Genomic DNA, 139850 nt, shown 5'->3' with positions numbered 1-139850 from the left:
TGCTAACTAGCCGATCAGAATCTCGGGACGAGATTCCTGTAAGGGGGGTAGGTTTGTAACACCCTAAGGTAATTTGCCCTAATTTTAATGAATTTATTTGGGCTTAAATAAATTTTTCAAATTTTTTCTTTAATTATTGCGGCAATTAAAGTAATTAAAAACACAAGAAAATAAAATTTATTATAAGAGCAACATGTTTGTGCATTCATGCTGGTGCATTGTTTTATTTGTGTTGGGTTTGAATTCAAATTTATTTGAATTCAAATGGAATGGTTTGAATGTTTGGGTGTGGAAAGGAAAAAGAAAAGAAGAAGGAAAGACAACAGAGCCCAGCAGCCCAACCCTCCACCTCGGGCCCCTCTCTTTTCCCCTCTACCCGCGTGGGCCGAGCGGCCCAGCAGCCAGCCAGCCCGGGCCAGCTCTTTCCCCCTCGCGCGCAGCCGCCCCGGCCCGCTTTCCCCCTCTCCTTCTCTCTCTGGCAGCGTGGTCCTACCTGTCAGTGCTCTTCTTCCCCCTTCCTCCCTTTCTCCCCGGCGTGCAACGGTTCCCCCGAAACCGCCGGCGAGCTGCTCTCCCCGGGCCCGCACGCCAGGGTAGCCTCGCCGCCCAACAAAGGGGATCTCCTGAGCCCAGAGTCCTAACCCTAGCCCTGCGTCGCCCGAGGACCCTCAGCTCCGCCGCCCCTTGCTCCGCCGCGTCTCCCTCTCTGCCTCGCCGTCGGGTCGCTGCTCCGGAGCGCCACCGACCCCGACAACCCCCGCGCTCGCCTCACCTCACCACTGGGAGACTTCCCGAGCCCAGCACTCGTACCCCAAACCTCCGCATCACCGGGATTTCGTCACGAAGCCGCCGTCGGTGAGCCACTCCGCCGTCCCAATTCGTCACCGCCAGTGCCGCTCCGGTCCTGCTGACTCCCTGTGCACCTCCGCAGGAACCTCCCGGAGCGATTTCCGCCATCCAGAGGGCCCGGCCACCCCGGCATCATCTTCCTCCGCGAGAGCCCGATCCCTCCGCCGCCGGTCGTCGTCGTCTTCCTCCCTCCGCTGCAACTCCGGCCACCACGAGCCCTTGGTGAGCTTCCTCTCCCTTCCCTGGTCATGTTGCACCGAATGCCGTAGCATTTAGGCCCCCGTAGCGCCCGGAACGCGCGCACGCCGGCGTGTCCGCCGCCCCGAGCCGCCCTCGTCATGGGGATCACCTACCCGAGCCCCATCTCGCCTTCTGTAGTGCCTAGATGAGTTTCCCAGATCCGAGCCTGGAGCACGAAGTTAGGTCGTCTCCGGCGAAGCGCCGCCGCGGGAGCTGGGCTCCGGCAACCCAGCGCCGCCCCCTCCGAGCCCAAACGCCGCGAGCCGTCCGATCTGCATCCTGCGCTCGCGATTAGATCGGAGTCTCATTGAATCGTGACCCTTAGATCCAGATCCAGCGGATGTGTTTCCCTCGTACCGGTTCGCGGATTAGTTTAGATCTCGACCGCTGGATCCAGATCCAATGGGCTAGAACAGAAGATACCGTTTCAGCCCATTAGTTTTGCTAAAGAGCCCCTGCCTTTTGGAGAAATCAACCCGCGGTCCCCTGTAGTTTAAAAATTATTACGATCAGGTCCTTTTCTTTCCGTTTGACCCCCTGAGCTTTCCAGTTTTCATGACCGCGGTCCAGCCCTAGGGTTTTTAGCTATCTAGCCCCTGTGTCTACCCTTTAATCACGTTTAGACCCTCGGTTTTTGCGCAGAAACCCCTGGAAGTTCCAGTTTTCTTACAAAAAGGTCCCTGGCTCTTGTTTTAAGCGTAGTTTTCGTGTCTTAGCTCCGTTTTAGGTGTTCTTTATATCCACGCGATCGTTGTAACGCGTAGAATAGTTCTAGGCCAGTTTTATGTGCTGTTCTATTGTATTGGTGTACTGTTTCTTATATTTTGCTATTGTTTGCATGTGTGTGCATGTGTGGCCCATGTATTGCTGTTACGATCGTGAGTAGACACCGAGCCACCGGAGCAGTACCAGGAGCAGCCATCTTCCGAGCAGTTCGAGCAGCAGCCGGGAGAGTATGAGGAAGGCAAGTATAACATGAACCTCCTATCACTTTTAAATACAATTTCATACTGCATTTTAATACTGTATGCCTATAAGGACTTTCCTAGCCACTTTATGTCCTATATAAATATCCTTGGGTTGCATTTTGGTTAGTTGTGCTAGGTTGCTGCGCTATAACATAATTGGTCCTTTTTAATTAATTTGCTAATGATCTTATGCAACTTAATTCTGGAGCCGACCCTCTGTGCTGTGTGCTTGAGTGGTTTGTGCGTCCTTAAAAATATGTTTTTTTGTAGAAATATAGTTTAGGGGGCCAGCACGGTGCTTAGTGCTTGGTTGGCCACTCTCCCTAAGGACCGGTTCATAGAGCGACAACCTGGGACAACCGCGCAACCACAAGACTGGAATGGGACGGTCTTGACTTACTAATTAGGTCATTTTGGTTCGGGAGTAACTTACCTGCGTGGGCAAGAGGGGTGGTAAGCTTCAATGGTCCCTGCTCCTCCGGCTTGGTCTGTGCTGTGTGTCTTGTACCCCCGGAGGTGGGCCCCATCGTCGCTGATCCAGAATCCTTAGCGGTTACACCTTACCAATGTGATCCTTTGTAACGGTCTCGTAGTGTGCTTGCTAGCCATCTCACCTAAGGAAGTGTAATGAACAACTAGCGTAGCTCACGACTTGTGGATAAAGTTGTGCAACCTCTCGAGAGTGTAAAACTGATATATCAGCTGTGCTCATAGTCATGAGCGGCCCAGATCCTCCTTTTGATTAGTGGGGTTATCAACCTTTGATTAGGGAGATTCACCGGGTGGTTTTGGTTTGGATGGTTCTTAGTAGTTTTTAATTAACACTGATTAATTTCTTATGGAATTGGGTTAGGGTAATTCATCCACTTGTAGTAATTAGCTTTAATAAAATTTGCCAAGACTAAAAGCTAATGCAGTTGAGTCAGCTAGCCTAGAGCCTCATAGTCTGTGTTATACTTGTTGAGTACTAGTTTGTACTCACACTTGTCTCTCCACTCTTCTGTCCTATTTTGGATATCTTCGACTGCTGCTCAGTGCCCGGCAACGTGGAGGACTACGTCAGCGGCTTCGACGACTTCTAGGCGTTTGTCTCCCAGTCGACGTCCCTGTGGCGCCCAGCTCTTCATGTATTCATTTTACGCTTCCGCATTCCTTGAACTGATTCTTGATTCAGTTGTAATAAAGATATTCATTTTATAATTTATACGCTTTTATTCGTGACATGTGTTGTGATATCTTGATAATCTGTTGTATATATGCGTGACTTGATCCTGGCGCATATATGATTGCTCGATTTATGTTCTTATAAATCGGGTAAATTTAGATCAAGATGTCCATTAGTTGGCATGGGTGTCTTGATAGGCTTGGCATTCTCCATGTCAAACTTTTTCAACATATCTTTAGTATACTTGGTTTGACAAATGAAAGTGCCTTCCTTGAGTTACTTGATTTGAAATCCAAGAAAAAAAGTTAACACTGCCTTTGCCGGTCCCAAGCCCGCGATGAGAAAATATGGAGGGTTGTGTTAGGTCTGGCGAACCAGCGTAAAAAATCAGCCACTCAAATGGAAATAAAACCCATAAGAAATTCGTTGGGGCGTAACCCTCTTAGCGACGCGCTACATCGGAACCCGGGTGTGGTGTTAAATGGGTAAGGGCCAGGTTGTCATCCCCTCAGGAGCGCGTCGTATCGTGATCCAGGTATGATGATAAGTGAGCAAGGGTCGGGTCATCGCAGCCTCTGTGGCGTGCTACATCTGCGCCCGGGTGTAGTGAAAAATGGGCAAGGGTCTTCGCATTTCTCTTGACGGGTGCGAAGGGTAAGGAAGCTAGCTGAGCCAACTAGGATTTGTCTAGGTAGTTGGAACGTAGGGTCTCTAACAGGTAAGTTAAGAGAACTAGTCGATGTAGCAATTAGGAGGCGTGTAAATATTCTATGCATGCAGGAGACTAAATGGAAGGGCCAGAAGGCGAAGGAGGTGGAGGGTCCTGGCTTCAAGCTCTGGTACACGGGGACAACTTCGGGTAGGAATGGTGTAGGCATCTTGATCGATAAGAGCCTTAAGGATGGAGTTGTAGATGTTAGGAGGCAAGGCGACCGGATTATCCTAGTGCGGTTGGTCATTGGAGATTTGGTTCTGAAGTGATCAGTGCCTATGCCCCTCAGGTAGGTCTTAGTGAGAGGTCCAAGAGTCAGTTTTGGGAAGATCTTGATAGCATGGTTAGTACCGTGCCTATTAGTGAGAAGCTCTTCACAGGAGGAGACCTCAATGGCCATGTGGGAGCGACTAATGTAGGATATGAGCGAGTACACAGGGGGTTTCGGGTATGGTAGTAGGAACGAGGGGGGGAGGATGTTTTGAATTTTGCGGTGGCCTACGACCTGCTGTTAGCGAATACCCTCTTTAGAAAGAGGGAGTCCCATCTAGTGACTTTCCATAGTGGACAATACTCGAGCCAAATCGACTTTATCCTTGCTAGGAGAGAGGATAGACGTGCATGCTTAGATTGTAAGGTGATTCCTGGGTAGTGTGTTGTCCCCCAACACAAGCTTGTGGTGGCGGATTATCGTTTTCGGGTACCTGCCCACCGGGACAAACATGCCAAGATTGCGAGAATGAAGTGGTGGAAGCTTAGAGGGGAAGAGGCACAAACGTTTAAGGAGAGGATGCTAGGCGAGGGGCCTTGGGAAGAAGGAATAGATGTAGATGATATGTGACTAAAGATGGCGACATGTGTTCGGAAGGTGGCCTCAGAAGTGTTTGGTGTGAGTAGGGGAGGCAAGCAGGAAGTGAAAGAGACTTGGTGGTGGAATGACGAGGTGCAAAGGGCTATTAAGGAGAAGGAGTGTTTCAAACGCCTTCACCTCGACAAGAGCACAAACAACATCGAGGGCTATAGATTAGCGAAGAGGTCTGCAAAGCGAGCTGTAAGTGTAGCGAAAGGTCAGGCTTTTGATGACCTTTAACAACGGCTAGGTATGAAGGAAGAAGAGAAGGACATTTATAGGATCTCTAGGACCCGTGAGAGGAAGACAAGGGACATAAACCAAATCAAATGCATCAAGGATGGGACAGATCGACTTCTGGTGAAGGATGAGGAGATCAAGGACAGATGGCGAGAATACTTCGACAAGTTGTTGAATGGGGAAAATGAGGGTCCTACCTTCGAGTTGGACGACTCATCTGATGATACCAACAGACGCTTTGTGAGGAGGATTCAGGAGGCAGAGATCGGGGAGGCTTTGAAGAGGATGAAGGGAGGTAAAGCGATGGGTCCTGATGGCATCCACATTGAGGTGTGGAGATGCCTGGGCGAGAGGGTGGTAGTATGGTTAACTAAGCTTTTTAACCTAATTTTCTGGTCAAACAAGATGCCGGAGGAATGGAGGAGAAGTATATAAGTACTGATCTTCAAGAACAAGGGAGATGTTCAAAGTTGTACTAACTACCGGGGGACTAAGCTGATGAGCCATACGATGAAGATTTGGGAGAGGGTTATCGAGCATCGCCTAAGAAGATTGACAAGGGTAACCCAAAACCAGTTTGGGTTCATGCCTGGGAGGTCGACCATGGAGGCAATTTTCTTAGTACGACAGTTGATGGGGAGATATAGAGAGGAGAAGAAGGACTTACACATGGTCTTTATTGACCTAGAGAAGGCGTATGACAAAGTACCGAGAGACGTCATGTGCTGGGCCTTGGAAAAACACAAAGTCCCAACTAAGTATATTACCCTCATCAAGGATATGTACAAGGATGCGATGACTTGTGTTCGAACATGTGATGGCAATACCAGTGACTTTCCAATTAAAATAGGACTACATCAGGGGTCAGCATTGAGCCCTTATCTATTTGCTTTGGTGATGGATGAGGTCACAATGGACATACAGGGTGATATCCCTTGGTGTATGCTCTTTGCTGATGATGTGGTGCTAGTTGACGAGAGTAGGGCAGGGGTTAATACGAAGTTGGAGCTGTGGAGACACACATTAGAGTCGAGGGGGTTCAGACTGAGTAGGACCAAGACCGAGTATATGATGTGCGACTTTAGCCTGACTAGACATGAGGATGGGGACGTTAGCCTCGAAGGCCAAGTGGTGGCCAAGAAGGATACTTTTCGGTATCTAGGATCAATGCTTCAGAAAGATGGAGACATTGATGAAGATGTTAGGCATAGAATTTCAGCCGGTTGGTTGAAGTGGCGGCAGGCTTCTGGCATCCTCTGTGACAAGAAGGTGCCACAGAGGCTAAAAGGTAAGTTCTATAGGATGGCGATTCGCCCGGCGATGCTATACGGTGCTGAATGTTGGCCTACAAAAAGGCGACATGTCCAGCAACTGAGTGTAGCAGAGATGCGTATGCTGTGTTGGTTCTGCGGGCATACAAGAAGGGATAGAGTCCGGAATGAAGAGATTCGAGATAGGGTCGGGGTGGCACCTATCGATGAGAAGTTGATTCAACATCGGTTGAGATGGTTTGGACATGTACAACAGAGGCCTCCCGAGGCGCCGGTGCGTAGTGGAGTTTTAAAGCGGAGCGATAATGTAAGGAGAGGTAGAGGTAGACCTAGACTAACTTGGGACGAGACGGTCAAGAGAGACCTTAAGGAGTGGAATATCGCTAAGGAATTAGCTATGGATAGGAGCGCTTGGAGATTAGCAATTAACGTACCTGAACCGTGACTTTTGTTACTTTTTGTTTAACCCCTAACTCTTCCTTTGGCTTGTACCCTTTTTGTGTTTCTTATTCTTGTTTTCTGTGGGTTTCATCTCTAGCCTACCCCAACTTGCTTGGGACAAAAGGCTAAGTTATTGTTGTTGTTGTTGTTGTTGTTGTTGTTGTTGTTGTTGTTGTTGTTGTCACCCATCATGGATATCTCAAATCTCTTCGTCATGATCCTACTAAAGTCCTCGCACCAAGATTGATTAGTAGAACCAAATATAATATCATCGATATATATTTGGCATACAAAAATATCTTTATCAACTTTACGAGTGAAAAGAGTAGGATCGGCATGGCCTATCTCAAAGCCTTTCCTTAAGAGAAAATTCTTAAGGCATTCATACCATGCTCTAGGTGCTTGCTTGATCCCATAGAGCGCCTTATGAAGCTTGTAGACATGGTTAGGAAACTTGGAATCTTCAAAACCCGGTGGTTGCTCAACATATACCAATTCGGAGATTGGTCCATTAAGAAAAAGCACTCTTCACATCCATTTGGTATAGCTTGAAATCATGGTGAGTTGCAAAGGCAAGCAAGATACGAATTGACTCAAGCCTAGCTACAGGAGCATAAGTCTCACCAAAATCCAAACCTTCGATTTGTGTGAAGCCTTGAGCAACCAATCTTGCTTTGTTCCTTGTCACCACGCCATGTTCATCTTGTTTGTTCCGAAAAACCCACTTGGTTCCAATAACATTTTGCTTGGGACTTTCTACTAAGGACCAGACTTTATTCTGTGTGAAGTTGTTCAATTCTTCTTGCATAGCCATCATCCAATCTGGATCATCCAGAGCTTCTTCTACCTTAAGTGGTTCCAAGGAAGAAACAAACGAGTAATGTTCACAAAAAGTAGCCAAACGAGAACGAGTAGTTACCCCTTTACTTATGCTTCCAAGGATGTTATCTACGGGATGATCCTTTTGGATATTTTGATGGATTCTTGGATGAGGAATTTGAGCTTCATGTTGTATTGGTTCAACTTCTTGTTCAGCCTGAGATTGATCTTGATGTGGAGTTGAGGGTTCAACTTAAGTAACCCGGATAGTCCGGTCCATAGTTCGGATATTTCGGATAGGGGATCCAGAGTCTCCGGAAGTAAGGCCGGAGTTTCCGGGTTGTGCGGCGGAGGTGGTTGTAGATGACCCTCTGAACATCAACATATCATCATCATCTTGATCTCCTTGTTCTTGAGACTTTATTTCACCAGTGGCTAGCTTCTTGATTGCCTTGCTTGGTGATTCTTCCATGCCTACAACACCATCAACTTGCTCTCCTTGAGAGCCATTAGATTCATCAAATGTCACGTCACACGCAACTTCAACACAACCGAAGGTTTTGTTAAAGACACGATAGCCATGAGCATTTGAGGCATAACCAAGAAGGAAACCTTCATCAACTTTAGGTGCAAACTTAGAGTTTTTGGGCTTCTTGTTAAGAATAAAACACTTACTTCCAAAAACTCTAAAATAAGACACGTTAGGCTTTTTACCAAGTAGAAGCTCATAGGCTGTCTTATTCAATATCTTGTGTAGATAAAGGTGATTGATGACATGGCATGTCGTGTTGATTGCTTCCGCCCAAAATTGATCCAAGACCTTGTATTCATCAAGCATTGTCCTTGCGGCTTCAATGAGAGTTCTTTTCTTCCTTTCAACAATTCCATTTTGTTGTGGAGTATATGGAACGGAGAACTCATAACCAATGCCCTCTTCATCTAGGAATTTTTCAATGTGGGTGGTCTTGAATTCGGTGCCATTATCACTTCTCACTTTCTTGATCTTGGTTTCGAATTCATTTTGAGCTCTTTTTGCAAATTTCTTGAGTGTATCTTGCACTACACTTTTATCATGCAAAAAGAATACCCAAGTGAAACGAGAATAATCATCAACAATGACAAGACCATATTTGTTACCACCAATACTCATATAAGCCACCGGGCCGAATAAGTCCATCTGTAGTAGTTCCAATGGCTTGACGGTGGTGACAATGCTCTTTGATGGATGAGGAACACCAACTTGCTTTCCGGCTTGACAAGCACTACAAATACAATCTTTCTCAATAGAGACATTGGTTAGTCCTAGAATGTGATCCCCTTTAGGAACTTGTTGAGGTTTCTCATCCCAGCATGGGCTAGTTGGCGATGTCATAACCAACCTAAGCTAGACTTTGCCACCAAGTGAACTTTTTCTTGTGAAAAATCCACTAGATAAAGCTTTCCCTTGAGTACACCCTTGAAGGCAACGGAGCCATCGCTTCTCCTAATGACGGTCACACCTTGGTTAGTAAATAAATAATTGAAGCCCACAAAATTGTGATATGGACAACAAATTATAGCCAAGTGACTCAACTAAGAGAGCCTTTGAAAGAGAGAATTTTGGGTTTAGATCAATTTTACCGGTGCCAAGGAGTTTTCCCTTTTGATTTCCGGCAAAGGTAATGTGATGATCACCATCGGATTCTTTCAAAGATTCAAACATAGTTTCTTCTCCAGTCATATAATTTGTACATCTGCTATCAATCACCCATGTGGATCCACCGGAGAAGTATTCCTACAAAACAAGATTATTCCTTCCTTTTAGGTACCCAACAGTACTTGGGTCCTTGAGTGTTAGTCACAAGCACCTTGGGTACCCACACATGGCTTTTCACCTTAGTGTTGCATGAGCGGTGACCCACAAACATAGCAACCACTTTACCACGGTAGTTCCTAGTTAACATATAATCCTCATAAAAAGACATTTGAGAGGATGACTCTTGTGTCTTATGATCTTGGAACTTGTCTTGCTTTAATGAAGATGCGACAATTTTGGCACCATCATCACATGTTGTGCCTCCCTTGACAAACTTGACATGACTTGTCCCTTGTGTCTCACCAACTCCCTTGCGGATGGGAGTAGTCATGTTCACTAGACCTCCATTTCCTCCTAAGGCGGCCTTCTTGTTGTTCTTGACATACGAGATGGTTTGAGATGCACCATCTTCATTCTTTCCAAGTTTCTTATCTTTCTCAAAGCCATACTTGCTGATGTACTTTGATCCAAATCACTTGGTATGCTTCTCAAATTCACCTACCCTTGGTGAGGGATTTGTCTTGAGTATTTGCTTTCGAGATGGTTCTTCTTCTTGCACTAATTGAGTAAGTCTAGTAATCTCTTTCTTCATGGTATGCATTTCGGCATGGTTAGTAGCACAAGTTTGAATATTAATATTAAAGCATCATGCACAACCATTACTAGTTGAAGGACTAGATGACTTTGATGACTCACAAGATTTAAAAGAGCTTTCCAAAAGAGAGTTAACTTTAACTTCAAGTACCGTATGAATGGCTTGCGAGCTTGTTAAGCTTTCTTGAAGTTTCGCATTATCTCTCTTCAAGTTAGCATGAGTGTCTTCAACTAAGGAGAGTTTTTTAGTTAAGTCAATCACTTTCCTCTTTTCACTAGTAAATGACTCTTCTACCTCAAGAAGTATGCTATCCTTAGTTTTTAGGGACTGCTCAAGTCTCTTGTTTTCCTTCCTTTCATTGGTAAGGTTTTTTTCAAGACCTTCGGATTTTTCTCTCTCAAGCCTAAGCAATTCTTGTTGTGATTCAAGAGTCTCATCTAGGTCATCTAGTTTTATTATTAGTTTCATCATTTTAGTTGCTGCACTTTTGCCATATTATTTAATGAGACTAGCAATTTCATCTTCCTCATCTAGTTCATCATCCGATGAGTTTGGGGATGTTACCTTCATGTTCTTTGCCATTAGACACATGATTGGACCTCGATCTTCATCATCGGTGAGATCTTCAAAAAAACTTGGTTGATACGAAGAGAAGGTCTTGAATGCCATGGTTGCAACATCTTCATTGTCAAAGTTGCTCTCTTCATTTGAATCCCATTCACCGGCATGCTTTTTGTATCTTGGCTTGTCCCTCTTGGATGAGCTCTCCTTGGTGTCCTTGTTCTTCTTCTTTTCTTCCGGACAATCCGCAATGAAATGCTCAATTTTCTTGCAACCAAAACAAGGCTTGCTTGATCTTCTTCTTGATTCATACTTGTTCTTGCCAAGGTTTCAAAAGTTGCTCTTCCTTAGAACCCTACTAAAGTTCCTGATGAAGAAAGCCATTTGCTCATCGTCAAGCTTATCATCTTCCTTATCACTAGAGTCATCATTCTTTGAGGATTGGGTAACCTTTACTTTGCCCTTTTACTTTGCATGAAGACCAACCTATTGTTCTTTACCGCTTCCTCTTGGAGGTCGGCCAAATCTTGATTGATCTTGACCCTCTTTAATTGATCATGGTGAGCTTCTATTCTTCCAAGAACATTCTTGGCGGTAAAGTGTTTAAAACCCCTCTCAACTCTTATCAAGCTAGGTAGTGTGACATCCCTAGCCATGTAGACGCTCAAGAGCTTGTCCACTATCTCACGATCACCCCATTTATCTCCACCACATGATTTGATTTGAATGGTGATCTTCTTCATTCGATTGTAATTTCTTTGACGGTTTCATCTTTCTTCATGGAGAAAAGACTTAGTTCATCTTCTAATGTCTTGATTCTTGACTCACGAACCTTTCTTAATCCTTGATGATTCACTTGGAGTGTGTCCCAAGCATCCTTGGCGGTGAGAGCATCTTCAATCTTGTCAAACTCTTCGGCACTTACGGAAGAGTGGAGGATGTTCAAAGCTTGGTAGTTGTGTTGCAAAACATAAGCTTGAACCGGTGTAGGAGTCTCATCATCATCTGGAATATCACAACCAACTTCCACAATCTTCCAAAGATCCTTGTGAATGGCACACAAGTAACCAAACATCTTTGTCTTCAATTGATTATAGCCCGTGCCATCAAAGTGAGGTGGCTTTCCCATGTGAATTGAAGCATTGTGTTCACTTGGAATTTGAAAGTTATAGTCATGACCCACTCGGTGATAGTTGGCTTTTTTTCTTCATTTTTGATGAGCTTGAGGATCTTTTCTTGTAATCGGTGTCTGAGTCATCGCTTGACTCGATTGTGATCCTGGTGTTGAATTTCCCTTTCTTTCTTTGCAGCTTCTTCTTCTTCTTCCATACCTTCCACTCTTGGAATGACATCTCATCATCAGTTGTTTCCAACTCATCTTCTTCTTTTTCATGTCGATCATTCTTTTTCTTATCTTTGTAAGACGAACTCTTGTTATCCTCAGGCTTTCCCGATGACTTCTCCTTGTCAACTTCATCGGTTGGATCGATAGGAGCCTTAGATAAAGTGTCACCCGACATCTTAATTCTCCAATCGGTTAAGCTTCAAAGATGGAGAACGTGGCTCTGATGCCAATTGAAAGGATCTCAAGATGCCTAGAGGGGGGTGAATAGACTAATCTGAAACTTAAAACACTTTAAACACTGTCAGTAACACAAATGTCTGGATACTCCGGATATATATCTGGATACTCTAGGATTTGTGTCCAAAGTTTTCAGAAATATCATCCAGAGAGTCCGGGTATGAAACAATGTACACCTAAACAAAGATATTGATGCTGTAATTTAGATAGAGTAAATTTAGACAAGCTAGTGGTACCTTTGGACCATTTCTTACCAGTTGTCTTGCTCTAGAGACTCGTATAATAGTAGATCGACCTCAAACCCTAGAAAGCTAGTCTCACAAGCAAATAACTAATAAAACAAGTAAGGAGCACAAGAGAGAGACAGAATTTATTTCCCGAAGTTCACTCCCAAAGGAGCTACGTCTCCGTTGAGAAAGGATTCAAAAGACGGTGCTCAAAACCCCTATGCTCTTCTTCCAAGGGTGAGACCAACGTGCAAACCCATATCTGGTCGAAAATGAGCAAGAGAGGTTTGAGTGAAGGGGTATGGGTGTATTTATACCCCCTCTCACAGAAAACTAGCCGTTGGCTAAAGGGCGGATACTCAGGGTATATGTCTGGATACTCCAGACACTGGGGTCCGGAGACTCCGGTCTCAGAGAATTTTATGAATGGGGAACACTTACCCAGAGACTCCGGGTATATGTCCGGAAACTCCGGACGTCTCTGTCCGGACATTCCGGACCAGTTCCCGGAAACTCCGGATTTAGCAGGGAATTTCATAAGAAGGCTGTTTCGAGTGATAGGTTTGATTCTCATAGTTTTGTAGGTTCTCTTGAGCACAACTACCACGTCAACACCTGTGGATCAAAATTCCTCTTGCTAGTACGGCATTCCTATACTCAATTTCAAAATAATATCTAATTCTTCAAGTAAATTTGAAACACCATTTTTCATTTCCCTTTTGAGGGGTCATGCTTCGTAATACGCTTTGCTTAATCACCCTTAGCACCTGAACACATGCTTGATAACATGATTAAATATACATGTGCTTTGTCATCTACCACCAAAATCCACTATGGGGCCTAGATATCTTTCAATCTCCCCCAGAAAACCTCCTTCAATCGGGTACTTAATTTATGTATAAATCATTATTCGGGTAGTCCCGTCCCCGTTCTTCGGAGTTTTGGCGGGGCTTCCAGGGCCCTCCAAAGGGTTTGACATTCAAACACAGAATGCTTGCTCTTCGGGTGCCACGGGCATTGCCCGTGGAGGGCTTCCTCGAATCGTTTCTTCTAACTGCGAGTCTTCCATCTACGGGTGGATTGTTCCCCAGCTTCTAGCTTGCGCTTCCGAGTTGTTTCCAGGTAGTCATGAGGGAGTTGATAGTGGGTGGGGCTGTAGGCTGTCACTTCTTTGCGCTCCTACTGCCTAGCAATGATGACATTGCGGGCGTCCCGGCCAGCGTTGATGATGGTGCAAAGGTCGCCCATGAGGAGTCATGGAGGTTCCCGCTCCCTTGGTGGTTCATCTCGACCGCGCGGTGCCTACGTTGGGCGCGCTTCGCATTGATGAGCCTACGGCGTTCCTTCTGGATGTCATCTGCGTCTTCTACCTTGATGTTGGCTAGGGATACACTATCCATTGTTATGTCCACGTCTTCATCGAGTGGATCAAGGAGGTAGTCACCGTAGTCGTCTAGCTGGACCCGCTCTAGGCCTTCACAATCCTCGTCGATGTGAATCATGAGAACTTCTCAATTGGGGGCGAAGCGTTTGGCACTCCGCACCACCTGGCCCTCGTCTTTGTCGTCGGAAGGAGCGAGGGGTCTGCCTTCTTGAAAAGGTAGTTGTCGGGTTTTATCCGGCTGCCCACCGAGGGGTATACCCAAGGTGGTAGGTTTTGGGTTGGGATGCGCCGAGATCAGAAACTCGAAGGTGAAGACAACACAAGATTTAGATAGGTTCAGGCCGCAATATGCGTAATGCCCTACGTCCTGTATGATGGTTTGCATTGCCTTGATGTTGATCTGGTGATCTTGGTTTTGATGGGGGTCCCTGCCCGCCCTTATATATCCGGGGGAACAGGGTTACATGAATCCTAGCCTGATACTAGCTTAGGAATCGTACTCAAGTACAACTCGAGTAGTTTCCTTCTGTATCGACTAGTTCTACTCTGCATGCGGGTAGAATACAACATAAATAAGGTACAGGACATGTCCTATCCCCTAGCCCAATATGGACTCCTTGATGTACACAGCCCCGTGGCCCCGGGCCTAACAAGCCCCCGAGCTCTTCATAGCTGAGTACTGCAGGCTCTTCGAGTACTTCTGAAGTAGTCTTCGACTTCTTTCAAAGCTCCTTCTTGACATTTCTCTTTGAGTACTCTTCTGACTGCATCGAAGCTATGAGGTAACACCCCCAACCGGGAATGATGCACCAAAAGCCAGATCCACAGGGGCTGATGGGGCGAACCCGTCGCCTTCTCCCGCAAATGACGTAACAATCGCCGTGGCGGGCGCTGTATCGGGGCGGCTCGCGCCCTCGGCTGAGGCAGCTCCGCCGCTAGCGGTGGGTTCCGTGGCCATCGCCACGACGGGCGCTACGCCCGGTTTGCTGGCGCCCTCGGCTGGGGTTGCCCAGCATCCAACGATGAGTGCTGTGGCTATCACCGCGAGAAGCATCACTCCGGTGCTGCCAGCCCCCTCGACTTGTACGCCTTCACCTCCAACTGCAAACGCTGTGGTGAAGAAGCCACTGAGCCTGGCGTTTAGGGATCCAGCAATAACCCGATCTCACGTGTAAGCACTGCTCTAGATCCCATCATTAGCCATGTATGAGATTCAAAATATCAAAACTTTATGTTGTCTAGAACAGGCCCGCAACAGCAGTGGTGCTGGACGAGCCAGGACTCGAGTTGGCTCCTCCAGCCCTCGAGCCCTCGCCCGAGCCAACCAGCGCACCGGAACCAGCAGAGGTCGCGGCTACAGCCTTGCCTAGCTCACCGCCGCCCGAGCCCCAGCACGCAGAACGTGAAGCCGGTGGCGATGAGCAAGTCGAGGTCGCCATTGACGTGCCTGCTGAGAGTGCAGGTAAAGTATCTGGCTGCCCTCAGCCGTAGTCGTCACTTGTTTAACACTTACTTTCTTGCAACAGCCGCCCAGCCATCAGTCGTTGAGGTGGTGGGAGCTGTAGAGGGGACTAGTGCGCAGCCCGCCCTTGGAGAAGAAGTCGAAAATATACTCCAGACCATTAGCAAGTTTGCCCAAGTAAGAGTCACATGCCCTACTGATGTTGAGTGTGGTTGGATCGTTCATCTCGATCCACCGGAAATGTGCAGGATACGAGCAAGAAGACCCAAGAGCAGGCCACCAGGCTGGAAGAATCCGCAAGGCACATTGACGAACTGACGCAGGAGCGGACCAGCTTGGAGCGTGCTAACGCTGAGCTTCGAGGCCAACTCAAAGAGCAGCGAAAAGCGCATCAAGGTATGATGGATCTTACGCGCGAGTTTGTATCATTAGTGATGATTGTGTATTCTGAAACCTGTTCATCACCGCAGAAATTAAGAAACTCGTAAATTATAAAGAAGAGCTGCTTAATGACTTGAAGAACATGCTCAATCGCCGCGCAGATGAAGTCGAGAGGCTGTAGAAGGTGATTGCCGACACGGAGAAACAGTTGGTCGACTGCCTCCAGCAGATCAAGACTCTGGGCGAAGAGAAGGAGAAACGCCAGAAAGAGCTGGAGGAGCTGAAGGCGGCAGCTCAAGAGCTTGTTGAGATGGTGGACACACGGGAGGACAACTCCGAAGGAGAGCCCCCACTGGTAGATCGTCTTCGTGGAGCGCCACAAAGAATCTTGGAGTTCGTCACCAAGGCCGCCGCCACCTACGTGGGTCACGCCTTAGGGCTAGTAAGATCATACTGGCCGAGGGCTCGACTTGAAGTACTCGCAGGGGGCGTAGCTGCCGACTGCACTGATGAGAGGTTCCGCGAGTACTTGGTAGAAGCCAGGCCAGTAGCTGAAAAAATTGTAGAAAACATGGTCCAAAACTGAACCCTTAGTGTTTAAGCCTTTTGTAATATAAGAGACCACAGTTATCTTTTATGTAGCCTTATGAGAACTCTGAGGGTATTGTCTCGTCTGAGGCAAAGACCTGCCACTTCTGAGTGCAACGGCTCAGGAGGTAGTCGATATAGCTCTGCACGTGAGCTTGTCGGGTAAGCCAGATGAAGTCCGACCGAGCGGATCCCACTTGCCCGGGGTGCGCAATATGTGGCGCAGCGACTAGGATGCCTCATAGCAAACAGTCAAAAACTACCCTGAGTATAACGACGTCAGGGGTAGTCGATACAGCCCAGCGAAGGGACAAGCCAAACAAGTTAGATAAAACCCGAACAAGTGGAGCCCAACGAGTCTGGGAAAGACATGATTGTCATCATGACGACACAAAAACGTGTAGCAAGAAGCCGATTTCAATAATATGGGCGTGGCCATAGCCTCCGCAGTGTATTCGAGAAATTACCTTTCGGGTCATGTGGCACAAAAAGCCGCCATATTGACCTAGAAAAGGAAAATAATCGTGGCGCGTACAGGAACTGGGGACAAGTCCCCTTAAGGATAGAAACATCGCAGGTGTTGTATATTCCATGAATTGGGTACATCCTGACCGTCGGGGTGTTGTTGTGGCAGAACCAACCTGAATTATACCGGCTCAAGTACGCGAGTCCACTTCCGAGGGCTCCAACGTGCTTCAAACGGTATAATCCCTTGGCCTGTCGGGTAACGTCCCGATAAACCACCGATACACAGGATCAAATAAGGTTACCTCACACGAAGGTGAGTCCAGAGATACAGTCACCCTCATATTTTACATCACAAGAAGGTTATTTTACAAAACTTTCCACAAGTAGTACAACGTTCCACACTTAGCAGAGTTATTACAAAGTTTGCAGAAATAGCAAAGGTTCAAACTAGGAGTCATTATTACAAACCAGTTGTAAAGTTCAAGTTCTAGCAACGGAATTTTAAAGTACGATAACTATACTCGTCGCCAATAAGGACGTCATGCTAAGCCATGGCATAACATCACTCGTTATGATCAGGGTTGACCGGGGACGGGTCCCACTCCTCAGACCAACCATCAGGCAAAGCATAAAGCCAAGGCATGGGGTAAGTAGGGTCTTCAGAGATATTACCTGAAATAACACATATAGCAAGGCTGAGTACTCTAATACTCAGCAAGACTTACCCGGTATTGGGTATACTTAGCCCATAACTAGACCATGCAGGCTTTGCAAAAGGTTCAAGGTTTAGCTTTTGCTGAAAAGCAACAAAGAGTAGGTCCTTATTTTATATTTTAGCTTTCAAGTTCTAATTTTTTTAACCATTCTAGGTAAGCACCTATAGCTACTCAAGCAAGGTAGAGTCTTTAAAGCATACATCAGCATTACTTATGAACAACATTGCTCTTGTTACTCTATGTGGAAAAAGAGTTAAGCAGTCTCAATCTTCGTGAGAAGCGGACGATTCTGAATCGAATTTCAACCCTTGCAAGGTAAACCTAACTCACACGCTTGGAACACCAACAGGTCGTTCCGAAGCAACCGTTTGCCTTTCATTCCGGGTCGTGGAACAAAGCCACCACAAGCGACTGCTGGACCATACGCACATCCAATGTGCAGGACATACGTCTGTAGCGCGACTACATGACCGTATGCCTGTCTGCTTTGCAGAACATACTCTCACAGTCGGTGCGTGTAAACATAAATAAAAGTCGAGTGGTGGGGGACGAGTCCACTTGCCGGGCCGATTGGTTACTAGGCTTACCGCTTACCATATTTCGCGGCATGTGGCTAGTACTTTCAAACGCTTAACTGCCACTACCACACACTGCGACCTTAACCAAATTCATCAACACAGACGGGGTACCATTTCTTTCCAAGATACTATACACAGCCCCGTCTGTCATCCTTATAGTGATTGCAGAATTGTAATCAATCAATTCCTAAATCGCGCGAGTGACAGGAAATCACTCGACTTCTACCGGTCCTATTAGCATAGCACTAGTCGGACTCAGTTTCTAATATTCAGTACATTGGTTCCTAGGGAGATGCATCTATGGTTTCCAGACAACTCCTAAGAACTTAATGCACAATTATATATATATAAAGGTAAATTGCAGTGTAAATAAGATAGTGGGTTTATGTCCGGGACTTGCCTTCACTGGCGGGGCTGGGGTCAGATATATTAATAAATCCTTCCGAACTCGGGTTCGGAGCTTCAGTTAATTTCTCAGTGATGTTCCCAGCGTCTTCAGAGACTTCCACTTCAGGTTCTGGGAGGATCTGATAGTTACCGTCGGCGAGAAACGTCGAGTCTATATGTGATCAAAATGATGCAGTTTAGGAAAAGCATAAATTGATATTCTACTTCACGATAAAGTTGCAATCCAATACATTCAACATTACACACCAGCAAACAACACAAACTCCCATACTGGGCAGTCATTTATCGGGTATTAATTAAGTTACTTAGTTACATTAAGCAGCAGGGTTATCTATACCAAACATTTAGCTATCTACCTTAAGTAGCATGATTATTTTAAATAGCCACACTAATCCCACTTAAAAACTCTATTTAATTTAGGAGTTCTACACATGATCCTAGGTTGATAATTTGTGGCTATGCTATACTACTCATGAACAAAGCTTTAAATTATTCTCATAAATTTTCATGCACTAGAACTATGGGTCATGAATTTTTCTTTGAATCTAAACTTAAATTCATGGCTGAGGTTGCATTAGGCCTCTGACACTCAAATTTTTATCTTAGATTACTCCTGTTGTAACAAAGCTAAGATAAATTTTTCAGCTCTAAACATGAAGGAATACATTTGGAATTAAATTAAGTAACTTTTATCAACATATAACAAAAAGTACTCGAAATCTAAGCAAATGAACAGTAAAGTACTCGAACTTTTTACATAGAGCTATACATAGCACATACAGTCTAAGTTCCAAATTTCAGCAATAACACATGCCTACAACATGAGATACAATTAAAACACTTATTTTCTAATATTTAATCTACATCAACTTCCTAAATAAAAGTAGTCGAATTTTACTTAAGGATTCCAACAAAATTGGTTTGGCATTTTTCTGATTTTTCTATGATTTACTACGATTTTTCAAAGTTTCAGCCAAAGATTTCAAAAAGGTCCAGCGTGATACTGTTCATCTGAGTCAGGGTCTGTGCAGATAGGTTCGTGGAACTATTCCTATTGTTGTATGGGTCCCTGGTCGCAATTTTTGGAACAGAGAGAGCTCAGGGAGTTCGATTCCCGCGATGGGGTGCTTCCCGGAGGCGAGGGATAGGTGGGGGAGCATGAGGGACACGAGGGCTACCTTTGGATGGGCTCGGTTGACGCCGGGGTGGCTGGAGGAGGGCCGACGATGGTGACAGTAACTTGCCAATGGTGGCAGTGGTGCTCCGGCGAGCTCCGGCGAGCGGGGTCGATGGGGAACAGGTGGAGGAGCTTCAAGGGGCTGGGGGCAAGCGATTTTGGGGGTCAGCTCGAGAGAAGAGAGACCGGAGGGGCGCTCTCGGCGTGGGGTGGTTGAGCGGCAACAATGGAGGGCAACAGTGGTTTCTGGTAGTGCAACCGTGAGCTAGAACCGGCCTTTTATAGGCTGTAGAGATAGAGGAGAGTGGAAAGGGCGCAATGCCACGGCCCTAAGTGGCTGCGTTGACGCGGTGGGCGGCGAGCAGAAGTGCCGGCGAGACCGGGCGGCACTGGCAGTGCCGTGGCACTCGGCGAGGGGGTCAACAAGAAGAGCTAGAGCGGCGCTCGGGTTGGGGTCGACGCGTGGCGCAGCTAGGAGCTGGAGGTGGCGCCGGGGAGCGGCCGAGGCTCAACACATGGTCGGGGAAGCGGTGCTGACACCGGCGGCAGAGGAGCAGCGGGCGGAACAGAGGAAGTGCCAGAGGAGGAAGAAGAGAGGAGGAGGTCCGAGGGGCTTCGTTGGAAATTGCAAAAACTTCAGGGACTGCACTGTAAATAGAAATTTCCCATTGATCCAAAGCTCAAATGAAGAAATGGTCAAAATAGAAGTTGTAGCACTTTTCGAAACCTATAACTTTGTTTTAGGGCTCAAGTTCAGAAACATAAAGCACACTATGTTATTTTACCATTTTTCTCTCAAATCAAACTTTTCATAAGTTTTGTCCTAACAAAGAAATTTTTATGAACCTTTGGGCTTGTTTGCAAGCATTTAAGGCTGGTAATGATGACATTCACCTTTTTCACTTTGACCCTTAGTAATTTTTGGAAATTTACTTTATACTCCAACTAAATTACCTAAAAGGGTTTGTATTTTCATAAATTTACACAAATACCCTTATTCTCATAACTTTATTAGATTTTCACACAATTTCACACACACACCAAACATTATTTCACTTGGTTTGATCTACATGACACCTAGGGTGTCACAGTTGTAGTCGATAAGATCCTGGTCTTGTAACCCTCTTGACGATGAACGGTCCCTCCCATCTTGAATTAAGCTTGTGCAAACCCGACTCATCCTGAACGCGACGAAGGACGAGGTCGCCTATGCTAAACGACCGTTCCTTAATGTTGCGATCATGATATCGCCGGATCCCCTGTAGGTAACGAGCTGACTGAACGAGAGCAGAGCAGCGAGCCTCTTCGACAGAATCCAGCTCCAGCTGTCGTGCTTCGTCCGCCTCACCTTCTTTATACATCTCGACCCTTGGGGATTTCCACATGATGTCCGCTGGGAGAATTGCCTCGGAGCCGTAAACCAGAAAGAACGGAGTCTGCCCTGTGGCTTTGGACGGCTGAGTCCTGAGCCTCCAGATAACGTGTGGCAACTCGTGTATCCACTTCCCGCCCTTTTTGGTATTGGCGTCATAAAGTCTTTTCTTGAGACCGTCAATGATCAAGCCGTTTGCCCGCTCGACTTGCCCATTTGCCCTTGGGTGTGTCACCGAAACGTACTTGACCTCGATGGATGAATTTTCACAGAATTCCCAGAATTAGTTGGCCGTGAAATTTGAACCCAAATCAGTGATAATAGTGTTGGGGAAGCCGAAACGATGCAAGATATCAGAGATGAAGTCGACCACCCTGTCTGGAGTAAGCTTGGCGATCGGTTTGAACTCAATCCACTTGGTAAACCTGTCGATAGCCACAAGGACATGAGTAAACCCCCCTGGCGCCGTTGCAAAGGGCCCAATCATGTCAAGGCTCCAGCATGCAAACGGCCAGGAAGGTGGTATGGTAATAAGGTTGTGAGCCGGGACATGTGATTGCTTGCCGAAGAACTGACAATTCTGACATCGTCGCACCAGGTCCTTAGCGTCAGACACGGTGGTGGGTGACCAGAAGCCAGCTCGATACGCTTTGCCGACTAGTGTGCGTGACGCTGCATGGTTGCCGTATACTCCCTCGTGTATCTCTCGCAAAATGTCCTGGCCCTCCTCTGTTGTGACGCACTTCATAAGCACGCCAGACCGTGCACCACGTCGATACAGCCTGTCTGCGACTAAGATGAACCCCTTGCTCCGTCGCATGACGCGGGCGGTAGCAGTGCTCTTGGGATCCATCCCTGCCGGTAATACGAGATCTCGGATGAAGTCGACAAAGGGTCCTCTCCAGTCCTCGCCAACCAGCATAACCTCCCGTTTTGGCTGTACAGAGCCAGTGCCGATGGAGACCTGTGGTGAAGGGCTGATGGACGGTTGCTTCAACTCTTGTACGAATACCCCTGCTGGGACTTGTGCTTGGGTTGAACCCAGCTTAGACAAGGCATCAGCGGCGACATTGTGCTCCCGTAGCACACGATGAACTTCTAAGCCAGAGAATTTGTTCTCTAGTTTGCGGACCTCTTGTACATAGGCCTCCATGGTCTCTTTGTTGCAGTCCCACTCTTTGTTGACTTGCTGGACGACCAAAAGAGAATCACCGTAGACAAGTAGCCGCTTGATCCCTAGTGATATCGCCAAACGAAGCCCGTGAAGCAAGGCTTCATACTCGGCTTCATTGTTGGATACCTCCCAGAGGATTTGGAGGACGTACTTGAGTTGTTCGCCTCTTGGGGATATGAACAACACGCCAGCGCCACCGCCGTCGAGCTTGAGAAAACAATCGAAATACATGGTCCAATGCTCTGGCTTGTCGACTGGAATTGGAACTTGATTTTCCCTCCACTCTGCCATGAAGTCGACTAGAGCTTGGGACTTGATCGCAGTGCGTGGCTTGAAGTCGATCGATAAAGCCCCTAGTTCCACTGCCCAGTTTGAAATACGGCCCGTGGCATCCTGATTGTGTAGGATATCCGCCAACAGGAAGTCTGTGATCACGGTGATCCGGTATTCTTCGAAGTAGTGGCATAATTTCCGTGAAGTAATTAGTATGCCATAAAGAAGCTTCTGGACTGCCGGGTACCGCACCTTAGATTCTGAGAGTACTTCACTGACAAAGTAAACAGGCCTCTGCACACCAAACGCATGGCCTTTCTCAGAGCGCTCGACAACAATGGCACTGCTGATAACATGGGTAGTTGCCACAATGTAAAGTAAGAGGGTCTCATCCGGCAATGGTGCTGTGAGGATCGGAGGCGACTGTAGGTGCTATTTGAGGTCCTGCAGGGCCCGCTCGGCTTCCTCTGTCCAGTGAAATTTATCTTGGCGCTTCAAGAGCTTGAAAAAAGGAAGTCCTCTCTCCCCGAGTCGGGAGATAAACCTGTTAAGGCCTGCCATGCACCCTGTAAGTTTTTGCACATCTTTGATTGTGGCAGGTGCCCCCATATCAGTGATGGCAGTGATCTTTTCCGGGTTGGCCTCGATGCCCCGGTTACTCACGATGAACCCGAACAATTTACCCGAAGGAACGCCGAAAACGCACTTGGTCGGATTGAGCTTCCATCGGTATTTCCGTAGGCTGGCGAAAGTTTCCTCCAGATCCGCGATCAGGCCCTCGGGACTTCTGGTCTTCACGACCACATCGTCCACGTAGGCTTCCACATTCCGGTGTAACTGATCAGCGAAGCACATCTGGATTGCACACTGATAGGTAGCGCCTGCGTTTTTCAACCCGAAGGACATCGTCTTGTAGGCATAAGTCCCAAATGGGGTGATGAACGCGGTCTTGATTTGGTCTTCCTCCTTGAGAGCAATCTGATGGTACCCTGAATAACAATCAAGGAAACATAGCAGTACGCAACCTGCGGTTGAGTCGACTACCTGATCGACGCGAGGGAGCCCAAAGTGAACCTTCAGGAAATGCTTGTTGAGATCGGTATAATCGACACACATTCTCCATTCTTTATTCTTTTTCAATACAAGAACAGGGTTAGCTACCCACTTTGGGTGGATTACTTCTTTAATGAATCCAGCCGCGAGGAGTTTAGCTATTTCCCGTTTGATAGCCTCCCGTTTATCAGGGGCAAAACGACGAAGTCGTTGCTTCTTTGGTACAGCTTGTGGATACACATTAAGACTATGCTCGATCAGCTCTTTTGGGCACCCCTGGCATATCCGATAGTTTCCATGTGAATATATCTCGGTTAGCCCGCAGGAAACTGACGAGCGTGAGTTCCTATTTGTCACCCAAGCCCGCGCCGATGATGGCTGTCTTGGATGAGTCGCCTTCTTGGAGCTGGATCGACTTGAGAGCCACATCGCCTGTTGACTTGACGCCTGATTGGCTCGCCTTCTTCATCGGGATGTCCAGCTCGGCTTTAGAAAGTTGCTGTGCGGCCGCGAGTACTTCTCCGGAAGCATCTGGCACGTGGGAAGTCGATGCATACTGGATGGCCTCTTGGTTGCAATCATAGGACTACTTCAAGTCGCCTCGGAGCGTGAGCACGCCGCTGCGTCCTGGCATCTTGAGAAGTAAGTAGACGTAATGCGGCACCGCCATGAACTTAGCGAGCGCCGGCCTCCCCAGTATAGCGTGGTAGGAAGATCCGAAGTTGGCCACCTCGAACTTGATGAACTCGGTTCAGTAATTCTCCCTCATCCCGAAAGTGACTAGAAGAATGACTATTCCAAGCGGGTGCGCAGCATTGCCAGGGACAATACCATAAAAAGGAGCCTTGCTTGGAGCAAGCATGTTGGTCAGGTCCAGACCCATCTTCTTCAGCGTACTGGTGAAGATAAGATTAAGTCCGCTCCTGCCATTGATGAGAACCCGAGTGAGCTTAACTTCTGCGACCACGGGATCCAGCACTAGTGGAAACTTCCCAGGCTCGAAAAAGCTGGTCCACTGGTCAGTACGGGAAAATGATATGGGGACCTCCGACCATCGAAGTGGTCGTGATACCACCGGCTCGATGGATAGAATTTCCCGTAGCAGCAACTTCTGTTCTCGCTTGGAACAAAAATCTTCATCACCACCAAAGATAACATTGATGGTCTTGGAGGCGTCCTGGAACTTGGTTGTCTCAGATTTATCTCTGGGTCCTCATCTTCGGGCTCTTTGCCCGTCGACTTGTTCTTCTTGCCGTTTCCAGGGGAGCCAAAGGTGCGCTTGAGCTGAAAACAGTCGATCGCTGCGTGTTTGGAGTTGACGCACCATGGGCACTTCTTCTGCAGGAGCTTTTCAAACTGCTCCTGCGTAGTCGACTTCTTGCCCCGCGAAGGACGTTCCACAGCCGCGACGAGATTGTCTGGCTTGCGTTTTCGGGAAGAACCCGAAAAGTCCTGCTGGCCTTTGTCAGCCCGGTTGTCGTTGTTGCGCTTCTGGTTGAGGTCGGTGCGTCTTGGAAACCTCTCGCGCATCTTTTCTTCTTGTTCGGACCAGTCGTGCATCATGTCACGTAGTCCTGCAACCGTCTTCGGCCTGTTACGCCCAAAATCACGATATATACCTGGGTTCGTTAGGCCGTTGTAGAAGAAGTCGATGATGTCCTCGTCCGTGATGTTGGCGATGGTGGCCCGCACGTCGAAGAAACGGCGGGTGTAAGACCGGAGGAGTTCGTTATGCTCCTGCTTGCACTGGGCGAGGTCGTGCCGGGTTCCTGCACGGGTTATCGCCCCCTGAAAGTTGTCGATGAAAACCTTCTTGAGGCCCTCCCAGGAGTCGATGGAGTCATTGGGGACGCTTTCCAGCCAGGTCAGCGGTGCAGGCTCCAAAGCCATCGGAAAGTAGACGACTTTGGTAGTGTTGGAGCCACCGCCCACCTCAATGGCAGTGGAGTAACAGCGGAGCCATTGTTGGGGGGCCTGCTTACCGTCATACTTGGTGATGCCGATCGGCTTGAAACCCTCCGGGTACTTGTAGCTGTTGAATCTTGTAGTGAACGCAGGAAAACGATCGCTGCAGTCAGCATCGTCCCGCTCAGCTACCTCGCGTTCCCGTCGCCTCGAGTCGATGACTGACCGGACGTCGCGCCCCTCATTGATCTTCTGGCGAAGGTCCGGTTGTTGACGTGGGTGGTTGGGCTGCCTCAGATTGTTCGCCGGAGGTGGCTGCCACCTCCCTCCGGTGACCTGACTCCCACCCGCACCATCGTTGTTATTGCTGCGTTGGGGTCGCAGGCGATCGCCTGTTGTTTGACTTGGGGCCTGGCTCCGGCTGTCTCCGACGCGCTCGTCCCTGACGAGTAATGCCGGGGCCTGCTGGTCCAGCTGGATCCACGCCCGTTGGGCGTAGCGGAGCGCTTGTCGAACGTTGGGATCGTTACTTCGCTCAAGTAGCGCTGTTACCCGAGCGATGTTGGCCACAGGAGTCCTGAAGCCTCGTTCATCTGCGGTGGCGAATTCAGCGTCGAGTTCGCGCTGTGCAGAACGTATGCGCTCGTTGGCCTACCTTCTACGAACCGCACGAGCTCTGTTCCTGGCACGCCACGCGTCGCGCTCGGCGTCATTCTCGTCGACAGCATCGGCAGTGTCTTCGTCTTCTGATATCCTGTCAAGTGCGTCGATGGGGATGAGGGCATCGTCGTCCCCCTCCTCCGCCATCAGCACCTAGCGGGTTGCGAGTTCTTCAGAGGGGGCTTCGACTAGTTCAGTCGAGCCCTCGGTGGGGGTAGCCAACGCCCTGCCCTCCTGAAAAGGCAAAGGTTTAAGGTGGGCTACCAAGCGGTCTTCATGTCCGAGTAGATCGGACAGATCCATCCCCTTCCAATGAACGATTCGTCCTTCGGAGGTGGTGGTGATCATCAGCCCACAAGTGGCCAGGTGATCCTCAGCCCCCCGACATGCGGTGGCATCGGAACCCCCAGCCTGGAGCAGAGAGTCCAAGTCCTTCTCCAACGCGGAGAAAGGAACAATAGTGACAGACTCTGTCTTGGTTTCCCTGGCAGAATCAAAAAATGGCAACTCGCCGAGATTGTCGACGAAATTGTCGAGCCCTGCGGCGGATGTCTTCGGCTTGATGGCGTCATCGACGACGTGCCGACGAAGCGCCATTGGCGACGCAGACCCACGAGCCAAAAACGAGCATCGTGCCCTCAGGGAGCACGGGACTGAGGAACTTGAAAAGAATCATCGAGTTCTCCAGGGGATCTCTGATGCGCCCCCCTACCTGGCGCGCCAGCTGTCGGGTTTTATCCGGCTGCCCACCAAGGGGTATACCCAAGGTGGTAGGTTTTGGGTTGGGATGCGCCGAGATCAGGAACTCGAAGGTGAAGACAACACAAGATTTAGATAGGTTCAGGCCGCAATATGCGTAATGCCCTACGTCCTGTATGATGGTTTGTATTGCCTTGATGTTGATCTGGTGATCTTGGTTTTGATGGGGGTCCCTGCCCGCCCTTATATATCCGGGGGAACAGGGTTACATGAATCCTAGCCTAATACTAGCTTAGGAATCGTACTCAAGTACAACTCGAGTAGTTTCCTTCTGTATCGACTAGTTCTACTCCGCATGCGGGTAGAATACAACATAAATAAGGTACAGGACACGTCCTATCCCCTAGCCCAATATGGACTCCTTGATGTACACAGCCCCGTGGCCCCGGGCCTGACAGTAGTTGGCTGGGTGTGACAATGAATCGTGGTGGTCTTGATTTGAGAGACCTGGAGGGTTTCATGCACTTCCAATGCCCAAACCTGCCCGACCAATCTAATCCCCTTACCAGACCCCGGGTCACATGAGTAGCTGAATCCGAGTAGTTGTCGAAAATAATAGCCCCACCGATGCGTGGTGGCTTCTCCTTCTTCGGGGAGTGGTAGATGATCCAAATCCTCTTCCAATGCGGAGAGGGTCCTGGGTTGAACCGCCTCAAACCAATCTGAACATGGCTTGGGGGTTTCAAGTTTGCTGATAGAGAGAGTGTGCGTTGCACAAAAAGTAGGCGGCGAAATGTAGCTTTGATCCGTAGGCGATTTGTCGACGAAGCCGAGTAGTCAGAGCTGATTCGACTAGTTGTTGACTGTGCGAAGCTAGTCGCCGAGAAGTTTAAGACTCGTTCCCGGCTAGTTTCTAGTCAGGATGAGTACTTGAAGTTGTCATTGGCGCTGCCGATTTGTCGAAGTAGTCATAACTGCGGCGCGAATCGAGTAGTCGAGGTCGTCGCTGCAGCGCGTCGATGTCGTGATGCAAGGTGAAGTTGAGTGGAGTAGTCGAAATCTTCCGGCTCCCTGGAGTCGATACGCCGAAGGGGGGATTCTGCCACAGCGCGGGAGTCGCATTCGAGTACCTTAGAGGGCTCTAGACCCTTCCAGTACACGAAACGGCATTGCAATGTAGATGTTATGGTTAAACCCGGATGATTACCCGAAAACGACTCGGAGTAATCATCGGGTTGCGAGTGGTTGTCGAGAACTGGGGCCTCCCGATGAGCGGTGGCTCCCTCATCCTCGGATCCTCCTCGGATCAAACTTGTAGTTAACGGGTACTCTTCATTTGAGTCTGAGTCGTAATCGAGAACGGGAGGGCCCCGACGCACGGTGGCTCCCTCATCTCGAAACATGAGAAGATGATCCAAATCCTCCTCCAAGTTGAAGAGGGACTTGGATTGCGTAGCCTTCTCGGATCAGTTTTAATCCGATCCGAGTAGTCCTGGTGCAGCACGAGTGGAAGTCGCGTCGAAAATGGACATCTTTTTTATATGCCGGACTAGATCAGGGGGCAGCAACTCATCGGGGTTGTCACTCCAGTTTTCTGGAGTCAACTAGGCGGTTGTTGAAGGCCCCCAATCCTTTGGCAACGCAGATCCAGGAGCCAAAGATGAAAGTTGTGCCCTCGTCGAGCATGGTGCTGGTGAAGCTGAGAGATGCCATCGAGTTCTTTGGTGGATGCTCGATAAACACCCCTACCTGGTACGCCAGCTGTCGGTGTTTTACCTCCACACTCACTGAGGGATACCCCCGAGGTGGTGAGTTTGTAGGTAGGGTGTCACCGAGATCAGGAACTCAAAGGTGCAAGGAACACAAAGTTTAGACAGGTTCGGGCCACCGAGAGCGTAATATCCTACATCCTGTGTGGTTTGTATTGCCTTAGGTGGTGATTGGGTGATCTCCTATTTGGAGGGGGTTTTGTCCGCCCTTATATAGTCTGGGGGAACAGGGTTACATAGAAGTCCCAATCGGATACATGCCCAGGAGGCCTATCCGAGTACTTTTCGGGTAGTTTACTATCGTCTCCAACTGGATTTACTACTGTATGAGTAGTTCTACTACTCTAGGAGTAGTTACAACAGATGTAGGGCGTGGGCTATGTCCCATCCCTTATCCTAGAAAATGTACGCTATGTGCACAGTCCCGTGGGCCCAGGTCTGACATATCTCTAACCATGAATAAAAGTAATATTACATAATATTGAAAAAAAGCAAGTCAATCTTCTAGAATACTCTTGACCATGCAAGAAAGAAGATATTTTGAAGGTGAAGATATTACTATGGATATAAATATTTACGGAAAGTTTTAGAGTCACTTGTCTTATATAGCAAGTAAAAAAAATATTTAGGAATATTCTAGAATATCTTTTGTTGTATGGTAAAGTAGAAAATATCTAGGAAAGTTCTAGAGTAGGGGACACCTGTCATCACCATATGTGTCGCCATGGTCTATATATATGAGAACCCCCTCTCCCTTCCCTAGTAACCTAAGAGGCAACAACACATACAAGCTACAAGCATTAGAGAGAGTTGGGGTTGTAGTGCTAGATGGGTGTGTGAATGAGTGCTAGGATAGCCACTTAAGAAGTGTTCACACTCTTGTGTAATATTGTTGTTCATGTAATAAAGTGTTGTTCAAAAGAGTTGGTCTCCCAATCTGCTTCTATAGTTTCTAACTACTTAGTGCGTGGATTGTGATCTATCAAAACTTGGCTTTGCCCCCGGGATCACAACGGTCCAAGCTTCATCTGAAGGTTGGCTCTGCCATCCGGAAGCAAGCTTCATCTGTAGGTTGGCTCTACCACCCGGGAGCTAGAAGGTCGGCCCTGCAGCAAAAAAGAACCAAAAGGCACTAAGTAATTAGAAATTATAAAGCTATCCACTACAAAGTGAGTGGGTGTTCTTAGGTATAGGTCCACCTTCAAATGGGTGATTAGGGCCACCTCCGTTTCCAACAATTGGTATCAGAGCCAGGTTCGTCCGGGACCGTCATCTTGAGGAGGCATCGGTGAGCACAAGTGCTTGTGGTATCCACTGTCAAGCAGGCGCTAAGGGGAGACTCTGTCGGTACACAGTCTGGGACTGTGAAGCTTGTGGTCAGGGAGCAGATGAGCTGACGCTGGACGTCGATCACTATGGCAGATCTTAGCGTAAGCAGTGGAATCAGAAAGCTCAACAACCACGACTATGGTTACCGGAAGACCTGCATCAAGTCGTACTTGCAAGGTCAAGATTTGTGGGAGGTTGTTGCAGGCAGTGAGGTTGTGCCTCCAGCGAAGGGGAAGGATCAAGAGGAGCCCTTACGAAAATAGACAGCTTGGGAGACTTTGGAAAAGTTTTTTTCCAAGAAGAATGAAGCACGCCTACAACTCCTGAAGAATGAGTTAGCAGGTATCTCTCAAGGAACCTTGACTATTAGTCAATATTTTACCAAGGTGAAGTCTATTTGTCGAGAGATATCTCAGCTTGAGCCCAAGGAGAAGATTGGTGAAGCTCATATGAAGAGGATAATAATTCATGGGATTAGACCTGAGTATAGTGGATTTATTGCTGTCGTGAGAGGGTGGCCGAATCAAACATCTTTGGTAGAGCTAGAGAATCTATTGGTTAACCAAGAAGAGTTGCCCAAGCAGATAGGGAGTATTACCGAGAAGAAAGAAGAGGAGGCTCTCTTTATAAATAAGAAGAAGGGCTCGTTTAGGAGACAAGAAAGATTCAAGCTAAAGTGGATAGATGGTGACAAGTATCATGCAAAGGAAAGAAGTCCTTCTTCAGGGGGAGCAAGAGCAAGAGAAGATAAAAAAATATCAACCAAAAAAGCAAAATAGAGGGTGCTTCAATTGTGGTAAGGCTAGCCATTTTGCTAGAGATTTGTCGTCTTCCAGAAAGATGTTTTGAAGGAAATATAGCCACTAACATAAAGGAAGAGAAAAAGGAGGAAGCACCTAACAGTGAAGAAGAATGGGATATTGAAGCCGGTTTTTCTTAAGAAGTAGAAGATAATGAGTTGGAGGAGGACATGGAGGCACCTGCTTTTGCAGCGACAATTGATCCAAAAATTGACTATAAGGAGGGTTGGATCATTGATTCTGGGTGCTCCAATCACATGACTAATGATGACAAGAAGTTAGAGGATATGACAGACTACAAAGGAGGAAGAGAAGTATTAATAGCCGATAATTCAAGATTGGCTATTTCTCATGTTGGAAAGACAACCATTCCAAGGTATGGTCCTCATCAACTCCAACTCAACAAGGTATATCATGTCTCCGGGTTGAAGAAAAATCTTCTATCAGTCTCTCAGTTGATAGAAGAAGGAAAATATATTCTCTTTGGACCGGAAGGTGTGTCTATATACAGAAAAGTAAAGGTGATTGGCACACCAATTTTGGAAGGAAAGAGGAGACAATCAATCTATGTCCTCTCTACTGAGTCCACTTATATGGATAAGACTCGAAGGAGTGAGACTGGGGATCTTTGGCATGCCCGCCTTGGACATGTCAATTATAGGAGATTAAAGGAGATGATGCAAAAGCAAGTTTTGAAAGGGCTTACTCAAATGGATATCCGAATTGATACGGTTTGTGCCGGTTGTCAGTTTGGCAAAGCTCATCAATTACCATACAAAGAGTCTGAGCACCGATCGATGACACCGTTGGAACTCATACATTCGGATGTTTTCGGTCCGGTGAAGCAAATATCTCTTGGAGGTATGAGGTACATGGTGACTTTTATTGATGACTTCTCAAGGTATGTTTGGGTTTACTTTATGAAGGAGAAGTCGAAAACCTTTTTAAAGTTTAAGGAGTTTAAGGAGAAGGTAGAAGGTGAGCTCGATATGAAAATTAAGTGTCTTCGAACTGATAATGGGAAAGAATATTTATCAAATGAGTTCACCAACTATCTCAAGGAGAATAAGATAAGGAGGCAATTAACATGCCCTCATACCCCACAACAAAATGGAGTTGCAGAGCGAAAGAATCAGCATCTTGCAGAAATATGTCGAAGTATGCTCCATGCAAAGATTGTTCCTGGAAGGTTCTGAGCTGAGTGTATGAGGACAACAGCCTATGTGATTAATAGGCTCCCACGATAAAAGTTGGGATTCAGGTCTTCTCATGAGATGCTATGGAAGGTGAAGCCAATGGTAAGCCATCTCAAGGTCTTTGGACGTGTATGCTATGTATTTGTGCCAGACCACCTAAGGAGCAAGTTTGAAAAGAAGGCAATTCGATGCATCTTTGTGGGCTATGATGATGCACGGAAAAGTTGGAGGTGCTGTGATCCAACCACGGGGAAATGCCACATCTCAAGGAATGTGGTGTTTGATGAAGCTTTGGCATGGTGGTCTCCTGAGAAGGTTGCGTTGCCAGAATCTCATGACGTGGTGGAGGTACCGGAAGAGATTCAAGAGGAGTCTCATGATTGCATTGAGAAGGTTCTAGAAGAAGTACAAGGAGAGGAGCAGATCCCCACTCCGGATCATTCTCCAAGCAAGGGGAAGAGCCCATAGAAAACGGGTGTACATTGGCCAGCTCAAAAGAAGGTTCAAGAGCCTATCCAAAAATTACGGAGGACAACAAGGAAAACAGGGCCACCTCCAAGGTATGGGTTTGTTGCTCTCACTGATGAATTACCTATTGAGCCATCTTCATATGAAGAAGCAGAAAAAAGTCAAGAGTGGCAAAATGCTATGAAGGAGGAAATTGAAGCACTAAAAGGAAATCAAATATGGGAATTAGTGCCAAAACCAAAGGATGTGAGACCAATATCCTGCAAATGGGTATATAAGATAAAGACTCGCTCTGATGGCTCAATTGAAAGGTATAAAGCTCGAGTTATTGCTCAGGGATTCTCTCAACAGTATGGACTGGATTATGAAGAAATATTTAGTCCAGTTGCCAAGATTACAACTGTCCGAGTATTACTTGCACTAGCAGCAACTAAATGGTTGGAAGTGGATGATGATAAGAACTTGGCGGATGTGACCATGTATCAAAAAATGGTTGGAAGTCTCATATATCTTACACTAACCCGTCCCGATATTGCTTACTCCGTTGGTGTGGTTAGTCGATATATGAGCAATCCAAAGAAATCTCATCTTGATGCAGTCAAGCGTATTTTAAGGTATGTTAAGGGTACTATCAATTTTGGTATTCTATATAAGAAGATAAAAGACCGTCAGTTGGTTGGCTATTGTGACGCTGACTATGCCGGAGACTATGATACACGAAGATCAACAACCGGGTATTCCTTCAGTCTTGGATCCAGGATTATATCTTGGTGTAGCAAGAGACAACCTAATGTGGTATTATCAAGCACTGAAGCAGAATACCGATCAGCAACAATGGCAGCACAAGAGAACACTTGGCTTAAACAACTGATGAAGGATCTACATCAGCCAACAGAGTAACAAGTAAGGATTTTCTGCGATAACTTATCTTCTATCCGATTAGCTGAAAATCTAGTTTTTTATGCAAGGACCAAACATATAGAAGTTCATTACCATTATATAAGAGAAAAGGTCCTTGAGGATGAAATTGAGATGGTGCCTATCAAGACTGAAGAGCAAAATGCCGATATCTTCACCAAAAGCCTTCATAGGGAAAAGTTTGAGAGATTTCGGGAGGCGCTTGGCATGGTCGACAAAGCAACTATTGTGAGAAGATTGCCTTGAGGGGGAGTATTGAAAGAAAGCAAGTCAATCTTCTAGAATACTCTTGACCATGCAAGAAAGAAGATATTTTGAAGGTGAAGATATTACCATGGATATAAATATTTATGGAAAGTTCCAGAGTCACTTGTCTTATATGGCAAGTGAAAAAAATATTTAGAAATATTCTAGAATATCTTTTATTGTATGGTAAAGTAGAAAATATTTAAGAAGGTTCTAGAGTAGGGGACACATGTCATCACCATATGTGTCGCCATGGTCTATATATATGAGAACCCCCTCTCCCTTCCCTAGTAACCTAAGAGGCAACAACACATACAAGCCACAAGCATTAGAGAGAGTTGGGATTGTAGTGCTAGGTGAGTGTGTGAATGAGTGCTAGAATAGTCACTTAAGAAGTGTTCACACTCTCGTGTAATATTGTTGTTCAAAAGAGTTAGTCTCCCAATCTGCTTCTATAATTTCTAACTACTTAGTGCATGGATTGTGATCTATCGAAGGTTGGCTTTGCCCTCGGGATCACAACGGTCCAAGCTTCATCTGAAGGTTGGCTCTGCCACCCGGAAGCAAGCTTCATCTGTAGGTTGGCTCTGCCACCCGGGAGCTAGAAGGTCGGCCCTGCAGCAAAAAAGGACCAAAAGGCACTAAGTAATTAGAAATTATAAAGCTGTCCACTACAAAGTGAGTGGGTGTTCCTAAGTATAGGTCCACCTTCAAGTGGGTGATTAGGGACACCTCCGTTTCCAACACATAATTTAATTTTGTACCTGCACGAGAACAACAGAAAGTTCTATTATGTGGTAGTATTTTTCATATTATGTGAACTACTCGTTCGAATGCTAAATCCCTTGACTCGAGCATAAGAATTGTAGAAGTCATATGTCTGTTGCTCAGCATATAATTTCATATCAAAAGAATTTTCTACTTAGGCAGAATCATTTTTTTTAAATCCTGGTTGGATTTGTAGAGGGTGCCATGTGCAATAAGTTAGACATAAAGTATAGATAAAAAAATCATACTATGAATGATATTGGGGTATGATGTCTAACTCTATTCTTTCTGTGTCACCAGACTGAGTGTTGATCCCGAAGATGAGAATGTTGCGGCGTAAGTAGCAGATGGTGTGATGATGCTTTGTACTTGTGGAAGTAATGGCACTGGCACACCTATGTAGCTAGACTGGTGAGGCATAAGAAGATTTGGTTGAGAAGCCATTGTTGTTGTGTCATTGAGGAAAATGGCAATTAATGATCTATATCTGTTGTAATTGGCGTCACTAAAATGAAGCTCTTTTTCTCTCTATTAATCTCCGTTAACTGTTGCGTGACGCTAAAAAAAGAAAAAGGGCGCCGCATGACGCCTCCATTTTCTTGGTGTTGGGGTGTTGACGGATAAAAAGAGAGCCTAGCTCATAGCGGGAAGCAATAGATTATTTCCATGTGTGCGGGGACATAGATGGAGACACGCCAAAGAGACGGGCAAGCTACAGCCACAGCCACACACACCACGTAGGCGCTCAGTTAGGCTGAGTCTAGTGGCGGGGGGAGATATCTTCCTGCCACGTCAGCTCTCACCCCCACTCTCACCCACCCTCACCCCACTCTCACCACACCCCTCCAATGCAGAGGCTATAGTGCCAACTCTCACTTCTCTCTCCTCCACGTCAGCTTTTCATTTCCAGATTTAATTATTTCAACCTCCTTTGTTCGAATACGTAAAAAATTCAAAAAATAAATTTTATTCAACTTAAAAAAGTTATCGATTACATAATAAATAAAAAATTACATAATAAATAAAAAATTACATAATAAATAAAAAAATTACATAAATCTAAGGATGACTATGTGCCCACACATGCTCAACCAAATCCTACTGGAGCTCTGCATACATCGGTGAGTCCCTCATCTCGGTGTCCATCTGAATTCTGGCAGCTAGGCTTGGTGGTGCATCATTGTGGATCGCCGGATCGACATTGGACGCAACTGTCTCATAGATCTCGTCCAAATCGGTATCACGCTCGTCATCGATGATCATATTGTGTAGGATGACACATGCACGCATGATCAACCCAAGAGTACGCTGTGAGTAAGAGCGTCCGGGAACTGCTATAATGTTGAACCTAGACTTGAGCAGTCCAAACGAACACTCGACATCTTTGCGCCAAGCTACTTGAGCATTTGTGAATACCTGATGCTTCTCACACTACGGAAGAGTAATACCCTTCATAAACACTGGCCAAGAGGGGTAGATGCCGTTGGCAAGGTAGTAACCCCTATTGTACTCATGTCCATTAACCGTAAAGTTCACTAAGGGTGCTTCTCCTCTAAGCACATCAGTGAATAACGGCGACTGATTGAGTACATTGATGTCGTTGTTGGACCCGGCCACTCCAAAAAATGCATGCCAGATCCAACAATCATACGATGCAACGGCTTCTAAGATAATGGTGGGATGTTTTATGTCCCCCCTTGTTAATTGCCCCGCATGTGCCACCGGACAGTTTCTCCACTGCTAATGCATGCAATCGATGCTCCCTAGCATGCCCGGAAAGCCACGCTCCTCGGCTTTCGCTAGTAGACGCTGAGTATCCACGATATTTGGTCCACGGCAAAACTCATCCTCGTAACAGTGAATGATGCCTTCACAGAATTTCTCTAGACAATCTAATGCAGTTGATCTAGCTAGCTTTAAGTACTCATCTATCGAATCCGCAGCGCCTCCATAAGCTAACAAGCGTAAGACCGTGGTACACTTTTGTAGCGGAGAGAGACCACGACGGTTGCAAGCATCTTCTCTTTGGGTGAAATATGGAGAGTATTCACCTAATCTACGCATAATACGTAGAAAAAGTTGACGCCTCATTCGGTACCTTCGCCGAAAGTAATTCGGAGGACAAACGCAGTTGTCGGCGAAGTAGTCTTGGAACAGCCGATCATGGGCACCCTCACGATCACGCCTGATGTAGCGTCGACGACGTTGCCTTCTACTTGACTCCTCTTCAAGATTGAGCATCGCCTCCTCATACTCCACTTGGAACGCATCGATCATTTCAGCCTCCATTCCTTCACTTGAATTCGTGGTACATGAAGACATGGCGTCGAGAAGAGTGAAATTGAAGTGTGGATGGGAGAAATAAGCTTAAATAGGGTGGGGAAGGAGTAAAATCCGGATGGGGTATTTATAGGGGGGTTAAGGATAAAATTTGAAATTTTTTACAATTTTTTCGAATTTTTTGGAGTTCAAATGGTCAAATAATGGCTAGTTCAACGGATAGTCCGCGTGGACCAATCAAAACCTCCACGTCACGTCCTCTCGCCCACGCACGCCGATGTCAGCGCACCGCCTCGCTACCGCCCCCGCGCGCCTCCCAACGCAGGTGAGAGCGGGGCGATAGCGCCCGCTCCTGCCCGGCGGGACTGCTCCCGCCTTCTCTCTCACTCTCGCCTCGCTCTCACCTGGGGCCGGGCCGACAGGGGGCCGGTACCCCATCGGCACCAGCCTTATTACAATAACGGGCGAGCTGAGCCAGATAGAGCGCGCGACAGGCGGGCAGGGCGAGAGAGAGAGAGAGATGGACATCGCCGCCGACGACCTCCGGCAACGGTGTTTCCTCTCGCTGGCCGTCCTCGGCGCCCTCTACCTCGCCGCTGTCACGCTCCGTCTCCTGGACTGCCTCGGCCTCCCCAGCCTCCTGCGCCGGCCGACGAACCTCCGCCGCCGCTACGGCGCGTGGGCCGTGGTCACCGGCCCGACGTCCGGCATCGGCCGGTCCATGGCCCTGGAGCTCGCGCGCCGGGGCCTCAGCGTCGTCCTCATCGGCCGCGACCCCGACAGGCTCTGCGACATCTCCGACGCCATCACTAGGAACCACGCCGTGCAGACCAAGACCGTCGTGTTCGACCTCTCCCTCGTCTCCACCACTCAAGGTGACGCGAACGCGATTCGCATGAACACGTTTTTTCCCCTTTTTTTTCGCAACAAACACCTGGCCGCACTGGAAGCTCTCACACTGATGGCGTGCTGCTAACCTTTCCGCAGGCGACGAGGCGATGCGGCGGCTCCGGGAGGCCGTGGAGGGGCTGGACGTGGGGGTGTTGGTGAACAACGCCGGCGTGGCGAAGCCGTGCGCGGTGTACCTGCACGAGTTCGACGTGGAGGCCTGGATGAGGATGGTGCGGGTGAACCTGTGGGCGCTGACGGAAGTGGCGGCGGCGGTGCTGCCGGGGATGGCGGCGCGCGGGAGGGGCGCCGTCGTGAACATCGGATCCGGGTCAACGGAGGCGATCCCCTCCTTCCCCCTCTACACGGTCTATGCCGCCACCAAACGGTAATATCTCTACTGGTATGTTTGTTTGTGCGTGATTTATTTAGTTCTGGCTGCTCTGCTTTGTCTCCCAAAAGAAAAAAAAATGTTACCCAAACGGTAAATGCTGACCTTTTGATCTAGATTCTTGCCGGACTTCTTAGTTTGACTATACATAAAATTTGAAAACGAGGTGTACGTTTTTTGAAAAATACTTTTTTTGCTTATAGATTTACTGAATTTAATAATATATTCTAACAAAAATGTTGTTTGTGATCCTCTCCCTATTTTATTTCCCTTATGTGTTAATCCTTTATGGAGTTAAAATTCTCAAGCTAGCAGGTATGTTGCTCAGTTCTCCAGGAGCCTTTACGTTGAATACAGAAGCAAAGGGATTGATGTGCAATGCCAGGTAACGTAGCATTTTCTAATCTTCCCTGATGTTCAATGATCAACAAAAAATAGAACGGGAAATTTACGGCATATTATTCATGCTTCAGTGTAAGATTTGATAACATTCTTTATCCCTTTATGATCCGTTATGCGATAACATTCTTTTCTTTATCCGGTTTGTTTCAAAAAACAAAAGCTAAAACAGCTGGATCAAACGTGCGTGGCCAAAATAATCTTAATTAATAACCGTTACAGTTCAGCAACTTCAGCTAGAACTAATTCTGTATAAAAAAGGCCATCATGTATCCCAAATCGGAGACAGCTAATTAACAGAATAGTTCTTTAGGCCTCAAATTCACATCTCCTTGCAAACTGATCGGTCCAGCACCAGGCCACCAGTCAGGCCTGTTCACTGACAAACGGGCACCCTCAATCAAGCAGACCCCATCTCCATTCTACAGCGCGCCTGGCAAAGCAGCAGGTCTTTGTCTCGACCTCATTGGCTATTTTGACTCCTGCCGCCAATAACTCGCTGCTTGACAGGGTAAGGACCTGGCGCATACTACAGTGGTGCCCAACTGTTTGTGTACAAGCCATAAAAGCAAACGCTTCATTGCTTGTACATACAGTTCACCTACTAGCAGACTTGTACCATGTCTTGAATTCGATCAAAGTGAAGCCACAGGCAGGTTAAAATTTGTACAATCTCATCCAATGTTTTCCCAGGACAGCTACTCTAGTTTAGAAACGGGAGTAGTTCCCCCGTCTTTGTCATTGGGGTAGTGCTGCTTTTCTTAAAAGTTTTTTCTAATTTTTTCGTATTTTTTTGGAAATCGATTTCTACGGGCGTGACCCGCCCGCCCCTACAAATATCATTTTCAAAGACGGGCACGTTAACCGCTCCTAAAAATTACATTTTTAGCTACGAGAATTAGGAACGGGTATCGCATCCGCCCCTAAAAATACATTTATACACGTTCCTAAAAAATTATTTTTTATAGTGAAACACAGGTCATTGTATTTAGAGGATGATGAAAATACAGAATTTCTTACGACAACGCGGAGCGGTTAGCACTCACTACCGCTCGACCATCCCTACAAGGTGCTTAGCACCAACATGCAACCAGGCAGAAGCTTCCATGGAACCCAAAAACAACCAAAGTAAGAGCAGCCGCCTCATCAAGCCAGCTATACATGTGGTAGCGTCCCATTCTTCCTCAGGGACGGGAAGAGCTCCTAGCTGCGTCCAAGTATTTGAGGCTAAAGTTAACATTAAAATATTCAGCAATCGTGTTCTTGGCTGGCTTGAGTGCTCTTCCTGCGCAGGGACACCACCAAAACGCTGCATGAGCAACACCTCAGCTCTCTTGGACGACACAATCTTAACCAAAGGTTGCTTGGCAATCCGTCGGCTTCTTTTGGGGAGGCTTGGGGCAGGCGATTCACCCGCAAATACCGGCGCCACCATCTTCATCCTCCTAGAGGGCTTCGGTGCAAGCGACGTTTAGATTTTACGCTTGACCTCACCAATAGAGCGCCGAAGCCTGCGTCCCTGGGATCCCGAGTAGTCGGCTTCACCATGCATGCTTGGCGCTGGCACGTTGGGAGCTGGTGTGTCACCAGCGTCCCCATTCGACGCGCTAGTGGCAAACGGAGCGAAAACATCGTCTGCTAGTCCATCCGTCAACGTGGCAACGGCGGCAGTAACAGCCGTCGTCGCACCAACACCATATAGTTTATTGATAGGAAAGCTTAGATTATTAGCAAAGACAAAGGATAAAGAGATTATTGACTTAAATAACAAATATTGAACATAGGTTGATTGATGTGATGTGGGATTATTGGGGTTGTGATTGTGTGAAAGAGCTGCCAAACCTGCTATAATTTGGTACTTAATTAGGTGTGTCGAAATTACGATGAGTAGCCAGTTGATTAATCCGAGCAGTTCTGCAACCACTTTCATTAAGAAATTGTACTACTAGTTTTCTTTTCTCCTTTTATAAAATCAAAAGGATGGAATTGAAGTCCTTTTCTGATCATCCTCTACGTGAGCAAATCCCAAGAAAGTGAGTACACTTGTGCCCCGTCGGTGTGGTTGGCGGCTGATTGGACTCGCAAAGGGTTCCTAGCTCTTCACAATTTGTTGCCAATAATGTTGGATAACACGATAGATAGACAAACGGGTTGGCAAATCCAGTGTATGTAGTCGTTCAGACTGTGACTTATTAGCATAGAAAATCTTGGCATGCATGTCTATGTCTCTAAAAGAAACAACTAACTGCTCATGCCGGCCGCCGCCGCTGCTGCAGGCCCCGCTGTTCGTGGACACCAAGATGGCGTCTAGGGTCGCCCGGGCCAGACGCTTCTCGCCGTTCGTGCCGACGTCCGACGCGTACGCGCGGGCGGCGGTGCGCTGGATCGGGCACGGCGCGCTCTGCGTGCCCAACGCCGGGCACCGGGTCCAGCGGTGCCTCGCCGCCGCGGTGCCGGACCGCGTCCACGACTGGCTCCGCCTGCGCGAGCACCTCCGGCAGCGGGCGCTCTTCCAGCGGATCAGGTCCGCAAGGGCTCCACCGCGCAACGACCACAAGGAAGAACCCCCGAGACACAAGTTTTAATGGAACAATAGGCTTGGCGTGCCTGACTGTTGTTAGCTACAGTAGGTTCCACTGTTCCAGGCTAGCTTCCAGGTCACGCCGCAAAGGGCACTCGGCAGCGATGGGCAAAATATAAATCGAAAAAAATTCAAAAAAACGAAACATGAAAAAAGAATTTATTGGGGGAGGCATGCACAACCAGCTAGTGACCCATCTAATAGGTTAGACATTTTTTTCAGCAATTTTTTATAAGTTGTCGATGATAGGTTTCGAACTCACGACCTTGTGCACACAAACAACTCCCTCTACCATTACACCATTGGACCAAGGGTGTCAACATTACGTTTTTATTCTCCACATATTATAATTAACTGAGTGTAAATTGTTTGTTTCAGTCTAAAAAAGGCACTCGGCAAATAGCTTCTTTGCCGAGTGTGTAAAAAAGGCACTCGGCAAAGACGTCTTTACCGAGTGCCGAAAACAACACTCGGCAAAGACGCTGAGCGCCCGGAAAAAACACTCGGCAAAACACTGGACACTCGGCAAAGATTTTTTTTCCGGTAGTAATGGATGTGAGTGGTTGATGCAATGTTTTGTTGGCTCTGTACTTTCGCGGGGAGTAGTTGTATCGATTGGTGGACCGCGCAAGATGCATCCGTGCGTGATGTGTCTAATGACTGTTTCGATAAAGTTATCTTCTTCCGTGATTTTTTCATTTTTCCTTTTATGACTTTTCAGATTTGAGAAGTTTAATTGAAACATATTTTCCAGTTCAAGCTTTTCTGGAGTTTGAAGCACTTTTTCTTTGGATTCGGAAAAATTCCAGTTAGAGGCAAAACGGGAAACTTGAGCATTGTGCCTGCAATCTACTCCTTTGCACCAAGTGTGTGTGTTGTAAAACCATGACTCTTGATTCTTGAAGAATCCTAACTGGACAATCCTGCTATGTGTAGAAGCCAAAGGACGCAAATGACTCCGATCCTACTAATCTGGTTATTATGGCTGTGCTTAATACAGGCCACAAATCTGCCAAGCCACATGTGTGGCGTCGCCGTAGTTATGGCGTCAAAATAGATGCCACAATTTAGTTGAGACACGATATAGAAATCAACTGAATTTAGTGTGGCACGTAGAAGATTTGCTAGGAACCAAGCACTGGTCAACTTTTGTGGCGGCATCACCCATTGGACTTGACGCAGGGTGGGGTGCATCCAAGCACGCCCTATGCTTTTAATCAAATTTGTCTCTATTTGGAAGTGTGTGTGTGTGTATATATATATATATATTAAAGAAGCATCCTGTTTTGATGTTAATCTTTTTTCAATCTATGATCGTTTGATAGGTCTAATAATTCATATCAAATATTTAGGTATATAAATAATTTTAATAAAAAGTTGTCTATTTTTTATCTCGTTGAGCTCTATAACTTTAATATAAAATTTATCTTCCCCTAACTTTGTATGAAAAGGGAATAAATATTTTTGTGCGAATGGTGGATTTTCACCACTAGATCTGTTTTCACCTCTGGTTCATAAATAGACCCGATAATAACATCTACACCTATCACCGTCGGTCCCTAATATTAACCCGACAACGATAGTTGTTTTCATTGCTGATTCCAACCGCCAACATCCACCTACTTTCGTACCGACGGTGAAAACCTAGCACCACTAGGTTGTGCTTAACCAATATGGTGACGGCTTATTTGCAAAGACCTATTATGTAAAAGTGTAACTTCCTAAAAGGAATCATGTGGTATATGCGGCCACTAGTAAGTAAAGTCCTCATGTGGTCTGTTTATCACTAGAGAAGTTGTATATACCATACCATACAGACATAATAGTTGTATTGAGCTCATTAAGCGCACAAAATTATCCCTTCCTGCGCTTTTAAGTTGCGAAATGACGTTTGAGAGTACCTACACACATACATACACTACTACTTATATCATTGCAAATGCCATCACCGCCGGTTTTAAGTGAACAGACGGTGATAATCTATCGCTGCAGAGTCGTAATACGAACCGGCCGTGATGCGATCACCATCCTAGCTATTTCCCTCTCCCTCACTCTCACACACTCCTCTTCCTCTCATTATTCTCTCCTAATCTTCTCTTTTCCCCCGCCGCCTCCCCTCCCTTCCCTTGCCACCGCCCATCCTCTCCAGGTCTGTTTTTTTGTTTTTTTAAACAAAATCACTACTGGATCTAGATCTGACGTTGATGGCCACTTACAATTATTAAGATCCTGAAATATTAGATTCAAATGTTACTTTTTCCAATTGAATAAAAAACTTCTACTTAATTGGTGAAATATACGAAGAGTTGCAACTTTTCTTGTTATTAACTTAAGATGTTCAATAATTGTTAATTTGCAGTAAATATAAACTTTTTATTATATTTTTGAAAGCACGTGCACATGGCACGTACATCTTCACAATTAATTAATATAATGGTTGGTTTATTATTTGACACGGACCACGAGCGCAACTCCAACGCATACACGAGACCATAGATGCGCGCGCTGTCAACATATGCGATATATTATACCAGAAAACCACATCGAGACTCGTCGACAAGATCGAATTCGTCCTCCATCAATCATTTGTCCTTGTTGTAGACACGACCGCTTCCCATGGCCGCAGCCGTGACCGCCGCGATACTGAGGTGGTCATCCGGCCGCGTCCTGTGCTCTGCCGTGGTCTGCAAACCGGTGACGTGGTCCTGCATGCTCAGGATCGACGGGTACTCGCACCTGAGCCAGCTGCTCGCGAACCGCGAGCGCGTCGAGTCGCCCGCCTTCGACGTCGGCCACCTCAGCTGGTGCCTCAGGCTCTTCCGCAACGGCGACACCACGGAATCCAGGAGCCACATCGCCGTCTACCTCCGTCTCGAGAGCAACCCAAGCGGCGAACGCGTCTCGGCGAGGGCAAAGTTCAGCGTGCTCGACCGGCACGGGAACCCGGCTGGGTTCGTCCACGACACCGTGTCGCGCAACAACTTCAAGCGAGGGCACAGCTGGGGCTGCAGCAAGTGGATCGCCAGGGAAGAGCTGGAGAGGTCCGGGGGTATCTCGTGGACGACTGCTTCTCCGTCCAGTGCGACGCCACCGTCACAATGGCTAGAAACTGTCGTGATCACCTAGTCTTTATCTCTGGAAGTAGCGATTCCAGTGCGACCTAGGTAGCTAGGGTGGTTGTACGTGGTTTTTGATACCATGTCGATTAAGGAGCTGCATTGTTCTTTTTCCCTACTACGTTCTTTTGAATTGGGTGCTTCCGTTCTGGTGTGGACTGTGGACAGCATTTTCTGTCTTTTAGATTAGATTCTACACCTGCCTCGCATATAGGTTGCCTCTGATTGCCAAAGAGGCGCACCACAAACACCTGTCTTTTAGAAACTGAACCAAAAGACAACAACAGCATAAACTTCATGCAACTAGTTTTTCTTAAAGAAAAACTTCATGCAACTCATACTCCAATCACCAAAAAAACCTCTTGGCTCCCTCACGTCCCTCCTCTAGGGCCGAAACGGGTGACTCCAAACCTAGCGCCGCCAGCCTTATCCCCCACCTCCCCCAGCCGCGCCGCCGTTGTAGCCCGCCACCGGAAGCCCGTGCGGCAGCGAGGATGGCAACGGCGAGGCCTTTTTCAACGATTTGAGGCTACCTCGCACGGATCTGGGCAGCGGCGCTACGGTAAAAACCAAAAGATAGTATATTTCTACACACATAACTATTTTTTATCATTGGTGCATTCACATCATTGCACATCGTTCTTTTCCTTATTGTCTCTACGTTCTATGCTTGTAAAACTGCTGAAAACCCTCATCCAATGTCCTCGTTAACACAATGAGACACATTAAGTAACTTTTGCAGGTACGCAAAAATCTACACTATATTGTTAGCATCTCGTGGGTCCTCATTGTTATCACTTGCATCAAAATTGAAATCTGTAGTGCAGTACCAATATATTGTAGGTATGCTTTTTATTGTCTTGAAAAATGATAGTGTAGTGATCTAAGTTTAGCTGACACAATAGCATTAATCAATAGTTGACAATTCAGTTCCAGCAACTATAGAAGGGGCACTGAAATATCAGCAAAAGCTTTTCCTTTCCAAACTTCATAGGTAAATTAGCAATAAAATATCAATTCCCTCCATCTAAGGAGCACTGAGCAAAAAGTGAAACTCTATACTGGTGGACTAAAGATCTAGTAAAATAAATACATTTTTTCTCTAGCAGTCATAAATATGGGACTTGAAAAGAAGAATTCAAGAAATGTAAAACCCATCTATAAAGGTAGGTACATTATTCTCTAGAAGTGTACATCTAGTCTTCTATCTCTTTTCTTGATTCATATTGGTGCCAAGCCTCCAATGCACCTAGCTTACTTCGGACTTGTTCTTGAAGAACAAATATCATAAATGATGAAGGCAAATATTTAAAATGATAAGGTTGTTAAAAATCTGGAGAAAATTCTATACTACAAAAAGGAACAATTATATCGAACTGGTATAATCTCTAGAAGTATAATTCGTATGAGTATTCCATAATACGCCTCAATGATCTAAATAGCATCTCAAGATATTAAAAGGAATGAATCAAACTATGCCTCTATGGGGTGTCTCAGACTTGCCCCTAATAATCTGTATTGATATTTTATAAAATAATTTAAAAAATATCTCTATAATTTAAAACGCCTCAAATAGTGTCTCAATACATGTGACGCTTTCTAAAGCGCCACAAAAGGTGTCTTTACAATACACTATGATATATTTGTAAAGACAAATTGTAAAATATTTATAAAAGTTGTCTCTACATTAGATTTATGTGGTGGTGGCTCTCAAAGAAGTTATATTAATTAGGAAGTTTGTGATAAATTAATAGAATGTAAAATGATCTTGTTTGGCCCTATTTATTAGTCATATTTGACACTAGTTGATCGTATGCACATGCACCTAATAAAATAGGGTAAAACCATCAATTTTTTAGAACAAATTTTGAATCATTGAATGATTTATTTTTTAGGATGGATGGAGTATGTCTTAATAGCAAGCAAGTCAGTGATGAAACAACCAATGTGTCAAGGATAACATGAATCCCTCACAAATTTTACTCTTCGTTTTGTCAATGGAATTGGTGGACCTTTAGCCTCACCTCTCAATCCCCCGAACCATAGCTCTCTCACTCTCTAAAGAGTTAACATGAATGAGTCCACACAAACGACGAGGGGTACCTCTGATGGGCTTTCAGGTAAGATTTTTTTCGCACTTAGCAAATGGACTCCCGCCCCTTGGAATTATTGCATGCAGATGAGCTTCAAATGGTGTCAATAGGAGCTGCAATTATCACATTTTTATAGCAAAGAGAAATTGCATCAGATACAAACTCTATGTTACTTTTAAGAAAAATTGTTTATGTCACTTCCTATTTTACCGGATCGGCTACCATCCTGCTACACGTAGGTGTGTGTTGGATACTATGGTCTTTGCTTTATCTTTCCACAAACATGTAGATGTACGAGTAATAATTCCTAGATTAAGCTCTACTCCTCTATTATGATGTTGTCGTCAGCCGCGGCCATCATCTGCCGGTCACCGATGGCGCGTGCCCAGGTGCTCTCCAGGGTCGCCGGCTATGCGCACATGAGCCAGCCCCAGCCGATCGGCGCCGACCGCCGCAGCTCTGGCGATCACATCTCGCGCTCCGCCTCCACCGTCACCTGCAAACTGTTCAAGGGCTCCCACGTCCTCAGGGTCCATTGCTACTCGCTCCTGAGCAAGATGAAACAAAAGAGGGTCGGCTCGCCGGCCTTCGACGTCGGCGGCCGCAAGTGGATCCTACGGCTATACCCCCACGGCAAACATGACGATGACGACGACCACACAGAATACCATACGGACTACAGCTGGCGAATCCGAGCTCTCGGATCACGTCGGCGTCTACCTTCACCGTCTCGACAGCAGACCCCACAGCGAAACCGTCCTGGCTAGGTTCCAGTTCAGCATACTGGACCAGCTCGGGAACCTGCGGGGCCACCTGATTGGTTCAGCAGGAAAGAACCGGAGAAGCTTGAGAGCCCGTCTGGGAGAGCTCCGGTCGGCTCCGGCTTCTTCTGGCAAAAAAATGTAGCAACCACTGCTAGATTCGAAACAAATTTTGAGAGCTTGCTTCAAGTGGCTGACGGGATTCCATTCTTTGTCACTTTCTCCACCAATAACAGAGTGTTTAGGTGTTACATCACCTTTTCCTAACGGTGAATCTGAATTGTGGCTCCACCGGCTCTGGCTTCCCTGACAGCACTCCGGCTCTTCTGACAGCCAAAATACAATCCAACATGTACTCGCTCAGCGGTGTTTATCCGCGATGTCCATTTCAAATGCATGCAGGGCATCAAGATTCGTGCCAGCGTTTCTCCCTCCTGGTATTGAAGCGTATTTTGCTTTCCCGGCACTCCGTATTCCCCAAGTGAGTGGGACCCGCATTGTTTTTATCCGTTCCGAACCAAGGTTCCCTACCCATCCATTCGCATGGGACCCGCATGTTTTCGACCCGTTCCTATCCATAGCCAGCCGCTGGCCGGCGTGCTAGCATCCTTTGTGCGCCGCCGCATTCCAGCTACGCTTCCGGTGGAGCTCCGCCGCACCCCGTGCGCGCCGGTTGTGCGCCGCCACATTCCAGCTACGTTTTCCGCTCGAGCGCCGCCGCAATCTAGGTGCTTTCGGTCGAGCATCGCCGCAACCCGAGCTGCCGGTGGTGCGCCGGCGCAATCTGGGATTGCAGCTGTACGGATTCTACTCCTCATCATCTCCCCGTGCTACTCGTGCTCGGCTCCTCGTGATCGGCTGCCGTTAGTGACAACCCACCGCAAGTAGGCTGCCCTTGTGCTCACCGCCGGGACTTCGTCACCTGGATCCCATGTAGGCCCTCTTGCGCTCATCAAGTTTTTCCATATTTTTAAAGAGTAATGGTTGGCGTGAAAGTTTAGTTTTTTATGATTTTAGCTCGGATCGAAAGTAACGTGGACAACAGGACGTGACCCGTAGAGGTGCCTGAGTTGAAATGTTTGTGCGGTATTCCTGCTCGCTACCGGATTCAGGACCTTTACCGAGTGTCTATGATACTCGGCAAAGCTCTGAAAACACTCGGTAAAGTCTTTGCCGAGTGTAACACTCGGCAAAGGGCACTCGGTAGCGAATATTCCGGCAAAGATGTCTTTGCCGAGTGCCTTTTATCGGGCACTCGGCAAAGGCTTTGCCGAGTGTCAGGGAAGGCACTCGGCAAAGAAAAGTAGCCGTGACGGCGTTTGGGGCCGTGACAGCTCTTTGCCGAGTGCCCTCTGGTTGGCGCTCGGCAAAGACTGGCCCTTTGCCGAGTGCCACGTCACAGGCACTCACAGAGGTGACCCCACAGAGGTGCCTGAGTTGAAATGTTTGTGCGGCATTCCTGCTCCCGTACAGCACGCACGGAACGGAACGATATGAGAAGGTTCCTACATTGCGATGTAAATTTATGTGTTTTGATTCGGCTCTTTTGTTCTATATGAATTGTAATGTTTGAGGCGTGGCGTCTGATGCCCTCAAGGGGAATGTTTTGTCTTGAATCTATCAGACGTAGTAAGATTTGGTAGATAGATACTTTTTTTTCAGTTAACGTGAAAGCAAAATGGTCTCCTATATTGGATCATTCCCCCTCAAGTTCTGTACGCGCTCCCCCTGAGCACATCTTATGAACTTGCTCCCCCTCAAGCTAATGAATTCATTCTGGAGTTAGATGGTGCCTGGTGCCCACAAGGAGAATGTTTGTCTTGAAGCCATCAGATGTAGCAAAAATTGGTAGATAATTTTTTTTCAGCTAGATAGCAAAATATATAGTTCCTGAGCAAATCTTCTGAACTTAGTTGTCATGGCATGTTAATTATTGAATTCATTCCGGATATCGGTTGGATGCATTCATCCTGAACTTAGGTGCCATTATATTTAAAATCTTGTATTTTTTTAAACGCGGCGACATGTAGATATTGCCAGTAATGGATATGGGAAGATGTTTTGAACAAGTATGTAGAGGATGTAACGGACTACTGGGAACCTGGGCGGCTGAAATCAAGGCAGCCACCAAAGTTTCGCTGCGGCTGCAGGCGCGTTGCATCTCTATGCACTATTGGCGAGCCTCGCCAACAGCGGAAATGCCTATGCTGCCTAGTATGTGCAAATGTTTTTTTCTGTCAAAACGTGTTTATTTGTCAAAGTGGTGGTATATGCCCTCAACATTTCATCTCGGCCCCTGGTCTGATGGTTTTTCATGTGGTGATTGTCACAGCAGGACGATGTACCAAACAACGAAACTCACCTTTTTTTCCCACTGCCCACATGTTTGGTCATGAACCTCAGTAAGTACATGCATAAATGGATTCCCATCCATGCATGGGCAATGTTCTTCCTCATGTGCATGATCATCTTGTACGCCCTGTCCCGCAGAACAGACATGCTGCCTACAAATGTTAACATTTCCTTCACCCTCCGAGGTGCGCTCAGCAATAATCCTTTCAACCTCCAAATCACGTAGCCTGAGACATAATCGGGGAAACAAATCCTTACGTATGTAACAGGCTCAAACATAACCAAATTTGTAATCAGCCAAAGGCAAACTTACCGATTAGCACCCACATCATAGTCTTCTTCATCAGAGTCAACAGCGTAGACCGATGATCCAGAACTCTCATATCCGGAACAAAGCCCGTCACGGTCATCTATTCTCGAGCCCCCATTGTATTGTACTAATGTTTCCTCAGGTATCAACGCCAAACCCTCAACCACCGAACAATGTTCATCACCCTGATAACTCTAGAGCCCCCGTTGATGTGGAGTAATGTCTCCTCAACTATCGACGGCAGATGGCACGAGACAGCTTGAAGTAGTTGTTGAAAAGAACCACATCCTTCTGCCGGAACTGTTTCCAGGGACAAAACATTCAGCTCAAGAGGCTGGGTAATACAATCTTAATTTATGAGGAAAGTTTTTAAGAAGTACTAACCCGAAAATGACTCAAGCAAATTAAGATCAAAATTGCCGTTGTTCACATCACTCGCGTATTCAACTCGCCCCCAAGGACCGCCACTGCTATTGGATGGATAATCCCCCTTGGAAGGCAATTTTGGGAAGAAAAAATCACTGGTATTTCTGGTATGTGGTGATGTTCTGCAGCTGGTGTCAAACGCGATAAAAAAAACACGGTAAAATATGTTGAGAATTTTACATGGGAAAGCTGCCCCTAGGCGCAAGGTGGATCGTCTGCGTCCTGGGAGTCGTTCCGTTCCAGGCTACAACTCCGGCCGTCGCCTACCCAAGAATGCCCCAGCTCTGCTAATCCGCGGTGAGAACGCCCGCATTGCGCCAGCCCCGGTTCTGCCGCCGTCCAAGATCTGCAATCTCCCCAATGTAGGTCTGTCGCACTGACCGTAAACAGTGTTAAAGGCAGACCCAAATCACGAAATGCGAGCAAGCAGTCGTCGTCCTCTGCAGCAGTCGGAGTTGCTTGATTACCTGGAGATCTGAGGGACGAAAGGAGTGGTATCTGTTGCTGTCGTCTACTCCATCATCGCGCTCGAACAGTGTAGGGTTCCGTGAGTGTGGATCTGAGGAGGGGATGTAGCTGGCGCCGCCGTTGTCTTCAACGACGGCGACTCGACCTGATGTTTTAGGGCAGGACGGCGCGCAGCTGGTCGGCGGAGCGTAGGGCGCTTCGTGATTACCTGAAGATCTGCAACGCCGTCGAGCACGAATGACGTAGGGCTCCCGGGAGTGTGGATCTGAAGGATGGGACGTAGTTGGCGCCGCCATCGTCTTCAACAACGGCGACTCCCGCGGAGATATTGGGGCGGCAGGGCGAGGGAGACGGTGGACCTTAATTTTTATATTGTATACCAAACGGTGAACCACGTATTTACGAGAGTATATCAGTAATATACGGCAACGTATTTGGCGGAACAGTTGCTGACATGTCTGATAGTTTCCAACCTAGCCAGGTGATCCAACAGCCCCGATAGCCACCGCTGAGCGAGTACACACCAAGATTTCCGGTTGTTCTGGCAGCACGGTTGCAGCACGGTGCTGGTGTCAGGAGGAGTCAGAGCCCTCCGAAGCCCCGGGCAAACGGCCTCTGAATGCCTCAAGGACGACAGCTTCGCCGTCCGGTGCGACATCGAGATCGCAACTGTCACTACTACGTCGATCTGCAGGATGAAAGAATTGGAGAAGCCTGAATATAATGACTCAGCAACGACACCTTCGACGGCCGGTGCGACGACGTCGTCGCAACTGGGCCTCGACCTAGCTAGGTAGTCAGAGTGCCCCTTGTTTCGCTGCAGCTAGTTTCCTCTAATCACAAACATGTTATTTTGATATGGATACAGTTGAAATACCCAAAAATAATTCTTTTTGCGAGGACCAAAAAATTAATTGTTATAATCTTTTAATATTTAAATTAAATTGGCCAGAATCATCTCGCACAGTACTATCCGCTTGTTAAGAGGTTCTGAGAACATACTAAAAGAGAACAACCATGCTGTCCCCGTAATTCTGAATCTTTGATCCCAGTATTTATGTTACTTCCCTGTTCTTCCCTAGCGCTCGTTCTTAGTCTCATTTGTTTTCTCAATGAGGGTTTTATATTTCTTTTTCGCTAAAATTTCAGTCCCTGTCCAAATAAACGAAATTCGAAAAATTTCGTATTTTTCGGTCAGAAAGTTCACTCAAATTTTTAAAAAATATTAAATCTTTAAAAAATCTTATTAAATTTAGTAGAGAAGCTACGTTCACAACTTGGTTAGTTGGGTCACAGTTTTACGGTTCGCTCTCTCTCTACTATTTTGCCAACTAGGAAGCCCAGGCTCGAGTCATTGTTATGAGTGTTTAATTTTTACAATTATTATATAGAGGTGGGCCCTGTTTTTCTGCGAGAAAAAAAAATGTGAGGTGTACCAAAATTTCGCACAAAAATAGTAAAAATTTGGTATCTCCTAAGTTTTAATCTAGTAATACATCTTTGGTACCTCCCAAATACCATAAGAATGCCCGCAGCTGATGGTGGATTTAGGCCTAATATGAAGTAAAAGTTGAGGTGAAAGCGAACACGAACCTAGTAGAAACAAGTCCTAAAAAGGAAATTAATATGATAGAATTGATTGCTAAATAATATTACGGGTTAGTTTAATGAACAAAGTTCACAAAAACTTCATCGAACTTTGTGTCAAGGCACGCTCGAGATGAGATGTATCCAGTCTGGCCTTGAATCATCAGTTCTTTGAAACAAACACGTTACGCATTTTCGGTCTGTCATGCACACAGCCGGAATATAATTAATAGGGTGAAACAACAAATAATGAAATAATATCACTTACTGTAGTATATACATCAAAGAACTGTTAACCTTACACTCTGGAAACATGATCCAGAGCGAAATTGTAATCTCCATGAATAAAAAGAAAAAAAAAATGCTTCTATCGCTGATCATTCGCCGTGGGATAGAAGCATGAGGACGGATCGCCGTATGATGTAAAAAAGCCTTGCCTTCTGCTCCTTTAACATTCCGTTAAGGCTTCCGCCGCGCGTCCTAGGCCTACTCGCCTTGTTCATGCTGGCACAGAAATCAGGGATGTGAATTGTGAAATGGGCAGGCTGAGAACTAGGAATCTTCATTTTGACAGTTCATGGCTCAGCAGAGGAAGCAATGGTTTGAATGATCAGGGAGGCGTATAATAACTTTTGGCTCCTTCAAGTTTTAATTAAGGGGTTGTACTCTGAATCTAGGACACCTCGTAGTCTTTGATGATTGCAGCGAAAGCTAGCTTTTATTTGACCAAAGCATAAAAGGCAGATAGTTCGTCGTTCCTTGCTTCTCTTTCTCAACGTTTTTTGTGTCTGCAAAGCTTTCAGTCAACTGGCTTGGGCGCCAATTCAGCGGATTAGCGGAAGCGTCCATTATTTAATCTGTTGATGTGCCAGTGTTCTATCTGGGGCCATTGTTCTAAGCAAATAAGGAGTTATGTGCCAGAGGTGGATGCTTCATGACTAAAGCAGTAGCCTGCAAGTTTAGTCCCACTTCAGGAACTGATATTAGTTGAGTTTCGGGCTCTGGTTTACCTTGGCACAGTACCATGGTTATTGGTCGTAGAAGGACACAGGCAAATGGGTATGCCGAGCTTGCTGGACTGTTGGAGTACACTAGAAGACTATCACTGCCCAAATATTTTTCTGAGTCGATGCTTAATGCATGGACCTTGGACTACTCCACAATAATCCACCGGATTCATCAGCTGGAGATGTTTACTGCAACTACTTCTTCGTTTACTCCAATGAGCTTAACATTGTAAGAAACTTGAACGACCGAAGTGACCAATCATTTCGACTTCTATCTGCTTCCTAGTTATCTGCTCAGATCCTTTTATTCATGTCAATAGATGTGATAACGAGTCCCCACGTTTGTTGGACGATAAGGCTGCAGAGAGATCTACACTGGTTTGGTTTGGCTCCCTGGCAGTGGCGTAGTCAGTAATTTGTACGGTATTCATTGTAAAGAAAACGTGAAGCAATACCACACAGCCTGAGGATGCGTTGGGTTCCTACCCTCTAAATTTTAGACCCATCATATCAAAAAGAATCTTATCATTTAGAAGTATTAAATAAAGTCTAATTACAAAACTTTTTGTACAGATGGATGCTAATTCACGGGATAAATTTAATGAGCCTAATTAATCCATAATTTGCCACAGTGATGCTACAGTAATCATCCGCTAATCATGGACTAATATACCTCATTAGATTCGTCTCGCGAATTAGCCCTAGGATTCTACAATTAGTTTTGTAATTAGACTTTATTTAATATTTCTAAATAACAAGATTTTTTTTGATTTGACCCCTCTAAACTTTAGACCCTACGAAACGAACACACTCTGAGAGTTGCCTGGTTGCGGTCAATTTAGATTGGTCGAGGCATACTTTAGCTATGTATATACCTTTTTTTACAAAAATCTTTGATATTCACATGAATACAGGTGCATACCCTCCCTATTCGCCTCTTCTCCCCGATGTTCGGGAATCAACCCAATTAGTTTTCTGTAAAGAAAATTGAATCGGTTGCAAATTTAGTTTATCGAGAAAGAGATTGTGCATCAATGAAGGAAGTGAACCATGGGATAATTTTGAGTCAGCTAAAAATTAGCTCTAGATAATAAAAATTGGAGGGCTAAAAATTAGCCAACTCCGCAACTAAATTTTAGTCCATTAGCCCTCCAAACCCAGCTAACGAGGACTAATTTCTAGCGGCAGATAGCAAAATACCAAAATACCCTCGCCAAATCCTATCCTCACTCAACGCGTGCTTTAAAGATGGCAACGGATAAACTATCCGCGGATATTGCCTCTGGATATCCATACCCGCGACCTAAAAACTATACCCGAACCCATACCCATTATCCGCAACGGATAGCAAAACGTATCCATATCCGTTACCCGCGGGTAACGGATATCCGCGGATATATCCGTGCGGGGGTTGAGCCTGGGGGCAGGATCCGCCGGGGGGGGGGGGGGGGGGGTGGGCGGGCGAGGCCTAGCGCGGGCGGCGGTAGGGGTGGGGGGCGGATGGAGTTGGAGCCTGGGGGCCGGATCCGCCGCCGCCGGGGGTGGGGGCTCCCGCACGGGGGACGACGCTGGAGCTTGGGGGCGGATCGGGGGGGGGGGGGGGCGCGACGGAGATGGGGCCTAGGGGTCGGATCCGCCGCCGCCGGGGGAGAGGGCTCCCGCGCGGGGGACGGCGCTGGGGCCTGGGGGCCGGATCCGGGGGGGGGGGGTGGGGGCGCGCACGACGGAGATGGGGCCTGGGGGCCGGATCCGCCGCCGCCGGGGGGGGAGCGGACGGAGTTGGGGCCTGGGGGCCGGATCGCCGCCGCTGGAGGGGGGCTCCGGCGGCGGGGGACGGAGGGGCCGGCGGCCGGATCCCGGGGGGACGGGGGGCGGGAGGGGGGGCAGCGGCTGGAGTGGGAGTAACGGGTATATTGTCAGACCCGGGGCTACCGGGCTGGGCATGTAGCGTAGTCTACGGAGGTTTAAGAGATTAAGTCCGTCTTATCTCTTATTCATTTTGTTTATCTCTTGTTTATCCCGTTTAAATAGGAGATAGGGCTAACCAATACGGAGAGGATCTACTCGAGATCAGTTCTGGTGTGATCCCTCGGTGGAGGTTGGTTAGCATCTTTGTAACTCTGACCTCTCGGGTATATAAGGGAGGTCAGGGACCCCTTCAAAACAGCAGATCATTAGATCATTCTACACCAAAAGGAATACAAACCATCATACAGGACGTAGGGTGTTACGCTCCGTGCGGCCCGAACCTGTCTAAGTCTTGTGTTTCTTGCACCTTCGAGTTCCTGATCTCGGCGTTCCCTCACCCAAAACTTACCACCTTGGGTCTATCCCTCGGTGGGCAGCCGGTTAAACACCGACATATATATATGATTTCTATCTGGACCCGCATGTCGGATGCGGATTCCGGATTTTGGGTATGGATAGTAATTTTTGTTATCCGTTTCAAAAATATCCGTGGATATTTTTTGTTATCTGTACCTGTACCCATAGATATGAAATAGTACCCAAACCCGTACCCAACGGTTTTCTTACCCACGGTTTCGCGGATAATTCGTGTCCGTTGCCATCTTTAACGTGCTTAGTACAGGGGTATAAATGACTTTTTCACAGTATAATAACTAAAGTTTAGCCTAGTCATCCAAACAGGACAGGACTAATTTTAGCCAACTAAAAGTTTAGATGTCTAAACTTTAGCCATGGCTAAACTTTAGGTTTAGCCCATCCAAATAGACCATAAAATTGCTAAATCTTTTTGCTGCCTGTCTCATGTAACTAAACAAGGATTATAATTCATTTGGTAACGAAGGACTTGTTACAGAACAAAGGAAGTTTTGATGTTTAACTCAACACGAAACCTTGCTATTAGTGTAAGTATGTTCGACCGAAAGCTCAAAACTACCAGTCGATCAGTCATTCCCTAACATTCGTATAACTGGTGCATTGAAAAGTTCGGAAGAACATCATCCAGTCATTCCACAACTGTTTGAAATGAAACAAGATGTATTGCAATTCATGATCTATCAAATGCACTAGAGGAATGTCAACACAAGAAGAGTGCCAACGGGCCAAAGATCATTGAATGAATTAATCTTCCTCAGTATACTATATACAAAAGAATTGTTACTATTATACACTAGGGGACTTTGCAGATTCTGTAGTGACTCATACTTCGTGGAAAACGAAAATCCAGAACAAAAATTGTTGTGCCAGACTCCAAAAGAAAAAATGTGCCAATCAGTCATGGTGGGAGAGAAGCATGACAACACATCGTCGAATGATGTACAACCTCGCCTTTTGCTCCTTCAAAATTCTGCCGATTCCTCGACTACTCTTTCCTTGCCTCATTGCCTTGTTCATACTGCTAGGAGGTAGTGGCTGTCTCTTAGGGAAAGAGCGGGCAGTGCCGAGCTTAATCTACTCCTTTGTTGTTGTATGGGAGAGTGGTTCTGCTTAATTAGGTTGTCTATTCTCACGGTATCTGGGGTGTTTATATAGGAATGAACTTCGAATCTTCATTTTGACGCTTTGAAACGATAGCTGATCAGAGGAGAAGCAATATGATTGAATTATCAGGAAGGCTTGCTGTAACTGCACTTTGTTCACGTTTCAAGGCTTTGACTGTGAATATCTTAGGGCAGTTCTAGTCTCTGATTGCAGCAAAAGCTAGCTTCTGTTTGACCACATTATGAAAAGAAGGTAGCTGTGCCTTACTTCTACCAACGTTAATGTTTGTGTTCACCGAGGTTTCCGCCAACTAGCTTGCGCACCAATATAGCAAATTTTACGCATATATTTGTAATTTTAACTATTTCGTCGTTCTAAAAAAAGTTGTAATTGTACCTTTATATGCGAAACTTTGGCTGCCATCCGAGTTCATCAAAAGCAGTTGGGCGCCGTTTGATGTAAGAAAATTAAGAATGGCCTGGATAAATTAGCGCACTATGCAATGGAAATCTACACTTTATCACCATATATCTTGTGCCAAGGTCGGTACGTGGCACATTATTTTGCAGTTTATCAACCTAGCAGGAATGTCCTCAGCCTCACATACGGAGGCACACACCATTGGTCATGGTTTAAAGTCAACAGGGTCCGGAGCCTCCTTGCTCTCCGTTTGGTGGCCATTGCAGCAGCCTCGCACTGGTTGCATCTACCTAGACATTCGTTTGAAAGAAATTGATGCTTGTATAGTCTAAGAGGAGGAGTGGGTGAATTAGGCATTCGTTTTCGACCAAATTTAATCCTTAACTTACTGATATACTCCCTGGTCATTGTACTCTTCTTTCAAATTACTAACCCTTGAACAAACTTTTAAATAGGAACTAACTCTAGAACATTTATTGCAAACTTGATCCACTGCAAAGCAATTAGTGCCTTCGAGCTCCCAACTTCAGCCACAATGGAAGCGATTGTTAATTAAGGAGGACTGCCTGCTTGTCGCTAGCAAGGTGCCCCCTCTTCCTCCTTGGTTGATTGCTTGCCTCCGCCCCATGGCCACCAGAAATAAGGCGAAGGTACCCTGCATGCAGTATTGGGCCCGGCCGTTGGGCATGTAAGTGGCCCAATCATTTTGAGAAACAGGAACATTAATTCATAGGAAGCGTGGCAACAATAGAGGAATTTTATAAGGCTACATCGACGGTTGGGAGGTACCCGTTGCCTGCCTTCAGTTTAGCGATTTCGCGTGAAGCATATGCACAACAACGTGGCTGCGGAACAGCACTTGTGCACATAGCACAGGCACAAAGATGCCTGCAGCTAGAATGCCTGCAGCTAGACTGACAGCGGTGACAAGGAGTGAACAGTACAGTCGTATTGCATTGGTTGCATCGATTAGGTGACATCTTTTTCAGGGCATATGTTTTCGATGCCAGCGTAGTTCAGCTTTCAAATTCAGGTGTTTGCAATTGCGTTAGCACGTTCATGTGTATTCCCAGCTTTTGTGCAGCTGGTTTGGTGGCAGCAGCCCGGGTAAATTCTTACACACTGCAGTACTGCACACACCTTGCAAGTGTCAGGTGTGCTGCAGTCGTACAAACTGTATCAACCGATAGGTTTCAATCTTTCAGACAAGGTGTAGATGCACACATACAGTTGCACACCGGCAGGAAGTTCTCAATATAAATACAGATGCAGATTATGAAGGACCACCGGAGTTCAATAAGAGCGCAGTTGGTAGTTGGGGCCGTCATGATCGCGGGATGGTTATAGGTGCTCGTCGGCTTCAGAAAAGAGAAGCTCAGCAGTTGCAAGAACAAGGGGACGAGCTTAGGGAGAAGACATCTGCCGAGGATGACAGGACCGGCACTGGCGGCATGGTTCTTCCACTTGCTGGTTTTCGTCGGCGGCGTCTCCGCCGCGGCGTTCTCGTTCCGCGTCCTCGCCTACCTCGCGCTCTGCCTGCGCCGGCCGAGGGACCTGCGCCGCCGGTACGGCGCGTGGGCAGTGGTCACCGGCCCGACGTCCGGCATCGGCCGGTCCGTGGCGCTGGAGCTCGCGCGCCGCGGCCTCAACCTCGCCCTCCTCGACCTCGACGCTGCCAACCTCCAGGAGACCTCCGACGCGATCACGTCTCGCCACACCGTGGAGACCCGGACCGTGGTGTTCGACCTCTCGCTCGTCGGCACCCCTCAAGGTGTCAACACATCATCTCCCTAGCTATGCTTGTGCGTGCATGCGCGTGGGGCCACTGGCACTGGCACCGGCATCGGCGACTCCAGCTAATAATCTTCGTCCTGGATGGCAGGCGACGAGTCGATGCGGCGGCTCCGGGCGGCGATCGAGGGCCTGGACGTCGGCGTGCTGGTGAACAACGCCGGGGTGGCAAAGCCGGCGGTGGCGTACCTGCACGAGGCCGAAGTGGAAGCGTGGGTGAGGATGATACGGGTGAACCTGTGGGCGCTGACGGAGGTCACGGCCGCCGTCCTGCCGGGGATGGTGGAGCGCGGCCGGGGCGCCGTCGTGAACATGGGCTCGGCTTCGTCGGAGGCCATCCCATCCTTCCCACTCAACACCATCTACGCCGCCACTAAACGGTATGCATACCATGTTTGGATCCCTGCTAGATTGCACATTTCGGTACTAAATTGTCCTTGCTACACAAAGGGCAGTGACTGGGTTTAAACTTAAATTTAAAAGTAAAATGTATCAGAGATCCACCAACTTGCAAGGGTGTGTCATTTAGATCCACAAACTCCAAAAGTGCATTTTTTAGTCATCAAATTGTAATTTATGTCACTTAGATTCTATAAACTTTGAAAATATAGGCGCATAAACTCTAAAAGTGCATTTTTTCCATAAACTTGTAATTTGTATCACTTAGATCCATAAACTCCAAAAACTCCAAAAATGTACTTTATATCCATGAATTTCATTCAGATGAGCAGTCGTATGGCTACAGATGCGCTCACAAAGGCCGCCCCGATATCGCTGTCCATGAATATCTTTCAATCCTTCACCGAGAACCACTATGGGTTGACCCAAATCTAATGTCGTTACGAGATTTTTCACACAACACCTGACGCCACCATATCCGGACACCCGTGCCACGGAGGACATATATGCCCTACCACGGTATACATGTTGTTGAGCCCCTCCGTGACCTCCTCCACCTTCCCCAAGCCATCACCCCTCCTCTCCACCCATATTACGAGGTCATATCTAGATCTAAGCTCTAGAACTCACCAATGACAGTCTGTAAGCCCCACTTTGAATCCTAATATATATCAATAACCTCTAAGATAAGTCTTTCATCCCTCCTTTCTCCTCTCTGTATGCACTTAATTCGAAATCGGAGCTCAAATTTGACCCTTCTGACGAAACTCCAACAGCGTGAGGGCACCTTGTAGATTCATGTTGGTGCGATATCAGTGCATGAAGGCTAGATGGAGGGGTATGAACCTAGGTGACATAAATTACAAGTTTATGAACCTAGAAATGGACTTTCAGAGCTTGTGGATCTAAGTGACACAAGTTATCGAAAATGCAATTTCGAAGTTGATGAACCTAATTGACATCCTCTTACAAGTTGACGGACCTTGGTGTATTTCACTCTAAATTTAATCTCTCCTGCACGGTCTGTTCATCGTAAGCAGGTACATTTCAAAGTTCTCGAGGAGACTCTACGTCGAGTATAGAAGCAAAGGGATTGATGTGCAGTGCCAGGTAATACAACTAACCAATTTCAAATCCTTCATTCGAATTTCAACAAGAATCTGTTCCTAATTGGCACGTGCATATACCTGCCAAACTTCGCATCCACAAAGCTAGGTAACTTCACTGCAAGAACACAGTGGCCGTAATGAGTGGCAATCAAGATTGAGTCAATTGCATTCGCGACGACTGGCCGTTACTCGCATTCAATAATTTCAATCATCATCCGCACTGTACTGCAGGCCCCGTTCTTCGTGGCGACCAGGCTGGTGCCGAGCGCCGTGCTAGACAACTGGCTCTCGCCGCTCGTCCCCACGCCGGACACCTACGCCCGCGCGGCGGCGCGCTGGATCGGGCACGGCCCGCTGTGCACCCCCACCGCCGGCCACCAGCTCCTGTGGTGCCTCGCCGGCGTCCTGCCGGACGCCGCGCACGACTGGCTCCGCATGCGCGAGCACCTGCGGCTGAGAGCGTTGTCCCAGAGAGTCAGGGCGGCGAGGGCGTCAGCAGCTGATCGGGGAGAAAAAACGACGCGTGCCAAAAAAATGAGTTTTTGAGTTTGGCTAATGTGCTTGCTTGGCCTGCCGGAACTGATATGGTTGCTGCTTGACCCCAAACTGTGTGCAGCAGCTGTGGTTCATTTGCCTCTCCTTGCCTGACATTACAGATTTACAGGCGGGAGAACATATAATATTGCCTGACATGCATTACAAGTGGGAGAACAAATATCCTTTCCAGACATTACAAGCGGAAGAACAAATATCTAACCTGCTGTTCTTGCCTATCAAGCTCACTCAATGATCCACACGTGTCCTGAATACGCTTTGCCATGCTCAGTTTTTAGATACCCTGAGGCCTGAACCATCATGCTGGGTACACAGCCCATCAGATTAGAAGTATACCAGAGCTGCCAAATATAACATCTATCTAATCTAATTTTATTATTTTTACTAGTTAGAGGGTAGTTTTAGAGCTCATATTAATTCTCATGGGATACTCTTGGAAAATAGATAAATCGTAAAAAATTTCGCAAAAAAATAGATACATTATGTCATTAATTAAGTAGACACTAATTATCAAAATAATAATAACTGTAGAAGTGCACCGAACTTTCCATTTTGTGTGTATTTACTTTTTTCTTATAACTATCATTCGGCCAAAATAATTTAGAATAATCTAGATTATACATGATCCAATAGTTAAGAACTTCTATAATTTTAAAGAATGAAAACGTGAACATACAAGTACTACTAGAAACTAAATTAATAAAATTAACAAAGACATGTCCTTCTACGACCACAAGCATCTTACCTTTCCAATAACTTAGTTTTCTTTATACTATTCCATAATTTTTTTTCCAATCGATGCTTTTTGGTGTTCTAAAAGGGTAAATAGCAATGTTTCATCCAAAGATTCCAGAATGAGTATCTTTTATCTTTTTAGCCTGATCAAATGTTGAGGTTAGGTTGTGTTTGGATGGAAGGACGGGACGGGATGAGATGGGGTCACAAGGGAGGGGATGGATCTGGGTAGAAAATTTTGATTCCAGACTCGGGACAAATTGATGCGCAAAACTCTGGCGGATGGAGTCATCCCCATCCCGACTCCTCATCACATGCTCCACTTTTTTCCTCATACTCCGCTCGACTCACCCCTCTCCTCCCCAATTCTCATCCCTCAACCCTGGGCAGCGGCACGGTGGCACACACCAGGGAACCCGGTGGAGCCCTCCCCACTCCCAAATCGGGTTTGCGCCGGCCTGGTGCGGATCCGCCCGATCTGCCGCCTCCTCCTCCGCCCGGTGCAGACCCCCACAAGGATCGCCACTCCCGACACCCCTGATGTGCTCCTCCTTTTCTGAGCCAAGCACTAGTTCCAAGAACCCGCCTGCTGCTCTGGCCATCCTCAAGCCGCGCCAAGAACCTTTGTCTACTAACTTCTCCGCCTCAAGTCATACCAAGATCCGAAGGTATGAAACCCTAGGTGTTGGTATTGATCCAAATCTACACTGTGATGTTTTATGCAATATGCACCGTGTGCCATTTGTTTGAAATCGCACATACACTTTCCTACCATTGGTTGCATGGTTTTGATCCAAGAATTCCGTGTTGAGTCAATTGTATTTTGATTTGATGAACAATAAGTATGCTTAAACCCTAGCAATTGCTTTTGATACAAATCTGCACAGTAGTTACATATGTGATGTTTGATACAGTTCCATGCTCCTGAGAGCTAAAAGATGGTTTGTATTGGAAGAGTATGAGTCAGCATATGGATCACATACAAAAAATATCTTGATTAGCATATACAAAATAAAAATAACTAGAGACATGTGATGTTTGATTAGTTGTGTGAACTAGCTAGAGATATGTGATGTTTGATTAGTTGTGTGCATAGTAGATTGAAAGGTCTAGGGATTTTGAGTATCGGGTCTTCTTCCTATCCGTACTTTTGGGTGGACGGAAAGGTCAAGGGATTTTTAATACCTGTATTAAACCTACATATAAGTACCGGTTGGTATTACCACCCGGTACTAATACCTCCATCCATATTAGTACTAGTTGGTAACACCATCTTGTACTAATGTATAGCCTTTAGTACCTATTGGTGTTACCATCCAGTACTAAAGAGTTCTCTTCATGGATTACTTCAAAAGAAAAGCATCTATCTTCCCATCACAAGTGCTGTGTAGGTGAGATGGTATGAAGGTATCGCATGAGGCTAGAGGTCATGAGTTTGAATCATTGCACCTCGCGCACGCGTATTTTGCTTGAAAAAATCGTGTGACTCCCGGGTTCAAAATATTTCTTTTCTAAGCTTGTACGCTTTGGTACTTGATGGAAACACCACAAGGTACTAAAGGATCCTTTTAGCTCTGGATATTGCACCTGGTGTTGATGCCTGAGACTTGTAGTCTTGGTTGCGCAGTACCAGTAGTAAAACCAGTACTAAAAGTGTTTTCAACCATTACTATAAAGCGCCTTTTCTAGTGGTGAACCAGATATGGTAAAACTTAATGATATTACTCCCTAATGGTGAGGACCCGGTGCTCAACGAACACACTATCTTGAAATCCATCGGTCATGCCTCTCTATTCTTCCCAAGCATATATAGCCAACTACGATAGGCCACGAACCCAACAAGCCGCTCAAATTCGTAGGATTCATCCGAACGCAAGCTTTCAGTCACTAGAGTGCAAATATTGTGAGGACGCCAATATGACCTCTGCTCTCCATTCCGGCATGAAACTTCCTAACAAATGGTGAAAACTCCATTGCGATAATTGACTTGCCAAATCCATGGCCATAGTCACCGGAACTGCAGCAATCACTACTGGAAACCGAAATTTCCCTGTGTGCCAACTACCGTCAGGGATATAGGGGAAAACCGTAAGGAAAATATTTTCTGATAGCCAACCGACAGGCCGATACCGATAGGGAGAAAATGATAGAGAAATTAAAATTGCCTGTCGGTTCCCCGGTAGAAGAATTTTTCCTCACGGGATTTTTCTGAAGGTTGACTCACAAGAAAATTAGCATCTGCCAGGTTAAAGGAACCTTCGAGAATCATTTCCTTATAGGCCTATCCCGATAGAGAAATACCAATTCTCTGTCGGTTTCCCGTCAATAGTATAAGTTTATCTTTGACTGTATTGTACTGATAGAATAATGACAAATCTACCGATGGAAAAAATGCGTTATTTCCAGTCAGCCAGAACCGACAAGGTTTTATTATTTTGACAAGCATTTCAGACAGTAATATAGCATTTTGCAGGCACTAATATAGAATTTTGCAGTAAATAGTATTGCAGACAAATATTGAGGCTCAAGACAACAATATATTATTCATAATTTCACATCACTAGCATCCAGATTACAAAGCTAGAGTTCAACCAAATACATTAGCAACTAGATATGCAAATATCTTTACCATCACTACATAGAGTAGAAGCACATGATCATTCTACTCATAAGTTATCATTCTTCAGCCATGTGTTGTTCAGAAAACAGCCATATGTATTCAAAAGACAAAAGTCAGTTGGCGCCATGTTTGCTGCTGATTGATGATTGCACTAGCAGACATGCTTACCACATGCCATGTTCATTGCAGAAGTCAGGAAACTCATTGTTGATTGATCCACCATTGTTGCTGCCAATATTTTCGGCATCACCATCCATTTCCTGATCTCTGTCCTCACCATCCTAGTCCTGTCCATCCGTATCCTTCCCATCTATGTCTTCACAATCGGAGTCATTCTCGTTAAGGTCCTCCCCATCAAGGTCCTCCAGGCTTGGTTCGAAACACTTCATGCAGATTCGTTGCTCAGTTCTCCAGGAGCCTTTACGTTGAGTACAAAGCCAAAGGGATTGACGTGCAGTGCCAGGTAACCATTTTGCCAGGCATTGAGTTGATTGATCTCGCGTCACCGGGTAACTGCTCGTTGCATTCAGTGTTTCAATTCGATCGTCTGCACTGCAGGCACCGTTCTTCGTGGCGAGAAGAATGGTGTCGAGCCTCGTGCAGGCCCGGAGGCTCTCGCCGTTCGTCCCAACGGCGGACGCGTACGCCCGGGCAGCGGTGCGCTGGATCGGGCACGGCCCGCTCTGCACCCCCGTCGTCGGTCACCAACTCCTGTGGTGCCTCGCCGGCGTCCTGCCGGACGCCGCGCACGACTGGCTCCGCATGCGCGAGCACCTGCGGCAGAGGGCTGCGTTTCAGAGAGTGAGAGCGTCCAGGGCGTCGGCAGCTGGGCGTGGAGTGGAATTGACATCCGCCAAAAGTTGAGTTCTGATGAGTTTGGCTAATGTGTTTGCTTGGCTCAACTTAGCTGATGTTGTTGCATAGGTGAAGGGGTACATGTGTGTCGAAGGAAATCTCCAGCCGGGTGGCGAAAAGCACCCGCCTAATTCTAATTAAGGATGGGTTTGGAGGAGACCTATGAGCACTCGACCGATGGGTGGTCGGACGTAGGAAAAACATAAGGATTTAGTGTGGTTCGGGCCGCCGGAGCGTAATACCCTACGTCCACTTTAGTGTTTGTATTGCTTGAGGAAGCCTGGATCTGGCCTTGTGAACCTGAGATCCGTCCGGTTGAGATGCATGTGTCCTAACGAGTGCACTCTCCCTTTTATAGTTCAAGGGAGGTGCTTACGCTGTGCGGGGCCCCGACAGGTGGCCCCAGCCAACAGGAGCCTACTCTATGAGATATAGGGGTCTCCATCTCTAGCTCTTCCCTGTAGTCTTCTTGGTTGGAAAGATAGTGTGCGTATCCACAGCCTTGATATGGTCGTGTGCTGCCTTGTAGGCACAGTGACCGCTGTCAGTGATACCCCACAGTGTGCGTCGTGCTGCCACTGCTGGGTCAAGGTCCTCTGACAGGCGTAGAAGTTGCGCAAACCCTGCCGCGCCGTCGCCTCCGTGTGCATTGTTACAGCGCACACCTCAGCCCACCTGCAGCAGGCCATCATTACGCGTGTGCGCGACGCCACGACGGGACTGTACGCTGCTTGCGCACAGTATTCGGTGTTACGACGCGCCGCCTTGGAAACAGGCGGGCTTACCGTGGTGTCAGCCTCCCTACCTTGTGTGTCAGTGGCAGGCCATACCTTTTGACTTTGGCGTGCCCGGCCCAGCAACAAGCATTTAAGGCGGTGGTTGGGCTGAAGACCGTGACAGGCCTTGCGCCATGGGCACGCGGCAGGGCCAGCCCTGCTGCGACTGCGGAGGCGGCACGTGGCGGCACCTGACCCTTCCCTAGGGGGAGGGGTCTGGACCTCCGAGGCCGGTCGGAGCGGTCAGGCCCGTGGAGGTCTGGTCTCCACACGTGGCGGCCCCGGACCTCCCTGGGGAGTCCGGGTCCGCGGGGGCCACCCGAGAGTCTCCCTGCCTTCATGGGCACGTGGAGGCCCTGGTCCTTTAAGAGCAGGGCGAAGGTCCGGAGACCACGTTCCCAGCTGTTAGGCCCGGGCCGTGTGCCACGTCACCCATAAGACGAAGGGGAGATTACGAATGGTGAGACGCTTAGGGACTGGACACCCTAGCAGGAGGTACCCCTGCCCGTATATACCGACAGAGACCTCGGGTGAGGGATAAACCTGCAGGTGGGGCCAGATCCCAGCATTGCGCCGGGTGGACAGCTGATTCCCGCAAGGGAAGGGCATGGATGTCTTTTCTCCCATAGCGGGATCCTCGAGAGGCCCGTCCTCCGCCCGCGCCGTGCGCGTCAGGAGGTTCAGATTCTTGTCTTATCCGAGCCCATCTCGCGGCTCGGGCGGTTCAGATTCCGCCTTTTCCTCCAACAGTGACGCCTTTGACTGGTGGGCCCGGGCCTATCAGTCATTGGGTGTGAGAGGAAGGGGCCTGGTGTAGGCAACCGTTCAGCTTCTCCTAGGTCGCCGCAGAGCTCGAGAGGGCGAGCAGCCTTTTAGATAAAAGGTAGGCTCCGGAGAGACCGGCTACCTTTTCGCTCTTGCCTTCAGTAGACGCCACAGCGCCCCTTCGTCTCCGCACATTCCTTGCAATCAGTTTCCTTGCGCCCGGCACTCCTTCTCTTCCCTGCTCGCTTGCGATCCATCCCCTGCGATCTCGACATTCATCATCATGTCTTCGCTTCCTTTCCCACGCTGCTTTCAGAGCTAGACCCAGCTGGACTCGGTGCGTCGTCTTCTGGGATGGTCCGCGCCAGCGCAAGCTGGGAAGATTAGGGCCGGCAAAATCCCCCTCTGCGACCTTGCTGCGGGGGAGTTCATCCTCTTTAACTCGTACGCCATGTGCGGGTTGGTTCCACCGATCTCCTCCTTCTTCCTTCTACTCCTGGAGGAGTTCGGCCTCCAGCTTCATCACCTCACTCCCCACTCTGTCCTCCTCGTGGCGGTCTTCACCCATTTTATGGAGATGTTCGTGGGGGTCCGTCCCTGCACCGCCATCTTCAGCCATTTTTATGCTTTGGTCGGAACAGGGAGGACCAAGCGTGAGGTCGGCGCCTACTACTTCCAACTCCGGCACGGGATGGCGAATTCCTACATCAGTGCCTTTTCCAGCTCCAAGTGGGAGGACTGGCGTGAAGGCTGGGTCATTGCCAAGGCCGATGTCCACGACCGTCTGGAGTTGCCAACAGGAGGGCCTCAGAGCGACCGGAGCACCTGGAAGGCCAATCCGTCGCTACCGGAGGAGCTTGGTCCGGTTCTTGATCGGGTCAAGAATCTCTCAAGGGGCGGCCTGACGTCCCAGATGGTGCTTGGTGATTTCCTGAAGAAACGGATCACTCCCCTGCAGCAGCGGGCTAGGATGGCCTGCATGTATACGGGGCTGAACGACTGCTGCAAGATTGCGCGCGGGCCTGGCACCGACTTCACCAGGGTGGAGCTGGAGGCAGCGTTCCGGGCGATGTCCGGTGAGGCGTTCAGCCCAGAGTCCCTGGTCCTCCCGAGCGGAGTCAAGGCCCTGTGCGAGGACCAGGCGTTGCGGTCGTCAGTCCTGGCATCAATGCCGACCCTCGACGAGGGTGGCCTGGCAGCCCGGCAGTTGGGAGGCGACCCTAACTGTGGGATCCATATCCCCGGCGCTTCTCCTGACCGCTAGCAGCACGCCAGCCAAGGTCCCGGGGGGCCAAGCCCCGGAGGTCCGGCCCCCGCCGAGAAGGGGAAAGAAAAGGTGCCGGTGCCGGAGCACCACCACAAGGACCATGCGGAGGGGTCCAAGACCCGGAGGCTCCAGCGTTGTGACGGCTCCTTGGTGGGGGAGCCGGCCCCCCAAGCGCCAGAGAACAGCGGAGGTGGAGAAGCCAAGCGGAGCTCCAACACCTCTGCCTCAGCGCCAGCAGCGGAAGAGGAGGGTGGAGGAAGCACAGGTGCCTTCCCCGATGCAGCAGACTCCTCCGCCGCCACCGACGACGCGACACCCAACGACGCCACCACCACCAGCGATGGAGTCGAGGCAGCAGACCCCACCTCCGCCACTGAAAGTGTCGGTGTTTAACCGGCTGCCCACCGAGGGATAGACCCAAGGTGGTAAGTTTTGGGTGAGGGAACGCCGAGATCAGGAACTCGAAGGTGCAAGGAACACAAGACTTAGACAGGTTCGGGCCGCACGGAGCGTAACACCCTACGTCCTGTATGATGGTTTGTATTCCTTTTGGTGTAGAATGACCTAATGATCTCCTGTTTTGAAGGGGTCCCTAACCTCCCTTATATACCCGAGAGGTCAGAGTTACAAAGATGCTAACCAACCTCCACCGAGGGATCACACCAGAACTGATCTCGAGTAGATCCTCTCCGTGTTGGTTAGCCCTATCTCCTATTTAAACGGGATAAACAAGAGATAAACAAAATGAATAAGAGATAAGACGGACTTAATCTCTTAAACCTCCGTAGACTACGCTACATGCCCAGCCCGGTAGCCCCGGGTCTGACAAGCCCCCGAGCTCTTCGTAGCTGAGTACTGCAGGCTTATCGAGTACTTTCGAAGCAGTCTTCGACTTCTTCTGAAGCTTCGTCTTGAAACCCTGCTTCAAGTACTTCCTTGGCCGCATCGAAGCTATGAGGTGCTCATGCCCCGAATTTTAGTTCTGTTATGGCGTGCGATTGAAAAATTGCACTCCATATGGAGTAGCCCCCAAGCCTCGGGTTGAATCGGAGAATCAGGCTGAGGATCCCATTAATTTGTAATCCTCCTTATCCTTCAAAGAAACTTGAAAAATAAGTAGTCGATGCCACGTACCCCGCAGCCCCCGAGCCTTGAATCCAAATCCCACGAAATTGGAGATAAGGGTCCAAAGAATCGTGGCATACAGGCTAAACAATGACACTGTAAGGAGAGACCAAAGTGATGGTACAAATGATGCAATTAGACCAAAGATTCGAAAAACCCCTTCTTTCGGGCTAATTAGCCCTGAAAAAATGATTAATCAAATATTCAATCTAATCAGACCACCAAGTGACCCCTCACCTCGGAATATTCCACAAAACGACTCTTGGTCTTCTGAACAGTAACTTTTCCCCGTCCCGCAGGTTACTTAACCCCGCGGCCATAGGAGGGAAAATTGTGCTTTCAGTCCGCATTCCGCCAAAAACCACCAAAACCCCAATCTGAGCCGAACGCCGCCGCCACTGCCCAAGGAGATCCTCCTACTCCAACTTCCCCGCCCCTCTCCCTGCAGCCCCCGAGCATCTCGTGGCGTAACGCATTGGAGATGGCGCCTAAGAAGTCGGAGATCGAGGGGAAGAAGAAAGCGGCAGAACCATCGACCGAGGAATGGTCACACAGTAAGTGCTCCCTTAACAATCTGAACAAACTGGTTTCCGAGGGGTTGCTCCAAGAGAAAAACCTTGTTAACTGGCGCCCCTCTTTCCGTGAACCTTTCCCTATGGAGAATGTCGACGAAATCGTCACATTCTTCCATTTTGCCGAACGGGGATTGACCCTCCCCACTTGTTCTTTCTTTCGCGGCCTTCTTTACTACTACGGGCTTGAGCTCCATCACCTCAACCCGAATTCCATCTGCCACATCTCCATTTTCATCCACTTTTGCGAAGCATTTATCGGAATTGAGCCCCACTGGGATCTATTCCGCTTCCTCTTCCGCGTGAAACCCCAGCCAACCACGAAAAAACTCGCCGTGGTAGGGGGCGCCGGCATCCAACTGCGACAGCAGGCCGGCGAGAGATACCTTGCATATAAATTCCCCTCCAACCTTCCTGGATGGAAAAACCTCTGGTTTTACATCGAAAACCATGCTCCCCCCCCTGCCGACGAAGTCGAGCAAACCGCCCGTGGTGAGGGGGGAGTGGAACCTTGAACCCTCCGGCATGGAAATGATTCAAGTCAAGGAGCTGCTGGAGGCCATCGATGCACTGAAGAAGGAAGGGGTGACCGGCGCCTCCGTCATGTTCTCCTTTTACAAGCGCCGCGTCCAACCCATCCAGCAGCGCTGCAATCTGGGCTTCGAGTACACCGGCCCCGCTGACTCTTCTCGTATGTGCACAGAAGAGGTACCCGACGAAGTCGCACTCCAGCGAGTTCAGCGGGTGCTGGTGGACGTGAACGCCGTGCCATACGTGCCCACTCTATTCTCCATGCAAAATCCGCCCCCGCCGGTGAGTGTTCGACTTCTTTTACTGGAGAAATCTGTTACTGCGCCGATGGTGTACTGAAAAACTTTTCTACAGGGGCACTCGGAGTTGTACTGTAGCTACCCGCCACAACCGGACCTCCCCCAAGCGTATCACCTCCTCCCCTCTGCGGCCGCAGCCACCAAGAAGGCTCGCCTTGCTGCGGCTCAAAGCCGCAACGAGTCCGCCGAGAGCGCGGGCCCGTGGGCGGGGGAAGACGCCGGAGAGGGACCGCGCCCGGATGCCGCCGTTGCCACCAAGACAACTCGCCCTGCTACGGTTCGAGGCAGCGGCGAGTCCTCCGAGTGCGTGGACTCGCCGGCGAGTGAAGGAACCGAGGGGAGAGCGCACCGGGAGAGCTCCTCCGACCAGAGCTTGGAGTTGGCCGGAGTTCTGCCACCGGTGCCGAAAGGTCAGCGGCAGATGCGCAAACGCAAGGCCGAAGAAGTCGAGTCCTCCAGGTACGGAGTTGCTGTTTTGGCCAGTTACCAAGTTCCAAAGATGCCGAACACTAACAGCACCCCCTTACAGTCTTCCTACTCCACCACCCGGATCTGAACCCGAAAGGGTGGGGACAGGCCCCTCCAACGTCGCGGCGGTGACAATTGCCATGGCGGGAACCCCTCCATCGGCCGGCCAGGCCTCGCCATCGGCGACGAGCGTTCCTCGGCGGGCCTGGCGGGTGAAGAAGGCGGCCAATAAAAAGTTGACACTGTAAGTTTTGCTTCGATCGCTTGAAAAGCTTGACCGTGCCTGCGTGGATAACTATGTTGTCGATGTCGCCAGGGCTGCAAGTGCGGTGCAACTCCAGCTGGAACCGGGCAAGGCTGCAGCGCCTGTCTCGGCTGCAGCAGCCCCCGAGCCCTCGGCGCCTGGGGGGCCTGTACCCGCAGAGGTGGCCCCTGAGGCAGATGCGGGGCTCCCCGACTTGCCGCCTCCCGAGTCCCAACAAGAAGGAGCCGGACCCGGTGGCGACGAACAAGTCGTGGCCCCGGAAGCGGGTGCGGGGCTCCCCGACTTGCCGCCTCCCGGGTCCGGGCAAGAGGGAGCCGGGCCCAGTGGCGGGGAACAAGTCGTGGCCCCTGGTGCCGCTCCTATCAGTGATACAGGTACGCGCTTACCCGCCCGCGGCTTGATGCCAGAGTCCGAGGACAATATGGTGACTACTTCGTATGCTTGCAGGTGTCCAGCCGCCGCCGTCCGGGGATGCCGCCGGGCCCACGGAGAGTCCCCGTGAGGTGCTGAGGACCGGGCCAGGGTACCAGAACATCATCACCACCGACCTGGTGGATGATCTTCTGCTAACGGCCGAGAACCTGGAGACCTTCAAGAGCACCTTCAAGGAGTTATACAACTTCTCCATGGTAGTACTCGCGTAAAGTTCCGAGTGTGTGCATTGGTGAGTTGTTTAGTACTCATTTTCCTCCTTTGGCACAGCATGTGATTACCAAATCCCAGAAGAAGTCGGAGAAACTCCGCGCGGTTGTGAGTGACGCGCGGGAGTTAGGTGCCCTGCACAAGCGCATTTCCGAGGAGAAGACGAAGAACTGCTATCTGCAGCGCGAGCTTGATATGCTGAAGCAGGAAAGGACTCGAGAGACCTGGCTGCTCAAGAATGACCTGAAGAACCTTGAAGAGGCCAACTCCGAGCTCCAACAACGGGTCAAGGAGCAACAAGCAGAGTACCAGGAGCAGCTCAAGGCAGAAAAGAAGGCGCACCAAGGTAGGCCCCCGTTTCCCTCGAGTACTTTTCCTTAGTGATTTCGCTTGCTTGCTGAAACATCTTCACCACAGAGCTTAGGAAAGTAATAAAACACAAAGAGGAGCTGCTTACTGACGTGAAGAATGTGCTGTATCGCCGTACAGATGAAGTCGAAAGGCTGCGGAAGGTGATCGACGACACTGAACGTCAGTTCGTCGACTGCCTTCAGCAAGTCAAAGTGCTGGGCGAGAAGGACGAGCAGCGGCGCAAGGAGTTGGAGGACCTCCAGGGAGCCGCCCAGGAACTGGTCGACATGGTGGACCCGCCAGAAGAAGGCGAGGCAGGCCCGCGGCCCCTGCTGGGACGGCTCCGTGAAGCCCCGAAGAAAATGCTCAAGTTTTTATCCGAAGCTCCAGTCGCTTGCGTGAGCAACGCCCTTGCATATGTAAAGTCCTTCGTGCCCAATGCGCAGTTAGACATTTTTTGCGCAGGGGATGGCGGCAGACTGCTCGGACGAACGTTTTGAAGAGTACCTGCGTGAAGCCCAACCTGTAGCAGAACAAATTGTACACAGTGTACTGCAGAATTAGGGTATGAGGAACAAGTACTCATTCTCTTGTATACATGTTTATGTCGTTGTCTCTACTTGTGTGTGTGTGTGCCTATGCTGAGCGAATGTCCAGGCTTACAAGGCGCGAGTAGCAGACGCTACCGCGGGGTGCAACGACCCTGAAGGTAGCCGTAGTTCCGTGTAGGAACTCGTCTAACAAGTGGCCCACAACCCGAAATTGTAGGCCTAGACTCGTTAGGGAGGAACGCGAGCATCGTCGCGGGTTTGCCGTGCGTAGGGCAAAAAATTAGGACTAGCTCGAGTGCGGCGACTCTGAGTGTAGTCGAAAATCGCTCCTGCTTATGAGCGTGCTCCGTAAGCTGTGTGAGACCCGGGCGGACGGATCGGGCTTATTAGGAGCAGGTGCGGTCGTTGCCGCGTTTTGGCCATTCTTTTGGCAAAAACATGACTGTTCTGAGTGCCGCCCCTCAGGATGTAGTCGAGGTAGCTCTTCATGCGAGCCTGTCCAACGTGCTGTTTTTGAGCCAGTCGAGCGGATCAACTGAGTTGGACAAGGTGCGACTTCGGTCGCGTGCGACCACCCAAGGTCGTGGCGGAACTCGATATATCGAGGAGTTGTAGCCAGAGCAGATGGTTCGACAAGAAGTAAAGTCGATAAGTTGTGTATGTAGTCACAACTTTAATCATGACGAGCGGCCAGTTTACACGAGTGTTGGTTCGTGGCCGTGGCCGTCGTGCGCCGGAGAATGAATGTTCAACCCGAATATTGTGGCTCATAGCCTTCAATATGCATCGAAAAAAGGAGATCGTCCAAGCCCCTGAGGAATTCGGATATCACCAGGTATTTGCTTATGGGTAGAACTTGCGCAGGTGTTGGACGTTCCAGGAGTTTGGGATGTCCTGGCCCTCGGGGCATTGTAGTCGATACGATCCTGGCCGTGTGACCTGCTTGACGATGAACGGGCTCTCCCACCTTGGATTGAGTTTGTGTAGGCCAGATTCGTCCTGGATATGACGTAAAACCAGGTCGCCAACGATGAATGACCGCTCCTTGACGTTGCGATCATGGTATTGGCGGATCCCCTGCAGGTACCTGGCTGACTGGACAAGGGCGGTGCAACGAGCTTCTTCCACAGAATCGAGCTCTAACTGCCTCGCCTCGTCCGCCTCGCCTTCATTGTACATTTCAACCCTTGGGGACTTCCACATGATATCGGCTGGTAAAATGGCTTCAGATCCATATACGAGGAAGAAAGGTGTTTGGCCTGTGGCTTTGGATGGCTGAGTCCGAAGCCCCCAGACTACATGCGGCAGCTCGCATACCCATTTGCCTCCCTTCTTGCTGTTTTCATCGTATAGTCGCTTCTTGAGACCGTCGATTATCAAGCCGTTCGCCCGTTCGACTTGTCCATTGGCCCGCGGGTGTGCAACTGAGACATATTTGACTTCGATGCAAGCGTTCTCGCAGAATTCCCAGAAATGGTTGGCCGTGAAGTTTGACCCCAAGTCCATGATGATAGTGTTGGGAAGCCGAACCGGTGCAAAATATCCGAAATGAAGTCAACAACCCGGTCTGGCGTGAGCTTGGCGATTTGCTTGTACTCGATCCACTTCGTAAACTTGTCAATAGCCACCAGAACATGAGTAAAACCGCCTGGCGCCGTCGTGAAGGGCCCGATCATGTCGAGACTCCAACAAGCAAAAGGCCACGATGGTGGTATAGTGATGAGGCTATGAGCAGGAACATGGGTCTGTTTGCCGAAGAATTGGCAGTTTTGACACCTGCGCACGAGATCCTCCGCGTCGGTTACTGCAGTGGGCCACCAGAAGCCGGCCCTGTATGCTTTCCCAACCAGCGTTCTTGACGCCGCATGGTTGCCGTAGACGCCTTCGTGGATCTCTCGTAGTATGTCGTACCCATCTTCCTTCGTGACGCACTTCATAAGAACTCCTGACCGAGCGCCACGCCTGTAGAGCTTGCCGTTGACCAGGACGAAGCCCTTGCTTCTTCTTAAGACGCGCGCCGCTTCCGCACTCTTAGCGTCAATTCCCGCTGGTAGCCGCTGGTCTTGAATGAAGTCGATGAAAGCCGCTCGCCAGTCCTCCCCCAGCGTCAGAACCTCTCGATCGGGTTGTTGGGAACCCGAGTCGATGGTTACTTGCGGAGAAGGTTTGATGGATGGCTGAGCAAGCTCCTGGACGAAGACTCCCGGCGGGACTTGAGCGCGTGTTGACCCTAACTTGGACAGGATATCCGCGCCAACGTTGTGCTCCCGTAGCACATGGTGAACCTCCAAGCCAGAAAACTTGCCTTCCAGCTTGCGCACTTCCTGGACGTATGCCTCCATTGTTTCCTTGTTGCAGTCCCACTCCTTATTGACCTGCTGAATGACAAGAAGAGAATCGCCATACACAAGTAATCGCTTGATCCCTAGTGATATCGCCAAACGAAGCCCGTGAAGCAAGGCTTCATACTCGGCTTCATTATTAGATACCTTCCATAAGATCTGAAGGACGTACTTCAATTGTTCGCCTCGTGGGGAGATGAGCAAGACACCAGCGCCTCCGCCGTCGAGCTTGAGGGACCCATCAAAATACATGGTCCAGTGCTCTGGCTTGTCCACTGGGGTTGGGACTTGATTCTCCCTCCATTCAGCCATGAAGTCGACTAGAGCTTGTGACTTGATGGCAGTGCGTGGCTTGAAGTCAATTGACAAAGCCCCCAGTTCCACTGCCCACTTAGATATGCGTCCCGTGGCATCTTGATTATGGAGAATATCCGCCAGCGGGAAGTCCGTAATCACAGTGATCTTGTACTCATCGAAGTAATGGCGCAACTTTCTTGATGGGATCAAAATTGCATATAAGAGCTTTTGAACAGCTGGGTACCGTACTTTTGACTCGGAGAGGACTTTGCTGACGAAATAGACGGGCCTCTGCACTCCGAACGCATGGCCTTCTTCGCCTCGCTCGACTACAATAGCGCTGCTGACAACATGGGTTGTTGCCGCAATGTAGAGTAGTAGATCCTCTTCCGGTAGCGGAGCGGTGAGGATTGGAGGCGACTGGAGGTGAGTTTTCAAGTCTTGTAGAGCTCGCTCGGCCTCCTCCGTCCATTGAAACTTGTCTTGGCGTTTTAGGAGCTTGAAGAAAGGTAGTCCTCTCTCCCCGAGTCGGGAGATGAACCTGTTCAGGGCCGCCATACAATCTGTCAGCTTCTGCACATCCTTGATTGTGGCCGGAGCCTCCATATCAGTGATGGCCGTGATCTTGACAGGGTTGGCCTCGATGCCCCGGTTGCTGACGATGAACCCAAGCAATTTCCCAGAAGGTACTCCAAAGACGCACTTGGTGGGATTGAGTTTCCACCGATAGCTGCGTAGACTACTAAATGTTTCTTCCAAATCTTCGATCAGGCTATCGGAGTCCCTGGTCTTGATGACCACATCGTCCACATAAGCCTCAACATTCCGGTGCAGCTGATCCGCGAAACACATCTGGATCGCGCGTTGGTATGTTGCTCCTGCATTCTTCAACCCAAAAGACATTGTTTTGTACGCATAAGTCCCGTATGGGGTGATAAATGTAGTCTTGATTTGGTCCTCCTCCTTGAGCGCAATCTGATGATACCCTGAGTAGCAATCAAGAAAACAAAGAAGTACACACCCAGCCGTCGAATCGACGACTTGGTCAATGCGCAGCAGCCCAAAATGATCTTTTGGGCAATGCTTGTTGAGATCGGTGTAGTCGACACACATTCTCCATTCATTGTTCTTTTTCTTTACAAGCACGGGATTCGCTACCCACTCTGGATGAATTACTTCTTTAATGAATCCAGCCGCGAGGAGTTTAGCGATCTCTCGTTTAATGGCCTCACGCTTGTCTTGAGCAAACCTCCGGAGGCGTTGCTTTTTGGGCATGGCCTTCGGGTCTACATTCAAAGCATGCTCGATCAACTCCCTGGGCACCCCTGGCATGTCCGCAGGTTTCCATGCGAATATGTCTCGGTTAGCCCGAAGAAAGCTGACGAGCGCGAGTTCCTATTTGTCGCCTAAGCCCGCGCCAATGACGGCGGTCTTAGATGGATCCCCTCCTGGAGCTGGATCGTCTTGAGGGCCGCGCCATCAGTCGACTGGATGCTCGACTTGCTGGCCTTCTTGGAGGGAATTTCCAGCCCAGACTGGGAAAGCTGCTGCGCGGCCGCGAGTACTTCTCCCGAAGCATCTGGCACACGACTAGTCGAAGCATATTGGATCACCTCCTGGTTGCAGTCGTATGACTTCTTCAAGTCGCCACGGAGGGTGAGCACTCCACCGAGTCCTGGCATCTTAAGAAGTAGATAAACATAGTGCGGCACTGCCATGAACTTAGCTAGTGCCGGACGACCCAATATTGCATGGTAAGAGGAATCAAAAGTAGCCACCTCAAACTTGATGAACTCGGTACGATAGTTCTCCCGCGTGCCAAAGGTGACTGGGAGGACCACCGTGCCAAGCGGATGCGCCGCATTACCTGGGACGATCCCGTAAAAGGGGGATTTGCTGGGCACTAGCATATCCTTGAAATCCAGGCCCATCTTCTTCAGAGTACTGACGAAGATGAGATTGAGCCCGCTTCCACCATCGATGAGGACCTTGGTAAGCTTGACCTCTGCCACCACAGGATCCAGGACCAATGGGAACTTACCGGGCTCCGAGAAGCTCGTCCACTGATCGTCGCGAGAGAACGAGATGGGGACCTCCGACCAACGGAGCGGCCGTGGTACCGCCGGCTCGACGGACAAGATCTCCCGAAGAAGCAGCTTCTGGTCCCTCCTGGAACCGAAATCCTCATCACCGCCGAAGATAACGTTGACGACCTTCGAGGCATCCTGAAACTTCGGGTTACGCCCCTGGTCATCGTGATCGTCATCCTCGGGTTCTTTGTCAGCAGGCTTCTTATTCTTCTTTCCACCACCGGTGTTGCTGAACGTCCTCCGGAGGTGGTAGCAGTCAATGGCGGCATGGCTGGCGCCCGGATGCCATGGGCACTTCTTCTGCAGGAGTTTCTCAAATTCCTCCTGCGTCGTCGACTTCTTGCCCCGCGAAGGACGATCGATAGCCACGATGACATCATCTGGCTTTCGTTTCCGGGGTGGCCCAGAAAAGTCCCGCTGGCCTTTGTCGCTGCGGTTGTCGTTTGGGCGCCGCAGATTGCTATCATGGCGCCGCGGGAACCGCTCCCGCATCTTCTCCTCCTGCTCGGACCAATCGTGCATCATATCACGAAGGCCCGCAACGGTCTTCGGCCTGTTCCGCCCGAAATCTCTGTATATGCTCGGGTCGGTGATGCCGTTGTAAAAGCAGTCGATGATGTCCTCCTCCGAGATGTTCGCGATGGTGGCGCGGACGTCGAAGAAGCGACGCGTGTAGGACCGTAGAAGCTCGTTACGTTCCTGCTTGCACTGGGCAAGATCGTGTCGAGTACCTGCACGGGTAATTGCTCCCTGGAAATTATCGATGAAGACCTTCTTAAGTCGTTCCCAGGAGTCGATTGTGTTGCTGCCAAGACTCTCCAGCCAAGTGAGCGGCGCAGGGTCCAAAGCCATCGGGAAGTAGACGACTTTGGTGATATTTGAGCCCCCCGCGACGTCAATGGCCGTGGAGTAGCAACGAAGCCACTGCTGGGGAGCCTGCTTGCCGTCGTACTTGGTGATGCCGATCGGTTTGAAGCCCTCCGGGTACTTGTAGCTGCTGAAACGAGCAGAAAAAGCAGGAAATCGATCGCTGCAGTCAGTACCTTCATTCTCGACTTCTTCACGAGTCTTGCGCCTGGAAGAAATCACGGTGCGCGCATCGCGGCCTTCATTGATGTGTTGGCACAGATCCTCCCGAAGGAGTCGATGATGGGCTTGTCGTGGCTGACCCCCTTGCGGTGGCTGCTGCCTCCCGCCAGGGGTCTGGCTCCCGCAAGCGTTGTCGTTGCTGGGTTGACGTCGAGGACGGCCGCCAGCCGTTCGGCTGTGGGCCTGACTTCGACTCTCTCCCACACGCTCCTCCCTGATGGTAGGCGCCGGGTTGTGTTGATCCAACTGGATCCAAGCCCTCTGCACGTACAAGAGTGCTTGACGTACCTCCGGGTCATGGCTGCGCTCGAGGATGGCCATAACCCTAGCGATGTTGGCCACCGGAGTCCGAAACCCCCGTTCGCTGACGGCGGCGAACTCAGGATCAAGCTCGCGATGCATAGATCGCCTACGCTCGTTGGCCTTCCTCCGCCGGATTGTGCGGGCCCTGTTTCTGGCCCTCCGCGCTTCTCGATCGGCGTCGTTCTCGTCACCAACATTGGCCGTGATCTCATCCTCGGAGATCGCTTCAAAATTGTCGATGAGAAAATCCCCACCGTCCTCGCCTTCTTCGGCCATCAGCACCTGGCGGGAAGAAAGCTCGTGAGAACCTTCGTCGACTAGTTCAGTCGTCCCCTCCTCCGCGGTGGCCAACGGCCTGCCTTCCTGAAAAGGCAAGGGCTCGAGGTGAGCCACGAGTCGATCCTCTGCTTCCAGTGGTTTGGGGAGCGTTACGCCCCTCCAGTGCACCACGTGCCCCCCCGGAAAGGAGGTGACCACCAGATCACCGGAACCGGAACAACCCGAAGCCCCCCGACACGCGGTGGCTTCGAGTTTTCCGATCTGGAGTAACAAGTTCAGGTCCTTCTCAAACATGGAAAGGGACCCAAAGGCGTCGGCCTCCTGAAGACCAGTGGCCGATTCGCACGAACCGAGCTGAGATCGGCTAAGTGAATCCCTAGGTTGGAACAAGTCCAAACCAGGGAGAGTTGCCGCAACACCAGAAGAAGTCGAGGCTGAAGCGAACTCCACCTTGTCCTGTGCTGCGGGAGCGTGGAGCGGCAAGTTGTCGAGGTCGTCGACAAACTTGTCGAGGTCGCTGCGGAAATCCGTAGCGGAGGTCCTTGGCTTCATGTCGACAAGGAATCGCCGGAAACTGCCCGCACCATCTGCGATGCAGACCCATGAACCAAAAACAAACGTCGTTCCCTGAGAGGGAACCGACCTGACGAATCTGAACGAAGCCATCGAGCTCGCCGGTGGATCTTCGACGCGTGCCCATACCTGGCGCGCCAGCTGTCGGTGTTTAACCGGCTGCCCACCGAGGGATAGACCCAAGGTGGTAAGTTTTGGGTGAGGGAACGCCGAGATCAGGAACTCGAAGGTGCAAGGAACACAAGACTTAGACAGGTTCGGGCCGCACGGAGCGTAACACCCTACGTCCTGTATGATGGTTTGTATTCCTTTTGGTGTAGAATGACCTAATGATCTCCTGTTTTGAAGGGGTCCCTGACCTCCCTTATATACCCGAGAGGTCAGAGTTACAAAGATGCTAACCAACCTCCACCGAGGGATCACACCAGAACTGATCTCGAGTAGATCCTCTCCGTGTTGGTTAGCCCTATCTCCTATTTAAACGGGATAAACAAGAGATAAACAAAATGAATAAGAGATAAGACGGACTTAATCTCTTAAACCTCCGTAGACTACGCTACATGCCCAGCCCGGTAGCCCCGGGTCTGACAGAAAGCGCCAGCGGCCGGGGACCACCACCAGAGGTCCGGGGGTCCTCGGCAGGAAAAGGGGTCTGCCCAAATGCCCGAGGTAGATGGGAGTGGTACGGTTTTGTGTAAGTGGTCTTTCTTGGAATTTTTTACTTTCGCGTTTTGTCTTCCGGGTCCCAACTCTGTTGGTGTATGACAGGCCTGCACCCAACGTGTCTGCCGGCGACGCTCCAGCTGGGGGGTCTGGCCCCCAGCCAGTACCCTCTTCTCCTGCTGGGGAGTCGGCGACAACTCCCACAGGATCTCCGCCTGCATCAGCACCAGGGGCCGCCAGACCCAGGGGTCTGGAGCTAGAGGCCGCCACTCCTCCAAGGTCCGATGCCGCCCCACAGCAGGAGGCCACCGGACCTCCTGTGACAACAGAGGTGCCAGCAGCTGCAACGGCGCCGGACGTCATGGCGGAGCCCCCTCCAGGCGAGCCAGCAGCAGAGGAGCTGCCGCGATGGCAGAGGGGGCAGCGCCAGAGGCTGCGGAGGTACCGGAGGCAACAACGCCGGAGGCTGCAGAGGTCGCCAGCACCACTCTATTTATGCAGGAGGAGGAAACATAGGTGGTGCTGGGAAGGCGCCTTCTGCTAAGTCCAGCGGAGGTCCCCCTCCCGCGCCTCTTTGCCAAGAGCCAGCAGGCTCAGGAGGAGCTGGAGGCAGGCATCCGCCGGGAGTGGGACAGGCTGGAAGTGGAGCGCCACCAGCTCTCCGACTGGGAGGACCGCCTGGGCGACCGCATCAAGTCCGTCACCGCCCGCTATGCCGGGGAGCGCGCCGAGCTCATGCAGGGGCGCAAACTCCTGCAGGAGCAGCTGCAGCAACCTCTCGACCGAGAGGCAGCTGCTGCCCAACGGGAGAGATCGGCTGTACGGCGGGAGAAGCAGGCCACCGAGCGGGAGCTCCTGGCGGAGACGAGGGTGCAGGCAGCGGCGGAGAGGGAGCAGACCGCCCTGAAGTTGGCCAACCAGGCCAAGAAGGTGGTGGAGATGACCGCGGCGCAGGAGGCCACTCTTGCAGAACTGGCGGCAACCGTAGCAAAGTGAGAAGAAAGGCTTGCCGCCCGCGAAGCATAGGAGGTGGCCCGGCTCGAGGAGCTCCAGGAGCGTGAGGCGGCCCTCCAGAAGTGGGAGGCCAAGGTGGAGGAATTCCTGGCGGAGCGGAGCGCCAGCATCGGCCGGATCATAAGGTGGGCCGGTGAGGTGAACTCCTCCCTGAGAACTCTCGGAGCAAACTCCATCTGGGTGGCAGAGGCTCCATCTTCACTTGACGCTACCCTCCAGGTGCTGGACTCCACTGCTGAGCGGCTGCGGGACCTGGAGGCCACCATGGACGACTCCCTGGAGGCAGAAGGGCGAGCAGTTGCTCGGGGGACGGCAGAGTACATCCTTACCAGCTTCCGGAGCCATGATCCCACCTTCCAGCTGACCCCCGTCCTAATCGGCCCCATCCCGGCAACGGCGGCCGCCGCGCAGGAAGGGGTACAGGAGGCGGCGGACATCGTGGTGTCCCATATCCGACTCCGCCCCGAACCTGCAGGAAGTTAGGGCGCCTCCGGACCACCAGGACAGTAGGCCTAGTATCTCTGTTATTGTTTTTGTAATACAACTTTCGAGATGTGATATAACTTTTGTGGAATGTGTAGATTATAAGTTATATATTTGCTTTGCTAGAAGCAAGACTTGAGAGCATTTTATGTGTCTGAGGAGGCGAAAAACTTAGCTGTTTCTCCGGCCGCCAGATTCTCTAAGTATACCGAGGTCCTCTGGCCCCCTGAGAGGTAGTCGCGATAGATCGAGACTAGCTGCCATAGAACCGAGGTCCTGCATAAGACTCAGAAACGATGCTTAGTGGATGTCCCCACGAGGTCCCGGACTCATCAGCAAGAACCTTCTGAGCTGCATAGCGAGTCAGAGCACCAGGGCCTAGGTTTAGGGATTAAGGGGGTCCCGGCCCCCGGGCCCGTGGTTCGAGGTAGGATGGTACTCGCCCTAGGGGGGCAGGGCGTGTAGGCTTAGGTTACGGAACCAGGCTAAGCGGCTACACAACCTTGGACCCCAGCAAAGAACGAGCACATCCTCCTGAAGCCTGTTCCCAGGTGCCCGGTCCCTTTTCTCCTGTGAAACAGAGGGCCTAGGGCAGTGACGTAGCATAGCAACTCAAGAGAGGCCTCAGATGCGTCACAGATGTGAAGGACCTCATGGGGGGGGGTTTAGCATAGTGAGAGGTAAATAAATTAAAACCGCATAATCCTCAAGGACACAGTGAGAACAAATCTTTCCTTAATGAATTGGTACAAAAGAATTGTGTGATGTACGCCAAGGGCCGGGTTTACGAGGGCGGACCTCCACCGCCTTGGTCCGCACAGTGATGCTACCAATTACAAAGGAAAAATTTTCCCTCAACCAGGTCCTAGGGATAAAACTTACGGAGGTGCTCAATGTTCCATGGATTAGGTAGTTGCATGCCTTCCTTCGTAGCCAAGCGAACAGATCCGGGTCGGTACACCTTTGTCACCTTAAAGGGTCCCTCCCAGCTGGGGGAGAGCTTGTGCAGGCCCTCTCGGTTTAGGATTCACCTTAAGACTAGGTCCCCGACCCGGAGCTCCCTACTACGCATGAATCGTTGGTGATAGCGCCGGAGCGCTTGGTTGTATCGTGCGTTTCGGACTGCTGCTCGCCATCTCCGCTCGTCGGTGAGGTCCACGTCTTGGTGACGCTGCTGTTCCTGCAAATTCTCATCAAAAGCCTGGACTCGTAGAGAGCCCATGGTGATCTCCGGGGGAAGGCATGCTTCATCCCCGTAGACCAAGAAGAAAGGGGTTTCCCCTGTCGCCCGGCTGGGAGTGGTCCGGTTCCCCCATAGCACACTCGGAAGCTGATCAATCCATTTTGCGCCATGCTTCTCAAGATCACAGTAGGTCCGGATCTTGAGTCCTCTGAGAATCTCAGCATTAGCCCGCTCGACTTGGCCATTGCTCCTGGGATGCGCCACTGAGGCGAAACAGAGCTGGATGCCAATGTCTTCGCAGTACTCTTGAAAGTATTAGCTTGTGAACTGAGTCCCATTGTCAGTGATGACCCAGTTCGGGACCCCGGACTGGCACATGATTGACTTGAGGAAAACGGTTGCTGACGCCTTGGTGATGTTGACCACTAGGGTTGCCTCCGGCCACTTGGTGAATTTGTCAATGGCGACATAGAGGTATCGGTACCCGCCGACGGCCCTAGGGAAAGGTCCTAAGATATCCAACTCCCATATAGCAAAGGGCCAAGAGGGAGGAATCATCTACAGTGCTTGAGATGGAGTGTGTATCTGCTTTGTATAGAACTGGCACGCTTTGCAGGACCTTACCAACTCAGCTGCATCCTGGAGCGCTGTCGGCCAGTAAAAGCCATGCCGGAAGGCTTTACCGACCAACGTGCGGGATGAGGAATGACTTCCGTACTCGCCTCCATGGATCTCCGCGAGCAAGTTGTGGCCCTCTTCCTGGGTGATGCACCACATGAGGATGCCGTTGGCGCCACGGCGGTAGAGATCCCCTTCTACCACCGTGTATCGCTTGGCCATCCGGACTATGCGCTCAGCAGATGCCTGGTCTTCAGGAAGAAAATTATCTTTCAGGTAGACCCGGACCTTAGAGATCCATGCATCGGGACCTTCCTGAGAAACTGGGTGTGGCTCCCTGAGGTCTTCGGGACCCTTGAGGGAGCACACAACCCTTGGCGGGCTCCACGGATGGAGCACCGCCGGGACCGCTAGCTTCGAGGTGCTAGTCCGACCCCCTTCACCCAGGTCGGCAGGCTGGGCGGAAGGTTTCAGCAGACGTCTCTGGAAGACGCCCTCGGGCACGGGTGCCTGAGTCGATGCGCTCGTGGAGAGTGCATCAGCTGCTGAGTTGCCTTCGCGTGGAACATGTTGCAGTTCCAGCACATCGAAGTCCTTCTCCAGCCTCTTCACATGAACGAGGTAGTCTGCGAGCTGGGGATTGTTACAGCAACATTCCCCCCGGACTTGCCTGATGACGAGTTGGGAGTCTCCTTTGACCAGGAGCTCCCGGACCACCAGGGACAGAGCCGCCGTAAGTCCAAAAATTAAGGCCTCATACTCCGCCATGTGGTTGGTGGCCTCAAAATCGAGGTGCACCATGTACTTCAACTGCTCACCACGTGGGTCGATGAGGACCACGCCAGCCCCTGCCCTCTTGCTGCGGGCGAACCCGTCAAAGAAGAGTGTCCAGTGGGGTTCGGTGAACACTGAAGCCCTGACTTCCAGACGTGGGGGGTCCGAGCCATCACCCGGACCCCCAGGGACGCTTGGCGATGGTGTCCATTCCGCGACGAAGTCAGCAAGGACCTGACTCTTGACGGCGTGGCGTGGCTGGAAGTCGAGTTGAAATCCAGCAAGCTCAGCTGCCCACTTGGCGATGTTGCCCATGGCGTTGGAATTATGGAGGATGGCCCTCAATGGGTAGGAGGTCACCACCACAATCTTGTGGGCCTGGAAGTAGTGGCAGAGTTTCTTGGACGCAATGAGTATAGCATAAAGAAGTTTATGCGTCTCAGGATACCTGGCCTTTGCCTCATGAAGGACCTCGCTGACGTAGTAGACTGGCTTCTGGACTGGATCCTTCTGCTTGAGCTGGGGACTCGCCGGACCCCAGGTTGCTTGGTGCTTCTCCGGGTCGGGACCTGGCCAGGCCCTCCGAAGTAGGGCCAGTTGTTGGAGAGGTGGAGGCCGGACCTCCCTCTCTTGCAGGAGGGTCCGCGGGGGCCCCCTGCGGGAGATGCTTGGACCTCTCGGTGACCAGCACCATGCTGATCACTTCGGCCGTCGCTGCAAGATAAAGGAACAGTGTCTCACCTGGGTCCGATGCGACCAGGACCGGCAAGGAGGTGAGGTACCGCTTCATCTCTTGGAAGGCACGTTCTGCCTCTTCAGTCCATGTGAATGGACCGGACCCCTCATCAGCTTGAAGAAGGGGAGTGCCCTCTCTGCCAGCCTCGAAATGAAGCGGCTGAGGGCTGCAAGGGACCCCGTTAACCTCTGTACATCCTTGAGGCGCGCAGGGGGTCTCATTGCCTCGATCGCCCGGACCTTATCCGGGTTGGCTTTGATCCCCCGGTGGGAGACCAAGAAACTAAGGAGCTTTCCCGCCGACACGCTGAAGACGCATTTCTCGGGGTTAAGCTTGGTGGAGGTCGCTCATAGCTTGTCGAAGACTTGAGCTAAATTTTCTAGGAGGGAATTTGATTCTCTAGTCTTGACTACGATGTCATCAACATACACCTCAACTATTTCTCTAACCAAATCACCTAAAGTGATGTTCATTGCACGAGCAAAGGTGGGTAGAGCATTAAACAATCCATAAGGCATTACTATATAACAATAAAGACCATCCACTGCTACAAAGACAGTATGCTTCCTATCATCCCTAGCCATTTTGATTTGGTGAAAACCAGAATAGGCATCTATGAAAGATAGCAAATCACACCCGGAGGTGGAGTCTACAATCTGGTCTATACGCGGAAGTGGATAAGGGTCTTTGGGACATGCCTTATTAAGATTGGTGTAGTCAATGCACATCCGAAGCTTCCCGTTGGCCTTGGGGACAATGACCGAATTGGCCAACCACACTGGGTGATAGACCTCCTCGATGAAGCCAGCCTGTAGTAGCTTGCGGACCTCTTCACGGATGAAGTTTTGCCGCTCGATGGACTGCTTGCGTGGCTTCTACCGGACCGGCCTGGCATCTGGGTGGATCTTCAGATGATGCTCAATCACCTCCCTAGGGATCCCGGGCATCTGTGATGGTTCCCAGTCGAACACGTCAACATTTGCCCAGAGGAAGGCGATGAGCGCGCTTTCCTATTTCTCTCCCAGATTCCTACCAATGCGGGTGGTCTAGGAGGTCTCCGCTCCGACCTGGACAGTCTTCACGGGTACATCGTCCGTATCGGACAGACGGACCTTGGGTGCCTTGGCCAGAGCCTTGGCACGCGAGGTAGAGGGGTTGGACCCCTGGGCGCCAACTGCAGGTGCTAGCCCTGTTGCCAACGCATGGAGTTTTTTGACCGCCACGATGGCAGCGGCTCGGTCGCTCTGGATGGTGAGGACGCCTGCCGAAGAAGGCATCTTCAGGACCAGGTACCCATAATGGGCAATGGCCATGAACCGGTACAGGGCCGGTCTTCCGATGATGGCGTTGAAGGGGAGGTTAACCTCCGCAACCTCGAACTGTACGTTCTCGGTAAGGAAGTTGTCCTCCGTCCTGAATGTAACCGGTAGGGAGATGGTCCCCACCGGGTACACTGGGTCCGGACTCACTCCGAAGAATGGGCGCGAAGGAGTCATCTTGGACTCCGGGATCTGCAGGTGTTTGAACGCTGCATAGCTGATGACGCTGAGGCCTGCACCTCCGTCGATCAGCACGTGGTGGAGGCGGACGTTGGCGATGGTGGGTGCCGTGAAAAGCGGTAGCACACCAGCTCCCGCCATGTTCTCCGAGTAGTCCGACGGCCCGAAGGAGATAGTGATGTTCTTCCACCGCTGGTGGGACGCCGCCTTCAGCGTCGCCGGTTTCACCGAGAGGACCTCTTGGCGAAGGGTCTTGATGTCCCGCCGGGAGACGAGCTCCGAACTGCCGCCGTACATCACGTACAGCTTCTTGCAGCGCTCGTCACCACCGGACTCGGAGTCGGACTGGTGGAAGAGACCCTTGAGGTCTTTGTTGGGGGTTTGATACCCCAATTCCCTCTCCGTCGCGGCCGCATTGGCGTCGGAGGCCTTCTCCTTGCTGGACCGCCGCGGAGGGGAGAGCCTTCCCTTGAAGCTTGGTCACGCCTCTTGCTGAGGTGCTCCGCGAGTTTTTGGCTCTCGCGGCACTCGGTGGCGCTGTGGCGAGCCACAGGATGAATAGGGCACGACCCGGGGTCGGTGCGCTATTGCCGTGGGCGCTTGCCGCGGGGATTCTGGCCCCCGGTCGTTGCCGCAGCAACAGCCAGACCCCCGATCCGTGACTTGTCAAAGCCACGGCTCTTCTTGTTCTTCTTCTTGTTGCTGCCAGGGGCAGCGACACTGGGCCCACTCGTCTGAGCGGGTCCTGCCTGGGTTGCAGAGTGCCATGCACAGCCTTCTGCTGCCCTGGCGCATTTGTCCGCCAAAGCGAACAAGGTGGTGACAGTTTCCACCTGGTGGGTCGCCAGCTTCTCCAGCATTTTCTCATCACGGACCCCCTGGCGGAAAGCCGTGATAATAGACGCATCGGAGATACGTGGAATAGTTCCACGCACCTTGGTGAAGCGGAAGATTAAGGCCCGGAGGGTCTCTCCGGGTTGCTACCTCACGGTGTGGAGGTGGGCCTCCACACCGTGCTGCTGATACGCACTGGCAAAATTTGCCGTAAACTGTGCGCAAAGCTCACCCCAGAATCGGACGGATCCTGGAGTAAGGTTCATGAGCCAGGTCCGGGCTGGCCCGGTCAAGGCTACATGAAAGTAACTTACCATAACGGCGTCGTTACCTCCGGCCGCCATGATAGCGGTGATGTAGACCTGCAGGAATTCTGACGGGTTGGTGGACCCGTCATACTTTTCGGGCAGGTGCGGCCGAAACTTGGACAGCCAGACGACCGCGCGAAGGTGGTCTGCAAGCGCTGCGAAGCCCACCCCGGACACCGGTGCCTGGATAGGTCCCTGCGGCGCCGGAGCCACCGCAGCGAATTCATCATCGAGGTCACGACCCTTGATGCTGAGCCGGCGACCACGCGCCCGCTCGATGGAGACACGGGCGTCCTCTCCCGCACGTCTGCGGTTGAGCTCCGCCCGAAGGTCCTCGGTCCGTGCACTCCTCACTGATGGTGAGTGCATAGAACCGGATGCGCCGCCCTGGCGACAGCGTTGCCTGGAAACAGATCCCTCCACTGAACATGGGGAACCTTACGCCAGGTTGAGGAGGCGGTCGACGTCGTCACGCCATTGCTTCTGGGCGTCGGGCGAGGCCGCCTCCCCAGGGGGGTTGCGAAGCAACTCCCTAGCTGCCATGAGCGGCCCATTCGGTGGGGGCACCGATTGGGCCGCAGAGGCCCGTGCCGCAGTGCGCTGTGGAGCTACCTGCGCTGCCACCCTGGACGTAGGGCGGTGTGAGACGTGTGGCGTCGTGGACGCCACTTTCTCACCCAACTGGAGGTCGTGGTGATCATCTTCCCGTGCCATTGTGGTCTTTGTGGGTCGACCGAGCGCAAACCAAACCTAGGTCCTCTACCTGGCGCGCCAAATGTCGGAGGAAATCTCCAGCTGGGGGGCGGAAAGCACCCGCCTAATCCTAGTTAAGGATGGGTTTGGAGGAGACCTAGGAGCACTCGATCGATGGGTGGTCGGACGCAGGAAAAACACAAGGATTTAGTGTGGTTCGGGCTATTAGAGCGTAATACCCTACGTCCACTTTGGTGTTTGTATTGCTTGAGGAAGCCTGGATCTGGCCTTGTGAACCTGAGATCCGTCCGGTTGAGATGCGTGTGTCCTAACGAGTGCATTCTCCCTTTTATAGTTCAAGGGAGGTGCTTACACTGTGCGGGGCCCCGACAGGTGGCCCCGGCCAACAGGAGCCTACTCTATGAGATATAGGGGTCTCCATCTCTAGCTCTTCCCTGTAGTCTTCTTGGTTGGAAAGATAGTGTGCATATCCACAGCCTTGATATGGTCGTGTGCTGCCTTGTAGGCACAGTGACCGCTGTCAGTGATACCCCACAGTGTGCGTCGTGCTGCCACTGCTGGGTCAAGATCCTCTGACAGGCGTAGAAGTCACGCAAACCCTATCGCGCTGTCGCCTCCGTGTGCACTGTTACAGCGCACACCTCAGCCCACCTGCAGCAGGCCATCATTACGCGTGTGCGCGACGCCGCGACGGGACTGTACGCTGCTTGCGCACAGTATTCGGTGTTACGACGCGCCACCTTGGAAACAGGCAGGCTTACCGTGGTGTCAGCCTCCCTACCTTGTGTGTCAGTGGCAGGCCATACCTTTTGACTTTGGCGCGCCCGGCCCAGCAACCAGCATTCAAGGTGGTGGTTGGGCTGAAGACCCGCGAAAGGCCTTGCACCATGGGCACGCGGCAGGGCCAGCCCTGCGACGACCGCGGAGGCGGCACGTGGCGGCACCTGACCCTTCCCTGGGGGGAGGGGTCCGGACCTCCAAGGCCGGTCGGAGCGGTCAGGCCCGTGGAGGTCTGGTCTCCACACGTGGCGGCTCCTGACCTCCCTGGGGAGTCCGGGTCCGCGGGAGCCACCCGAGAGTCTCCCTGCCTTCATGGGCACGTGGAGGCCCCGGTCCTTTAAGAGCAAGGCGAAGGTCCGGAGACCACGATCCCAGCTGTTAGGCCCGGGCCGTGTGCCACGTCACCCATAAGACGAGGGGGAGATTACGAATGGTGAGACGCTTAGGGCCTGGACACCCTAGCAGGAGGTACCGCTGTCCATATGTACTGACAATGTGGTTCATCTATTATCTTCTTCTTTATAGAATAATGTTAAAAGAAACCACAGTGTTGGCTAAGATCACCTGGAAATTATCATGTTGATCCAAAAAAGAGAACGAATATACACCAGCGAACTTTGACTTTATGAAAATATACACCAGCAGATTTTGATTTTATAAAGATTTAACGGTCTATACTGCATATTACCTCAAAAGATCCATTGATTTTATGAAAAGAAAAAGAAAAGAATACGAGCCATTGATTTTATGAAAATCTAAGTTCCGTATACAAACCAACAAATCCATACCAGTCTACCGGATATAATTAATTAGAAAAAGTTTACTCTCTTCAAGTATAGACAAAGTCTAAATAATCTCCTAAACAATTTTTTTATTTAATTTACCCCTAAAACTATATCATTTGATCCTTTACCCCTTAATAAGATTTATTTTTTATTTATCCATGCATAAGTGAACTCTTAAGTTAAAATTTTTGCGGATGATAGCAAATATCATAAAATATTTTAGAAAAATATATCATGATTTTTAAATCATTATTTTGATAGGGTATGTCATTTGATAATAGATTAACCCTTACAACACAAATTATAGAAAAAATAATGATGAAAAAAATCATAATATATTTTTTCGATATACGTTGTGATGTCCTCTCCGTGCAAAATCATAAATTAAGATTCCACTAGTGTATGGAGACACAAAAATGATAATGGTATCATATGGTAAATTGAACCAAATGAAATAGTTAAGAGAGCAAATTGAATCAAGAAATAAATAGTCAAGGGGTTTATCTGGACTTTGACCATACTTAAAGGAGTAGTTTGTATTTTTTTCATATAGCAAATATAATTTTGGGATTAAAAATATGCAAAATCGGTAGTTTGATTTCCCATGCGAGTTGGAAACACATACTCCCTCCATCCTATGAAGAATGAAATTATATTTTTTTTCAAACATGTTAGTGGTGTAACGAGACTACCAAAAATCAAGGATAGAAGCTAATTTTAGTATGCAAATCAAATCTGACCACTAAATTTGTTCAATTCTTAGGATTACACTCGTTTATGGGATTTTTTTTAAATGCTAGGATTGCACCCTTCACGAGATGGAGAGAGTATAATTAAATTAGTAGCTTGATTAAAAAATATAGGAGACAAACATATATGGAACTCTTTCTTTCAATCCTACCATATGATAATATGTATTTTCCTAGACAATCAAACTTTGATTCCATTCTTTGCCTCGAATATATAGAGGGAGTTGGTGTGAAAATAGTGTTCCAACATATTCCCTCTATATTTCACTTTTTCTAAATAGTTATTGGACCGAGCTAATAATCCACCCTAAATCTGCGTATATGGTAGTTAGATTGAATAATATTATTGTAGAACTGCAAAAGCAACTCACCTAGTATGTATAAAAGAGATATTGGGACATTCCCATTAGCTGATTATTGAGAAAGATTTATTAGAAACTAATGGAGATGCTCTTAGAGTCCTATTCCATGTAACAATCTCCTATACGGAGATACTACCCTACCATGGCTGGTTATAACAGCCATCTATATAATGAAAATGTCCAGCGCCTCTATGGGTTAAGCCGTTACATCAACTTCTACACAAGGAATCCTTGCTTTTTTCCGAAACACCAAGAGAACCAAACATACATCTTCCTTGCACCGTGCAAATCTTGTTTTGTCAGGTTGAAGCAAAAAAAAAATCCAAACAAACCCTTATGATTTCCTTTAACCGTGCATGGTGCTAAGTGCTATTACACAATATGTAAATTTTTTCCACGTCCGGAAGATTCCCACTGTGATTCTTTTTCCGCGATTTGGACTATAACCTCTTGACTCTACGCAATTTCATCCAATCATCACTTAACATCCATATCCTCCTCCTTCACCTGGTGCAGACCCCACAAGGATTGCCGCCCCCGACGTCCCCGACCTGCTCCTCCTTTCCTGAGCCGAGCTCCAGTTCCAAGAACTTGCCCACTGCTCCGGCCATCATCGAGCCGTGCAAAGAACCTTTGTCCACCCACTTCTCCACCCCAAGCCATGCCAAGATAAAGGTATGAAACCCTAGCTGTTCGTATTGATCTAAATCTGCACTGTGATGTTTTATGCAATATGCAGCCATGCGCCATTTGTTTGAAATTGCACATACCCTTCCCTATTGTTGGTTGCATGGTTTTGATCCAAAACTCCATGTAGAGTCAATTGTATTTTAATTTTGATGAACAATAAGCATGCCTAGCCATTGCTTTTGATACAAATCCGCACAGTAGATAGAATTGATGTTTGATGCGGTTCCATGCTCTTGAGACTCGCTAGCAAAGCTAAAAAATGGTTTGTGTTGGAAGAGTACGAGTCAACATATGGATCAGATACAGAAAATATCTTGATTAGCATATGCTAAAATTAAAAATAGCCAGAGATATGTTATGTTTGATTAGTTGTGTTCACTTGCTAGAGATATGTGATATTTGATTAGTTGTGTGCACATTAAAGTCCTATTTCATGTAACAATCTCCTATACCACGATTGGTTATAAAATCCATCTATATAATGAAAATGCACGGCACCTGGGTTAAGCCGTTACATCAACTTTTACATAAGGAATCCTTGCCCTTCTTTTTCGGAACACCAAGAGAACCAACATAGTACATCTTTTCTTGCACCGTGCAAATCTTGTTTGTCAGGTTGAAGCAAAAAAAACCCACACAAGACCTTATGATTTTCTTTAATCAGTAATCGCGCATAGGGTGCTAAATGCTATTACACAACATGTAAATTTATCCCCTATGTGATTCTTTTTCTGCGATTTGAACTATCAACCTCTTTGCTCTACGCAAGCTCGTCCAAAGTGTCAAACACTCTAACGACGGATTGCAACCTCAAACCAGGAATATTGTTCTCGTTCCCAAACAGGTCTCCAGTAGATGTGATAGGTCCGTATCGAGCCAACAACGTTTACTCTTTCTTTCGAACAACCTTACAAGGTGAAAGCTATGCTTGACTCCAATTCATGTTAGTTAAGCAAGCATGCTATTTGGCCTGTATGGTTACAGATTAAAACATCTTGCTATATTGGAAGTGACACGTGGTTGTTGTGGCTGCATCTATCTCTTCGGTACCCAGAATTAACCGACCAAGGAGGTACTCTGATCTATACCATCCCAAGGATCTCATGTAAACAAGGGAGGTCATGGAGTAAACCAAAGACCGATTATGCAAAGCCATGTTAAAGCTATAGCTACTGGCGTATCTCATACAAGAGAAAACGTAAACCATAGACGACTGGTAATGCGAAGACATGCAAAGTTCAGTTTTGCTGAGATCTTTTCAAAAAATATATCTAAAAGTTTAATTCTTTAGAAAAGAAATACACGACAAGTTTAGAGCAAAACTGTAAATAAAAGTTTGTTTGTATAACATACACATGCTTTCTATGCAAGTATGCAGTTATGGAGTTAACATCGTTTATTTCCATTGGACAGATTATTGCCGAACAAGTAAAGTGGAATTTGTAGGGAGTGTATACAAAAGCAATAAAAAAGAAATTCTACATCCATTACAGCTAGCTTCAAAAATAAAATTTAAAATTTTGCACAGCATAACTGTAAGTGATTACATAGCTAGCAGTTCAAGGGCGGGGAACATGAGAAGACTTTTTTTTTTTGAGACCACATGAGAAGTCAACTGGAGAGCACCACATGTATAGGATAACCTCTTATTATTAGCAGATTCAAGGAAATTAAAAGTAGTTATTTTCGTGACAGATGGGCCCTCAAAGCAGAGTGACAAATGTGACCCCGTGTAAGAGATACTTATACTGTTGCGCGTGGGAGCCTAGTACTCCGATGCTTCGTCTTTCAGGTCTGTGCTTGGGAAAGATGTCAGGAGATGACTGATGAGCTTCTTGATTTCATTAATTTAAGGAGATGTGAGCACTGAAAATCTGAAATACAATGGACGTATAACCTTGCTATGTGCTAAGCATAACCGCAAGTACACGTGCTGCCCCTTCACGCAGCAGCAGCGCGGCGCATAACCTTGGCGTTCCGAGTGCCCACGGCGCGTTAGTGCACGCGCAGGGCGCAACCGCCGCATCCGCGGCCATCACGCCGCCCACTTATCTCCTCCCGTCTATTTACCACCGGTGCCTCCTCGTCGTCGCCGTCCCGTGCGCTACCGCGCACCCGCCCGGTTCCAGTTCGCTTTCGTACGTGTTGGCGGCAGTTGCCACACGCACAGCGCGAAGCGATATCACGTACGACGGCGACAATGGAGGTGGCGGCGGCGCCCTCCCCGCACGGCGGCGCGAAGGGGTCGTCGTCGCTCGCCGGGCTCCTGGCGGGCGCGGGCTTCGAGGTCGAGGACCTCGAGCGCTGGCACGAGGACGTGCGGGAGGCGCTGTCGCGCATCGACGCGAAGCGCGGCCGGCTCCAGGGCCAGATCGCCGCGGCGTCCCGCGGCAGGCGCCGCGCTCCGCGGAGGGCGGCGGCGGCCGCTGGTGTGCATGGGCCACCACCACTACTTCCTCCGGCCGATGATGACGACGACGACGGTGCGTTCTACGCCCGGAAGGGCGCTGCCGGCTCCGTCCGGAGGAGGCTGCGGGCCGTCGCCGGCGACGCGAAGAAGGAGCGGCAGCGGCTGGAGGCCTTGTGGGGCGACCTCGAGGAGGCGCTCGCCGACGCCAGGGAGAGGCTCGCCCTCCAGCCTGCAGGGCGAACCGCCTAGGCCTCTAGCTCGTTCTTCAACTGTTCCGTGTACATACTCACTCGTCTTCACTTTCCACTGTTGATTCGATGCTGCTTCTTCCTGGGCAGCACGTACGTGTACAGGATCGGAGCATGTTGTTTGGGGAGGTTCTTCCTTTTTACCGTACCACTGATTTGGCACATTATGATTGTTTTCGCCCCTGAATTGGAAACTTCTTCATGCCACTGCCTGCCTTACAGCATTTCCAGTCTTACGGTATCTCCAAGAGTCTTTCTAAATTTCACTCTTTAAATTATCACTTAGAAATTATCATTTAGAGAGCCTTCTGCATAAAAATTAATTTCTATATATTTTCACTCTTGAACACCTTTTCTATATATGTTGTGTACACTCTAGAAAACCATTTTCGTTATCTATCTTTTAGCTAGCGAGAAATACGAAATGGAGTATGACTACATTTAGATAACTACTTAGAGAAAGCGGTTGAACAATTCAGTGGTAAAATGAAAGTAGCTAGCCATGTGCTCGACATCCTCATTTTGATTTCAAATGGAACATTTTGTGAATCTGATAATAGTGCGGTGTAGCCTTTGCATATATCACTCGTCATTGCAACAGTTCTCTCGGTCGGGGCGGACCCGTCAAATTCAAGAGTATCTATTTTTTAAAAAAATTATATGTAGCATATCCTATGTACATGATTTAAATACTAAATTCCAATCTTTCCTTTTAGGAAAAAAAACTCAATAGCTCACTCTCATCCCACCGCCGTCCCACACAGGCACATGCCGCCCAAAATCTTGATAAGGGGAGGGACATGGCCTTTGGAATAGAAAGAAACTATCTAAGTAGTACTCAGGTAGAACTTCTAAACTCGTATCTAGTTAGGATTATGATTTCACAGGAGCATGAGGGACAACTCGTGCCTCATGCAGGAGACACAACGTCAACACCTAAAGCAATACAAACCAGACGTAGGGTATTACGCTCTCGGCGGTCCGGACCTATTTAAACTTTATGTTCCTTGCATCTTCGAAATCCTGATCTCGGCGACACCCTACCAACAAACTCACCACTTTGGGTGTATCCTTCGACGGGCGTGGCGGTAAAACACCGACACCCCCCTCCTAGCCTCCCAACTCCCCTGTCGCCTCCCGATCCCCGCATCTCGCCCTAGCCGCCGCCCGCCCTTCTTCGCCACCCCGGCCATCTCGCGCAGGGGCCAAGCTCCAGCCGCCTGCCGCGCCGTGCAGGCGCCGCACAGGGCCACCGCGCACGTGCACTGGCGTGGAGGGTGAGATCCTCCCTCAATTTCACGCAACCATATTCCATCTACAGCTCCCGCGAAGTCCAAGGTGACTAGGTGAGGATTGACAAATTTATGGTAAATATGGTAAAGATGAGTGGGTAATGTGACCACCATGTAAATTGGTGGTTGACCTCCACAACGAACTCCCCCATTCTTCATCGACCGCTTTAAATTAGACAGGATCTTATGTTAGTTCACTTTTTGGGGCAACCAACCAGTCCAAGTAATTTGCTCTTATGCGCACAGGTGAAGATATTCCTTGCGAGTTGCGACGAAGGAAGCTACTGGTAAGTGGTAACTTTTTTCTTTACAAAATGTGGTAACTACTTGAACTATGGAGCCGGCGTATGGTCTGAATCAACGAGAGTGTGATGCTTAAAACTAAAAAAGGAAATGGAAAATCTAAATGGAGGCGAGCTCAATTTCTTCCCCTTATTAAAACCCACTTTACTTTTTGGGCCAAGAAACATTTTGAGCCTCATTTGGGCCGTCAAAAGGCCTAAACGTGCGCGTTTTACTGTTCACGCTTTCTTGAAAGCCCATCTTACGCACCTTCCTTTCTCCTCCTCGCCGTCGCCGCAATAAATCCCAGCAAGAAACCGCACCCCGCCTCGCCGCCGGCGGCTCACCGGAGACGGCACCCATGGCCTCCCGACGGGCGCTCCACCTCTTGAACCCCTACCGCAGCATCTCGTCGACCCCGCACCTCGCCTCCCTCGGCTGGTTCGACAAGATCAAGTCCACCTTCACCGGCAAGAAGCCCGAGGCCTCCGAGGCAGACTCCTTCACCCTCATCAGTAAGTCGACGATGCGCCCGAGCTCTGCTTCGGCTCCTCTCTGGCTAGGCTAACGGCGACGCGGCGGCATGACCAACTCTGCGGATTGGGTCTGATTTACAGAGTTCGCGGACACGATGGAGACGGCGAGGAAGGTGGGGACGTTCAAGAACTTCGTCGCCGGGCGGGCCAGCGAGGCCACCGTCGTCAACGCCTTCGAGAAGCACTCCGCCGTGCTGCGCTACCTCGGCGCCATCGACCCCACTGGCGAGGTACACACTGATTTGATTTTCCTTTCTTTTCCTTTTTTTGGTGGGGGGGGGGGGTAATAGAGGGCTTGGCATTTGTGTTGGAGATTGATTGATTGTCTGAGCTGTAATTTTTCTTCAGAAACTAAAAAACAGTGACAAGATTAACGCGACCAAGCACTGCAACTGCACGATTGCTGATGTGGAGCACATACTGGCCAAATATACATGGGCGAAAGAGGCACAGAAGAAGATGGTAAAGCTCAAGGAAGAAGGAAAGCCATTGCCAAAGACATTTAATGAGGTAACTATAAGAAGACCGACATGGATATGGAGCTTTGTGTGTTATTAAGCTTGTGTGGGATATGGCGCTATGTGTGTTATTAAGCTTGTGTGAGATGACTGCAAAATACACTCTTGAGGGGTATCGGGGATTGTTAGTTTGTTCAATTTGAATTATAGTCTATAATTCTACAATGCATTGAAGAGGCAGAAATGGACATCATAGAGAATCAAGGCTAACAAATAAAGACATACAAGAGAGTGAGGGGAGGCAAAAACAGAATGTACTAGTAGAGTGCATATTTTGAGTAATGTAAAGTTGTAGGCACATTCAGCTGGATAAAGGAAATTATATCATACCAAAAGTGACGTGTGATGTTACAGATTTATAAAGAAGGAAATGCAGTACCCTAGTTTTTCCATATTAGCTTGAAATTTTTCATAATTAAACGTCTTAATTGGTATGTCATGGTGTCGACATAATTCGGTAGCAGCAGGCTGATTAGGCTTTTTGTACCCTTTTCTCATTTTGTTTTCAGTTTTTGTGTGGTCATGTTTGATATATCTGACTTCTGATCTTGCTCCATTCACACATGCTATTTTTCATGTCTGCTTCATTATAAACAACTTTCTGGATTATATTTAAGGAACTTTGTAAAGCGCTCTGAGTAACCCATTTGGGTTGTGAAAAGTGTTGGATGGCATTATATAATATTCTATTTTTTTCTTCTTCTATTAACACCTGATTTCGATCTCCTTGACTGCGTTTTCATTTAGTTTTTTCTTTTTCCATTGTGCTGGATCGTTTGATATTTCTAACCATACCTTTGTTTTATTGTTTGTAGATCCAAAATCTAATGGGTTCTACACCAATGGATGTCGGCCAATCTAATCTGGCGAAGAGTGGTCAGATAAGTAGGAATGCTCTCTGCCCATGTGGTTCTAAGAAACGATATAAAAGGTTTGCTTCAAGAACTAGTTCCATTACTAAACTGCCATGCCGCTCTTTGATTGATGACATTTTCTATTGCTGCGATTCACATGTGCTGTAATGCCTGCAGTATGGTTTACTCATGGATAATGATCGGCACATTGCATAATTGTTCTTTTATATGAATATGAATGATTTTAGTGTAATAGTATAACATTGTAGTATTATATGTTGTGGAATATGACTAAGTAGATTTTGACAAAAGGATAACTTTTGAAGTCTAGGGATTTTGACAATAGTAGGCATTAGTTTTGAAGTCTACGGATTCTTGCTGGCGACCATAATCTAGTTTATTGTCCTCGCATTATCATGACAGTTTGTTCTTTGCTGCCTCAAATGTGAAGGTGCTGTGGAGCTTCATAAGGTGAACAACCATGCTTTCGTTTGCTTGCACATGATGAAGGCCGGAGGCAGCATTTAGGTTTGCTGTGATCGACAAAAGCTTTTTGGCAATTCTCAATGTGAGCATGCGGCTATTTCCTGGACAGCAAACCGTGCGAGCAGCCGAGCATGTGACTTTTAAACTTGTAAAACACCATGCATGAGCCCTGTACTTGGTTGTTGGGGGGGGGGACCTTTGCTTGAATTGCTTGATTTCTTGGTTGATTTTATTCATCCTTGCTGATGAATCTTAGTAGCATCCATTTAGTTTGTTCAGAGTTCTCATACAGGCCTGAGTATGTTTTAGGCTTTACTGTTGCCCAACATTTTCTGTTCTAGGTGGCATAAGGAGATATGATGGATGAATCTGAATAAAGCAACTGGCTTTTGCTTCGCATCTTATCATTGATGAAATTTGGCTCCCACTGGGCATTATTCTGTTTCTGTTTTTCATTTCCTTTTTCTTTTTTTGAAAAACGCTGTTAATCTGTTTTGTTGGCTACTCAAGAAACCTGCAAATATTGTGCATCCTGTACTAGTAGAAGCGTGCAGCGCCTAGGCTTAGGGGGTGTTTGGTTACATGGATTAAAGTTCAGTTCTTATCACGTCGAATCTTCGGATGCTAATTAGGACTAAACATGAGGTAATTATAAAACTAATTACATAGATGGGTGCTAATTTGCGAGATGAATCTATAAAGTCTAATTAATCCACCATTAGCATATATTTACTGTAGCACTACATTATCAAATTATGGACTAATTATGCCTAATAGATTCGTTCCTTCATCTATGGTAATTAGTTTTATAATTAATTTATATTTAATACTTCTAATTAGTAAATAAACCTTCGACAGTAAACACCCTCTTAGACTGTCTCCAACAAGTGACCTATGAAGGCATCCAAACTCAAAATGGGTCTCCAACATTACTATTTCAGCCTTCAATAGAGTACCTACCTATGCAAGGGATCCATTTTGCGTGTCAGGAGGGATACAACCTAAATATCTTATTGTTGGAGAAGATAAAGTTAGGTATTAAACCCTTTGCCTGTAGCGCTATATAAATATGGAAAGGATCTTGTATTTTGGTTGTATTTTAGGTGTGATCGTTGGAGATAGTCTTAGGAGGTTATTGGGTGGCGGCTGTGTGACGGTGATGGCGAGTTGCGAGAGGAGCGGCGAGGTGGCGTGGCGCACAACTGGTGTGCGGATGAGGCAGAGCTGGCTTAGCGCAATCGCGGGGTGGCGGTAAGCTGTCGGAGACGGAGGGCATTGAATCTCGGCGATTCCTGTGCTGGAGTTCGATCCCGTTCTGTGCTTCAACCAGGCACAGTGATGGTGCGGGCGGAGTGGTGCAGAGTGGAGGTTGTTGGTACTGTGGATGTGTGGGGGGTGGATCTGCTCTTCTTCCTCGCCGGCTTCCAGCAACGAGGGTGGAGGCATGGGGTGTAGCCCCGGCCGATGTTGCTCCATGCTGTTTCAGTTCCCGTCCTCCTCCGCTGTGGGATGTTTATGCGGCACGTTTCAAAGCCTGCGTGCGATGGTGTCTCTCCTGGCTTCGGTATGTATCCCGCCGTCTCCTACTTGCCACCGGTGTTGGCTTCGGTGACGGCGGAGTTGGTGGACCGGCGGTAGTCAATAGGCGAACATGGAGGATTCAAAAGGAGCAGATTGTAATTTCTATTTTGGGTAGTTAGGATCTTCTATGCAAAGTTGGCTGGACAGTTGTCCAATCTGTATCCTTCTAGTTGGTACCTGTATTTGTATCTGACCATGTATGTCTTCCTATCATATTAATACAGCATACAGGTATGTTTTCATCAAAAAAAAAACTTGAGGTGTGCAAGGGACAGGCCCAAGAAAAATTTTACACGGGACCTCTTTTTTTTACAAACATTACGCAGAGAATTTGAACTAAATTCGGACTGCGCATGCATTGTCTGCAACTCTGCCCACTGCCAGAATTGTTCAAACTCAGTAGTAAACAATTCGTCCAAGAAGGTCCTCCGGAAGCTTTTGTGCCATCTCTCATTGAAGCTACAGGTTTAATAAAAACTTTACTTTCGTGATCATTCTCGGCAACTTTTGTTCGTTCTTTTTGAAGAACTCAACAAGGAGATATCTACAACAAAAATCAGCAGCAGATTGTACGGCTGCCACTGCATGATCACGCTAGTCCTATCTTCATTTGGTTGACCGTGCGCCTCGGTTGGAGACTACTAACCAGTCCTATCATCTCTTCATTTCGTTGGTCGCTCCCAGGACGTCTCCGATGTGAGGCTGTTCCCGTAGTAGACCTGCTTAGTAGATTCATCCACGTAGGCCTGCATGGTGGGGTGAACGAACGTCAGTATCTTTTTTGTAACACAAATGGCATATGGGTTTTATAGCATGCTGGAGCACAGGATACACTAATGGGTAGTGGCTGATGTTGATCGCTTATTTGGATCGGATGCAATAGATATGCAAATATTGCAAGCTGCACTGGAAGCTACCACTTATGGTACTTACAACATCAAAGATAGCCTCGGTGTATCGAGCAAAAGAAAAGGCACAATGTAAAATACTAACCTCCCAACCAGAAGGAAGCCCCTTGGAGAGCTCTGCAAGATCAGGTGACCCTTTATGCTGTTCAGCACTACCTATTGATGCTGCAATAGACTCGTCTTTTGGCTCCTTTTTTGCTTCAGCCCTTCTGCGTTTCACACGGTCACGCCTGCAATGAAATTCAATTGAGTCAAGACGATAACAGCCACCCAGTTTAATCAATGCAAGAAACCATTTCACTATTCATAAAGTTCAGATTCAGAATACTAAGGTTCTCAGCTGTGCTCACAATGGGTGGGTTATCAGAGCCTATTCTTAAATGGTAGCTAGAAAAGGGCCTCATGCATGTAACCTGAAGAATATAAACTAATCATGGCATTGAACACTTACTGCATACAGGGGCATTTCTTTGGGGAGTTTTGGATTCCAGATCAAATTGAACTAAATCACCAAACAAGGTCCTTAGGGGGGTACCAGATGACGAAAACAAATGTTAAACATATTCCACCAAGTTTCAAGAACCAAGCACCAAACTCACAATGGGTGGGTTATCAGAGCCTATTCTTAAATGGTAGCTAGAAAAGGGCCTCATGCATGTAACCTGAAGAATATAAACTAATCATGGCATTGAACACTTACTGCATACAGGGGCATTTCTTTGGGGAGTTTTGGATTCCAGATCAAATTGAACTAAATCACCAAACAAGGTCCTTAGGGGGGTACCAGATGACGAAAACAAATGTTAAACATATTCCACCAAGTTTCAAGAACCAAGCACCAAACTGATTGCCATTCAGTTATGTCAGCAGCCTAAAAGAACTCTCATAGGCAGTGGCAGAGCCAGGAATTTGCGGCTGGGTATGTCACATATAAAAAGAATTCAGAGCAAATACGTAATATAATGGATGATAAATTATAATGGCCATAACAAATCCATAATAATAACCAAAGTACAAGTTATAAACATGAATAATAAAAGAATATTACAAAACAGTAAAGGCTACTGCAATATAATCCACGATCCCTTTGTTGGAAGAGATTGATGATATCCTTATCATTCACTTGACTGAAGAATTCTCTCTCAATAAATGTAACCAAGCAATTGTTCGAATATTCATCACCCATTTTGTTCCTTTGCTTGTTCTTCATATAATTCATTGTGGAAAACACTCTTTCAACGCTAGCAGTGGCTACGGGGAAGAATTAGCACAAACTTAAGAAGCTTGTAAACATCTTTTTCTGTGTCCACAAGCTTAACAGAAAGCTCACACAGGTTCTTCAAATTTTTAAACCTTTCATCTCTACGAACATGAGAAATGTACATAGTAAGCTGCCATGGAAGTTTTGATAATTCCTCGGTTGTGAAATCCTTAGGATAAAACTTTGTAGCAAGCGTAACCAACTACGCGAGTCTACGGACGGAAGGAAGTTTTTCCCTTGCTGGGCTAGTGGGCTTTGTTCCTTCGTGGGCTGAATGTATAAGATACGTATAAATATGTGTACTTATTATCTTTTTCTCTCAAATCATGGGTATGCCAAGGCATACAGAGGCGTACCCCTGCCGCCGCCCCTGCTCACAGGTGCTTCGGATGCACTCGAACCAATTACTATCGGTGTCAAGCAGAGAACATATAGAATAAAGATGTTGTATCAATTTCAGATGCTTACAAAGAAAAGGCAAACTGACATAAGGTATACATGTATTTGATGGGATAAGTCTTTGAACTGTTAATCTTTGTGGTCCTCGGCATGGTGGTCTTGCTGCCCCAACCAGGACAGCATCTACCAGGACAGCATTTAGCATCTTAGACTAGCTTTTAGGACAGCATCTAGAACAGCATCTTAGACTAAGCATCACTAGCTTTTAGACTAGCATCTTAGACTAGCATCTCGGCATATGCTTGGCTATCTTGGCCAGATATAAATATGTATCCTCAACCCCTCAGGTTGGTATGGCATTGTGTGAGAAATAAACCAGAAAATTGCCCCAACTCCTAGTGTCATCCTCTCGATGAGAGTAAGAATTTTGATACCAACAACTAGCATCAGAGCCGTTCTATCCTGTTATCCTATAGCTTAAACATCTCCTACTCATCTCCTTCCCACGCCTCCCTTTGTCCTCAGCCGGCAGCAGGAACACCGGCTGTCCCTGCTCATCCCTCTTCCCCTGCGCAGACGGGCAGCAGCTCATCTGTGGCAGCCTCTTCCCCATGCAGCTGCCCCCCACTAGCGCGCCATGTCCGAAGGACAGTGTACGCGCTCGGTCGCCTCGAGCGCGTGGCACCGGCAGGAGGCCGAGCTCGCCGCGGCAGAGGAACGCGAGCGAGCAACGGCAAAGACCGCTGCGACAGCGGCGAGGGCGTCAAGGCTGGCGGCGGCGGAACTGGCAGCAGCAAGGGCGGAAGTGGAAGCAGCGGCGGCGGCGGATGCAGCGCGTGCGGCGGCAGTGGAGCTCAAGGTTGTACGCGGCAGTAGCATCAGCAGCTCTGCCTCAACCGACGGCAGCACCGACGTGGAACTCAAGCTGGCGAGGGAAGCAGCGGGAGAGCGGGCTGCGCAGTGGCAGCAGTCCAGATGGGCGTGGACGAGCCGCCGGCACTCCTGGCGGGGACGCGCGCGGCGGCCGCGCTCACAGCGGTGGCAGCCGGGTCGACGGAGATCGCGGCCGTTACAGGCGGCGCGGCTCTCCCTCCCCGGACCGGTGCCATGGTCACCATAGGATCCAGGCTATTGTCAGGGACATTGGCCCCGGCGGTGGGTGGCCTACCCTCACCAAGACCAACTATGTCGAGTGGGTCGCGGTGATGAGGGTAAGGCTCCAGGTGCGGCACATGTGGAAAGTTCGGTACGGCGACATCGACTACGATGAGGATCGACGGGCGCTAGATGCGCTCATTGCTGCAGTCCTGCCCGAGATGCAGTTCTCGCTTTCCAAGAAGCGGACTGCCAAGGAGACCTGGGACGCCATCGCTGCGGCACGCATCGGAAGCGACCGCGCCCACAAGTCCACACTGCAAGCACTTCGCAAGGAGTGGGAGAATCTGGCCTTCAAGCCAGGTGAGGACGTTGATGACTTTGCTCTCCGTCTCAACACTCTGCTGCAGAAGATGGTGCAGTACGGCGACGACACCTATGACGAGGAGAGAGCTATTGAGAAGCTCTTCCGCTGCTTCCCCGAGAGGTACAAGCAGATCGCTCGCTCGATCGAGTCTCTACTGGACCTCTCCATGATGTCGATCAAGGAGGCAATAGATCGCCTCAAGGTCGTCGATAGCGATGAGCCATAGCCTCTCTTGGAGCCTATACCATTGGCGGGAAGCTCCATCTCACTCGGGAACGGTGGGAGGCCTGCCAGGGTGACGTGAGGAAGGGGGAGCCCTCCTCCTCGACAGGCGGCCGCAAGCGAGGCAAGCCGCGCGGAGGCGCCCAGGCTAGGGTGCGAGGACGTGCCGAGGGTGGTGCCTGCGGAGGCGCCCAGGGCGGCGCCGCCGGCGCGCACAAGCAGGCACGAGACGACGCCTACCACAACTGCGGCAGGGTTGGCCATTGGGCCAAGGACTGTCGACAGCCACGACGCGGCCAGGCCCACGTCGCACAGGTGGAGGAGAAGGAGCCAGCTCTGCTCCTAGCACATGCAAGCATCGAGCTACCTCCAGCATCAGTCGCAGCAGCGCTCCTCCACCTTGACGAGCCAAGGGCACACGCCTTTCTCGGCGACACCTCCAACAACGACAAGACTGACGGGTGGTGCCTCGACACCGGCGCCACCCATCACATGACCGGTCGACGGGAGTTCTTCACCGATCTTGACTCCAGCGTCCGAGGCTCCGTCAAGTTTGGGGACGCCTCCAGCGTGGAGATCAAGGGCGTCGGCTCCGTCATCTTCACCGCCGAGTCTGGTGAGCACAGGCTGCTCACCGGAGTTTACTACATCCTCGCGTTGAGGGACTCGATCATCAGCTTGGGACAGCTGGATGAGAACGGTTCGCGCGTGGAGGTAAAGGACGGAGTCATGAGGATTTGGGATCGCCATCGTCGCCTTCTTGCCAAGGTAACCAGAGACGCAAATCGACTCTACGTCCTTCATGTGGAGGTGGCACAACCCCTCTGCCTCGCTGCTCGTTGGGACGACGAGGCGTGGCAGTGGCACGAGCGCTTCGGGCACCTTCACTTCGAGGCCCTGAAGCGGTTCAGTGCCAAGGAGATGGTGCGAGGCCTGCCATGCCTCGACCACGTGGAGCAGTTCTGCGACGTCTACATGTTGATGAAGCAGAGGTGGCTCCCCTTTCCGCAGCAGACGAGCTTTTGAGCCAAGGAGCAGCTCGAGCTCGTGCACGGGGACTTATGCGGCCTGGTGACACCGGCCACACCGGGAGGACAACGTTACTTCCTGCTACTCGTCGACGACCTCTCCCGCTACATGTGGGTGATGGTCCTCGACAGCAAGGGAGAGGCTGCGGACGCCATCAGGAGCGCACAGGCTGCTGTGGAGGCGGAGTGCGGCCGCAAGCTGCACATGCTGCGCACCGACAACGGTGGCGAATTCACGGCGGCTGAATTCGCGTCGTACTGCGCTGATGAGGGCATTCAGCGCTACTACTCCGCGCCGTACAGCCCGCAGCAGAACGGTGTCGTCGACCAGCACAACCAGACGGTTGTGGGGATGGCTCGGGCCCTCCTCAAGCAGAGGGGGATGCCGGCTGTCTTCTGGGGAGAGGCGGTGGTGACGGCTGTCTATATCCTCAACTACTCGCCTACCAAGGCTCTCAACGGCAGGACGCCGTATGAGGTTTGGCATGGGCACAAGCCGGCGGTCTCCCACCTGCGGGTCTTCGGCTCCCTCGCGTTCACCAAGGAGCTTGGCCACGTCGGCAAGCTCGACGATAGGAGCACTCCGGGGGTGTTCATCGGCTACGCGGAGGGATCGAAGGAGCTAGGGGAGTAGGCAGCTCGAGTATGTCCACCTCGAGGGAGCTAGGGGAGTAGGCAGCTCCTCTTCACCGAGCGTGCCTACCCCAGTCCCCGAGCCTTCACCGACCCTAGCGCCCGCTACTCCGGCAGCGCCACGCTCTCCAGCCACGACTCCGACTGCAACTAGCTCTTCGTCAACACCATTACCGCCGGCGACCCCAAGCACTCCAGCACCACCAGCCACCCCTCCGGGCACGGCTACTCCAACACCAACTCGTGTCGAGCATAGCCCAATGGAGTTCGCTACTCCGCTCTCTCATGACGAGGAGCGCATAGACGCGTACCATGACGGCGAGCCGTTGCGGTATCGTACGATGGAGGACCTTATCGGCAACCAGCCGGTGCCGGAACTGGTACCTCACAATCTGGAGGCGCAGTTGCACCTTGCGTGCAACGACGGCGAGCCTCGATCTTTCGCAGAAGCGGAGAGACGCGGCATGGCGTGCCGCGATATAGTCAGAGATGGACGCGGTTGAGAAGAACCACACCTAGGAGCTTGACCTCCCTCGTGGTCACCGCGCGATCACCCTTAAGTGGGTGTTCAAGCTAAAGAGGGATGAAGCCGGCGCCATCGTCAAGCAGAAGGCTCGCTTGGTGGCACGCGGTTTCGTGCAACGGGAGGGGATCGACTTCGACGATGTCTTCACCCCTGTGGCATGGATGGAGTCCGTGCGACTCCTCCTTGCACTGGCTGCCTAGGAAGGCTGGCGAGTTCATCACATGGAAGTCAAGTCGGCGTTTCTTAACGGCGACTTGAAGGAGGAGGCCTATGTGCACCAGCCGCCAGGATTTGCGATCCCCGGCAAGGAGGGCAAGGTGCTACGCCTGCACAAGGCACTCTATGGCTTGCGGCAGGCACCGAGGGCGTGGAATGCCAAGTTGGATTCCACCACGTTCAAAGTGATGGGCTTCGAGCAAAGCCCGCACGAGGCGGCCATCTACCAACGGGGCAACGGAGGAAAGACCCTGCTAGTGGGTGTCTACGTCGACTCCTTGGTGATCTCCGGCACCAAGGATGCGGAGGTGACGGCGTTCAAGGAAGAGATGAAGGCCACCTTCCAAATGAGTGACCTGGGACCTCTCTCCTTCTATCTGGGGATCAAGGTGCACCAGGACAACTCCGGGATCACGCTTCGACAGACCACCTACGCTAAGCGCGTTGTTGAGCTAGCTAGGCTCACTGACTACAACCCAACTCTCACTCCAATGGAGGAGAGGCTGAAGCACGACGGAAGAGGTGGACGCTACGCAGTACCAGCGTCTTGTGGGGAGCCTTCGCTACCTCACCCACACACGGCCGGACTTGGCATTCTCCGTCGGTTCATGCATCAACCGACGAAGGAGCACCAGCAGGCTGTGAAGAGGATCATCCGCTACGTTGCGGGCTCTCGACCACGGTCTCTACTACCCGAGGTGTCCTGGGGAGGCACACTTCGTCGAGTACAGCGACAGCGACCACGCCGGTGACATCGACACCAGCAAGAGCACGAGCGGGACCCTCTTCTTCCTCGGCAAGTGCCTCGTTAGCTGGTAATCTGTCAAGCAGCAGGTGATGGCCCTGTCCAGCTGCGAGGCCGAGTACATAGCGGCCTCCACCGCTTCGACTCAGACGCTCTGGCTCGCTCGACTGCTTGGTGATCTCCTCGGCAGAGACTGGAGCGATGGAGCTCAGGGTGGACAGCAAGTCCGCTCTGGCCCTGGCAAAGAACCCCGTTTTCCATGAACGGAGCAAGCACATCCGGGTGAGGTACCACTTCATCCAAGGCTGCTTGGAGGAAGGGAGAATCAAGGCGAGCTATATCAACAACAAGGACCAGGTTGCGGACCTGCTCACCAAGCCCCTTGGGAGGATCAAGTTCCTTGAGCTTTGTTCCAGGACCGGGATGGTCCAAAAGACGACGCATAAGACTTACGGGGAGAATGATGGGATAAGTCATCGTACTGTTAGTCTTTGTGGTCCTCGGCATGGTGGTCTTGCTGCCCCAACCAGGACAGCATTTAGCATCTTAGACTAGCTTTTAGGACAGCATCTAGGACAGCATCTTTAGACTAAGCATCACTAGCTTTTAGACTAACATCTTAGACTAGCATTTCGGCATATGCTTGGCTGTCTTGACCAGCTATAAATATGTATCCCCAACCCCTCAGGTTGGTATGGCATTGTGTGAGAAATGAACTAGAAAATTGCCCCAACTCCTAGAGTCATCCTCTCGATGAGAGTAAAAATTTTGATACTAACAGTATTAACAATATTCAAGAAATTAGTAGGCAATAGGTAGGGCAACCAACAAACTAGTAAGACGAAAAAGCTAGGTACTGGAGTTAGTTTGAACATTTCCTTTTAACACAATTATAGATGCAGGATGATTGTCTCTGTTTCTAAAAATGTTCTTTCAGGCTGAAAGTAAAACATTGAAGTCTACTTATAAGCAAATAGGGCATCAGAGGCCATGAAATGGTGAAAGGAAACAAAATTGGCCATGACCATGGCAAAGGCCAAAAGAGTTGTAAACTTATATCAAGGTATTAGATACAACTATCAAAAGGTGCAGAAACAGTACCAATCACCACGAACAGGAACAAAATTGGCATTTTCCTGAGCTTCTCCACTAGCTATCTGTTGTTTCCGCCATTCCTGGATCATATGGAGCATAACTTAAATTCAGAAAACTTTGAGAAACTTTTGTGCAAGCTTGCTTCAAAGAGAGGTACCTCTATTTCCTTTTGACGCTTCCTTTCTAATGCCTCCAAAGCGCTTTCAGGTTCCTCCTCTTCATCGCGAAGTTCCTCCTTTGCAGCTTTCCACTGTTAAAAAGAATGAAATGAGCTGCTTTTGCAAAGTCATATTGCCAGGACACCAGTTATCACTACTCACCTCAGTTTAAACCTTACCATGAAAGCACACACTGGTCTGCCTTTATACTAACAAATTTTATCCATGAAAACTAAAAAATAACCAGGAAACAGAAGTTCAAAATGCAACTTCCAGGAAATGTTTCTTCATGACATGATATATATTGCACACAAGAAAACTGATTTAAACAATGCTCCCTACAAGTTGATGAAAAAGGATAGTTGAAATTGAGAGTATATCTCTATCGGTCAAGTATATGAAACTAGTACTTGCTGATCCCATGAATAGACAGGAAGAAATCAAAATTTTGTTGTAAATTTCAGGCATCAAATTTTTGGAAGGATGGTGCGTGCATGCTGCAGTACCAGCATAGTTAGGGGCACAAGTCACCATTATTTGCACCCATTGTGATAATAGCATTGAGTGTTTTGTCATCAAGTGATAGAGAGCTACCTTATCCACCAGGCTCGAAACCTTCTTATTAGACCTCAGGGATGATGTAACAGCAACAGCCCGCTTCTTGCTACGAATAACTACAGAGCAATGTGATGGAGTAACCATGACCAATAGGGTAAGATGAATTGCCCCAATGAAGATATTCAAAAAAAAATCACCTTTAGTCTGATTTGTAGTACTAGTAGAAGACTGTGTAGAACTTCCAATTACGGATGATGTTCCTGCAGCTGATGTTGCTACTGCAGCTTGGGTCAAAGGCGCAATACTTGCATCCTTAGATATAACTTTATCAGGCCCTTTGGGATCCGAATTGATATTTGCAGAAACAAGAGGAGCTGAGCCTGTTTTGATATCTGCTGCACTGCTAGGAATGGCAGAGGTTGATGAAGCATAGTATCCAGAATGTTCAGCTGCTATTCCACTGGCAGCCGTACTGACTGAAGGATAGGTATAGTAAGATTCTGGGGCAATAGATGTGCCATCAACAGGAACAGATATGCCACTTGCAGATACTGGTGCATAATAAGAATGCTGCTGTGCTTGAAGAAGATGGGGCTCAGTCACTTGCATATAGTAACTGGCATGTGTTCCTTCAGTACCAACAGTAGCATAGTACTCCATTCCTGAAAGTGTATAGCCAACATTTGCTTGAGCTATATATGGCTGAGAAATTGTATCAGCATGAATATATGATGCAGCGGGCTCTTCTGGGGGAGCTGGAGGAGCTGGTTCATTATCAGGTGGTGGAGGTGGAATCCATTCCTCCTCTGGTGGAGGCGGAGGGACATCATTATCCTCAGGAGGAGTAGGACCTTCCAATGGGGGCAAATCAGCTGAACTCACTTGTTCTGATGGAGGATGCTCCTTATTAGGTACAGAACTGCAATGCACCTGCTCTTCAACACTATCCTCATCAACTTCCATTTCCACATCCATATCTTCATCATTGTCAGATTCGACTTTTGAAGTAACTGCTGGAGCATCTTTATCTTGTGAACTCTGAGCAGAAGATGTTGAAGCTGGCTTTTCAATCTTAACATTTTCATCAATAGTAATCCCAGCACTAAGCTCAGATTTCAAAGCCTCACCATTGGAGGGTGCTAGCATATCAGCTTCATTAGGTGCCTTGTGTTCAGCAACCTCTGTCTTCGAATCCCTAGGCTCTGTATCCACACGATAGCTCATTTCCAACTTGGAAACAGAAGAGTCTAGTTGCTTAAGATGCACCTCAGCATGCAACCACAAAGGCAGCAAAGAAGATCCATATGATGAGAGTGCATTGCAGTCTGATATTCGTATCTCAATTTCTCTTCTTAACAATTCAAGACCTTCATTCGAGCCATGGAGCCTACAATGATAATAACTGATTAGTTTTCTACACTCCAGGAACAAGAATGCATGAAAGTAACAAAAGATAATAACAAGCACCTTGATAGCAGGTTCAATCTTTGTAGCAATTCCTCACCATATTTTGCAAGATACAAGGGATCAATGTCCATAGACTCATGACTCGCGGCAGGTGCATAAGCATAAGCATCTTGAGTTACCTGTGCACTTCCACATGTCATTCCAAAATTAGCATAAGTTGCTGTGGCGTTACCAACAGACATGTCGCTTGGATATGCTTCCAGAATGTTTTGGGGAAGGACATGGGCTTGAGCTTCTAATGGATAGTCCATATGAGTAGGAACAGATGCAGATGCAACTCCATCAGAAGCAACTCCTGAAGCTAATCCATTTGGCATCTCCCAAGAAGTTTCTCCAGTAACTGTGTTCCAGTAATAACACCGATTACTCTGTTCATGCATTATTGCTTTCCAATTTCCACCAATATCACCAACAATTTGCATGCCAGATGAATCAGGAACAGATTCAGCTGCTATCGCACTCTCTTCTTGCAGAGTTGGCTCAGGAGCAAGAGTGTTTTCTTCAGTAACACTTTGAGTGTAGTTCTTAACATCACCAGTTTCAGGTGCTTCTTGTTGATCACCAACAGAAACTAATGGTTCAGTTTGTGCATCACCAGCTGTGTCAGCACGCTCAATAGTTACCTGATGTAAGAAAACATGTATTATTACACGACCGACAAAAAAATGGCAAAGAAGTGAGCTTATACTCCCTAGATGCAATAATGTCATCTATTTGAAAAGATAGATGCAGTTGACCAAGAAGATGAAGAAAAATCAGTGTGTGAAGAAACAATTGTGGTCTGAATAATATAATAATACAAATTAACAAAAGTTACCTATTAACAGAAATAAGCTCAGTGAATGTAAGGCCAGCTTATTGGAGGCTTCAGCCTATAAGCCTTCTTTACTGGCTTCAGCTATATTGGGACCTATAGTACAAAACTAGACTAGATTTACATGTTTAACCCAAGAAGGTCCAACCTGATTGAACTACCTCAAGGCAGGCACAGTGAGGTGGAATTACCTGAGCACTTGCATCCCCTGGACTCCGCTTAGCTTCACCAGTGGGTTGATCTGCTGCCTCCTCATCCTCCTCTTCATCATCACTATATTGCCCAAGCAATGCTAGAGGATTCTCCTTTTTATCTGAAAAATAAAATACATGCAAAAATTAGAAAAGAAAAGGAATTTATATGCCAATATACATTGCAACTCTTTTATGAAGCATACATGGTAACATCAGTAGTGTGTAAAATTAAATCAGAAAGATGGTTAAAATTATTAATGTGTGTCCATAAATAAGAAGACCAGGTTAGGAGCTACATACAAAGAAAGAGACATACGAACCGAGGAGGGAACAATCACATCCTGAAATCCCCATGCTTAGATGCTGCCAAATGGGAAATTACCCGTAGGCATTCACTCAATTTTGACAGTGGCAGCTCGGTCTGAAGAATTTACTCAATGTTCCTTGCAGGCCGGCAACCCTACATGTATCTCAGAACCAGACATGCGGAGCGCATACATGCTTGTACAACAAATCCAAATTTCCACCATATTTATGTTCCATAATCCATAGGCATGTCTTCTTTACATATCCCTTGGAAGGAAATTGATGAAACCCACCTGAAGAAGATGGTGAAGTGGGAACCACAGTCTGTTGGTCACGGATTTCACCTCCTATACCCTCTTTCTGTGATGCCTCCCCTGCAAGTTACGGTATCTGGAGTCAGCTTATGTATAGAGATATATCACAGCCTATTGAAATGCTAACAGACCTGAGACAGATGGTACGTCTTAATAACGATATCTCACTGATATTCAGTATCTCTACTGTTACAAGAATGTGTTGAATCAGTAACATGAATAAACTATATCCAGAAACAGTTACAATATCCATCCTTCTGAAAAACCGATATGAGTTTTTCATTACCTAACTGGCATTTGGTATTAGGTTGCTTCCATTTTTATTGTTACACTGATTGACGTGACTATCCAATAACCTACAATGCACCATTAGATCAACCCACTCTCAAAGCCATTTATCACCCTTGCCGACACCAGCAACTCCTGCCTAGTGCTTGGCAAAAAATACCCAAAAACAATTAGCCAAACCGAACCGGCTTAACCGAAAAAGACAGTTAAATCGGTTATTGGGTTGGTTAAAATTTATGTGTTATTCGGTGTTCGGTGATCGGGTCAGTTCTGGGCTGCAGTTAACCGAATCACCAATTTAACCGAGATGTTTGTTCCCAGCAGAATCAGCTCCCTCCTCGCGACGTAGGCCTGGCCCAGATTGGCTGTCTCCCCGTCCGGCCCGTGGAGATGGACCCAAGTCCCACAAAGACCAAATAAAACCCTCACCCCCACTCCAGAAACCCTAGCAGGCAGCCAGTCCTAGCCCCGAGCCACCCCAAATCCATCAACAGTCTGCGCCGAGCGCTGTCACTACCCACGCTCCCTCACCCTCAGTCCCTCTTCCCTCACCATAGGAAGCAGCAGCTGGCCGTGGTTTGGTGAGAACTGCACCTCCGCCGCCTGCTGCTCGAGTGCACGTCCGCTGGCCACCACTCACCTTGGTCGCAGTCGCCGCATCCATTCCACTGCGGCAGCACTGCACATCTGCGTGGGGGCACGTGCAGGAGCAAATAGATTTGTCAACTCAGATTGGTACATGGCACTGTCAACCGAGCACTCATCCAACATATGTCCCCTCTTCCCTTTGATTTTTTCACTGTGATTTGCTCTCCACTTTGGGGATTTCACCATGCGCCATTTTGTTGATTCCATTTCCTTTTTCTGGATATGTAGATGGGGGATACAGATGGTGTTGTAGACCTTGAAGTTGCTAGATCAGAAGCTGAAGACAAAGAGAAGGACGAGGAGCAGAACAGATGAGGGCCATTTGCTTATGTAACTAATCTGTATGAGATTTAGAAACTGCATACCTGTTGCTGCATTTCAATAATTTGTTGCTTTGTTTCCTGTGTTATAGTATATGTATTGTGGTTAACCGATTTCACCGAAACCAAAATTCGTGGTTAAATAAATTCTGCGAGCAAGTTCGGTGACCATTCTTTGATAACCGAACTTCCTCATAACCGAGTTAACCGAACTGATTTAACCGCATTAACCGAATGCCCAGGCCTACTCCTGCCTCCCAGCCAAAATCCCCCAAAATCCATACAAGGAAAGGTATGTCTCAGCATGCATGTTGGATCAGATCTACCATCCTAGTTCCAAGATTATGTTCCCTAGTAATGTAAAGTTCAAAACAAGATCGAAACTTTCAGACTAAGGCCAGTGTAGCATTACCTCAATGTGCTTTGGTACATTGTGGTAATGAACCTATTCAGGTATAGTTCTGTTACTTACATCTGATGAAAAAAGAATATTGGCATTTATAGCTGATGGTAAGTCGAAAAATTCAATACTAGAAATGATTGCATTCTTTGAGTTCGGACATTTGGTAGGTTTGACCATTCACCTGACACTGCTTCGTAAAATAGTAGGCATTTCAATTATGCTTTGTAACAGATTCGCAGCAGAATGGGCTTGATACTGTGACTATAGTATTTCTCGCTGTACCACTGAAACTGCAACTGGATTGACGAATGTTGAAATGATGTATACTAAAATTAGAACACTCTACGGACAGAAAACATGCCCAGCCATATTGCCTTGTGTTTGTTCCTTGCGGGAGCATGTGTCTGTGTGTGTTTTACATTGACACCGATTTTCATAGCAACTATACTGATAAGACCAACCAACGGGGGAACAGATCATCATCTTGTTGCCTGATGCCCGGAGCAGATCAAACAACTTAGGCCCTGTTTAGTTCCCAGACCATAAACGCAAAAAAGCCGTAAACGCAAAATTTTCAAAGGAATCTTGCTAATTTGAAGTACTAAATGAAGTCTATTTACAAAACTTTTTGCATGGATGGGCTGTAAATCGCGAGACGAATCTAATGAACCTACTTAATCCATATTTTGCAACAGTGATGCTACAGTAACCATCCGCTAATTATTGCTTAATCATGGATTAATTAGCATCATTAGATTCGTCTTGCGATTTACAACCCATATGTGCAAAAAGTTTTATAAATAGACTTCATTTAGTACTTCAAATTGGCAAAATTCTTTTGCAAAAAATTTTTTGCGTTTACACGCAACGAGCTAAACAGGCCCTTAGTCTAAATCCATCTTGCTCGAGATTAGGTCACTACGTCCACTCATGCAGGAAGGGTGGATTCAGAGGACCAGACAAACCCTAATCGCCAAACACTACGAGCAGGTCGCACTAAGCTCCAGTTTTCGTACTAATCAAGCAGAAACAAGATCAAACGGTTTACAGGCTAGACAGTTAGGGCGAGAGATCCGGAGATCGATCTCAAGTCTCGAACCATGTCGAAGCTAGGTGGGACACACCCCGCGGTCGAACGCGACCAGGTCGAACCAAACGGACCGGGCGGGGGGCGGAGCTTACCAGGGGAGGGATCGAGGAAGAGGTCGAGCTTGACCCTGCGACCCGCCGCGGCCTTGGCCGCCAGGCGGCGCTCCTTCCTCCTCCCCATCGGTCGGGGAGCGAGGGGTTTCGATGCGTTGCGGGGGGTGAGAGAACCGAGCTAGGGTTAGGGTTTGCAGGTCGAGGTGGGCAACCGAGGAGGCGAGGCGAACTGGCGAAGGGAACGAAGCGGAGGGACGGACGGGGCCACGGGGGAGGCGGCGACGGCGTGCTCGTGCCGTGCGTGGGTGGGCGCGTCGAATCGCAGGGAAACCAGGAACCTCTTGGGCTCTGCCACGACATAACAGCACAGAAAAGCCCATTTAGCAGGTCCAGTCCACGTCGAATTAGGCCGGTGTGCGTGGTTAAAGTTTCTTTTTTATTTTCCAAAAAATCCCTCCCGCAACCACCACTTCTAGGTCTTTGAGGATCATTTCCGGATATCACCCTTAATTGGTGTGAAAATAAAAGGCACGTAACTCTAAACTCATCACGCACTATGAGAGAAAAGCACCATATCAGGTATGAAAATAAAAGCAGTTAGTTGGACTATATTTGTTTATTCCAATTCCCATTCAAATCGATCTTCCCGTGGGAAAACATTAAATGTTAATGTTGACTCCCAAATATGATGCAGTAATCTTGATCGTGATATTATGTAGACAAGCTAGCTAACTGCCTAACGAAATCTTGGTGATACAGTTTTCAGTTTCACCAAATTCTTACATTTTTTTTTAGTTTTTAACGGATTCACGGCGTAATGATCAGGGAGCAGCGTGTATATAAGCGTGGGCGTCTACGTATTTTGCCTTTTTTCGACAAAGTTATTACTTTCATGAATTTTATTTGGACGCGAACTGAAAACCGGATGCTCTTTTTTTCCCTATTCCTTTCATCCAATAGTCTTGGTCTTCTTTTTTGTCTGTTCTTTGGTCAGTCTATTGCTGTGTGTTCCCCTTGTTTGCTCTCGGTTAGGTAGCGTTCGGCCGCTCCGCCCAGTTCGCTGGTTTTATTTCAGTTCTTTCTTTCGCTGGTAAGGTTTTGTAAAAAATTTGCTATTAGAACTCTAAAAAAATTTGTTATATTTGAGCCTCTTTTTATTTTTCTGACGGACACGGAGGCGAGCCACCCACTTGAAATATACATGGTGTTTCTCTTCTTAATGAAATACATGCTCGGATATATTTTTTTTAAAAAAAGAAAAAGGAACTTATGATCTGTTGTTGCTGCGAGCCTTTGATACGGTGCGCTTGACGTGGACTGAAGCGTACTACACACATAAATTTCTTCAGATGGAGACCAAATTTCAACAGTACAGCAACGTCCATGCATGTTTATTTGTAAGCATAATTGACCTTTTCTTTTGTGGCCGGGATAGTCGTAGATTGATGCTTTGCCGCTTTGGCACGTGTGTTCAGCGGCAACGCCGGCGGCCGCGGCGCCACGATCGAGGTCAGAGAGAACGTTGGTCCCAGCCCGGCCGGCGTCCTGCAAGCCCAGTTGGCACGCACGCAGATCTCTTCTTGCCACTTTGTCGGTGCCACTGCCGGCGCCGCGCGCGTCCTCTGCTGCCGGAGCTCTCTTGCAACGAACCGCCGGCGGCCGGCACCCATGCCATCGTAGCTAGATTGCCTCAATAGAGAGAAGGCATCAACCGGCCGGGACGTCGGAGCACTGCCACGAGCCTGCTCCTCCGGCCACCACCGCCGCCCGGGCGGCCGGCCGGTCTCGCTCACGGTAGCAAACGATGGCATGCAGTAGCGCGCTGCTCCAATTCAGGCTATGCATGTCTGTCGGTTCGGCGGCATTGCTACCGCGCTAAACATAGTAGAGAGCACTAGAGCATGTCTTCGGCGCTGGTGGTCATCAGCTTCGTTATCCTAAGTGCGCTCGATGCAGGTGGTGCCTTCAATGCAGAACCTTCCACCTAACCAACCTTGTATTATATTGTCGCGGTCTCTCATCGAATATGGTTCAATGCATGCCTCCTCAATGTTTACTTGCTGTTCCGAGGAGCCTACTGCAACCGGCAGAAGCACAGCTTCTTTTCTCAAAACACATACATTGATAAAGTTACATAAATACTTCACGGTTGGTAGACGCGTCGCCTACCATAAAAAGGAATAATATTGCCCAACCTTGTATTTGAACCGAAGGTACCGAGGAGTTATTCTAACCACCGACAAAGGGCAGCTATAAAGAAGTAGAATTAAGAGTGAAATAAACTAACTTCAAATCAGCAATGTCCACAATAATGTCGAGGGTGAAGCATACTCATCTCATTTTTCTAGACGAAAATGGTTGAGGAAATGCTGCCGTTACTCAAATCAATGAGATAGAAAAAAGAGATATTCGATGGAGTATGCATAGTACCATTTATGAATTTAATATTATAAAAGTCCCTGCCATCAACGTCCATAAAAAACTATCAAGGTTTTTTTCACTTGATGGTGATTAATTGATTATATTTACGTGGCAAAAGAATTGTTTTTAGTTGTGAGTACAAAAGACCACTAATGTTAAGACAAAGATATAAATACAAGAGAAATGAGAATTGGATAATATCTTGCCTTGTTTAACTGAAGGGGAAAGCTAAAATATAGTCCGGTATTTTTCTCCTCTCCAACATCCAGATTTTTTCCTTTCTCCTTTTTCAAATTGTTTCTTTCACACATGCAATGAGCTTCACCCCCCTTCCTCATCTAGCAATGAGAAGCTTCTCCAATATGCCTTTCCTTCTGGGTTCAATGCACGACTACGATGGTGGCAGTTGGTAGGCGGATATAATAGGAAGGGGAGAGATGTGTCGTCAACAAGCCATGGTGATGAAGGGTGGTCGATCAGTATGGTTAGGGCAAGATTGCCTCGATGCATTGAAGAGACGGGTTCGCATGACGAAATGGTCAAGCCCAACACCAATTGCCGGAACTCGGATTTAAGTGTTAAGTCCAAATCATTACTTATACATAAAGCATAGCTTAAGCTTATCCTTTTACTTGCGCCGAATAGCAGCATATAGTTTCTACAAAAAAAAAATTTTGAAAAATAAATAAATTCACATCCATGATGCACGCGGCTTGTTCTGGTGGCGATGTACGGAAACATCTTTCCAGTGTGGTGATAAGTTCTTTAATAACGTGTGGGAAATACGTTGGAGCTGCACCGTAAGAGAGAAAACACGAGCTACACCGCCTAAAGAAACATCGCTCTCCAGAAAGCAATTCTGAGGTAATTTCCAGCCTTCCAGGCGAGGAGGGGAAGAAAATATCAGCACAGGAACGGTCCATGAACAGGACACATCGGTGGGGCCCAGCAGTTAGGGAACAGAGCCAATCGGGGAGCAGAGCCTACTGCACATGTGCCGGTTGGTAGGGTCCCGGACATGGGCCCGCGTGGCCGCAAGACGACGGGAAGCTGTGCGCGTCACGTGTGTTGAGATCCCCAGCTGGATCTGGAATTCGGCGTGTTTGTCCATCTGTCCTTTGGGTTTCTTTCTTCTTCAAAAGCACCTCTGAGCAGAATCCTTTTCCCATTTGGATTTAGGCAGTACCCCAAGATATAACATTACTACAAGCAAGAATAATATAATTTATGGTAACAACGGAATAATTCAAATCCATTTTAGTCTAAAAAATTGCAGATATTGCGAATCGGACCTTATCCATATTTTAGGTAGCGTTTGGTTGAAAAGCGAGATAGGATGGAACGGTTCCAACCAAAATTGGAAGAATGTAATTGCTCCATCTCTATGTTTGGTTGAAGGGATAGAGTCGCTCCATATTATTTTTTGTTGGAGTAATAGGGATCAACCGGCTCATGCTTGTTAACCACCATTTTATAAGGCCCACCTCTCATGCACCCCCTTCTCCCTCCCCTTCCCTCCTGTTCCTCTTTCTGAGCATCTGCGTGCCCCGCCGCATGCTCACCGTCCCGCTGCGCTGCCTCACCGCAACTAGCCCTCTCCACCATTCACCCCCTCCAGGCCTCCACCCCCACCCCCTTCTCCCCCACCCCACCCACCCCGAGCAGCCCTTCCACTACCGCAACCAACCCTCTCCAGTCTCCTCGAGCGGCAGTAGCGCAGACGCTAGGAGGTCCGCCGCTTGATTCGGTGCGTTGCCGCCCAAATCGGCCCACCATCACCCGATTCGTCAAGCTACCACCCAAATCGAAGTCGCGCCGCCCGATTCACAGCTCTGTTGCCCACATCGGAGCCACGAAGTCGCCCAAATAAGAGTCAACCTCGCCTGCTGCCCAACAAAATCCGATGCAGGCAAGCTTGGATCTTGGGCATGATCCGCCTGCTACTTTCCTCATCACTGTGGTAGCCGGAGCTTGGGCTCTTCGCCGTCCGGCGCTCGCACTTCCATTGGAGGCGGCGAGCCTTGGCCATTGGGTCTGGCTCCGAGCAAGCAGGGGTTGCGACTAGTAGAGGCTGGTGGCTGGAGGGAGCGCGAGACGGGAGGAGGCGGCGTTGGATTGGAGCCAACTCGTCCGGTGATTTTTGTGGAACGAGTCTGTTCTGAATATTGAGCGAATATTCGCTCGTCGGGACGGCTCGGTTCCTACGACCGCGAACCAAACAAAGGATGGAGCCGCTCCATTCTAGTCGGTTCCCCAACCAAACACAACCTTACTATCTAAGTACTACTTTACTGGCACGGTTTTAAATGTATGCTTATCACTATTTTCTTTCTCAGACTACCAGCGTTCGCTTAAACGATCTTTTAGTCCGTCCTGTCGCTAAATGCAATAGTTGGAGATTTAAAACACACTGGTTCCTGCTAAGGAAACAACCGCACTATGAAGCTAACTTTTGCACAAGTATCAGTTGTTTTGACTTGCCAAGAACCATCGACTTTTTCCATTCTCGTGAGCAATATGAACCATGCATGTCGCCACGGTATGTGTGAATCGACCGGCAACGTTTGACGGTTTAAGGCTATCTCCAACCGTCGTTCTCTATATCCTTCATTTACAGAATTCTCTACAAGATTCTCTCCTCTATATCTCATTTCTCTCCAACAACGTTCTCTAAATCTCGTTCTCTGTACATTAAACCCTATATTAAAAACGTATTTTGTTTCAAATTTTTTTACGTACGTATTTATCATACCTCAAATGCTATGGACATATTTTATTTTTATTTAATTCAGTATTTAAAACGTAAAGAAAAAATAGAGAAGAGGAGAGAGAATCTCTATATATAGAGGAAACCTGTAGCGTTCTCTATTTTAGAGGACCATTTAGAGAACGCTGCTGGAGCAATAGAGAACGGAATCTTCTCTATACATAGGGTAGAGAACGGTTTAGAGGGCACCGTTGGAGACAGACTAATAGCTTATTAATATTACCTCACCCATGCCGGGCTTTTCGTCAACAAAACACACATATGTCGAGTACGCGTTGGTCGGCGCAAGATCGAGCACCCCCGAAAGTCGTTTACTAATTAAAATCATGGGCTCATAGTCTTCAAAGATACCACCATAATGCACGCGAGCTTGGCTTGCTTAAAGCGATCGCTCACGGCAGCCAAGCGGCGGCCAGGGCTGCTCCTATTCGACCGTGTCCACGTCCGCAATGATGGCCTGGCCTCTTATTGCCCCCGGAAAGGGACCCGGTCCCCCCGTACAGCGCAAGACACAACATGATCCATGATCCATCCGTGACAGGTCAGCATCAAAAAGATCAGAGGGGGCGGGGGGGGGGGGGGGGGGGAGGCTTGACAGGTCGATGCTGCTTGCTGCATTGGAGATCGAGTGCTTCTTATCTGCTCACGTACGCCACCAGGGTAAGGTGGGTTGAGCCGAGTTTTTGATGCCTCAGTTTTTCATGTGGATGGATAAACATGCATGGTGCTAGAATTAATTGCACGCGAAATACAACTATTCTTCTTATGGCTGAATTATTACCATGGCAATTATTCAGAAGATGGAGTACCAGAGAAGATTGAACAGTCTCACGTAGCCATCGAAGTAGCTCCTTAATTTTGCCAAGAGAAGTGGTTGAGGAATTCTGTATTATCGCGCTTATAAATAGTTTTCACGCTATAAGAAAGTTATACGTGCACCTAATCCCCATCATCACTCACAGAAAAAGACCCCTACTAGCCCTCTTCTAAACTTATGAGATCAGCTGCCTCTCCATACAAAAGGGAATCATACAAAATTAAGTTTCGTTCCTTAAACCTTAAAAGTTTCCCTTGGCTTAAACTAAACACGTGTACCCAACCAAACCATGCACCTAACCAACCAATCATACGTCCGAGAAGCTGGACTTTGGACGGAATATCCCGTTTCCATCCAGCCAGGGGCGGAAGACCCGGTATGGCAAGGTGTGGCGCTTGCCATACCTTGATTCGGTCGCAAATACCCTCGGCTCTTCACCTGCCCTGGCACCATGGCTGTTGTCGTGATGCCCTTCCGACCTCAACGCAGATGCAAGGAAGAAGATGCTATATTGAGCCACGGCCTCACTGACCCACCTGGCGTCCTGGCCACCTCTGCGGGCTGCGGCTTTGCCCATCGATCCCATCATCCCACGCCCCCAGCCCTTTCCTGAATCGACGCGAGTTGCGAAGCAACTGAACCGTCAGAGACGGAGGAAGCAGCAGCCGGCGGACGAGCGCAAGCAGCAAGCAAGCCGCCCGCAAAGCGCAACGTCGCAATTGCCGGCTGCCAGCGTGGACGGCCGCATGCAGGTTCAATCGTCCAAAAGCGAACCTGCGTCACAGCCTAGCAGGTAAGGGAGGAGTGAGGTAGCGATCAAGAGTTCAGGACATCAGGTTAAGGCTAAAGGGGTGCTGTGTGCAAGTGAAGATGGATCTGCAGGGATAGGGAACTTGCAATTTTTTACATACCAATTTGATCTAAAATTTTTTTGCACTTGTTTTCTTATATGCTTCGGTGAATTGGCTGTGTTGGACTACACAGGGTCCGAGGATCGTTTGGTCTATTGAATTCGCCATACCTTAATTTTATTTCGTCCTCCGCCACTGCATCCAGCCTATTCATCACAGGGCGAGTCGAGAAAGGCAGCCGTTGGCGAACTAGGCGGGGGCGGCACGCCCGAACGGGCATGACATGTTACTGTTCACCGGTGACGCCCGGGCCCACGCGCCAGAGAGGGAGGCAGCCCAGGTGTGCGCCGCTGTACCAGGGGCAAGTCAAACGGCAGCCGGGGGACAGCAGCGCCGCTGCACGAGCAGCCAAGGCCCACCCGGCCCGAGCCGGGATCAGTTGCTTACACGTGGTCCCACCTCACCTGGGGCCACCTGCTAGTGGCAGCAGCAGGCACGAGGGGCGTGGCCGGTGGCGCAGGCCGCAGCGTGCCAAAACGAGGGAGCTGCACACGTGGCGGGGGGCCGGGCTCCCCCCCCCCTCTTATCCTCTGTGGCGGGCGGAAATGACGCCGCTGCCCTCCGAAAAGCGCAGAAAAGCGCGCGCGGCGGGCCCCGCCACCTCATCCCCTCGCTCGCGCTCGCTCTACGCTTCCTCTTTCTCTCCCCCAACCCCCCTGGCATCCCCGCGCTCGATCTTGCCGCTGCCTCTGCATCTCTCTCTCTCTCTTGTTCCTGCCTGCGCCCCCTTTCTCTTCTCTCTCTCTAAAAAAAGGTGTATTTAACTAGGGTTCTGACCCCTTTCTAGAAGCTCCTGGGGTTCTGTGGCAGAGCCGACCCCCGTGGAGGTCGGGGGGCGCCGAGCCGGCGCCCGCTCCGGCGGATCTGAGGAGCCGACGCCGTTGGTCTGCCTCCGGTGAGTGGTTCTCCCTCTCCCTTGTCGCGGGTTTCGGATGTGGGATCGAGCTTGTGGCCCACAGATTCGGGGAGCTGCTTAGGAATTTCATTTCCTTTTGCCTTTCGGTGTTTCCTATGTGCCTGGCTTGGATTTTGGGTGTGATTTAGTTTGGTGCGGATTGAAGAGCCTTGGAAATGGCCGTTCTACAGTATTTTTTAATCGCTTGGGCTATGTTTTGTTCGGGATATTCCTCAAATCACCCAAATGGCAGCTTTCCCTTTCTATCTGGGAAAGATCTTCCTTTTTCTTGGACAACTGTGAAATAATTTCTGTTTAAGACGCGTGAACACTGTATTTGTTTGAGGTCGGTACATAAGTACGGTAAGAAAACTGTTTTTTATGTGGGTTTTTTCTTGATCTAAATAATCATCATATTGCTACTTGCTTTTGCTTCTTCTAGTTTCAGCCTTGAAAGCGAGATCTTTTTTGCATCTTTATTTCCTTTTTTTAATTTTTTTCTTGCTTATATGGATCGTCAAAATCTTCATTTTTTTATATATCCGAGCCTTGTTGTCTTAGGTACAAAGATGTGAGGTTACTTACTTAAAAAATGTTCATACTTAAGTCTTTTCGCTATGATCCGTCTGAGCACGGTTCCTGAAAAAAATTGTTTCCTTTTTTCCGAAACCGAGTTTTCCACTAAAGTCACCTTTATTTCTTGTTTTGCACACGTAAGACTTACTTTCTGGTCTGGAGCCTTCTATGCAACTCTTTGGTTATTTTGCTGGTGAAAAAGTAACCCTCCGCCTTTTCAGAATAGTTTAACTTAAATAAAATTATCACTGAGCTGTATTTTTTATTTCATTGGTCCAATCGTTCCTACGTCATATGTTTCGTCCCCAGCATAGCGTTGCGCATGCTGTCCTTGGTTGCATGGAAAAGTGGAGATATTATAGAATAGGATTTTCTAATGAAAACAATGTCAGGGTTGACTATAAATTGTGTTTGTGATGGTTGCCTTTCCCTCTTTTTTTTTGCACATTATCTCTTTTAGGAATCGCAGTACCTAGTGACCTCGTGGAATATATATTTGTGTTCTTGCAAGCAGTGAGTGGGGGGCTCGAATTATAATATATGCTGAGAACACAAGATTCCAAGACTAGTTGCCTGTACTTTTGTAGTGGGACTTGCAGTTCTTTATGCCTTGGTCGGCAAATTGGGGCGAGTCTACAGATTTATGAGTTCATTGGTACCTAGAATTGTCCTAATGCAGATGGCGGCTATATGTCCTAATTAGGAAGTAAATCAATATTATCCATGATTTTATATTGCTGGCAGCTGATGTAAGATGTTTGATGGTGGAAAATGTTTTGAACGTTTCTTGTGGATTAAGTTGAAAAAAATATTTTTAACTGCTGTGTGGGTGGGTACCAGGGTCATAGTAGCTGTCAGTAGAAAATTTCTGTCATCACGTCAGTGTCATACTATCAAATGCAGTTACACACCAAATCATGTATGTGTAGTTCATAGAATAGAAGTGCTTACAATAATATTCCTGTTCCTGTCGGAAAAAAGAGTCAGAATAATTACTGATTTATTCTTTTTAATGGTTGCTTACCAACCCTGCAACAGGTTCCTTGTAAACTTGATTGGTCAGGAAACACTCTGAATACTAGTTTGTTGGCAACATAACTTCTCCTGAAGCTGGCTTGAAGTTTGCTGATACGAATGATGGGCGCGCTCTGCGATTTCTGTGGGGAGCAGAGGTCCATGGTTTACTGCCGATCAGATGCAGCATCCTTGTGTTTATCATGCGACCGTAACGTGCATTCAGCTAATGCTCTTTCTCGGCGCCATACAAGGACCCTTTTATGTGATCGGTGTGCTTCACAGCCTGCTACTATCCGCTGTCTAGTGGAGAATGCCTCGCTTTGCCAAAATTGTGATTGGAATGGCCACACTGCAGGATCCTCAGCTGCTGGACACAAAAGGCAGGCTATAAATTGCTACTCAGGATGTCCATCATCCGCTGAACTTTCTAGAATCTGGTCCTTTGTCTCGGATATTCCTAATGTAGCACCTGAGCCGAACTGTGAGCAAGGAATAAGCATGATGAGCATCAGTGACAGTGGTGTCAGTAATCAAGACAATGCTGCAGGGGACAATAATTTGTTTGATATAGCTAGTGCAACACTTATGAGTGATCTTGATACTTGTGACAAGCCTTTGGTAGGCTCCTCTTCAGGAGCTGGAGTGAACCTGCTTCCACTTGCTACTGATCAGGCAGCTGGAACCGTGGATTCAACAACAACTAAGGTGCTTTAAGGCTATTCACATATCCCTGATACCTCATACATAGAATTAATTATTCACCACTGCTGCTGCATATTCTACTTCCATGTGCAATATATGTAAGATAACCTTTGACTTTCCTCCCTACAGTTGATGATTATCATTTCACATGTCATTTAATTATTTTCTTTTGTATGATCTGTTGTCTGCTTGTATATTTCATTTTAATTACTTAATAAAAAATAAGATAAACAAAAATTATGAACAAAAGAATTGCTAATAAGCTTATGAATCTACTGTACCATGCATGAAAACACTGATGTTGCTGAGATAGTATAAATAATTGCATATCCCTGTCTCTCTGATATGAAAAACTGGGCGCAGTATCTATCTTTTGTTATTTTCATTATATGGCATCCACATCTGAATCTTTCTCAGATCTAATTATGTTACCTAGCCACACCTTAGTAACTCCTACACTGGACAATTCGTACACTATCTATGCACCTTTTTGCTTTCTTTGCTTGTGAGGATTTCACAGATGCGGTATGGTGAAAGGACATATTTGATCTTTTCATATGTTATTTCTCTGTATGGCATATGCAAAGTTTGTACTCCCCCCACCCCCATTGCTCTGTGCCTTTTCAAATATTAATCTCTTAATAATATTTATCTGTAAAAACATCTTATATGCTTTCTATAAAAGGAGGGTTATCCTTTTTCAAAAAAATATTAATATGTTAATAATTTGTCAGGATTGCCTTGTACAGGTGCCCTATACACCAGATAAAGATATGTTTAGCAAGGACAGCATATATGAAGATTTTTGTGTGGATGATGTCGACCTTGCTTTTGAAAATTATGAAGAATTATTTGGTACCTCACATATTCAAACGGAACAACTCTTTGACGATGCTGGAATCGATAGTTACTTCAAAGTGAAGGAACTGCCTGCTGGGGATCCTACTGAGGTTTGTAGTTTGTTGGTTTGCCAATTAACTGAGCCAATTTCATGTTCTTCCCAATTTGTGTCACTCATAAGATGTTTAGTTTCATGTGACATCATCAAAATTCAGTGGGAGGGCCTACCACAAAATTGATCCAAGTGATAAGCTTCCATGTGTGACTATAATCTTTATTTGAAAAAAAACAGCCAAGATACTAAAAAAGACTGGTAGAATGTTTGTCATTGACCTGTTACTTGTAGGCTAACCTTTTATACATTTGAACTAATAATTTTAACTTGAGTTCGCAGTCCAGAAGATATGGTATAGGGGGTCCAAGTTTCCTTTTCTGTTTTATCCATTGGTTGTAATTGACAAACTCTTCAGACTGGGTACACGTTCTTAAGTGAATTAAAGGTCGTTTTAACTTTGTCCTAAATCAAACTCGTCTAACTTTGACCAAGTTTATAGAAAAATATATTAACATCTGCAGCATCAAATAAATGCACTATATAAATATATTTCATGATCTATCCAGTGAAACTAGTTTGATGTTGTAGATATTTATGTATTTTTCTATAAACTTTGTCAAACCTAAAGAAGTTTGACTTAGGACAAGCTAAAACGACTTATAATTTGGAATGGAGGGAGTAGGAGCAGTCTTTGCCTTCTTTCTGTCTGTGTTGGGTGTTGGGTTGAGCATGTGCCAAGTACTGTATTTGGTATTGTGTTCCAACCACAACTAATTGTAAATTGTAATCTATAATCACTTAAATGCTTGTCAGCGGATCTGTAATCCATTTACTGTTATCCCATAGTTTTGTCTGGGCATAATTAGACCTTTTCCTTTTGTGTTTCATTATATAATTATTATAGGGTTTGTGTCTCATGCTTTTCAGCAGCCCAAGCTGATGCAGCCTGTGAATAGTAATGCGGTATCTGCTGACTCTGGGATGTCGAACCCAGGAGTGAAAGGTGGTTCTAGTGTTTGCATCCCTCCAAGGCAGGCTAGGTTGAGTCTATCTCTTTCGTTTTCTGGTTTGACTGGTGAGAGCAGTGCTGGAGATCACCAAGATTGTGTGGTATCATCACTGCTCCTTATGGGTGAGCCTCCTTGGCAGCCTCCTGGCCCTGAGGGCACAATTGCTGGAGGTAGTAGAGACAGTGCTATTACACGATACAAGGAGAAGAAGAAGAGAAGAAAGTAAGTTCATCTCTTATAAATACTTGTGTGCTTCTGTAACAATGTACTGATTTCTACCATACAACAGCCCCTTGAAGAAATTTTAGGATTATTATATTTTAAAAACTATGTAGCATTCTAAGTGGTTATTTGTTCATTCTGACAGGTTTGACAAGAAGATCAGGTATGCTTCTCGCAAGGCTAGGGCTGATGTCAGAAAGAGGGTGAAGGGGCGGTTTGTTAAGGCTGGTGAAGCATATGACTATGATCCTCTCAGCCAAACAAGGAGTTACTGAAGCATGTGACCTTTCTCTGGTGTTAGGTTAGCAAAACTTAAACCAAGGCTCATTGCAGCTTGCACAAAAGCACCGACACTCCAAGCAATTGGGCAAGATAAGTGCCTTGAACAAAAGGAAAAAAAGAGAGGTGAAAGCAGTGAGCGAGAAAAAACAGGAAAAATATTTGGTTGTTTCAGAAGTTTTTTGGATGCAGTTCCTCCTTTTTTTTCCCCTCCTGTACAGTGGATGGAATTTGCACCTTTTGTTGCCTTTCGGGGAGCGATTTGAGTCACTCTTCACCTTTTGTGAATTAGCCTGAATATGACTAAACGGACTCTTGTTGCATTTTGATCTCCATTGGCTGTGGCGTTGGTCCACGTACCCTTGCTGCGGTGTTCTTCCATATTAGACAAAGATGGCTGTAGATGTGGCCTGTGAAATTTCCTGCTGTATTTTGTTCATTATCATGATGTAAAATTTGCTGGGATCTGGAGCGTTTCTGCTATTGTGAATGTGTAAATACCAGGTAGGAGATCAAACTGGTGGTCAGTTTGATATTTTTAGGCTGGTGATGGAACCCATGTAACTGGACACAAACTTTCTGTGCTCACTCTGCCCAAGCCAACCTCCAGACCGACTCAATGTTATTATTTGTCCTGAGCGAGTATGTGCTCAAACCTCAAATACATCCTTCTGTAACAAACCACAATATTTTAGAGGTTAATCTTGTCCATTTACGTTTTTTTTGTCAAAACATTTGCTACGGCACCTTATACGGGCAAAAAAAAAATAAATTATGGGCCAGAGTTCACTGGGAAAACTTAAATTATGATAAGATCGATTTTTTAGGGCTAGTTTGGTAGTGCTCTTACTTCTTGTAAAATGGTTTCGGCTTTAGTTTTGACGGTGAAGCAGCCTTTTGTTTTATGACTAGTTTGGTAGTGCTCTTACTTCATAGTTTGGTAGTGCTCTTACTTCTAGTAAAATGGTTTCAGCTTTAGTTTTGATGGTGAAGCAGGTATTTTTTTTGGAGCAGAAGCTATTTAGTAAAACTTTTAGTAAAATGGCTTCTTGGTGGCAAATTAGGTAATTTTATTTTAGTAAAATGGCTTCTTGGTGGCAAATTAGGTAATTTTATGGATAATTAATACTTGGGAGAGAAGCCAGTTTAGCCATTTTTCTCAGCTCCTTCATTTAACTGTGAGTCGTTTTGGAGCTTCGTAGGGGTTTCTTGCGTGGAGCTATTTTCTTTTTAGTGTCATATAATTATCTAACTAACCATTGCTTAGTCACGTCTAATGTTAAATCAATCGCTATAATCATTTAGTGTGAATCAGATCTGTTAATTTTTTGGATAAATTTTTGCGGGTACCTAATTAGAGGATTTACTGAATTTTTTTAATGGGCTTTATATCTTCAACTTAGCACATTACATCACCGAGTAGGGTTTAGTCAGATGATTTGCGTGATATAAATCACCATTAGATAGTACTAAATCATTGTTAAACTAATGTGTGGATGATAAATGCACTGATTTAGTTAGTTAAGGGGTTAATTTGCATCTAATAAAATATGAGGGATGAATATCACACTTTGTAATACTTGAAGGATCACAAATATACTTTTTTCATTAATTTATAGTTGTTGATAAATGAACTTAAATTATAAATAGATGTAAAGCAGTCTATTCATGGGTATATAGGTCATTACATTTCTCACATCCACTTTAAAAAAAGCAGGAGAAGCTGTTTTGCCAAATAAATTTTAAAACGGCTTTAGCTTCATCCGAGAAGCCGCTTCACCAAAGAAGCTGTAGCCGGAGCCGATTCAACCACAGCCGGAGCCCCACCAATTGTGTGCTTGTAATATTCATTTGTTTAGTGTGCAATGATCATTAGCACTGATGTCACATCAAAATTAGTGTGAGATTACCCTGTACCACCTGGTATTGCACTCCCATCACAAATACAGGTATTTATTAAACCATCTCCACCATTTCAGAAAATATAAGCCATTTTATGTTTTTGAGGTACCTTTTCACCTTTCTTTCCTGTTTTACCCTTCTTAATTGCTAGGTTAATAAATGAGCCAAGGAAGAAAAGGAGACAATACAACTTACGTGGTGTTTGGTTCGCGCTTTTGTAACGTGATCTGATTCCAGCGGTATATGTTTGTTTACGTTAGATCTCGTTTGGCTCCGTCCGTTCGTAATCAATCGGATACGAGCGCATGTAAATTCGCTATCGAGCCCCGTCAACTATACACGGCTGCGCGCCCTACTGCATCTCAGCGACAAGACAGGATCCAGGGAAGGTGCCATGCGGTACATCATTTGCATGCGGCATCTGATAAAATATGTTTTCACTTACCGTTACCGACACCAACCAAACAAAATATGGTTTCACTTAGAATGTATCAAATCACAGTGCCATCTGATACCGTTAGCGATTGCAGCGTTGTTTTCCAACCAAACAGCACCTTAATTCATGCGGCACATGGCTAAAGCTATCTATATTCGTAATTGGATAAAACAAATATGATTGCATCAATAAAAGCTTACTGAAATGACACACCAACAAGCTAGCATGAAAAAAAATATATTGATTTTACTTTATCCGGAAAAATCTGGATGCACGAACAGCAAATATATGCATAGTAATCTCATGTGGTAGCATCAAACAGTAACATAATCTTCTAGACAGAATTCGAATCAAACCCCTTGATGGCACAATAACATCAGCTATTCTGAGTTGTTGACACACTTAAGTTCCTTCATTTTGCAAACTGCCTTGTCAATATCGTTTTTCACCAAATTAACATTATAGCACCCATAAGAAAAGAGAGCAAAGGCGATTCCTGTAGTCGTGGATCATTCAGGATTCAGTAGAGAACCCCTGCGTCTAATTCTTGAGGGTAGGAAACTAATGAAGCCAGCCCATCATTGTGACATGAAGTGAAAACACAGTTTTTGTACTATTTTCCTTCCGATCTTGTTAGTAACAACAGATGATGCAAGGGGGTGTGGTTGGTTGGTTGGGTGGGTGGGTGGGGTATGTTTTCTGTGATTCATGACCCTATCTGTGTCTCTAATCTAACTAAAAGGATCAGGTTCAGATTCTCTAACCTTCTGTAGAAGTCAGAACAACATTTGAACATTCTGTAATCATAGGCAGCTAAAACACATTCCAGGCTCTGCAGTTAGTACTCCATTGTCCAATCTAAAATCTTGTGATGAGGCCCTTGCTTTGTAAAATTTTTGCTGAGGGCTTTGCCTTATATTGAAAGTTATTCATCATGTCACTGATCTTTGCTCAACATGGCAGCAAGCAGTCGTAAAAGACACTATATTGCCGGAACATGCTTTCTGGTGATCCGTATGTGCACTTGTGCATTAGCAAAAGTAGGACGTTGTCAAAATGGGATTCCTACTTGGCTGATATAGATTCCTTCTCGAGTTGGCTGAATATCTTCTTGAGGTGTGAAGATGCACTGGATGTTACATCCTGCGTGATCTTCTTCCGATTCTTGCAGCTCTTTAACCATACTATGCCAATGGATACTTGGACGGTACAAGTCTTCTGCTTGGATGTATTGCTCTCCAGTTGATATCGAATATGAAGCTGATAGAGAGATAAGACCACAAAGGGCAGCACAATCAGGTGGCAAGTAAAACGCTAACACTTTGAATGTGAAGTGATGAACAAATAGATGACTGTTGCCTAAGTGCATCTGCATGAATTTCAGAATCAAGACGACCCTCTTTAACATAGTCACTTGTAATTTCATTGAGAAGACCACAAATGAAAAATGGCCAATATCCAAACTAGTACCTATGCATGCAGCATAAAAAAAAGATATGTGTGTCACTGTTTTTCAGGCTGATAGTGAATTTTTTTATATAAAAAGAAGAAATAATATAGAAAAGAAAGAACATTCAAGATTATCGGCTAACAAATAGTGATTTGCCTGACAACAAGGACACTGACGCTCAAAAAGGAATGTGAGAGGGAAACAACATAAGCATGTCAGATTTTCAAAAGTTATATAGTAAATAACTGATATTGAAGTGTATATAATAAAACACCCAGGAATCGGCTCTTACATTGAAACATTCACCTATTGGGATACCTTCAAATGTCATCACTTCTTCAACAAGCCAGCCATTCTTATTAGGCAAAGGGGACTTCTGTTGGGTGCTTATTGCTTCTCCCTCGTGCTGTGCCAATCTCTTGTCAAACTTGTAATGCACTTGTCTCTGGTAAACATCAGCTCTGACAGATTCCCATTCTGTAACAGAGTAGTCCACACAGCCAACTTTCTCCATCACCCGACGCTCCAAAGGACCACCCTCAAAAATGCTCATGGCTGTTGATACCTAATGACACATAAAGTTGATTACAATGTAAAGTCACAATTCTTTGTGGAGCACAAAGTGGATTGCACACTGTGTCTCGATGGAAAAAAAAGAGAAATCTTACATCAAAAGGTTTTGTAGATGAAAACACTCCGGACATTTTGGCATCTTCTATCCCCAAGAAAGACCCACCTTCCTCATTTTGGAAGTCTTCTGTTTCTGATTCCTCCTCTACAAGCTGTACTTTTTGTTCAGGGGTCAAGGACCTTGCCTTCCACAGTGCCATTATTGTTCTGCAAAGCAGATAATTGGCATTTTGAACAAACATATTCATGAAGAAAAGATCAGATTGGTGAGGAGTAAATAGACAGAAAAGATAGGTGTCCTTTTTAAGGAATTCACTTGTGATGGCCAGTCACATATGACAAATTAGGTCCATATGTATCATCCAAGAAAATATACTTACTTATGTGCGACATTGAATGAGACAAAAGACTGGAAATGAAACTTGAGTCTTCCTTCGCTGTCCAGTTGCTTTGCTCCATGCTTTGCATCGATTCCTCTGCCCTTGCGAAGAATAATCACCAGAGATGGACTTCCCATTGAAGCCAGGGTTGCAGGGACCACTAGGATTTCTTCAATATCTTCCCAAAGAAAGAAAAATTTTGTTTTATGGCCAAAAAGGTTTGTGTAAAACCCAAATATTCTTGGAGAAAGAAAAAGGCGACCCTGCAAGACAGGCAGACATGAGTCAGCTCTCAGGGATGAAGACATAAAAAGTCATGTTTAGTTTGTCATAAAGTTACAGTAACATGACAATGTTAATAAATACAGAATGGTCATAATCTCAAAGCATGGTTATTCTCTGCGTATTGGTGATAATTGATCATAATAATTGAAACAAGACAAGCAGACGAATAGGTTAAATATATTGTTTAAACAGGATTTTGAAGCCGAATCATGTGAATACCAACAATCAGGAATAGAAGGTGAAAAGTATGACTACCATCTATAAATTTGCAAACCTCCGGTATACGATTCATGTGCCTAAATCTGATCAATTGCTTTTTTGGATAATAAGAACACGATATTGAAGTATTTAAAATGGATGGAGGCTCAGACACAGTATGATAGAAAAGCAGCACAAAAAGCAATTAAGTGTAAAGAATGAACATTTACCTGTGTTAGCATTTTCCTCTTTAAGTGACAAGTAAAATCATTGATAAGAAATTCTTCTGGTGGCAAAGAAAAGATTTTCTGGAATGCTAAATTTGCATGAGGAGACCTCACAGCAATCTGCAGAATGAATTTTGCATAAGTCAATAAAGCCAAGATGGGATGAATTTGCACACTTGATGACATGGGAGGAAATCCTTACCTTTTTGCCAACTTCTTTCTCCATTTTGTCCAGGTAATCCTTCACAATTTGAGTACCCCTTGTATTGTTCAAGAATATTCTCAAATGCAATTTTGATTGACATGCTTGAGCCAGCTTTCCCTTAAGAGGAATCCAAATGTCAGCAAGCTCAGATATATTATATTTCAAGAAATTCACTTCAGCATGACCAAGGGAGGCAACTTCATCGAAGGGTCCATCGAAATCATACACGTCTATTTCCATCACTGATGGAGGATCTTCCATGGCATCAAATTCAAAAATTTCTGCAAGTTTTGGTAAATCAAAATATATAAGAGAAGCTGTTTGATAATGCATGTCCAATGAATCCTGCAATGGCTGATGGATGTCAGAAAAAAAAGAGAGAAAAAGTACAGTTTACCATTCCATTGAGGCTCAAGTGTGTGAAACTTAATAGAACTTGTCTTTGTCTTTCCATTGCATGTAAACACAACATATGGATCAGAGAAGCCAGATGATTTGGTTGCTGCCAAGTTGGTTCCCTCAATCAGAGCAACAGTCAGCAACCAGCCATCCCCTTGAGCTTTGACTCCATGATCACCTAACATACATTCCAATCCGAATGGTTTATATTAGTGGACTATAAGAGTAATCATCCGAAACAATGTCTGAATCCTGAAGGTTATGTTGAACACAAAGGAAAGGTAACAGTAACCATTTCTTCCAATTAGGAAATGCCTAAGCAAGCACTTGTTTTGAGGCCTAACAGCTACATGCTAACTTGTCACTGTTGACTGCCATGTAGAGCAGGATTTATCTGACGAAATTCCACTACTAATAGTAATTCTGAATCTCTGATGAAAAACACTTAAGGAGACATTCTATTCCCACTAAGAAAAACAATGAGAAGCAAGATATATGCTACCTCTCTGCCTCTTCGCCTGGATGAACCGTCCAATCATATTTAGGACACGCTGTCCTTGTAGAACAAGAACCCCACAAACTACAACTTCACCAGCAGAATCTGGCAAGTCCAGGCCTGGGAACTCGAGACCTTGAATTACACTAGGATTTGCAAGGATGATGTGCGCAGAAACATATACAAATGCAAAAACTGAGGATAAAAGAGTAAAATTTCCAAATATTCGAAATGTTAGCTTCCAATCAGATTCTTGTTCTGGTTGCACAGAAGACAGGACTTCATTACTGTCTGTTGTATCTTTTGCATCAACTGGCCTAAAAGTTCGAGCAAGGAGCTCAGAGACCTGAGCATAGTTATCCTTCAAGCCTTGTCGTGCCCCATTTTCAATCATGCTCTTCATCATGGTACTTTGGAGAAAATTTAAGCGCCAAGAGACTACAAGACGTGATGATTTTTCATCATCTGGCAGTTCAGGCCCTGGCATTATGCAGGTTAGAACCTCCACTCTGAAATTATTGCCAAAAGGAACTTCAGGAGTACTAGCAGATGCTAAAACTGCAAACCTCTCTCCATCTGCCTTCAAGTATGTCATGTCCTCTGTCGCTTTCACAGCCTTAACTAATTTAGTAGGAGCTTTTGTGTAGCTTACGACCCTATTCAAGATTTCACCATCATTTTCAAGTCTCCATTGTTGAATTTCAAGACCAGTAGTTCCTTGAATTTCTGCTAGCGATTGCAGAAAGTCTGAACTTGGAGAGAAAAGATGTGTGTTCAAGTCACCTGGTGCAACAGCATAAACTTGATCAAGGAGTACTCCACCTGAAAAATTTTCAGGCATTTCCTTCCCTTCATGCCGAGAACCAAATGCCTTCAGTAGCTCATCAAATGTCATAGATGCACTAGCTTCCTGATCCTGCTTCTCAGGAGATTGCGAGCTGGTTGATGGTGTTTCTTCAAGAACATCTGGACTGCTATCCAGATTGGAGAGAGATGGAGCAGGAGCTTCAGTGTCTTTTGGTTTAAATATTTGATACAGCTTGTTAACAAATGACGGACCGCCATTTGATTTATCCTCCTTGATAACTTCTATCTCGTCGCTCTCTGATACTGCTGTGGATATTTCTATTGGAATATTTGGCAAAGAAGATCCTTTCACTAATTCAGCTGATTTGTCTGAATTTGATGCGAGGTCATCTGAAGCCCAATGTGCAAGTGCCGCTGTCTCTTCAGAGAGATTTTGACTTAGAGATATGGTGAGGCAAATTTCTCCTAAAAAGGGCAGAATCAGCAGACAAATACATTGCTCACGTTAAAGCTATTAACACATAAACCTCTCCTAGTACATAACGTGTCATCATGGGAACTAACTAATAAGTAATAAGGGAGAAAAAACACAAATTGAATGAACATCAAAGAATAAAGGGCACAGATAACTTTTGCGGCATGTCCTTACCGCAATCCTTGAGCTTGGCCTTCTTGCTCTTGGGCTGCAGCTGGTACCACTGCGTCCCGAGCGTGCGGTTGTCGGCGTCGAGTACGGCGGTGAGGGGCACCTTGACCTGGCCGAGGACGTCGTCGGAGAAGTAGCGGTCCTCGTGGAGCACGGAGACGAGGAGCTGGTCCCTGAGGTCCCCGACCCGGAAGGCGAACTCCTCGTCCCAGGCGGGGCTGAGCGTCTTCCGCAGCACCTTGGTCTTGGCCCGCTGCTTGCCCAGCTGCGCCCTGGCGTAGGGGTCCCGCGGCCCGTCGGCGTCCGTCGCCGGGAGGCCCCGGGCCTCGATCACGCGCACCACCAGCCTCATTTTTTTCTTGGAAAATTGGACGTTTTTTTTATCTTGTTCCGTTCTACTACTGTTCCCAAGAAATTCGATTTGGGCGTCCGTACGCCTCCTCCGATCGAATCGAAGCAATCCGAGTTCCGAGAAACCGCGATTCTCTCCGGTTTCCTTTCCCTTCTCCGCTTACCACTCGGGTTGGAAAGGGAACTGGAGCTGCTAAGCACTTGAGATTAACCAATGGAGGAAGAATCAGGGGAGCTATCCCCGGCTGGTGTGGGCGGGTCCAAGAAACGAAGGAAGCTCAAACCGGCAACCAAAATACGAAAAATCGCCCGAACCCCGGATTAACGCGGCATGAATCCAGGAGAAGGACGCGCGACGCGCCCACGGGAGCAAGAAAGACGACGACTTTGGGAGCGAAGCAGCGCAGGCACAGTCCACAGAGAAGCCTATCGGGAAATCAGAGGGAAAAAAAATGAAAGAACCTCCAAAGAAATCAGAGGCTCAGAGCAGAGTCGTGACTCGGGGGATGTCGAGGAGGAGATACCCCAGAGGAGGTGGATGGGAGGTCAGGTTCAGGGCAATGAAGGCCGGGGATGGAGGAGGGATAGGAGAGGAGAGGAGACCTGTGGGTTGATGATGGAGGCCGCGGAGGAGTCTTCCTTCCCCGCGTCGCGTTCGTGGCTGCTGACTTTCAAACGAGCCGCCCTCGCCCGTCGGTACTCGAGTCGTGTCCTGCTCGCTCCGCCGAGGTTTACTCGTTCCAAATTCAACCAGGGCCGTTTTTCCGCCTCCCCAGCACTTCCATTCCAGGGACACTTTTTTTTTTAAAAAAAGTTCTCTTTCTTTTCTGAGATGAGAAAATAAAAATCTTGAGGACGGGAATTATGACACGTGAAGTTCTTCTGGATGAATTTAATGCCAGTGGTGACGTGAAAAATTGAAAGGATACCTTTTTGAAAAAATTGATGGATTGGCATGGATGAAAACGAAAGAAATTGATTGGTGGTGACGTGACCAATGCAATTGGCGTCCTTTGCAAAAGGACCAAAAGTTATGAAAGTACTCTAGCTCCGAACCAATACCGTTGCTTTCTTCTCCCATCAAGCGGCGATGAAAAAGCTAGGACAGCAAAGGTGTGCGCTGAAGGCTTTGTTGGTTGATGCCAAGAATTAAAATTAAATAGGAATAGGGATTGTGCTTTGAATGCTTTTTTTCCCTTTTCTTTATGGTACCGCAAAATATTTGGTTTTAGTTAGGTGTTTCGATGATTTATAACGAAATCTTGTTATATATATTTAGTTTTTCTTCCTCCCTTTTGCTGCTTTGAGCTCGAGCTGACACTATTCACCCATGCCACAGCATTTTGTCATACTAGACCGAGCTTTGTCCCCCTAAGGTGCACGGTGGAGGTTGCCCCTGCATCCCTTACCTCCATCAAAATGCTTCTAGGATGAGAAGGTGACTGGAATTATTCTCAAAACCAAAATTTTGATTCATAGTTACATGAAGCTGGAAAGCTTGCTACTTAATTTGTAACCGTTCATAAAATTTATAGGCCCACATGGAAATTTTTTCATAGGACTTTCGAGTCAAGTTTTAAATTTTGAAACAGAACTTTTAGAATAAATTATTCATTTTGAATTGAGATTAACGTTTTGAATCTGAGATTAAAAGTTTCCTTTTTGAGACTAAAGAGTAATGTAGAAGACAAGAAGAAAAAGGACAATGAACAAAAGAGCGGAGGCCCGATGAGATCCCCATAATTCTTTAAACAGGGCTACTTGTCGTCAAATCTATCAAATTTTCTTACATAAGTTGTAGTATGTCTCGAGAAATCGGTACAATATAGTACGTAGGGGAGTTATGCTTTGATATAAAAAAGTATCCAAAAGTAGACTTTATCCTTTGATTTCTCTTTAATATATTAATGCTGGCTAAAACAATCAACATTATTACATACTAAAGCACTTTAAGAGGGAAGCGGCTCCAATATTAAAAAAGAAACTTCAAGAAAATAAAAATGAGAAAGCTAACAAGGAACACTACGAGCAGGAGAAGCCGTGGAGGAGGTGGATGGGAGGTTGGGCTCAAGCAACGAGTGCTTCAATATGTTTGTGGTGGAGGGAAACGGAGAAGAGGGGATGGAAGGAGAACGGAGTCTCAGGGGCATGGGTTTTGATCCGCGTCTGTGTCATCACCGCTAACTTTTAAAGCAACTGTTCGCTGCTAACCTTTCAACTAGAATTATTTCTTCATTTCCTTTTGCTTTCCTAGCATGATTGTAACCACTCCACTTCCTGATAATCTTTTCCTTTTTCTTAAATAAAACTTTGGGAAACCGAGGAAATGTGCAATCTTCTGTTGCATTCTATGAATATTTTGGCTTAGTACCATTGAAACCAATGCCTTTCACAAAATGCCATAGGTACTTTGACCATGATGTGGCCTCTACCGGGGATATATTTTGATTAAAATTACTATTCTTATTTCACTTCCTTAAAACATCCTGAGAAAAAAATACTATATTAATATAAAACTTTTGTGGAAAATATTTCCATTAGGCTCAAATGAAAAGAAATACTTCTTATGACTAAATTTTCATCACATAAATAGAATATAATTAGAGAACTTGTCGATCAAATCTTGTCCTAATGAAACAAAACACACCTTTCAAAAAATATTAAGGAAATATGTCTCAAATGGCACTTGAAAAGTTAGGAGAATAGACACCCAAGATCGGACAATAGGACAAATAAGGCACTTTCATAAGCTTTCTTATGTGGATGAGAAATAATAATCACATTCTATAAGGGATGATACTTGGAATAGTTTTTGTTGGATTCTTTAGTGGATTCTATAAGCTGTGTGTTGTGACGGGGGCAAAGGGAGACAAGTTTGGTTATCGCGTCACTGGTTCTTCTTCCCCCTTTAGCCCTGATCTTGAGCATCGATGCTAGAAAGCCATGCCACCATGTCGCTACCCTAGTAGATGGAACTCTCCTCCCTACAAGACCATCATGGATGGTCTTGTGCTCATAATCATGAAACCTCCGTCGAAAGGCTACGGTGACGAGAAGGTGACTGAAACTGTTCCAAATACAAAAAATTTGATTTACGTTCACATCAAAGTGGAGAATTTGCAACTAAAGTTGGATTTTTTTAAAAAAAAACTAAGCTAACTTGAATTTGAGTACAACAAAATTCAAATTATTTTTTAGATTGAGATAGGATTTAGGTACAAAGATTAGCATTATAAATCTGATATTAACATTTTTTATGTCTGAGTTGAAGAAGGGAGATGTTGTAGGTCGACTGATTTTGTGGTGGTCAGGTAGTGCTACCAAGCAAATTTATTTGTATGAAGGTAAGTTACGCATAAAAAAAAGCAATATATTATGAACGTGTTAAACACTAAAATGTTTGATCGGGGCGAGCTGTTAGGTTGCTTGCGGTAGAGCCTGGCAACTCACTGAGACCTTGACTTCTATGCGTACTTGTATTTTTCTAAATTAATTTTAAAAAATAACTGTGCTTTTTTTCAGTGTTAGACGCTATGCCAATCGATAATGAGCCGTCTACTATGACTTCACCAATTTTAAGATCTACTAAAATCTCTCAGTGTGTATGTGAGTATTTGCGTATATACTGTGTTCCATACACCAATTTTGTTGATAGAATACATGACGTTTGTATTGTTATTTTCTTTTACTTTCTAGAAATAGAATTCTATTCCCTATATAGAACCTGTGTATAAAATTCTATTGGCCTAAAACCATATTATTTTTCTGAAAAAAGATAGAATTTGTGTCACAAAATCAGGCACTTCCAGTCCAGGCCCCCTTGCTGCCAACACGAGAAAGCTGCAATGCTGTCACAGAAAAGCGCAACCTAGCACCAAGAACATAATCCATGCTAGAGGCAGACCATGATTGCACAGGTCAAAGCTACCGTCAAACCGGCAGGACAATCAGGACTAGCATCACTTGATTGCTACTACGCACGAACTGAAACTTTTTGCAGTCTTCCAAGACGAAAATTACATGGCTTTTTTCATGCAGCCATGAGCCCACGATCTGACTGGGTTAATAAGAGGCAGCTTTATTATCAACAAGTAATAATACTTTTAAGCTGGCAAGGTTTGACGGCAGCACAAGTGT

General features: G+C 47.8%; 10 protein-coding genes across 22 annotated transcripts; 7 read left to right on the top strand and 3 right to left on the bottom strand.

The window, feature by feature from the left end:
* The first annotated feature begins 36861 nt into the window (after window positions 1-36861).
* Window positions 36862-41349, top strand: LOC112888553 (very-long-chain 3-oxoacyl-CoA reductase 1-like). Of its 6 annotated transcripts, none has more exons than XM_025954787.1 (5): window positions 36862-37262; window positions 37375-37663; window positions 37982-38051; window positions 38424-38513; window positions 38601-40324. In XM_025954787.1, the coding sequence occupies exons 1-5, from the start codon at window positions 36908-36910 to the stop codon at window positions 38724-38726; spliced, it is 930 nt and encodes a 309-aa protein (XP_025810572.1). In that variant the 5' UTR covers window positions 36862-36907; the 3' UTR covers window positions 38727-40324. The 6 variants fall into 6 exon arrangements, with proteins under 6 accessions (XP_025810572.1, XP_025810571.1, XP_025810566.1 ...); XM_025954786.1 differs by having other exon boundaries at window positions 38577-38734; XM_025954781.1 differs by lacking the exons at window positions 38424-38513; window positions 38601-40324 and adding an exon at window positions 40342-41349 and having other exon boundaries at window positions 37995-38051.
* A 1913-nt stretch (window positions 41350-43262) lies between these two features.
* Window positions 43263-43772, top strand: LOC112890480. Its single transcript, XM_025957363.1, has one exon. It carries the CDS (start codon window positions 43263-43265, stop codon window positions 43770-43772), a length of 510 nt encoding a protein of 169 aa, XP_025813148.1.
* Window positions 43773-56003: 12231 nt separating this feature from the next.
* Window positions 56004-57961, bottom strand: LOC112890479. Its single transcript, XM_025957362.1, has 3 exons — window positions 57872-57961; window positions 56364-56397; window positions 56004-56104 (listed from the first exon to the last, which is right to left on the bottom strand). Exons 1-3 carry the CDS (start codon window positions 57959-57961, stop codon window positions 56004-56006), a joined length of 225 nt encoding a protein of 74 aa, XP_025813147.1.
* On the top strand, window positions 57936-60769 carry LOC112890125 (very-long-chain 3-oxoacyl-CoA reductase 1-like). Its single transcript, XM_025956987.1, has 4 exons — window positions 57936-58404; window positions 58516-58804; window positions 59864-59933; window positions 60164-60769. Exons 1-4 carry the CDS (start codon window positions 58062-58064, stop codon window positions 60476-60478), a joined length of 1017 nt encoding a protein of 338 aa, XP_025812772.1. The 5' UTR covers window positions 57936-58061; the 3' UTR covers window positions 60479-60769.
* A 993-nt stretch (window positions 60770-61762) lies between these two features.
* On the top strand, window positions 61763-64706 carry LOC112890478 (very-long-chain 3-oxoacyl-CoA reductase-like protein At1g24470). The gene is made up of 3 exons (XM_025957361.1): window positions 61763-61890; window positions 64236-64305; window positions 64401-64706. The coding sequence occupies exons 1-3, from the start codon at window positions 61763-61765 to the stop codon at window positions 64704-64706; spliced, it is 504 nt and encodes a 167-aa protein (XP_025813146.1).
* Window positions 64707-66929: 2223 nt separating this feature from the next.
* Window positions 66930-81442, top strand: LOC112890477 (translation initiation factor IF-2-like). Its single transcript, XM_025957360.1, has 4 exons — window positions 66930-67333; window positions 80051-80386; window positions 80476-80929; window positions 80972-81442. The coding sequence occupies exons 1-4, from the start codon at window positions 66930-66932 to the stop codon at window positions 81440-81442; spliced, it is 1665 nt and encodes a 554-aa protein (XP_025813145.1).
* A 14526-nt stretch (window positions 81443-95968) lies between these two features.
* Window positions 95969-98516, top strand: LOC112890053 (protein translocase subunit SecA). The gene is made up of 5 exons (XM_025956883.1): window positions 95969-96221; window positions 96324-96472; window positions 96591-96752; window positions 97576-97691; window positions 98066-98516. The coding sequence occupies exons 1-5, from the start codon at window positions 96068-96070 to the stop codon at window positions 98082-98084; spliced, it is 600 nt and encodes a 199-aa protein (XP_025812668.1). The 5' UTR covers window positions 95969-96067; the 3' UTR covers window positions 98085-98516.
* A 1426-nt stretch (window positions 98517-99942) lies between these two features.
* Window positions 99943-115074, bottom strand: LOC112890052 (formin-binding protein 4). Of its 4 annotated transcripts, XR_003228250.1 has the most exons (11): window positions 114829-115074; window positions 111967-112047; window positions 111365-111486; window positions 110360-110982; window positions 109090-110279; window positions 108929-109008; window positions 108334-108426; window positions 108183-108256; window positions 101429-101504; window positions 101041-101179; window positions 100681-100819 (listed from the first exon to the last, which is right to left on the bottom strand). XR_003228250.1 is itself a non-coding variant. In XM_025956880.1 (10 exons), exons 1-10 carry the CDS (start codon window positions 114914-114916, stop codon window positions 100344-100346), a joined length of 2580 nt encoding a protein of 859 aa, XP_025812665.1. In that variant the 5' UTR covers window positions 114917-115069; the 3' UTR covers window positions 99943-100343. The 4 variants fall into 4 exon arrangements, 2 of the variants coding, with proteins under 2 accessions (XP_025812665.1, XP_025812666.1); XM_025956880.1 differs by lacking the exons at window positions 101041-101179; window positions 101429-101504 and adding an exon at window positions 99943-100427 and having other exon boundaries at window positions 100675-100819; window positions 114829-115069; XM_025956881.1 differs by lacking the exons at window positions 101041-101179; window positions 101429-101504 and adding an exon at window positions 99943-100427 and having other exon boundaries at window positions 100675-100819; window positions 111688-112047; window positions 114829-115005.
* Window positions 115075-122324: 7250 nt separating this feature from the next.
* Window positions 122325-127926, top strand: LOC112889454 (zinc finger protein CONSTANS-LIKE 9-like). 4 transcript variants are annotated; one of them, XM_025956110.1, is made up of 5 exons: window positions 122325-122600; window positions 124215-124898; window positions 125630-125845; window positions 126721-127022; window positions 127168-127926. In XM_025956110.1, the coding sequence occupies exons 2-5, from the start codon at window positions 124311-124313 to the stop codon at window positions 127295-127297; spliced, it is 1236 nt and encodes a 411-aa protein (XP_025811895.1). In that variant the 5' UTR covers window positions 122325-122600; window positions 124215-124310; the 3' UTR covers window positions 127298-127926. The 4 variants fall into 4 exon arrangements, with proteins under 4 accessions (XP_025811895.1, XP_025811898.1, XP_025811894.1 ...); XM_025956113.1 differs by having other exon boundaries at window positions 122326-122600; window positions 125645-125845; XM_025956109.1 differs by having other exon boundaries at window positions 122328-122600; window positions 126718-127022.
* A 1934-nt stretch (window positions 127927-129860) lies between these two features.
* LOC112889343 (C2 and GRAM domain-containing protein At1g03370-like) lies at window positions 129861-136445 on the bottom strand. Of its 2 annotated transcripts, XM_025955922.1 has the most exons (10): window positions 136317-136436; window positions 135366-136139; window positions 133916-135181; window positions 133412-133591; window positions 133012-133295; window positions 132813-132929; window positions 132100-132362; window positions 131758-131926; window positions 131382-131654; window positions 129861-130899 (listed from the first exon to the last, which is right to left on the bottom strand). In XM_025955922.1, the coding sequence occupies exons 2-10, from the start codon at window positions 135712-135714 to the stop codon at window positions 130705-130707; spliced, it is 3096 nt and encodes a 1031-aa protein (XP_025811707.1). In that variant the 5' UTR covers window positions 135715-136139; window positions 136317-136436; the 3' UTR covers window positions 129861-130704. The 2 variants fall into 2 exon arrangements, with proteins under 2 accessions (XP_025811707.1, XP_025811708.1); XM_025955923.1 differs by having other exon boundaries at window positions 131408-131654; window positions 135366-136445.
* Between the last annotated feature and the right edge of the window lie 3405 nt (window positions 136446-139850).

This window comes from Panicum hallii, chromosome 4, assembly GCF_002211085.1.
Source record: "Panicum hallii strain FIL2 chromosome 4, PHallii_v3.1, whole genome shotgun sequence".
Lineage (NCBI taxonomy): Eukaryota > Viridiplantae > Streptophyta > Magnoliopsida > Poales > Poaceae > Panicum > Panicum hallii.
This window is presented reverse-complemented; position numbering and strand designations above follow the sequence as displayed.

Bases quoted from the DNA above. Each gene is read 5' to 3' on its own strand.
- LOC112888553 (XM_025954781.1), top strand. From the start codon at position 36,908: ATGGACATCGCCGCCGACGACCTCCGGCAACGGTGTTTCCTCTCGCTG. The intron at 37,664-37,994 runs GTAATATCTCTA...TATGTTGCTCAG, and splicing joins GTCTATGCCGCCACCAAACG to TTCTCCAGGAGCCTTTACGT. The intron at 38,052-40,341 runs GTAACGTAGCAT...CCGCTGCTGCAG, and splicing joins GGATTGATGTGCAATGCCAG to GCCCCGCTGTTCGTGGACAC.
- LOC112890480 (XM_025957363.1), top strand. From the start codon at position 43,263: ATGGCCGCAGCCGTGACCGCCGCGATACTGAGGTGGTCATCCGGCCGC.
- LOC112890479 (XM_025957362.1), bottom strand. From the start codon at position 57,961: ATGACGGCCCCAACTACCAACTGCGCTCTTATTGAACTCCGGTGGTCC. The intron at 56,398-57,871 runs GTGTGCAACTGT...AACTGCCCTAAG, and splicing joins ATATTGAGAACTTCCTGCCG to ATATTCACAGTCAAAGCCTT. The intron at 56,105-56,363 runs GTGCAGTTACAG...CAATGAGGCAAG, and splicing joins AGCCTTGAAACGTGAACAAA to GAAAGAGTAGTCGAGGAATC.
- LOC112890125 (XM_025956987.1), top strand. From the start codon at position 58,062: ATGACAGGACCGGCACTGGCGGCATGGTTCTTCCACTTGCTGGTTTTC. The intron at 58,405-58,515 runs GTGTCAACACAT...CCTGGATGGCAG, and splicing joins GCTCGTCGGCACCCCTCAAG to GCGACGAGTCGATGCGGCGG. The intron at 58,805-59,863 runs GTATGCATACCA...CATCGTAAGCAG, and splicing joins ATCTACGCCGCCACTAAACG to GTACATTTCAAAGTTCTCGA.
- LOC112890478 (XM_025957361.1), top strand. From the start codon at position 61,763: ATGTGCTCCTCCTTTTCTGAGCCAAGCACTAGTTCCAAGAACCCGCCT. The intron at 61,891-64,235 runs GTATGAAACCCT...CACTTCATGCAG, and splicing joins AGTCATACCAAGATCCGAAG to ATTCGTTGCTCAGTTCTCCA. The intron at 64,306-64,400 runs GTAACCATTTTG...TCTGCACTGCAG, and splicing joins GGATTGACGTGCAGTGCCAG to GCACCGTTCTTCGTGGCGAG.
- LOC112890477 (XM_025957360.1), top strand. From the start codon at position 66,930: ATGGCGAATTCCTACATCAGTGCCTTTTCCAGCTCCAAGTGGGAGGAC. The intron at 67,334-80,050 runs GTCCCTGGTCCT...GGTGTATGACAG, and splicing joins GGTGAGGCGTTCAGCCCAGA to GCCTGCACCCAACGTGTCTG. The intron at 80,387-80,475 runs GTACCGGAGGCA...GGTGCTGGGAAG, and splicing joins CAGCGCCAGAGGCTGCGGAG to GCGCCTTCTGCTAAGTCCAG.
- LOC112890053 (XM_025956883.1), top strand. From the start codon at position 96,068: ATGGCCTCCCGACGGGCGCTCCACCTCTTGAACCCCTACCGCAGCATC. The intron at 96,222-96,323 runs GTAAGTCGACGA...TCTGATTTACAG, and splicing joins AGACTCCTTCACCCTCATCA to AGTTCGCGGACACGATGGAG. The intron at 96,753-97,575 runs GTAACTATAAGA...TATTGTTTGTAG, and splicing joins TGCCAAAGACATTTAATGAG to ATCCAAAATCTAATGGGTTC.
- LOC112890052 (XM_025956880.1), bottom strand. From the start codon at position 114,916: ATGGGGAGGAGGAAGGAGCGCCGCCTGGCGGCCAAGGCCGCGGCGGGT. The intron at 110,983-111,364 runs GTAATTCCACCT...TTCTTACATCAG, and splicing joins CAGGGGATGCAAGTGCTCAG to GTAACTATTGAGCGTGCTGA. The intron at 100,820-108,182 runs GTACTGTTTCTG...ATTTCATTGCAG, and splicing joins GTTCCTGTTCGTGGTGATTG to GCGTGACCGTGTGAAACGCA.
- LOC112889454 (XM_025956109.1), top strand. From the start codon at position 124,311: ATGATGGGCGCGCTCTGCGATTTCTGTGGGGAGCAGAGGTCCATGGTT. The intron at 124,899-125,629 runs GTGCTTTAAGGC...ATAATTTGTCAG, and splicing joins TGGATTCAACAACAACTAAG to GATTGCCTTGTACAGGTGCC. The intron at 127,023-127,167 runs GTAAGTTCATCT...TCATTCTGACAG, and splicing joins GAGAAGAAGAAGAGAAGAAA to GTTTGACAAGAAGATCAGGT.
- LOC112889343 (XM_025955922.1), bottom strand. From the start codon at position 135,714: ATGAGGCTGGTGGTGCGCGTGATCGAGGCCCGGGGCCTCCCGGCGACG. The intron at 135,182-135,365 runs GTAAGGACATGC...TGCCCTTTTTAG, and splicing joins GGCCAAGCTCAAGGATTGCG to GAGAAATTTGCCTCACCATA. The intron at 130,900-131,381 runs GTAAGAGCCGAT...TCTCTCTATCAG, and splicing joins CAATAGGTGAATGTTTCAAT to CTTCATATTCGATATCAACT.